Below are 138,339 nucleotides of genomic sequence, written 5' to 3'. Positions count from 1 at the left end.
CTTGCTTTGTGGGAGTGTTGTGCCTTAATGGTAAATCAGCCTCCTCTTGTGCTATGTTGGAGCTCAGGGTCACAAGAAAGACTTTTATATCTTGGAAATGAAAGAAACGATTGGCCAAATGTGATTAGAAAGAGGGGGTCCCCAGGGAGGGATGACTTAATAGATTGTGGGAAGGGTGGGTGCATTGGCAACTATTGGGAATGTGCTTGCCTTCACGAATTGCCTCTTTTTTATAGACCCCACACTTACGGGTGAGTTAATAAATGACCCCAGAAACAGGGAAATCTGGTTGGTTTATGGTTCTCATCAGTACCATGTCAGGGCAACATATTTGTCTGTTTATAGTCTCATCATTCCTGGTTCTGACTCCAGAATTCCAGGTTCTGACAAAGCACTGCGTATCTTGACAGCGCTATATAAATAAATGATGATGATGATGATGATGTAGCAAAAGCTAATCTCATTGACATAAATTCAATTTGTTTGTGTGTGTCTGGTAGCCACTCTGTTTGGTTAAAACTACTCAAGATATAAAACCAACCTCCAGGTAGGAGGTTGGTTTACATACTTCCTGTGCCTCCCCCTTTAAGCTGCCATCTGAGTGTTGTAGTCCCACCTACTGCTTGAGTTACAGACTTCCTGTCCCTCCCCCCACAGACTTCCTCTCCCTGTAAGCTGCCATCAGAGTGTTCTAGTTTCACCCACTGCTTGAGTTACATATTTCCTGCCCCCCCTGATAGCTGCAAGTGTGTTCTAGTCCAACCCACTGCTTGAGTTACAGACTTCCTGTCCCTAACCCAGTAAGCTTCCATCAGAGTGTTCTACTCCCACCTACTGCTTGAGTTACAGACTTCCTGTCCCTCCCCCAATAAACTTCCATCAGAGATTTCAATCTTACCCACTGCTTGAGTTACAGACTTCCTCCCCGTCCCCCTGTGAGCTGCCATCAGAGTGTTCTAGTTTCACCCACTGCTTGACTTACAGATTTCCTACCCCCCGCGATACCTGCAAGTGTGTTCTAGTCCCACCCACTGCCTGAGTTACAGACTTCCTGTCCCTCCGCCTGAAAACTGCCATCAGAGTGTTCTAGTCCCACCCAATGCTTGAGTTACAGACTTCCTGCCCCCCCAATAAGCTTCCAGCAGAGTGTTCTAGTCCCACCTACTGCTTAAATAAAATTTTCGCTGCCCCACCCCCTGTTAACTGCTTTCAGAGTGTTCTGGTGTCATCTAATAAGGGAAGGGACAGGGAGTCTGGCAGTGGGGGCGGGGCTAGAACACCCTGATGGCAGTTTACAGGGGGTTGTACTAAATCTACCATTAGACTCTATAGAATTTGAGGAGAGTGAGACCCACTTGCTTCTCACCCAAGACAGCCGGCCGGGTTGCACTGTGTGCAGAGCTTAGAGAATGAATGTACTGTTTACAGATTATTGTTTACATTCTGTACCTGTGTATATATAGGATTACAGATATTAAAGTGATGAAAATGTATTGAATGTATCATTTTTATGAAATAAATTTTACTCATAACAAAAAATATATTAAAGAGACACTTTTTCTTTTGCTGCCTTGCCTTTATGTGCATGCCAGTCTGTCATTGGCAGAAGATGACCATTCATGGGCCATCGAGTTAAGAGAAGAATGTAGGTAGAGCTGAATTTATAAGAAATCAGGAGAAGGAACAGGGAGTTGAAAGAGAAATGAAATCAATGAGAAGGTGGGTCTGGTGGTCAGATGGATGGAGAATGTAAGCGATAAGTCAAGGTGGAGAGTGGATTGAGTGTTTTAAGGGTTAGTGGAGAATTGGTCTAGAATTGCTAATTGCCTGAACATTACAAAGGAAGAAGAGAACAGAACATGACTAGGCAGAAAGCATGTGCCCTGGGTGTGATTGTCGTAGGGGCAAAGCTAGATACTTTAATATCAGGGAATACAGGAGGATTGGCACATAGGCTCATAATGACATTATACAGCAAGATTCTAGGAGAAGGAGAGCTAAATCCAGGTAGTATCTGCTGTGATATGGAACAGAAGGATATGAGATTGCTTAGAAATATGGGGCTGGTAATTCAGAGCTTTAACACATGAAGAGACGATGAATAAAGTTGCCCATACATAAAGTTGATCTGCTTGTTTGGTAGAGTCACCAAATAAGTGGACTTGCCAAATGAGAAGATCTTTACGTAAGAATATGAGCCTTCATATGAGGACCATATCGATAGGCCAATGCCTATGGCTCAATGGGATTTTAGACCTGCCTGATGATATTGGCCAGGAAGGCCATTGGTCATTAATCTGTATCTATGGTGGGTGAGTCACTGTTAAGATTCATTGATGCATCCATAGGAGTTGGGAAGAATGTAAGTGGCTAAAATGATACGTCACAGTTGTCAGACAGATGTTTTGGTTTAGAATAAATGATACACATCCTGGGATTATTATGTTGTTTGGTCGCATAGAGATGCTTGTGCAACAGTAAAAGTCCAGGGTAGAAGACAAACAATACATGTTCTTTATTGACCATTGGATCATGTCAGGGAAATACGACCACTCCAATTGTGCAACACGGGCAACCTTAGGACTTCCTCAAGGAACAGTGAAGAAGATCATTTTCAGGCTAAATTTCAGCATGAGGTTGCTTGGTTAGAAGAACCAAACTCAGTTGAAATACTCAACTTTGTTCCAAGAAGTTGGCTCCTCAACCCATACATTGCAGGGGCCCTTCTTTAATTTACCAGTTTATGTATCTGTGCTGGGAACACTGGACAGGAGTGCCCTTCCTTCACCTTTCTTGTCCATTGACTTGATGGCAATGTACTGCCGTTATCTTATGGTCTTTCTCTTCTACAGACAATGAGCCAATTTAGGAGGCTGATCAATTGTACTTCATATCTACATGCTGGACCACATGGAGGCAAGTTGTGTGAAGCACGGCTCCTATGTCTTCTTGTTTTGTTTAGCTTAGGAATCCATCTGTTAAGATAATCAGATCAGAGATCCATTATCTTTCTTGGGTAAAATAAGAGAGTTCTTCACAAGTATGAAAAGAACGCACTTCTCCAAACCAAGATGAACCTCGTGAGAGGCAACTGGGAAAGTTAAAATGAGGGATGTAAGTAAAATAAACACAGCTATTAATAACAAGCGGGGGAGGCAGGGGCTGTGCTGTGCAGGGAATGAGAACAAAGCAATTTCCTTAATGGTGGTTTAAACATATGAGACCTGCACTAAACCCTCTGTTTTTCATCTTGAGTTCAAAATTCTCTTTTTTTTCTCAAACCCACTGGAAATTCCCTCAGCCTATCATGATGGCAAAGTCCGTTGCAGAGTGATAGGGCTGTGAGAAATGATATCCCAACGGAGTACAGGACTTTCCATTTCTATAACATGTTACTGTGAGTTGACGTAGATTCATTCCTTTTGGTAGCATCTGGCTTGTTTCTCCAGTAGGATATGTTTATCTCCACCTTCTTGCTCGGCTCCTGTCTTTGTAGCTTGTTGAGTCTCCATTTCCTCTTGTCATCATTTATGAATTGGTCTGTTTCATATTCAGACATCTAATGGTCCTAAAGTCTACTTTATCCTCTTAGTGGAGAGGAGCATTTAAGTAAAAAGTGGTCAACTGATGTTTCAAATGAAGCACCCAACTACAAAGGGTATCAAGAAGCACTTGGGTGCTTCTTGAAGGCATCAGCTAAGACTAAGAGAGGCCTTGCCGATCACTACTACAAGGGTATTTTTACTATTATTATTATTATGCCTGCCCCAACCCGGCCTGATCTGATTACGATTTTGTCTCACGCCTTCAACTGATGTTTCAAATGAAGCACCCAACTACAAAGGGTATCAAGAAGCACTTGGGTGCTTCTTGAAGGCATCAGCTGAGGCATCAGCTAAGACTAAGAGAGGCCTTGCCGAATCACTACTACAAGGGTATTTTTATTATTATTATAATCCAGCCAGTCTCAGCTTCAATGGTGCAGAATTCAATGGCTTCCTGAGCTAGAGCACCAGTTCCTTGAAGCTGAGAAGCAGAGATTGAGATACAACCACAAGCATTGCAAAAGTTTTCAGCAGAAGAAGACAGCAGCGTCATCTACAAGGTGATTCTCCCAGAGGAAAGCAACCCATCTGGACATGAGTGCACCAACATATTCAATTGGAGACATCGCAAGACAAAACTGCCAAGGTTGAACTGGAACTCAATTGAACATTGATTCTAAACTCTTTCACAGGACAGTGGATCCATGCCATAATGTAACTGAGCAGGATTCCATGGTTCTACAAAATGAGGACCACTGCTGCTTGAACAGGAACAGAAAGCAGAGTCGGTAAATAAGGAAAGGGCTAGGTGGAGACTGAGGAATTAGAAAGGCATCTAGATGAGGTCACAGACATGAGTGGATCTTAGAAAAGTGCACTTGCTGTGCCTCTTGATTCTCTATTCCCTTGACTAAGGTTTCCTGGAGGTTCTTGGAACATCTAAGGAGGTTCCACTCACTTTAGATGACCAGAGGAGCAAGAGAGAGGAGGATCAGTCACAGTTAAAATGTGATTAAATCTACTCATCCTGGTGGTCCAGTGGTGCGGCGGGGACGACCCGCCACGTCAGTCCGTTTCTGGCGCCATTTTGGTTCTTTGGGGCACGCGTGCCTGCATCTTGTTGTACTTATTGACGCGGACGCACGAGCATCTGACGCGGACGCACGAGCGTCTGACGCAAACGCGCAATGGCCCGAAAACTTGTCGCGAACCTATCGCTATAAAAAGTTCAGTTGGGCTGCTAGACCTTGCCTTGGATCTGTTTCCTGTGGTCTCGTGAGCTTATAGCTATCTGTTATTCTGTCCGATTCCTGTTTTGACCCCGAATATTCTGAACTCCTGATTCCTGACCATTGCCTGTTATACGACTACCTCTTCCACTGAATCCCTTCTGATTGATTACCCGGTTTGACCCTTGCCTGCCTGACTACGCTTGTTCTCTGCCTGCCCCGACCCGGCCTGATCTGATTACGATTTTGTCTCACGCCTTCTACTGTGACCTTCAGCCCAAAAACTCTTGCTTTACAGTTGTGCCCCTCTGCTTGTTTAGAACCCCTCGCCTTGCCCCTCTCGTTTTAAGACCTGGCAGCATCTGAGTAGCTGAGGGCTCCTCCCGAAGCCAAAGGCGGCTGCTACAGACAGAAGCACAAGCCAAGACCAGGGTGTTTGGCATTGGTTCCAGAATTAGGGTGCCAACCGTTACATAAACTGGAGTAACGTCAGACCAGATTATACATCAGTCCAAAAATCAGGGCAGGCAGCAATGATACGAGTCTGAAGACTAGAAAACAAAAACAGAGGCCATGTTGGTTGACACAGAGACATAGATAAAAAACATTTCCACAAAATCATCTCTTGGGCCTATTGGTATAAACCAATGTTTCCTCACAGATCTAAGCTCAGATCTTAGAAATGCCATTATTTTTGAATCTCTTGTCCACCATAGACTCCCTTTGGCAGCTTACTCAGAAATGGTGACTGCAACCAGAAGTGGAATGTTCTGGGCATACGATAATGTATAAGTGCATATTTACTGTTTGAGAGGAAAATAGATAATAGTAAATATGTTCTTTATAAAGCACGTTGACTTGAGAGAAAGCAAGGAGCACTCTGTAATAATGTTCTAAAGAGATCTGCTTCTATAACTGTTTAGCAATTTCCCACTAGCCGGCAGCCGGCCAGGGAGGGTCACATCGATGACATCTCTGGGCTGTTCTTCTCTGGAAAGGTTTGTGTAGCAAATATCTGTTGAATAAAGACCTTGGCTGCAAATCTCCAGTGATCTGAGAGCTTCCTTATCATTCTAACCTCTTGGCCCCCAAAGTTGAGTAAATTGCCAAAGTCACAGAGGCAGCTTCGATTTAATACAGGAGTTCTGGTCTATGCATGCTGCAGTTCTGCTGTTACATCCATCAGTTAAAGGCAAATTTACCCTAAATATTTCCATTGAAATAGACTATGAGCAAATTTAGGGGGCTGTTCCTGCTGAATTGTGCTTAGTACAGGGGAATACCTATGCTGCCATAGTTTTATGGGATCTCTCTGTACAGACTATGATCAAACTTAGGGGGCTGTTCCTGCTGAATTGTGCTTAGTACAGAGGAATACCTATGATGCCATAGTTTTATGGGATCTCTCTGTACAGACTATGATCAAACTTAGGGGGCTGTTCCTGCTGAATTGTGCTTAGTACAGAGGAATACCTATGATGCCATAGTTTTATGGGATCTCTCTGTACAGACTATGATCAAACTTAGGGGGCTGTTCCTGCTGAATTGTGCTTAGTACAGAGGAATACCTATGATGCCATAGTTTTATGGGATCTCTCTGTACAGACTATGAGCAAACTTAGGGGACTGTTCCTGCTGAATTGTGCTTAGTACAGAGGAATACCTATGATGCCATAGTTTTATGGGATCTCTCTGTACAGGCTATGAGCAAACTTAGGGGACTGTTCCTGCTGAATTGTGCTTAGTACAGGGAATACCTATGCTGCCATAGTTTTATGGGATCTCTCTGTACAGACTATGAGCAAACTTAGGGGACTGTTCCTGCTGAATTGTGCTTAGTACAGGGGAATACCTATGCTGTCATAGTTTTATGGGATCTCTCTGTACAGACTATGAGCAAACTTAGGGGACTGTTCCTGCTGAATTGTGCTTAGTACAGGGGAATACCTATGCTGTCATAGTTTTATTGGATCTCTCTGTACAAAGCTGGAAAGAGTCAGAAGAAGAAGAAGGCAAATAATGCAAAAGCCAAGCACCCCTTTAAAGACATTTTAAATGGTCTCGTTGTGCTTGACAAATACCCAATAATGTTCTGGAACATTAAGAAAAAGATATCCGATTTTATAATCACTTTGTACTGATCATAGACTTGGGGAGATAGATTTAACAAGAGCAAAATAGATAAGGAAATAGCACAATGTCAAAAATATCAGGGTTCTCTTGGTTCTTAAAGGAGAACTAAACTCTAAAAATCAATATTGCTAAAAAAGCCATATTTTATATAGTGAACTTATTGCACGAGGCTAAAGTTTGAGCTTGTCAATAGCAGCAATGATCCAGGACTTCAAACTTGTCACAGGGGGTCACCATCTTGGAAAGTGTCTGTGACACTCACATGCTCAGTGGGCTCTGATTGGCTGTTGAGAAGCTAAGCTTAGGGCTCGTCACTTATTATCCAGCAGAAAATGAGCTTCCCTGGCTGTAATATAAGCTGATGCTACAGGTTTGCTGATTATTCAATTCTGATGCTAATTGCACTGGTTTCTGTGCTGCCATGTAGTAATTATGTGTATTAATTACTAATCAGCCTTATATTGTGACATTTCTATTCTATGTGTACTGTATATTGTGAGTGGCTCCCTAAGCTCAGTAAGTGACAGCAGCACAGAGCATGTGCAGTGAATCAGCAGAAAAGAAGATGGGGAGCTACTGGGGCATCTTTGGAGACACAGATCTTTACTGCTAAAGGGCTGTGGTTGCCTTGGGCTGGTACAGAAGCACAAAACATCATGTACAACATTTCTACTTACTTCTTTAGTTTAACTTTCCTTGTCCTTTAAGTCTCAAATGTGGCTTTAAGCATTGAGTCAGAGACCCCTATTAGTTTGTATTGAATTCTGATTCTTTCTCGTATACAAATCTGTCCATTCAACCCTTCCCCATTACATTTCCCATTGGGAAGCCTCTCACTCAGCAGATGCTCATCTCTCTGCAGCTGCAACTGACGCTTCCAAGTACATGATGACACTGCGAAGGGGCCGCATGGAAATGTTGACGTAGAAACCCAAGTTCTGGGCATAAAGGAATCTCCATGGAGGGTTTTTTTTAAAATTCTTATTAACCTTTTATTTGTCCAGAAATTAAATTTTTATGCACAATGGTGAGTTTAGAAATACGAAGGATTTAGTTGCTGGTGATTGGGTGAATTTTACTGTAAGGAAATAGCCAGGTGGAAACCATTATTGCTGAATTAAGAAGGTCTCCAAATGGGGTCAGCAGGGCCCCCCTATAGTTGGTCAGCAGATGGATCAGCTGGGACCCTCTCTGGGAGACAATGTAGCATTTATTCTTGTATTAGTGTTCGGTCCTAGGGGTTATTGGGGGCTCCGCAGAGGCTCAGCTCTTGTTGCTGCTAGTTTGGGGGCAAGGTTCTCAATTTATCGCATATGAAGGAAAAATAATATTAGTATGTTATAGAATTGCTCATTCTAAGCAACTTTTCAATTGGTCTTTATTTTTTCTATTTTTACAGTTTCTTAATTATTTGCCTTTTATTTCTGACTCTTTCCACCTTTCAAAAGTGGGTCACTGACCCCATCTAAAACCCAAATCTCTGTAAGGCTATAACTTTATTTTTGTTTTGCTACTTTTTATTACTTATCTTTCTATTCAGGCCTCTCCTGTTCATATGTCAGTCTCTTATTCAAATCAATGCATGGTTGCTATGGTAATTTGGACCCTAGCAACCTCATGGCTGGAATTACAAACTGGAGAACTGCTGAATAAAAAGCGAAATAGCTCAAAAACCACAAATAAGTAAGAATGAAAACCCATTGCAAATTGTTTTAGAATATCACTCTCTACATCATACTAACCGTTAATTTAAAGGTGAACAACTCCTTTAAGGTGGCATTACTCAGAAGGGAGGAAGTTATTAGGAATAAAGCATTTAATAACTACAAAGCAGAAGTATCAGATTCTTCTTTTGTACATAAATAATACAGCAAGTGGTGTAAAACAGCAGTCAGGAAGGCAAAGTTAAAAAATGAGGAACTGGTTGCATCACGGGCAAAGGCTAATCCAAAAATCATCTTTGAATGTTATTGCTCAGTACAAGTAAGTAATCTTTTTGCCGTTATTGAAGACAGACTCTCTACTTGAGGCCACTGATTCACTGTTGCTGTGGATGAGATTAGTGATTATATACATTTGTGCTGCCTGGTGTAATGTGCATTTCTATTGGAAGTCCCCTGCCCTTAAATAAGTTATCCAGCTGATTCATGGGATGAGGGTTTTGCACTTTGTGCAGTTACTTCTGTATATTTATGATTTCTGCATCAACATGGGGAGATACATCTGCTGAGCCACATCTGGGCCTTATTTATTCCTCTTATTCAGCAATTTCACCATCTTTTTAGCAAACAGTTCAGGTTCAGGTCATTCGTGTCCCAAGTGAGATGTAGGAGCTGCTCCGGCCGTGCTATTGTATGGATACGGAGAGGAATCATGGGATTTTATTGTGGTTAGAGAGAGAGAGAGAATGGCAGAGACAAACAAAAAGAGTCTCAGGTCCAGGACTTAGACACTTTCCTGTTATACAGATTTTTGGGTATTTTCATTTCTACATCTCTCTGTGGAAATGTCACACAACACAGAAGCTTTGTAGATTTACCTTGATTTACCTGCACATGACATTCTGCCTGGTTAGTACAGTCCCAAACTGTAGGGCCTCTTGGGTGGGATCATTGCATTGGAAAGAAGGGGGATTATCCTGAAGGTCAATTGAGGTGAGATTTATTTAACAGGGTTGTTCACCTTTAAATTAACTGTTAGTATGACGTGGAGAGGGATATTCTGAGACAATTTGCTATTGGTTTTCATTTTTTATTATTTGTGGTTTTTGAGTTATTTAGCTTTTTATTCAGCAGCCCTCTAGTTTGTAATTTTAGCCATCTGGTTGCTGGGGTCCAAATGACCCTAGCAACCATGCATTGATTTGAATAAGAGACTGGAATATGAATAGGAGAGGCCTGAATAGAAAGATGAGTAATAAAAAGTAGCAATAATAATACATTTGTAGCCTTACAGAGCATTTGTTTTTTTTAGATGGGGTCAGTGACCCCCATTTGAAAGCTGGAAAGAGTCAGAAGAAGAAGAAAGCAAATAATTAAAAACTATAAAAAAGAAAAAACAAAGACTAATTGAAAAGTTGCTTAGAATGAGCCATTCTATAACGTACTGAGTTAAAGTTAAAGTTTATTTATGGTGTTGAATAATCCTTGAAGTGTATGGTGGGGGTTACTGTCAGGGGGGTGAGGTCAGGAACTGTGAGGACCTCGGCAGAATACTGTGAATTTGGGCCCAATGTTCTACTAATCCCAGTGTTGTCGGTTGAATTAGATCCCTTTAAGATGAGGACTGATGCTCGTACATCTCAGGCAGAATTTTATTGGGGTTCATGGTCATGTTATAAGGAGCCATGTTATAAGAGTGGCTCATTCTAAGCAAAAATTCAACTGGTCTTCATTATTAATTTTTTTATTGTTTTTGAATTATTTGCCTTCTTCTTTCGGCTTTCAAATGGGGGTCACCGACCCCATCTAAAAAACAGATGCTCTGTAAGGCTACAAATGTATTGTTATTGTTACTTTTTATTACTCATCTATTCAGGCCTCTCCTATTCAACTCAAGGCATGGTTACTAGGGGAATTTGGACCCTAGCAATCAAATGGATTAAATTACAAACTGGAGAGCTGCTGAATAAAAACTAAATAAGTCAAAAACCACAAATAATAAAAAATGAAAACCAATTACAAATTGTCTCAGAATATCCCTCTCTACATCATACTAACAGTTAATTTAAAGGTGAACAACCTCTTTAAAAAAAAAAGTTTTACTGTAGGTTATGAAATACTGGGGGGCATAAATCATGGAGTAGATCCTTGTTTGTCGTTACTGAAACCACCAGTAAATCCTCCAGCAGCAAAACCATCAGCTCAGCACATGTCTCTGTATAACACACAGGCTGCAGGTGACAGATGCTTTGGCTGAAAGAAAAGAATCCCCAATGTACAAGGGGTGGGGATGAGAACTTGATCACTGAGACTTTTTGTATTGATTTACAAATATAAGATTTGAATTTGAATGCAGTCGTTATTATATATATTTATATATATATATATATATATATATATATATATATATATATATATATATATATATATATATATATATATATATATATATATATACCGTTTATTAGGAGTCCGGCAGATCTTTGAGCCATGTATTATAAGGGATAATGTACCCCCTACTGGAAATGATAAGGATATTAGAAGTCACTGAGGGGTTGTTCTGTGACCATATAAAGGCACAAGGCTGCAGGCTGAGTTATACAGGGAACTCTGAGTATCACTCATGTATTATAAGGGATAATGTACCCCCTACTGGAAATGATAAGGATATTAGAAGTCACTGAGGGGTTGTTCTGTGACAATATAAAGGCACAAGGCTGCAGGCTGAGTTATACAGGGAACTCTGAGTATCACTCATGTATTATAAGGGATAATGTACCCCCTACTGTAAGTGATAAGGATATTAGAAGTCACTGAGGGGTTGTTCTGTGACCATATAAAGGCACAAGGCTGCAGGCTGAGTTATACAGAGAACTCTGGGTATCACTCATGTATTATAAGGGATAATGTACCCCCTACTGTAAATGATAAGGATATTAGAAGTCACTGAGGGGTTGTTCTGTGACCATATAAAGGCACAAGGCTGCAGGCTGAGTTATACAGGGAACTCTGAGTATCACTCATGTATTATAAGGGATAATGTACCCCCTACTGTAAACGATAAGGATATTAGAAGTCACTGAGGGGTTGTTCTGTGACCATATAAAGGCACAAGGCTGCAGGCTGAGTTATACAGGGAACTCTGAGTATCACTCATGTATTATAAGGGATAATGTACCCCCTACTGTAAATGATAAGGATATGAGAAGTCACTGAGGCATTTACTGAATATACATGACTTGTGTATTAGATGATATTTTTTAAACTTCTTTCCGGCAGCATCACTTTCTCTGGCTTTTTATAAAAAGAAGGTTGTGACAACAGGATAAAACACCATTCCCAGCTAATAAAGATGTGACACATATTTCCAGTATTTACAAGTCTTGTGTTTTTGCCGTTGGAAACATGAAATACACAAACCATTAAGTTAATCACTTCTGTTCCAGGCAAAGAAGGATTCGTTTTCTCATGTGATTGGTGAGACCATTTAATGGAAAGTGTGTGAGAGGCGCAGGGTGAGGCTGCAGGAGATGGAGCCTTGAGTTGATCATTAATTCTGGGATTACGGAGACTCTGGTTAATGCAGTGAGTGTGTTAGAGGATAAAACACATGGACTGCTCCTCAGATACTCTCACTTGGGTTAGAGAGGGGGGAGCACATCACTCACACGTGTTACACATCACATCTGTAGTGAAATGAAAAGCAAATCTCCAGCCTCTTCGGCGTCACGAGGAAATGCCAAAGGGAATGCGTCACGGGGATTGGGAAACGCACAACACGGAATCTTCTGCTCAACGAGGACAACTTCCTTGCGGCACTCGTGTAACCGATCCCAGAAGTAAAGCTTTGCCTCCAAATGCTCCACTACACGTCTTCCATCAACCGCTACATAAAGTTCTATCATTACTGTTATTAAAGGGGTCGTGCACCATAAAAGTCACTTTTAGTAAGATCTTGCCATGGTATGGGACCTGTTATCCGGATAAGGGATCTTTCCATAATTTGGATCTTCATGCCTTAATTATACTATAAAATTATATAAACATGAAATAAACCCAATAGGCTGGTTTTGCCTCCAATAAGGATTAATTATATCTTAGTTGGGATCAAGTACAAGCGACTGTTTTATTATTACACAGAAAAAGGAAATTGTTTTTAAAAGTTTGGATTATTTGCATAAAATTGAGTCTATAGGAGACATCTTTTCTGGAATTTACAGCTTTCTGGATAATGGTTTCCGGATAACAGGTCTTATACCTGTACTGAGATTATCTATGATTTGGTTGTTTTTTTTTCTACTTTTTGTTGTTTTGGGATTATTTGTATTTTGTCTCTCTCTAACATAAAACTTTAACTAGAAATCCTGATTAATCTTGAGTAGGGATGCACTGAATTCAGGATTCGGTTTGGGATTCGGCCTTTCAGCAGGATTTGGATTCGGCCGAAGCGAATCTGAATTCTAATTTACATATGCAAATTAGAGGTGGGATGGGGAAATAGTGTGACTTTTTGTCACAAAACAAGGAAGTAAAAAAACATATGCAAATTAGGATTCGGTTTGGTGTTCAGCTGAATCTTTCACAATTGTATTGTTAAAGGGAAAGTCAAGCATATCTAGATAATCTGCACATTTTCTGTTTACTTGAAAATAGGGATGCACCAAATCCAGGATTCGGTTCGAGATTCGGCCTTTTTCAGCAGGATTCGGCCAAATCCTTCTGCCCGGCCGAACTGAATTATGGGCGGGGAGGGAAATCGCGTGACTTTTTGTCACAAAACAAGGAAGTCAAAAATGCTTTCCCCTTCCAACCCCTAATTTGCATATGCAAATTTGCATATGCAAATTAGGATTTGCATTCGGTTCGGCCAAATCTTTCGCGAAGGATTCGGGGGTTCGGCCGAATCCAAAATACTGGATTCGGTGCATCCTTACTTGAAAACTCCACTGCAAAAGGAACCTGCCTCTGACGTCTGTGTATCTGCCATATTGGATCAGTTTAAGGCTGAATGTGACCTTTTCTCTTATGCCACTGAATCAGTTTCCCACTACTGGCCATGGCTGGGATTTCACCTGCACTGCTGCCCTGGGCAGGGGCAAAGACAGAACCAAGGGGCAAATTCAGTAACCTCTGAAAATTCGCCAGTGATGGCTTCGCTTACAGCGCAACAGTTCACCAGGCATAGATTCACCAGGACAACGCTAATTCGCGAAAATCCGCAGTTGCGTCCAGGGCGCCGAACGTTGGCGAAGTTGCGCTAGCGTTGCCTAATTTGCATACGGCGGGAAGTTAAATTTCAATGGACGTATATGTTGTAGCAAATACATTACACTACACAAGCCCGAGAAACCTTAATAAAATAAAATAAAGTTATTATATTGCCCTACACATGAGCCCAGTGTATAGTTTATGTGCCATATGTTAGGAAATGTAGGGGGGAAGCCGATTACCCCAAAAAAATGTACAATCTTTTGCAGCCTATCACCCTGAAAAAAGGAAAAGACGCCAGTGTCTAAAGTTTGAGCTAGTCCTATCTGCTCTATTGCACTTCGCCTGGTCTGAGGTGGTAAAGGCAAGTGAGACTTGTGGGACCCCCGACCCAGACCCACACCCCTCTATGCCCCACACTTCCCCCAGATTTCACCCCCATCCCAGGTAGGTGCCTGTAGGGGGGTTGTGGGAGAGGTGGGGGCCCCAATGGTGGAAGCCCCGGTTAGGGTTGCCACCTGTTCGGTTTTGACCAGAACAATTCGATTTTTCTAGGGCTTGTTCAGGTCTTAACTTTCTGTTCGGTTTTCAGCCTTGTGAAACCCAAACAATAATCTGATCAATCAATTAAAACCAATGAAGATACTCACCTGGACAGAACTTAGTTATTATCAAGTTCATTTCTTGTTATTATAGAAACAGAAATAAGCAAATCAATCAAAAATAGGAAATTGTTTTTCCATATTAGCATTGCTGTATTTCAGAGCTTTCTGTATAACTGATTTCTGTATAATAGATCCCATACCTGTAGTTAAAGGATTGGACTTACTCATCGGGCAGAATAGATAGAGGTAGGGTTTCCAGCCGTGTGGGTTTCAACTGGACGTCTCAGTTTGTCAAAGAGCTGTCCATTCAAAACTTTCTGTCCCATTTACAATATTGTGAAAACTAGACAGAAATCCAGCCAGTTGCATATAAGTGATGTAATAACCCTGACCTGACATCATAACTCCATGACATCATCTCTGATATCATCATGCCCACCCGAACATCACTGCTCCACCCCCAACGCTATCTGCCCCGCCCCCTTTGTTCAGTTTTAGTCAACAGCAAAGATAGTAACACTAGTCCCGGTGGATCTCCATCCCGTCAGTACGACCCTGCTAACAAATGCTTAGGAAGGGAAGATGTTAAAGGGGGGTCAGCGACCTCAGAGGTTTGTCGAGTGGGACTCACATTGGATTTTAAAAAGCCAATAACATAAAGGGTTAAGAAAAAACGTCAGTGGTTCAGATTGGTTACTAAGGTCAATAGGGTCACAGCAACCAGATAAGACCAAATGAAGACAAAAAGAAAATGTTCTTAGCATAGGGCTTTCTACAACATTCTAGGAGTTAATTTAAAGCTGAACGTCCCCTTTAACTCTGGATACTGTACAAGTCATTATTGTTGGCAGCAATTTAATTGGTAACAGAGAAAAGGGGAGACTCGAATAAAAAAGGGGGGAAGATGTATAATGGGAGGGGAGGAGATGGAGAGAGAAATAGAAAGGGTGAGATGAAGGAAGAACAGGAGAATAGAAAGGAAACAGATAAAGTGAAGGGGAGAGAACGTTTTTATGTTTTTTACTTATAACAAATAAAAAAAGCAACAAATACAAAAAGTATTGTAGAAGTGATACCCATATTGGCTAAAAATAAAAATAGATTGCAAGCTTTGGTGCACCAGGGCCCCTTCATCAGGCAAATTACAAATGAAAACTGGGAAGGCACAGCATATATATTGTCTTAAATCTAAAAGGGAAACGGAAAAGGAAGTTTATGAATTCAAATGTATCAAGTTATTTAACACAATAAGACAGGGCCTTAATTTAGGGTCAGGTGTCATGTCACACTATATCAAGTGTCGAATTTCGAAGTTAAAAATACATCAAATTTCGAACGATTCAAAGGATTTCAGCGATCGATCGAACAATTTTACTTCGACTTCCAAAAACTGCTCTAGAAGGTCCCCATAGACTGACATAGCACTTCGGCAGGTTTAATTTGGCGAAGTATTGCAGTCGAAGTTCAGTACTTCAATTATCGAATGGTCGAATATTCAAACGATTTTACTTCAAATCTAATTTGAAATCGTAGTATCGTATTCGATGGTCGAAGTATCCAAAAAATTACTTTGAATTTCTAATTTTTTTAGTTCGAAAATTCCCTTGAATTCACTTCGACCCTTGATAAATCTGCCCTTATGTGACCCGACTGAATCCAGACTCCTGGACTATTTACAACCCACCCTAATTCATTGTATTATCTCTAATGTACCAATTTAGGTATCACTTCTACAATACTTTTTGTATTTGTTTGTTTTTGTATTTGTTATTTTTGCTACTGGCTCACACGGTCCCACCGTTTTGGTTTTCTGTTTTTTATTGAAAATGGAGAGAGGAGAAGAGAGAAGGGAAAGGTAAGAGGGATAAAAGGAGATAAATGTAACAGAGAGAGAGAGAAGTAAATGTGCAAGAAGAGGAATAATTAGGAAAGACAATAAAGCAAAATAAAGATATTTACAAGGGGGAGGGAAGGACTAAAGAGAAAGATAAAAGGAGAAGGAAATGGGAAAAATGGAAACAAACAGAAAAGAAGAAAGAAGAGAAGAAAGAAGAGAAGAAAGAAGAGAAGAACGAAGAGAAGAAAGAAGAGAAGAAAGAAGAGAAGAAAGAAGAGAAGAAAGAAGAGAAGAACGAAGAGAAGAAAGAAGAGAAGAAAGAAGAGAAGAACGAAGAGAAGAACGAAGAGAAGAAAGAAGAGAAGAAAGAAGAGAAGAAAGAAGAGAAGAACGAAGAGAAGAAAGAAGAGCAGAACGAAGAGAAGAAAGAAGAGAAGAAAGAAGAGAAGAACGAAGAGTAGAACGAAGAGAAGAAAGAAGAGAAGAAAGAAGAGAAGAAAGAAGAGAAGAACGAAGAGAAGAAAGAAGAGCAGAACGAAGAGAAGAAAGAATAGAAGAAAGAAGAGAAGAACGAAGAGAAGAAAGAAGAGAAGAAAGAAGAGAAGAACGAAGAGAAGAAAGAAGAGAAGAAAGAAGAGCAGAACGAAGAGAAGAAAGAAGAGAAGAACGAAGAGAAGAAAGAAGAGAAGAACGAAGATAGTTACAAGTATTATTATTTATTATTATTATTATTAACATGTATTTATATAGCGCCAGCATATTTTGCAGCAGTGTAAAGTAAATGTGATTATACAACTAAATGACATGAATTCTATACATAGAACATATGGATTTACAGACATCACAATTAATACTGGTACAAAAGGAGAGGAAGGTTCTGTGCAAAGGAGCTTTGAGTATTTAAGTATGAGGTGTAAAGAGGATTTGGGGGGAGCCCACAGAATGTCTGGACTGGGAGTAAAAATAGGAAGTAATGAGCTAATAGTTTCGGGAGACGAGGATTCGCAGTGAAATTACGTTGTTCGCCATCTGTGATTTTTTTTTTTGCGAAACTGTGGCAAAAATCCACAGCAAAAAATGTCTCCACCACTAAAAAGTTGCCAAGACAAAATTGTTGGTGAGACAAAAAAAATCACCATAAGAAAAAACACCCAAATCGAATAAAAAGAATTTGAAAAGAAAAAAACACCCATTGACATTAATGCGCTTCGAGGAAGAAAATATTGTTGCGCCTGTAAGAAATAATTTGCTGCTTATTGACTTCAATGTGTTTGCGAATTTTACAGTCAAATGGGACAGATTCGCTCATCACTATAAATAGGTCTCGGCATTCCAAGTACATAGAGGCCCAAATAGCCCCTAACCAGCGCCGATCCGCGCCTTTATGCCGCCTGAGGCGGCCTTCCGTTGCCGCCCCGACCCCTCCTCACGGCGCTCACATTTTCTGCGCAGGAGGGGGTCGGGGCGCTGCACGACGCTAGTGCAGAGAGCGCAATTGCGCTCTCTGCACTAGAAGAGCCGAATTTCCGGGTTGAAAACCGGAAATTCGGCTCTTAGTTACCAGGAGCGGCATTTTTGCCGCCCCTGGTAACCAGGGGGGCGCTGCCGCCTGAGGCGAGTGTCTCAACTCGCCTCATTGGTGGACGCCCCTGCCCCTAACAGCAGCCCAATATATAGTGACTTACACTGGCCCCTCTGGCATTTGCCAGAACCCACAGATTGTCAGTCCCACAGACCCTCTATCAGATCTATATATATATATATATCACTCTCTCTATCTCTATCTCTCTCTCTCTTTCTCTCTCTCTCTATCTCTCAATCTATATCATTCTCTCTCTCTCTCTCTCTCTCCCTCTATCTCTCTCTCTCTCTCTCTCTCTCTCTCCCTCTATCTCTCTCTCTCTCTCTCTCTCTCTCTCTCTCTCTTTCTCTTGTCAGTCCCACAGCCCCTCTATCAGATATATATATATATATATATATATATATATATATATATATATATATATATATATATATATATATAAATATATATATATCACTATCTATCTCTCTCTCTTTCTCTCTCTCTCTCTATCTCTCTCTCCCTCTATCTCTCAATCTATATCACTCTCTCTCTCTCTCTCTATTGCTCTCTCTCTCTCTTTCTCTCTCTCTCTCTCTCTCTCTCTCTCTCTCTCTATTGCTCTCTCTCCCTCTATCTTCAATCTCTCTCTCTCTCTCTCTCTCTCTCTCTCTCTCTCTCTATATATATATATATATATATATATATATCTCTCTCTCCCTCCCCCTCTCTCTCTCTCTTGCTCTCTTTCCCTCTATCTCTCCCTCTATCTCTCTCTCTCTCACTCTATATAACTCTATATCACTCTCTCTCTCTCTCTCTCTCTCTCTCTCTCTCTCTCTCTCTCTCTCTCTCTCTCTCTCTCTCTCTCTTTCTCTCTCTCTCTCTCTCTCTATATATATATATATCTCTCTCCCTCCCTCTCTCTCTCTCTCTTGCTCTCTATATATATAACTCTTTCTCTGTCTCTCTCTCTCGGGAGTCATTGAAATTTGAGAACAATCAGAATAATCTCAGTTACAGTTGATTTAATGTACATCATTCAGGAGGAGAGGAGCTGTCGTAATCAGGAGAGAAACACTGTATTACATCCCTGCTTTGATCACTAATCTAACACATAAGGGTTTCATTAAGGCAATAGAGGGGGAAGTTATATAAAGCCGTGTAAGTTTCCAGATCAAAACTCACCACAAAACTGTATTTCTTGTTCTGTTGCAACAGCTCCAGCACCTACATACTCAATTAGGGTGTTAATGGGTTCAAACGTTAGTTCTTAAAGAGCTGGAGTTTAGTACAAGTCTGCAGGGAACTCTGAGTATCACTCATGTATTATAAGGGATAATGTACCCCCTACTGTAAATGATAAGGATATTAGAAGTCACTGAGGGGTTGTTCTGTGACCATATAAAGGCACAAGGCTGCAGGCTGAGTTATACAGGGAACTCTGAGTATCACTCATGTATTATAAGGGATAATGTACCCCCTACTGTAAATGATAAGGATATTAGAAGTCACTGAGGGGTTGTTCTGTGACCATATAAAGGCACAAGGCTGCAGGCTGAGAGTTATACAGGGAACTCTGAGTATCACTCATGTATTATAAGGGATAATGTACCCCCTACTGTAAATGATAAGGATATTAGAAGTCACTGAGGGGTTGTTCTGTGACCATATAAAGGCACAAGGCTACAGGCTGAGTTATACAGGGAACTCTGAGTATCACTCATGTATTATAAGGGATAATGTACCCCCTACTGTAAATGATAAGGATATTAGAAGTCACTGAGGGGTTGTTCTGTGACCATATAAAGACACAAGGCTGCAGGCTGAGTTATACAGGGAACTCTGAGTATCACTCATGTATTATAAGGGATAATGTACCCCCTACTGTAAATGATAAGGATATTAGAAGTCACTGAGGGGTTGTTCTGTGACCATATAAAGGCACAAGGCTGCAGGCTGAGTTATACAGGGAACTCTGAGTATCACTCATGTATTATAAGGGATAATGTACCCCTACTGTAAATGATAAGGATATTAGAAGTCACTGAGGGGTTGTTCTGTGACCATATAAAGGCACAAGGCTGCAGGCTGAGTTATACAGGGAACTCTGAGTATCACTCATGTATTATAAGGGATAATGTACCCCCTACTGTAAATGATAAGGATATTTGTAGTCAGACATTTTATCATGATATAAAAGTGTGGCCACAAGTTGGGGAGCTCCAGTATGAAGTTTTTGTAAAGTCAGTCTGAAATTGGACACTAATACTACTGCAGCACCTCTTTGTACAAAAAGTGAAAACTTGGATTCGGCAATGTTTCGGACTCTCTCTCTTTCTCAAGCCGGAGGCTCACGAGGAAATTTCTGGCGACTTTGGAAATCCGAAGCATTACGTATGCAATCCCGCAGGTGATTCTCATTCTTGCCGACGGCAAGTCGATATAATATATTCTTATAATTATATGTCGTATGTTCCCCCCTAGGGGGTAATGCTGGGGCCCCAACCCTTAGTAACAGCCCATGTGAATTCACCCAGGGGGGACTGGTGGAGAAACAATCTGAATAATAATGTGATGAAGACTTGCTAATGATTTGAGGGAGGGAAATAACTAATTATCTTCTCAGGGGATGACAAAGCAAAGAGGATGAGTGAATGTTACTGAGTCATTTCTCCCCCTTCCCCAGACATTTCCATTACAGTTTGACATGAAACATTCACGTTCCATAGAAGTAAGTCCAGGCTTTCCAGCAGTGACATCAGTAACATCAATAACAGAAGCCCCTGCAATGCTGAGTAACCTGTGAGTAGCCCCCCTGCCTCTGAGCAAATCCACAGTCACACAGATACCTCCTTACATTTGGGGGGTTCAGTCATTGTCTGACACTGATTTCTTCACTTCCAACTGAGACGGAATTTAACCTCATAGAATTGGATTTATTGGCTGTAGGGTTGTAGTATTCGCTCAGCTATAGGAAATTGGGCAAGATCTCCTCAATCCCGTTCTTTCAAAGCGGCGGTTCACCTTCAAGTTAACTTTTAGTACGTTATAGAACGGCTAATTCTAAGCAACTTTTCAATTGGTCTTCATTATTTATCTTTTACAGTTTTTGAATGATTTGCCTTCTTCTTCTGACTCTTTCCAGCTTTCAAGTGGGGCGGGGGTCACTGACCCCATCATATTTTTCCTTGTTTATATATTTAAACCCCACCCAAAAAGGTGTAAATATAAATATGTATTAATTGATTCTTCCATGAGAAAGAACTCCCAGCAAAAACGGCAGGCCCACAGTCAGACTTTTCATCTGCTATAAGCTTTGACTGAAGTGCCCCCCTGAAATTACAGCCCCCCCCTTAGTTTAAAGGGGTGGTTCACCTTTCAGTTAACTTTAAGTATGTTATAGAATGGCTAATTCTAAGCAACCATTGGTCCTATTTTTTTTTCATTTTTATAGTTTTTGAATTTGTCTTTTTCTTCTGACTCCAGCTTTCAAATCGGGTTCACTGACCCCATCTAAAAAACAAACGCTCTGTAAGGCTACAAATGTATTGTTATTGCTACTTTTTATTACTCCTCTTTCTATTCAGGCCTCCACTATTCATATTCCAGTCTCTTATTCATATTAATGCACCGTTGCTAGGGGAATTCGGACCCTATAAACCGGATGGCTGAAATGGCAAACTGGAGAGCTGCTGAATAAAAACATAAAAAAATAAACACCATGGGGCAGATTTATCAAAGGTCAAAGTAAAAATTCAAATTTAAAAAATTTGAATTTCAAGCTAATTTTAGTGTACTTCGACTAGGGAATACTCCTTATTCGATTCAAATTTGAAAAAATTAGAAAATTCAGATTTCAAAAATTTATCATGTACTGTCTCTTTAAAAATTTGACTTCGATCATTCGCCATCTAAAACCTGCCGAATTACTGTTTTAGCCTATGGGGGGACTTCCTAGAACCTATTTGGAGTATATTGGTGGACTTTGAAAAATCAAAGGTTTGAATCAAATTCGATGGAATGCGCTATTACTTTGATTCACACGATTCAAATTTGATCGAAAACGGACCTATTTGACCCAAAAAAACGTAGAATTAATTTCGGTTGGTCTTTTTGAATTCGAGATTTCGACGTTTTTGCAGTTCGAAATAGGACCCTTGAGAAATATGCCCCCATAGTCTGAAAATAAATTTCAGACTTTTGGGGTTCAGCTTACCCCCCCTCCGCCTGTGGTGTAACGTTTGCTTCACAATGTGGCGGAATGTGTTTCCCTTTGTCATTCTGATCCTCTGTTTGTCATTATGGGCAAAACGGAGCTGGAGAAATTTAAATATTTAATATTGGGGTCCCGTTTGCTATGACTCTGCCCCAAAATGGCAAAATGTGCAAAGTATCATGATCCAAAGCAAACGATTTGTATCACAAACCTATAGAATGTGGTCCCTTTGTTTGTGCTGTAGAATTTGTTGTTTATTGTGGTTCATGAGACGAGTAACTCTCTCTCCCTTATTTCACTGCTGTGGTTTTGGGTCTCTGTTACTCGCTATGAGTAAGTGCCCTAAACGCACGAAACGTGTCAGGTTTCTGTCTAACATGTCCTAATAAATATTTTGTATTTTTTTAATTCATTGGCCCTTTATTTTTTCGGAGGCACTCACAATTTTTGGATTTGATTGTGGACCTGCACCCTGGGACTGGGGTGAACTGTGAGTATTCCCTCCTGTGAACATTATTCATTTTTGCTCTAATTTCCCATTACATTTTTCCCTGGTAGTAGCAATATTTCGGCTTTGTGCACCATTTAATTGGTTGTAATTCTCTGTTACTCAGGGCTGGGGGTTTGTTCCTTCCTAAATTCTCTCTTGCAGGATTCAGTTCCATTAGCCGCTCTGTGTGCAGAATTCCAACTCATCGAGGGAGCTTCTCGCAAATACAAAAGATATGGAAACAAAGTGTGAGGAGCTACGAGTGTCAGCTCATGGGACTATACTGTGTAGGAACATCTTTATCTCTGTAAAACTCCCCCCCCCCACTATATACACAGAGAGGGTATTTACTGTGGGTCCCTCCAGAAACAGAACTAGAGGGGGCGGGCCCTGGCGCAGGTGCAGCCCCCCGCCCCCCACCGTACACCCGGAACTGGCCGGGAATATGCGGCACGCGGACTGCTGGGGGCCCTGAGGGGGTGCTTTCCCTGGCCCGCTCGCACCCCCTGCTCCCCCGGTAGTTCCACCCCTGGGTCCCTCAGTCTCAGGGCCCATTGGGCAGTGAATGTGATTGGTAGAATTACAAATTGTAACTAGGGTTGCCACCTTTTAGTTCTGGCCCTTCCTGCTGATGATGTAGACCAGTGATCCCCAAGCAGTGGCTCGTCAGCACCATGTTCACCTGCTCATTGGATGTTGCTCCCAGTGGCCTCAAAGCAGCTGGTTATTTTTGAATTTTTGGCTTGAAGACAAGTTTTGGTGCATAAAAACCAGGTGTACTGCCAAACAGAGTCTCCTGTAGGCTGTCGGACCACATAGGGGCTACCAATAGCCAATCACATCCCTAATTTGGCACCCCCTGTGACATTGTGTATGATTATGTTGCTCTCCAACCTCTTTTACTTTTGAATGTTGCTCACGGTTGGGGATCCCTGATGTAGAGGGTGGAGGTGGGCCAGAGAGGGGCGGAGTTGTGATGTTATGGGGGCAGGGTTGTGATGTTTCTGGGGCGGAGTCACGAAGTTTAGATGCTGGTTTGGCCAGGAAGGGACTGCAGTGATTGGATTAGGGGGGTAGGGGAGTTGAGAGAGGTGGATCTGAGGCAGATCAGGGGCGGAACAATTGGGATTACAAATTTACCACTAATACATTGATAGTAAATTTGTAAAACTGGCCCCAGCCTTGGCTGGTATTTTACTGGTTAGGCTGGTGAAATACCGGCCAGATGGCAACCCTAGTTGTAACATATGGTATCCCAAACCCCCAGAACTAACACCAAGGTCCCGGTAACGGCTCACCCTTCTGCCTATAACAGTCGCCTTTTGCTTTGGGACGAGCCCTCCGCTACTCAGGTGCCACCAGGCCTTAACGTGAGAGGACCAGGGAGAGAGTTGTGGGCAGGCAAGGGAATAGGGGAGCAGGCAGCATAGTCTTGGAACAGGCCGGGTCAATAATAAACAAGCAATGTGGTACCAAATCATGAATCAGAAGAGTAATCGAGGTAACAGGCTGTATTCAACAGCAAACAGTAGCGCAGTACAAAATCAGTATACGAAGAATAGTCAGTGACAGGCAGTGGTCAATACAGTTCCAAAAATGGTTATGTTGAACTGTAGCTCACCGATTAGTGTTTCAGCTCATCCCACTGGATATCCTGTGCCGATATCCCAAAAAGGTCATCCAATAAAGATAAATTATTTAGGAGGAGTCCAAGGCAGTATTTTAACTCATTAATTCATTTTTATGGAGGATGTGGTTCAAATACCACACAGTAGTCAGTACAGGCAGCAGATTAGCAAAGTCAGGGACAGGAAAGGGTCAAGGACAAGGATCAGACAATATAAACACACCTAGGAACCATGGAGATAGACATACGTTGGGCAGTGAGTTGTTGCCCGCGGCCCCTTTTAATATCAGCCACAGCACAACTAGTAGTCTGGCATTAGAGAAGGATTGGAGTTTAGGACTAATCTATAGACCAGTGATCCCCAACCAGTAGCTCGTGAGTAACATTTTGCTCCTCAACCCCTTGGATGTTGCTCCCCGTGGCCTCAAAGCAGGTGATTATTTTTGAATTCCAGGCTTGGGGGCAAGTTTTGGTTTCTTAAAAACAAGATTATGGCCAAACAAAGCCTCTTGTAGCTGCCAGTCCGCAAGTTGCAACAAAATAGCCAATCATATCCTTTATTTGACACCCCCCAGGAACTTTTGCAATGCTCCCCAACTATTTTTACATTTCAATGTGGGTCATGGGTAAACAAAAAGGTTGGGGATCCACGCCATTTGATCATTCACTGGAACCAACATGTAGCCAATCAGATAATTAGAATATTTACGCAGCTAGGCCAACCAAGGAAAGTGGATCATTAGAACATGCACAGGACTGAATCACCCAGTAGCCAATATTAGCATTAGAACATTCACTCAGTTAGACCATCAAGCAGCCAATCAGAGCATTAGAACATGCATTGGACTAGACCATTATGTAGCCAATCAGAGCATGAGAACCTATACAGGACTAGGCCAACCAGTAGCCAATAAGAATATTTCACTGTATTAGATCATTCTGTAGCAATCAAAATATTAAAAAATACACATTTACTTGATTAGATCAGCAGTATTAGAATATGCATAGGACTTGGCCAACCAGCAGCCAATGAGGGCATTAGAAAAGACACAGGACTTGGCCAACCAGCAGCCAATCAGGACATTAGAAAACACACAGGACTTGGCCAACCAGAAGCCAATGATGGCATTAGAAAACACACTGGACTTGACCAACCAGAAGCCAATGATGGCATTAGAAAACACACTGGATTTGATCAACCAGAAGCCAATGAGGGCATTAGAAAACACACAGAACTTGACCAACCAGTAGCCAGTATGAGCATTAGAAGAAAGTGGCACAATAGACCATACACAAGGCTTGACCAAATAGTAGCCAACAGGAGCTTTAGATGATCAGGGTTCTAATACTGAGAAATGAAGAATAGGAAACAATCAAATATATGAAGGGACTATATGGAAGGCAACCACACAATGGTGTGAGAAGCCCAACCAGCTTGGGTGGAAGAATATTATAATTAATGAAAGACTAATGGCACATTGGGGAGATCCTAAAAGGTTGTGTGGGAGGGAGACTTGTGTCCAAAAACCTTTCCAATGAATTCTGCAAAACTTTTCCCAGCCCACATTCTCCCTCCAGAAACATTCTGTTCCGTCACCCCCTTCCACAGGGCGACCACAGACCCCAGGAGGGGATTATTAAAAGCAACGGCAAATATGATCCTCGTTTCTTTTACTCATCGGCCGAGTACGTATTGTATCCATGTGCCTGGAGGTGAGACCATCTGGCCTTCATTATTACCAACCTGTGTCGAGTGTGAGTGAGAGTGAGTGCATGTGAGTGACTGTGAGTGAGTGCATGTGAGTGAGTGTGAGTGAGTGTGAGTAGGGAACCCCCTCAGCTTCTGCCGTGCCAGAGACCCAGGGTGATACAAACATAATGCACCCCCATATGTAGAGGAGAAGCCGTGTCACTAGAATTCCATGACCCACCACTCACCAACTGCAACAGGGTAAAAGCGTTTAGACGTTTTAGGTAAAGCGACTGACTTCTCCCACATTCCACATCTGTGCCGAGTTACAGGCGGCCTCCCAGGGAGCATAAAGAATTCATGAAATAATAAGGGGCAGATCACCTTAACATGAACTGTCAGGATGATGTAGACTTTACTATCTTGGCCATTGTTTGATATCTATCTCATTCTCTGCCTTATTTTCTCTAGTCATTATTATCTTTTTTACTTATTTATCTGTTCAGTCCCTCTCCTGATCACCTTCCAGCCCAGCATTCAAATCACTGCCTGATTTATAAAATAAATCAGAGAGTTCTGTTATAGAAGATCCATCCAAACCAGCCACCTATTCAAACGCCTGGTCTGGAGGGGTCACAATAAATAATGCTACAAGGGGAATTGTGGGGGATTTCTTGCTCTTTTGTAAGTACATCAGATTCTTAAAACTGTCCAGGAGAATTTCCTTGAATTCCTGGGAGTCCTTGGGAATGTTAAGAATCCCAATCTCAGTTTATAAGTCAGGGGCACTGGGGGGATTTTTGGGAGTCTGTCTCTCCAGGAACGTTAGAGAGAAATGTCGAGGGAGGGGATGATAAACAACCTTTCATGTCCTTGGAAAACAACATACAGTTTTGCTGTGAAGTTGATAAGAGGCAAATTCTGCAGGACGGGGGTCTGTTCTCTGGAAAAACAGATTATTTGGCTTTTGCTCTGCTCAGTCTCCATGTCTGGAGTTGTTCACAGTCAATCATTGCGGTTCACCTGGATGATCTAGAGTTGTTATTAGAGGGGTTGTTCCCCTTTAAATTAACTGTTAGTAGGATGTAGAGAGGGATATTCTGAGACAATTTGCAATTGGTTTTCCTTTTTTATTATTTGTGGTTTTTGACTTATTTAGCTTTTTATTCAGCAGCTCTCCAGTTTGCAATCTAGTTGCTACGGTGCAATTTACCCTAGCAACCATGCACTGATTTGAATAAGAGACTGGAATATGAATAGGAGAGGCCTGAATAGAAAGATGAGGAATAAAAAGTAGCAATAACAATACATTTGTAGCCTTACAGAGCATTTGTTTTTTAGATGGGGTCAGTGACCCCCGTTTGAAAGCTGGAAAGAGTCAGAAGAAGAAGGCAAATAATTCAGAAACTATTAAAAAAAAGAATGACAATTGAAAAGTTGCTTAGAATTGGCCATTCTATAGTCTACTAAAACTTAACTGAAAGATGAAGCACCCCTTTAAAATGAGGGGTCTGTCATTTCAGGGGGACAATTCAGTGATAGTTAAGTAACGATGCAGTTTTATTTGGGAATTATTTCTAGTGGAAGAATCAATTAATAAATATTTATATTTACAACTTTTTGGGTGGGGTATAAATATAAACAAGGAAAAATATGAATAAATAAAGCTCAGAGTCCGACTCCTTTTTGATCTGCATTTATAGAGCTAACGTGTGATATTGATTCTGCTGCTGTGGGGTCTGCGACACTTTATAGACTCAAACCATAACTTGTCATTTCATCAGGGACACTGATCTTAATTCCTGCCCCTAATTTGGGGCAGAACCCAAACTTCTCTCTCTCTCTCTCTCTCTCTCTCTCTCTCTCTCTCTCTCTCTCTCTCTCAGCAGCAGCTGTTCTGTATTTATACTCAGTGTGGTCCCTCCCTTACTGATCTCATGGCAATTTATTTCCTTCATTTGTTTACCAATTTTAAACGAAACTGTTTTGGAGATTTTTAGTCTGTTCAGATATTTTGTGACTGTTTCTATTGACTTCATTCTGCTTCTTACACCCCAGTTACCCTTTATTCTACCTGAAATTAGAACCAATGAGCTAAGGGGGCCCAGTCTGAAGGTCAGTTAGGGGGAGATTTGGGGTGAGTGCTTATTTGTACCCTGGGTACCCCTGGAACTATAGCAGGGTGACACCCCAATGTTTCTATATATCTGTAACCTTGTTATGAGCTAAGGGGGCCCAGTCTGAAGGCCAGTTAGGGGGAGATTTGGGGTGAACGTTTATTTGTACCCTGGGTACCCCTGGAACTATAGCAGGGTGACTGTTACCCCAATGTTTCTATATATCTGTAACCTTGTTATGAGCTAAGGGGGCCCAGTCTGAAGGTCAGTTAGGGGGAGATTTGGGGTGAGTGATTATTTGTACCCTGGGTACCCCTGGAACTATAGCAGGGTGACACCCCAATGTATATATATATCTGTAACCTTGTTATGAGCTAAGGGGCCCAGTCTGAAGGCCAGTTAGGGGGAGATTTGGGGTGAGTGCTTATTTGTATCCTGGGTACCCCTGGAACTATAGCAGGGTGACACCCCAATGTTTCTATATATCTGTAACCTTGTTATGAACTATGGGGGCCCAGTCTGAAGGTCAGTTAGGGGGAGATTTGGGTGAGTGCTTATTTGTACCCTGGGTACCCCTGGAACTATAGCAGGGTGACACCCCAATGTTTCTATATATCTGTAACCTTGTTATGAGCTAAGGGGGCCCAGTCTGAAGGTCAGTTAGGAGGAGATTTGGGGTGAGTGCTTATTTGTACCCTGGGTACCCTGGAACTATAGCAGGGTGACTGTTACCCCAATGTTTCTATATATCTGTAACCTTGTTATGAGCTAAGGGGGCCCAGTCTGAAGGTCAGTTAGGGGGAGATTTGGGGTGAGTGATTATTTGTACCCTGGGTACCCCTGGAACTATAGCAGGGTGACTGTTACCCCAATGTTTCTATATATCTGTAACCTTGTTATGAGCTAAGGGGGCCCAGTCTGAAGGTCAGTTAGGGGAGATTTGGGGTGAGTGCTTATTTGTACCCTGGGTACCCCTGGAACTATAGCAGGGTGACACCCCAATGTTTCTATATATCTGTAACCTTGTTATGAGCTAAGGGGGCCCAGTCTGAAGGCCAGTTAGGAGGAGATTTGGGGTGAGTGATTATTTGTACCCTGGGTACCCCTGGAACTATAGCAGGGTGACACCCCAATGTTTCTATATATCTGTATGTTGGACATCAGACTGGTGCTTTAAACTGAAGTCCCTGCTATAAAGTATAATTCATTTTATAGAAGATTTACAAGAAGTACATATATATATTATATATACATAAAGTTAGGTTTTTCTCACAGGGGTATATTTGAGCAACAGAACATTATTAAAACTTGGCTCTGATCGAATCCCCTCCTGCCAAATGTCCTCTTAACGGGCAGAGATATTCCAATTCTCACGCCAAGGGAAGAATCAGTGACCTTGTAATATGTTCAGTATGAAAAACCCAAACTGGAGAGAGATCACAAGACGTAACCGTTATGGAATTCCATGTATCACGATGGTCTTGTCGAACGGACCAGCAACACCACATCAGCCAATCAGAATGCAGCGTCTCTGCTTTAGATGAACTGCGACATTCACTTGCTGAGTGCTTCTCTTGAAACGCTGAGTGTTTTATTTTATTTATATACTGTACAGAAACAAGAACCATTTTTGGATCCATTTTGTAAAGTTATTCCCCACCCCCTCCTTGTGTTCTTTCTTTGTAACTTTAATGGTCCCTTTTCTTTTTCCTAATAAACACATGGAAATTAATCAACCGCGTCACAAAAAGAGGTGCAAATCCCATGATTTCCCATGATTAATTAACAATCCTGTTAGGTAAAGATAAAGAGGGCTTTGCAAGTCTTTCAAAATAATCTTTCATTTTTTAGTGAATAAATTCTTCAGTATTTATGATGTTGAGATACTTGTTTTTCAGTTTAAATTATTTCCTTGGAGGATAAAAATGGAACAAATCAGGAAGACAGTAGGAGAGAAGTGATTTATGACTTTGACTGATTTTTTGGCAGCACTGAGATATAATTATGTTAGTTGCTGTGCAAAGCAGAAATTCTCTATAATAATCCACTTAATTGTCTTATGGTTCTAATTGTTGGCTAAAGATTGCTATATCTATATATATCCTACAGGCCATGGCATAACTTGAAGAAATTGGACCAGAAAATGTGTTTTGGCCATCTTACCTGTTCCTTTAACCTTGAGCAATGAGAGGTAAAAGAGTATTATATGGTGTATATATATAGTAACAGTGGATAATAGTCTCTGGGAAGGGAGTCTGACTGTGGGATAGCAGGTATAGTAGGGAGAGATGGTGTCTATAGTAACAGTGGATAATAGTCTATGGGAAGGGAGTGTGACTGTGGGATAGTAGGTATAGTAGGGAGAGATGGTGCCTATAGTAACAGTGGATAATAGTCTCTGGGAAGGGAGTGTGACTGTGGGATAGCAGGTATAGTAGGGAGAGATGGTGCCTATAGTAACAGTGGATAATAGTCTATGGGAAGGTAGTGTGACTATGGAATAGCAGGTATAGTAGAGAGAGATGGTGCCTCTAGTAACAGTGGATAATAGTCTATGGGAAGGGAGTGTGACTGTGGGATAGCAGGTATAGTTAGGGAGAGATGGTGCCTATAGTAACAGTGGATAATAGTCTCTGTTAAGGGAGTGTGACTGTGGGATAGCAGTATAGTAGGGAGAGATGGTGCCTATAGTAACAGTGGATAATAGTCTATGGGAAGGTAGTGTGACTATGGAATAGCAGGTATAGTAGAGAGAGAGATGGTGCCTCTAGTAACAGTGGGATAATAGTCTCTGGGAAGGGAGTGTGACTGTGGGATAGCAGGTATAGTAGGGAGAGATGGTGTCTATAGTAACAGTGGATAATAGTCTCTGGGAAGGGAGTGTGACTGTGGGATAGCAGGTATAGTAGGGAGAGATGGTGTCTATAGTAACAGTGGATAATAGTCTCTGGGAAGAGAGTGTGACTGTGGGATAGCAGGTATAGTAGGGAGAGATGGTGCCTATAGTAACAGTGGATAATAGTCTATGGGAAGGTAGTGTGACTATGGAATAGCAGGTATAGTAGAAAGAGAGATGGTGCCTCTAGTAACAGTGGGATAATAGTCTCTGGGAAGGGAGTGTGACTGTGGGATAGCAGGTATAGTAGGGAGAGATGGTGTCTATAGTAACAGTGGATAATAGTCTCTGGGAAGGGAGTGTGACTGTGGGATAGCAGGTATAGTAGGGAGAGATGGTGCCTATAGTAACAGTGGATAATAGTCTATGGGAAGGTAGTGTGACTATGGAATAGCAGGTATAGTAGAGAGAGATGGTGCCTCTAGTAACAGTGGATAATAGTCTATGAGGAAGGGAGTGTGACTGTGGGATAGCAGGTATAGTAGGGAGAGATGGTGCCTATAGTAACAGTGGATAATAGTCTCTGGGAAGGGAGTGTGACTGTGGGATAGCAGGTATAGTAGGGAGAGATGGTGTCTATAGTAACAGTGGATAATAATCTCTGGGAAGGGAGTGTGACTGTGGGATAGCAGGTATAGTAGAGAGAGATGGTACCTATAGTAACAGTGGATAATAGTCTCTGGGAAGGGAGTGTGACTGTGGGATAGCAGGTATAGTAGGGAGAGATGGTGCCTACAGTAACAGTGGATAATAGTCTCTGGGAAGGGAGTGTGACTGTGGGATAGCAGGTATAGTAGGGAGAGATGGTGTCTATAGTAACAGTGGATAATAGTCTCTGGGAAGGGAGTGTGACTGTGGGATAGCAGGTATAGTAGGGAGAGATGTGTCTATAGTAACAGTGGATAATAGTCTCTGGGAAGGGAGTGTGACTGTGGGATAGCAGGTATAGTAGGGAGAGATGGTGCCTATAGTAACAGTGGGATAATAGTCTCTGGGAAGGGAGTTTGACTGTGGGATAGCAGGTATAGTAGGGAGAGATGGTGCCTATAGTAACATTGACTCTCTCCAGGTCAGTATTAATTTGTAATCTTTCACTTCAGTAGAACAGGCTACAGAGACAGACAAACAGACAGGCAGAGACTATTTCCCCAGGGAGCCTTTATTATTAAGACAAATACATTATAATGGAGAAAGTGGCTCAGGCCCAGATGATTGTTCTCACACAAGACCAGTAGATAGTAGCTGCTCATTGGTTGCTTGAGGTAACATGAGAGGGACACACTTTGCCCCTGTTATTATGTTACCCCCGCAGAAGGACACGGTGCTGTCTGGACTCCCACGCCATTTCTTCCAGTTGGACATCTCTGTTCCTGGGAGTTTTATTGTTTATTGGAAACAGAGGACACGCCTTGTAGACTCATCGTGAGGAATCTGTTCTCCAAAACAAACTCTCCATTAATGCTCTCCATCTGCTCGGCCCAAAAACACATGAGGCCATGACAGGTCTCCTGCTCTATCTGGTCGCCCCGTTGCCAACCAACTGACAAAATATTGGCAAGTGCTGACAAAATGCCTGGAATCACTTTCAATCCCTTCACATGTTTCCTATTGTACTTACATAGAGGATGTTTTACATTAAATGCTATTTCTGACTTCACAACAATCCCACTGAATGGAGAAGTTAGAGGAGACACTTTACTGGTTATGTAACAATATTCCCTGGGACATAGTTGGACCTGCTTTAGCCTTTAATTCTGGCAAAATTAGGGCTTGCCTGTGATTAGTGCCGGAGAGCCTGAGGTGGAGGTAGGCCTCAGTAGGTGAAAATCTTGTAGTAATTTGCACTAGGAGTGAGAGTTAGGATCAGGGTAGTTATGAGAGCAGCCTGAGGCTCCAACAAGGAGGCCAGAAGAGTTAGTCGTCTTCTTGTAAATGGTGTCCCGTTTTTTGTGGGACAGTCCCGGTTTTGACAGCTCAGCCCACATTTCTGGGTTTCTGACTGAAATGTTCCGACTTTCTCTTTGATCCCCTGCACTGATTTGAGAAATAGATACAATACAACGTTTCTGAAACTTTAATAAAATAAGAGGCCAAGAACACTCAGCAGCTGCACTTTTTAAGATGAGCAAAAAAACAAAAATTGTAGCTATTTAAGATAAGCAAAGATACAATTGTAACTATTTAAGAGAAGCAGGTCTCTTGGGAGAACCGAGACTTGCAGCTTAAAGGGCAATTCACATTTTATAGCAAAACCGTTATAACATAAAACATTGCACTAAAACTCCCAGAAGTGCTCAGACTTTCATAACCTGCCAAATTTTGTAAAATGGACATAGCAATTAGGGGGTGTGGCCATAAAATGGGCATGGCCAAACATTTTGTCCCTCTTTTTGTTTTTCAAATGTTGGGAGGTATAAGCTGCAAACAGAGCAGTGAGTAGATACTGAGCCTGAAATCATTGTTTAATACTTTGCTGCTCTTTGCTCCCTAACTGCCATTTACGAATATTATTCAGAAGAGGACCAGGTGATTACGGCAGAGGCACCAGGGATTGGTGTTGGGGCCCCTGAGGTTGCAGCCCCAGTTGGCCCTGGACCCCCCAGTCCAACACCGACATTACCCATTCATTTATTGGCACAGGGGCAGAGACAGCTGTTTGGGGACACACGAGGGTGGCAGTTGCTTCAGGCAGATATAGACCAATGATATTGCATTTTGGTCGGTGCTTTCACTTTAAAGGAATAAAGGCTGGAGTGAGTGGATGTGTAACATAATAGCCAGAACACTACTTTCTGCTTTTCAGCTCTCTAACTCTGAGTTAGAGAGCTGAAAAGCAGGAAGTAGTGTTCTGTTCTGTTACCCATCCAGTCACTCCAGCCTTTATACATTACATTTTTGCCTAACTATATTAAAAACATTTTTTATTTTATACATCCTTTCTATTTACCCAGTTTTTATTTTTACACTGAACTGTTCCTTTAATAAGGGAAAAGCAAGAGCAGAGAGAGGGGATAGAAGAGCTTAGGAAATATTCACATTTGTCAGGAGAAAGTTCCATCGCCGCTCAGTTACTTTGGCAATTGATTGTTTTGTATGTGCGGTGACGGGGCGGCCAAGTGAATTATTTAGAAGAAGATTATTTCGACTGACCTTGCAAGAAAAATTATTTCAGGGGTCCCCAACTGCCGGGCCACCACCCAGTACCCGGCCTCGGACAGTCTTGAACTGGGCCGTGGAACCTAGGGGACAATAAACGCAGCACACCGGCGTCCAATTCTGTGCAAATGCGCGACAGAATTGAATGCCGACCCCACCCCCCAGTCCTTGCAAAAAAATTTGGCTCTACACCGGTCCCCGGCAGCAACGGATTCGCTGGGTTGGCGCCCCTAGGCGGTGCGCTCCGCGCGGTCCTAGCTCCCGCCCACACTACCACACGCTGGCGCCGGAGCACAGGCTCCCCACAGAGCGGCTGGGCGGCATGCCATCCCCAAAAATGTGCCGCCCTAGGCCCGGGCCTATGTGGCCTCGCCACAAATCTGGGCCTGGTCCCAGGGCCAAAAAAGGTTGCAGACCGCTGGATTAATTAAAGATATTGTCGCGGGGCAGGAATGGAACTTTTATGTTAGAGATCAGGAATTGGAGTAATAATTCACAGGTACCTGGGGTGACTTGCCGAATGTTTCCATAATAAAAAGGACAAAGTTATGAGGCTGCTACCCCATACTTACTCCATACTAACCCCATACTAAACCCATATTAACCCCATACTAACCCCAAGTACTGAAGGAACATATGTCAAATTCTGATATAAATAACTGGAGTGCTCCTGATTCAGGCCGTCCCCGGCAGTTCCCCATCTTGGATCTTGTTGGGCCAATCCTTTGTTTGTCAGTGGCCCTGCACATGCTCAGTGAGCTCCAGGCTGCAGATGAAAAGCTTAGAGGTCAAGGGAAAATATTATAAAACAGCAGACAGTGAGGTCACAACCACAGCCATTGCCCAATTACCACCCAGAAAACCTCGATACAATCAGTCGTTCATTTATCATTATCATTAAGTCATCAATGAGCCTCTGGGCAACATCAGTGTGACTTAAAGGGGTGGTTCACCTTTAAGTTAACTTTTAGTATGTTATAGAAAATCCAATTCAAAGCAACTTTTCAATTGGTCTTTGTTTTGTTTTGTTGTTTTTTTTACAGTTTTTGAATTATTTACATACTTCTTCTGGCTCTTTCCAGCTTTCAAATGGGGGTCACTGACCCCATTTAAGAAACAAATACTCTGTAAGGCTACAAATGTATTGTTATTGCTACTTTTTATTACTCATCTTTCTATTCAGGCCTCTCCTATTCATATTCCAGTCTCTTATTCAAATCAATGCATAGTTGCTAGGGTAAATTGGACCCTAGCAACCAGATGGCTGAAATTACAAACTGGAGAGCTGCTGAATAAAAAGCTAAATAACTCAAAAACCACAAATAATAAAAAACGAAAACCAATTGCAAATTGTCTCAGAATATCCCTCTCTACATCCGACTAACAGTTAATTTAAAGGTGAACAACCGCTTTACATCATGCGCCAGCGCTGTAATTGAAAGATATTGGGTCGCACAATGAACCACATTTTAAGGGTCCCCCAAAACTCATAGAAAATGATGTGCTTTATTAAATCTACTCCTTAGCTAGAGCTCAGCAAATGCAAGGTCTCCCCTCACTGAAGGTCACACCCCGAAAATTGAAGAAAGTAAATGGATTTTTGGCACAGTTAAAACTGAACCCCATTTCTTTGTGTTTGAGATATAGGGTCTCCCTGGCTGTTATTCCAGGACCACAAATCCTCCCAGGGGAACACAAGCACTCTAATGCTGGCCTTACACGAATGGGGTGCTCCCAAGCCCCCTATATGGCACTTAGACATGACAGTTGGACCCCCATCAATCATCAGGCACTAAACCTTTCTGTCAATCAGTTCTAACTGTACTGGGGGCGGCATTTCTATATTCAGAAAGAGTAGAAGGTGATGAGATGGTATCAATGTCAGATTTTGTTCAAAATATCTCTAAAAATATCTGAAAATCCCCAAATGACTAGACTAGATCTTTCCCATTGAAACAACTGATCTTATCATGGAACCATAACTCACTTCCGTGTGTTTATTATATTCTGCAAATGAAGTTCTGAGTGGTTCTGTTATTGAGCAGTAACGGTTGTATAGAAATGACTGGCATTATATTCAGCAAATTCCACCGTGAATGAAAGTGAAACCCCACGATCAGCGTGAGCCCCCACCAACCCCAATAATAACAACAAATGGCCTGAGAACTTTTCCATTTGCAGAAAATATGACCCCAGCGTCTGGGGTTAGGGGGCGATTTGGGGTGAGTGTTTATTTGTACCCTGGGTACCCCTGGAACTATAGCAGGGTGACACCCCAATGTTTCTATATATCTGTAACTTTGTTATGAGCTAAGGGGGCCCAGTCTGAAGGCCAGTTAGGGGGAGATTTGGGGTGAGTGATTATTTGTACCCTGGGTACCCCTGGAACTATAGCAGGGTGACTGTTACCCCAATGTTTCTATATATCTGTAACCTTGTTATGAGCTAAGGGGGCCCAGTCTGAAGGTCAGTTAGGGGGAGATTTGGGGTGAGTGCTTATTTGTACCCTGGGTACCCCTGGAACTATAGCAGGGTGACTGTTACCCCAATGTTTCTATATATCTGTAACCTTGTTATGAGCTAAGGGGGCCCAGTCTGAAGGCCAGTTAGGGGGAGATTTGGGGTGAGTGATTATTTGTGCCCTGGGTACCCCTGGAACTATAGCAGGGTGACTGTTACCCCAATGTTTCTATATATCTGTAACCTTGTTATGAGCTAAGGGGGCCCAGCCTGAAGGTCAGTTAGGGGGAGATTTGCGGTGAGTGATTATTTGTGCCCTGGGTACCCCTGGAACTATAGCAGGGTGACTGTTACCCCAATGTTTCTATATATCTGTAACCTTGTTATGAGCTAAGGGGGCCCAGCCTGAAGGTCAGTTAGGGGGAGATTTGGGGTGAGTGCTTATTTGTGCCCTGGAACTATAACAGGGTGACGGTTACCCCAATGTTTCTATATAACTGTAACCTTGTTATGAGCTAAGGTTTGTCCTGACCAAAGTATGGACCTCCAAAGTTTGGGCTAAAAAGAAAATGTCCAACAATCATTGCTCCAATTACTATTAACTATTTTCCTATATACAGGTTCGTAATCTTAACTATCTAGCAACTTATATATTTTGATGTTTTGCTTGTACAGAAACATTAGTGACCATTAGTGAGGATCTCCATATGTTCCATACAACCATTAAAGGACACCAGTGGGGCACCAAGACTAGAAATCAAGATTTCATGATACAGTGGAACCTCAATTTTACATCCCGTTTTTAATTTTCCCTGATTTCATATTGTTGTGGTCCCACCTATATATTATGCACAATGCATTTCCACAGTTTTTTGTGGTCCCCTGAAAAACATAAAATGGGGGTTCTACTGTATTAGCAGTTTAACACATTGCAGTATAATTATAAACAGAAGGGGATTAGTGGGCACCTTTGCCTTGTACTATTTTATTTATTAATCAGCTCACATAAATGCCCTTTCATTCTGCTTCTGGATTATCACTTGGGTCACAGAAGCATTATGCTTTTTGAGACCAATTTTTAACAGGAAATCTTGCTTTCTAGTGCTGGTAGAACAGAGTATTAAGGGAATGTTATTTTAGTTGCTTGACATTGAGTTACCTATTAGTGTTATACCTGCTCTTTCTATCAGCAACAAATCCACATTATTCACGGTCTATTAATAACGAGAAAGACTGTATTAAATAGAACCTTGACTTTTGATTGAAGTCTTTAGTTTCCTGGAAATAATTTGCTTCTTTCATGTACAAGAGTAACATGAGCTCTTAACGACTGCTGGGAATTACTTGCTACATTCTACTGCACTGACTACCTCACAGGACCATGTCACCAGATTTACTAACTACATGGCAATATCTCATAGCACTGGAACATAACCCCGTAGCACGTCTTTAATTGTATCACTTATTATTTCTTTTAAATGTCTATTTCTATATATTGTAGTTCTGCAGTAGATTGATATAGCAGGTATAGTAAGGAGAAATGGTGTCTATAGTAGCAGTAGGATAACAGGCTCTGGGAAGGGAGTGTGGCTGTGGGATAGCAGGTATAGTAGGGAGAGATGGTGTCTATAGTAACAGTGGGATAATAGTCTCTGGGAAGGGAGTGTGACTGTGGGATAGCAGGTATAGTAGGGAGAGATGGTGCCATTTGTGGAATAGCAGGTATAGTAGGGAGAGATGGTGTCTATAGTAACAGTGGGATAATAGTCTCTGGGAAGGGAGTGTGACTGTGGGATAGCAGGTATAGTAGGGAGAGATGGTGCCTATAGTAACAGTGGATAATAGTCTCTGGGAAGGGAGTGTGACTGTGGTATAGCAGGTATAGTAGGGAGAGATGGTGCCTATAGTAACAGTGGGATAATAGTCTCTGGGAAGGGAGTGTGGCTGTGGGATAACAGGTATAGTAGGGAGATATGGTGCCTATAGTAACAGTTGGATAATAGTCTCTGGGAAGGGAGTGTGACTGTGGGATAGCAGGTATAGTAGGGAGAGATGGTACCTATAGTAACAGTGGGATAATAATCTCTGGGAAGGGAGAGTGACTGTGGGGTAGCAGGTATAGTAGGGAGAGATGGTGCCTATATTAACAGTGGGATAATAGTCTCTGGGAATGGAGTGTGGCTGTGGGATAACAGGTATAGTAGGGAGAGATGGTGCCTATAGTAACAGTGGGATAATAATCTCTGGGAAGGGAGAGTGACTGTGGGGTAGCAGGTATAGTAGGGAGAGATGGTGCCTATAGTAACAGTGGGATATTAGTCTCTGGGAATGGAGTGTGGCTGTGGGATAACAGGTATAGTAGGGAGAGATGGTGCCTATAGTAACAGTGGATAATAGTCTCTGGGAAGGGAGTGTGACTGTGGGATAGCAGGTATAGTAGGGAGAGATGGTGCCTATAGTAACAGTGGATAATAGTCTCTGGGAAGGGAGTGTGACTGTGGGATAGCAGGTATAGTAGGGAGAGATGGTGTCTATAGTAACAGTGGATAATAGTCTCTGGGAAGGGAGTGTGGCAGGTATAGTAGGGAGAGATGGTGCCTATAGTAACAGTGGATAATAGTCTCTGGGAAGGGAGTGTGACTGTGGGATAGCAGGTATAGTAGGGAGAGATGGTGCCTATAGTAACAGTGGATAATAGTCTCTGGGAAGGGAGTGTGACTGTGGGATAGCAGGTATAGTAGGGAGAGATGGTGCCTATAGTAACAGTGGATAATAGTCTCTGGGAAGGGAGTGTGACTGTGGGATAGCAGGTATAGTAGGGAGAGATGGTGCCTATAGTAACAGTGGATAATAGTCTCTGGGAAGGGAGTGTGACTGTGGGATAGCAGGTATAGTAGGGAGAGATGGTGTCTATAGTAACAGTGGATAATAGTCTCTGGGAACGGAGTGTGGCAGGTATAGTAGGGAGAGATGGTGCCTATAGTAACAGTGGATAATAGTCTCTGGGAAGGGAGTGTGACTGTGGGATAGCAGGTATAGTAGGGAGAGATGGTGCCTATAGTAACAGTGGATAATAGTCTCTGGGAAGGGAGTGTGACTGTGGGATAGCAGGTATAGTAGGGAGAGATGGTGCCTATAGTAACAGTGGATAATAGTCTCTGGGAAGGGAGTGTGACTGTGGGATAGCAGGTATAGTAGGGAGAGATGGTGCCTATAGTAACAGTGGATAATAGTCTCTGGGAAGGAAGTGTGGCAGGTATAGTAGGGAGAGATGGTGCCTATAGTAACAGTGGATAATAGTCTCTGGGAAGGGAGTGTGACTGTGGGATAGCAGGTATAGTAGGGAGAGATGGTGTCTATAGTAACAGTGGATAATAATCTCTGGGAAGGGAGTGTGGCAGGTATAGTAGGGAGAGATGGTGCCTATAGTAACAGTGGATAATAGTCCCTGGGAAGGGAGTGTGACTGTGGGATAGCAGGTATAGTAGGGAGAGATGGTGGCTATAGTAACAGTGGATAATAGTCTCTGGGAAGGGAGTGTGACTGTGGGATAGCAGGTATAGTAGGGAGAGATGGTGCCTATAGTAACAGTGGATAATAGTCTCTGGGAAGGGAGTGTGACTGTGGGATAGCAGGTATAGTAGGGAGAGATGGTGTCTATAGTAACAGTGGATAATAGTCTCTGGGAAGGGAGTGTGACTGTGGGATAGCAGGTATAGTAGGGAGAGATGGTGCCTATAGTAACAGTGGGATAATAGTCTCTGGGAAGGGAGTGTGACTGTGGGATAACAGGTATAGTAGGGAGAGATGGTGCCTATAGTAACAGTGGATAATAGTCTCTGGGAAGGGAGTGTGACTGTGGGATAGCAGGTATAGTAGGGAGAGATGGTGCCTATAGTAACAGTGGATAATAGTCTCTGGGAAGGGAGTGTGACTGTGGGATAGCAGGTATAGTAGGGAGAGATGGTGCCTATAGTAACAGTGGATAATAGTCTCTGGGAAGGGAGTGTGACTGTGGGATAGCAGGTATAGTAGGGAGAGATGGTGCCTATAGTAACAGTGGATAATAGTCTCTGGGAAGGGAGTGTGGCAGGTATAGTAGGGAGAGATGGTGCCTATAGTAACAGTGGATAATAGTCTCTGGGAAGGGGGTGTGACTGTGGGATAGCAGGTATAGTAGGGAGAGATGGTGCCTATAGTAACAGTGGATAATAGTCCCTGGGAAGGGAGTGTGACTGTGGGATAGCAGGTATAGTAGGGAGAGATGGTGGCTATAGTAACAGTGGATAATAGTCTCTGGGAAGGGAGTGTGACTGTGGGATAGCAGGTATAGTAGGGAGAGATGGTGCCTATAGTAACAGTGGATAATAGTCTCTGGGAAGGGAGTGTGACTGTGGGATAGCAGCTATAGTAGGGAGAGATGGTGTCTATAGTAACAGTGGATAATAGTTTATTTGAAGGGAGTGTGACTGTGGGATAGCAGGTATAGTAGGGAGAGATGGTGGCTATAGTAACAGTGGATAATAGTCTCTGGGAAGGGAGTGTGACTGTGGGATAGCAGGTATAGTAGGGAGAGATGGTGCCTATAGTAACAGTGGATAATAGTCTCTGGGAAGGGAGTGTGACTGTGGGATAGCAGGTATAGTAGGGAGAGATGGTGCCTATAGTAAACAGTAGTTTGTGGGAAGTTTCTTTAACAAAATCTTTGGGTTCAAAGTTAACACAGATCCCTTATCTGATCCTGGAATTAAACTGTAGAAAACAAAATATCTACTATATAATAAAATTAAACTTCAGACGGAACAGACACGTTATATCCGGGTGATGAATTTCCCAGGAAAGGTTTCCAAATATTCTTGCAATTTAGAGAGGCTTTGGAGTAGACAATTGCTAAGCAGACAGAGGAGGAGGAGAGGTGTAGTTAGAGTCATAGTAAAGGACACTCTTAGTGAAACCACCCAGGAGTTGTGGTTATTGAGGTCCTGCAGAGCAACGTCACGTAATGACACAGGGATATTTCTAAATACATGGAGCCTTCTCTAGGGGGCAATTGGGTTCTTATCTGAGATTATAGATTTGTGAATCAGATTGTTCAGTATGTAACAAATGTGTAAGTCAGAGAGGAAACTGGCGGATGGAGGAGGCACTTGGGGCACAGAGGACACTAACTGGTCCCATATGGCACCGGCCTGACTCACAGAGAGACGTTCAAAGAGAAAAGCAGGAAGAAAGGTCTGACGGGTCAACCAGCAGATCCCTCGGTCCAACTCATTATCTGTATCCAGGGAAAGCGGCTGCTTATTTATATCAGTAGGAAATGAGCGAGATAAACAGGTTTCTATGGGGAAGTGAATAGACAGAGGCAGGAGCATCTGGAGAGGGATCTCAGCTCTGAGGTTTGGGAAGAGAAAGTCCTGTCTGGGCTCACAGGGTCTTTGTTCCATGGCTGTAGCAGACCCCACACATGGGCAAAGAGAAAAGAAAGAAAGAAAGAAAGAAAGAAAGAAAGAAAGAAAGAAAGAAAGAAAGAAAGAAAGAAAGAAAGAAAGAAAGAAAGAAAGAAAGAAAGAAAGAAAGAGCAGGAGAAAGAAAGAAAGAAAGAAAGAGATAGAGAAAGAAAGAAAGAAAGAAAGAAAGAAAGAAAGAAAGAAAGAAAGAAAGAAAGAAAGATAGATAGATAGATAGAGCAGGAGAAAGAAAGAAAGAGATAGAGAAAGAAAGAAAGAAAGAAAGAGATAGAGAGGGAGAAAGAAAGAAAGAAAGAAAGAAAGAAAGAAAGAAAGAAAGAAAGAAAGAAAGAAAGAAAGAAAGAAAGAAAGAAAGAGAGTGAAAGAAAGAAAGAAAGAGAGAGTGAAAGAAAGAAAGTAAGAGAGTGAAAGAAAGAAAGAGAGAGAGAAAGAAAGAAAGAGTGAAAGAAATAAAGAAACTACTACTACTTTTAAACTACTCTGAAACAAAAAACAATTTTGACTACTGGGAAGTGACAAAGGCGCCACCCTGTGGTGGAAAATATAACTGCTCTTTTGGGCCCCTACTTCCTAAATTGTAATAATAAGCTTGAAAATAATGAACTTGAGCAAGGTATTTGCTTAATGAGATAAAATGTCATCATTTTACAAGTGTAAATGGTTTGAAACCTATTTGTAAAACAGTATAATTCTGTCCCTTTCTGTTCCCTGGTTCTGAATCTTAAAGTGGTTGTTCACCTTCCAAACACTTTTTTCAGTTCAATTGTTTTCAGATTGTTCCCCAGAAATAAAGACTTTTTTCAATTACTTTCCACTATTTATTTTTTACTGTTTTTCCAAAATCTAAGTGTAAAGTTGAATGTTGGTGTCTCTGGTGTTTCAGTCTGGCAGCTCAGTGATTCAGGTGCAGGTTCTGTTACAATTTGCTCCATTAGTTGATCCATTTCTCAGTAGGATCTATGGGGAGTATCAGTAACTATTGTATCAATTCTAACAGCTGCCTGTAATGAAACTCAGGGATTCTGCTCAGCAGGGACAGAGATAAGAAATGGATCAACTAAATGTATCAATTTAGAACAGTTTACAGGGTCGGCGACCTCCCCTCCCAAAGATGTTTAAGAGTCAGGGCACACAGGCAGATTCGGGGAGATTAGCCGCCCGGCAACAAATCTCCTCTTTTTTGGGGCAACTAATCTCCCCAAACTGCCTCCCTGCAGGCTAAAATGTAAATTGTTGGTGATCGTTTTCCGAAATTGCCTCACGGGGAAACTTCACGTGACTTCGGAAAACGAATCGCTCCGAGTGCCATCCGCCACGGCAATTTACATTCTAGCTAGCAGGAAGGCAGTTCGGGGAGATTAGTCGCCCCAAAGAAGTGTAGATTTGTCGCCAGGTGACTAATCTCTCCGAATCTGCCTGTGTCCTGACCCTAAAGGTGGCCATATACGGAGAGATCTGCTCGTTTGGCGACATCCCACCTTGAGGTGGCCAATATTGGGCTGATCCAATCGTGGGCCCTAGGGCCCAACGATTGGATCGTAAAGATGGGTAACGGGTGGTCAGATTGTGGGACCGCATCAACGAACAGATGCGGCCGCGATCCGACTGGATTTTTAGTCCCGTCTGATTAACATCTGGCCGACTTTCTGGCAGATATCGATCGGGGAAGCCCGTCGGAGGGCCCCATACACGGGCAAATAAGCTGCCGAGTCGGTCTGTCTGTCTGTCTGTATGGCCAGAAGGTCAATATGACACTTTACACTTCGATAATAGAACAGTGACACATAGAAAGTCATTGGAAAAAGTCATTATTTCTGGTGATCTAGCTGGAAACAACTAGTTGTTTGAAGGTGAACAACCCTTTTAATTATTTATTGATTATAGTTGTGTAATTATTTGCCCCTTTCGAGCTTTCAAACGGGGGTCACTGACCCGACTAAAAAACAAATGCTCTGTAAGGCTACAAATGTATTGTTATTGCTACTTTTTATTACTGATCTTTCTATTCAGGCCTCTCCTATTCATATTCCAGTCTCTTATTCAAATCAGTGCATGGTTGCTAGGGGAATTTGAACGTTGTCAGTAGAGCAGGTGCTGCCTAGGAGTATTGTTATTACTACTAGTAGTACAAGGGCTTTACTACGGGAGCAGAAATGACTAAGCAGCAGAGGCCGGCTGTACAGACCAAGGCTTTATTCATAGTGAAAGTAAAAATAAGAGATGATTCAGCACAGGTGGCAGCTGGCGGTCGTATCTAAACACCAGATATTTCGGGAGGAGATAAGAGCCATTGAGCTAATGTTAGAAAGAAAATGATGATGTAAAACCACATTCAGCTCAATTTAGACATTAAAGACTTTATTTTTGGAGCAGATCAGAAATGGAAATTCCCTTCTGATCTCCTTTCTCCCCTCTGCTTTATGTTCACTCCCCTGTGTTATTTACTTTGCACTTTAAAAATTTTTAAAGACACAGGGCATGATGTGTGGCCCCTGAAAGACTCATGTGGTTAGTGTCTCTGGTCATTATCATCCTGGCCACCCACTGCCCCTCCCCCTGTAAGATGCCATCAGAGTGTGAGTGTTCTGATCCCACCAACAGCTTGAGTTATTCTCCCTGCCCCTGCAAATTTCTATCAGCATTCTAGTCCCTCCCCCCATAAGCTGCCATTAGTTCTTGTCCCACCCACTGCTTGAGTTAGACTCCCTGCCCCTCCCCCTTGAAATGGGGGAGGGCCAGGGAGTCTTTAATTAAATATTAGGAGGCGTATATATGTGGAAACCAATAATAGCCAGGAAATATTGTCGGATATTACATTTTGGGTTGGCATAGATAATTCTGTGGCCATGGTACCCCTACAGTCGTTACAGATCAGGGCTTTCTGCTCATATTTGGACAGTTCCCCACGTGAGCAATCAGATGCATCTCACCAACTGGATCCATGCGATCAGGACTATACGGCAGTCTTATGGTGTTTATGGACATTTTTTTGGATCTAAAAAAATGGAATACAATGACAATCCATATCATGGTCTCAGAGAACTTCTGAAATTACATGTCTATTGGGTGCCTCCATCCATCAACTTACCTCCACTTCATTGCCTTATATGATCTCTACTTCCATCTTGTCCTGGCATCATAGTCTTGTGTCAGAGCAGCATCAGGTCATGGGAGTCACGGCTGGAGACAACACACTGGTGGCCCTCTTCTTCTGCTTCTCCTGTTCCTCTCATCTTTTGCTGTCCAGTAGTTTGCTCCTGCCCATGTTCTAAACTTCTAGTTATTCCTCCTCAACATTGTCCCATCAACTTGGCTACAGTTCTGCCAGATGATTGGTACTGATCTCTCTTGTTTGGGGTTGACTCCCATCAAAAGCCTTTACAACACTTAAGCAGAAGCTAAGTTGGTAGAAGTTGGTTTGCTCACCAAAGGTTTTGGAAAATTCACAGATGTTGAGCAAAAAAAAAAAAAAAAAAAAAAAAAAGATTTCACCAATAAGGATGACTTGTCAAAAATGACCCACCAGCGCCCATTGTGAGTAACTGTATCTCAGCAGCTACTCAATGACCATCAATAAGCCTCCAATATAAGGGAAGGACCATCTTGCAATTGAAAGGGGTGTGGAATAGAGCCAGTGTTCTGTTGGGCAGAATCAGGGGCATCTTTTGGGCAAATAAGATAAAAACCACAAACAGACCAGTTCCTTGAAACTTTTTACAGGATACTACATTTCCTGTTCCTTCGCATGACAGTGGGCACCAATGGGCTAGCAAGCACTCAATACATTTGGCTCCCCACCCCAAGCACCCATCTCGTCTCCTGTCACACAAGCTCACCCCAAGTCCTGGAGGGTCTCTGGGCTCTACCTGCACACTTTGGGCACATGAGCAATAAGTTGGGTGTTTGTATCCAAGCAGAAAGTATGGGGCTAATGCTTCCATTAATGCCTTCTGCAATTACACAGTGGTCTCTATTCTATGGAATATTGTTGTTAGTTATTATTGTCTTCAATCAGTATATTATTTTGCTGCGGTTGCTCCTATCCACAGTATCAAAGTTGCTCTCTGGAGTAAATGCTCTAGTTGGGGGGATGCAGTGGCCTGTATATTGGTTTAGCTCTCACTCTTATTCCTACAGTCCAGCAAATGAAAATCTCAATAAGTATGATATGATTTTCACTTGTCAGTTTCTAGACTTATATGCCCTTTAAAGAGGAAGTAAAGTCTAAAATAGAATAAGGCTAGAAATGCTGTATTTTGTATACTAAACATAAACATGAACTTAGTGCACCACAAGTCTAATCAAACAATGATTTATGCTTTCAAAGTTGGCGACAGGGGGTCACCATCTTGTAACTTTGTTAAACATCTTTGCAAGACCAAGACTGTGCACATGCTCAGTGTGATCTGGGCTGATTAGGGATCGTCATAAATTATCAAAAGAGCACAAGTCAAATAATATCTGCCAGAAGCCGATACAGCAAGACTGATTAATAATCAGAATATACAGACTGCACTGGGTCCTGTGTTGTCATGTAATCTAATGTGGATTTTATAGTTTTTGTATTGTTTAATACAAACTTTCTCCAACTCTGCAGAACCAGTGGCTGCAGCAAAATAATCCTCCAAATAGAATCCCAGTTTATCTGTTTAAATCTGGCTCCATGATCTTTGTCCCTGCAGCTGGAGTTGGAAACAGTAAAGGGAATGTAAAGGCAAAAATAAAATCCGATACAAATCTCTACACAGTCACGACTGCTCTACAGGGAAACAAACAAAGCTGCTTGAGTTCTGCATGGCTGAGAAGTAAGGCGGGGGCTCCCCCTGCTGTTCATATGATTGTTTCCCTACAGAGCAGTTAGGGACCATCCACAGCAGTAAATGAAGGGAGAATTTCACTGCATACAGTCTCTTGCATGCCTAGGAATGAGAAATGGCCAAATTTTAACAGAGCTCCGCTCCCGGCTCAGAAATTTTGCAGATTAAACTGCAAAAAAACATACTCACCTGACACCACAACGAGCAGGAACAGCAGAGGAATACCAGACGGCAAACAGGGACCCACAAACTCCTGACTCCCCCTCATTTTGCGACCCCGGAAGCCAGCACGCAGATCCCAGGCTGTGGACCCAGACTGACCTGATCATCTGAGCACCAATAGGCTGCAACACCAAACCCAACTTCATCGGAAACAACAAGAGGCGAAGGGGAAGAGAGCGGCACAGCTTAGTACTCCAGTCACGGGAAGGTGTTTTACTCACGTACCCGGACGGGCCCCTCCATATTTCCCATTTGTGCGCCTATTAAAGATGAAGGCAGACAGGAACAGTGTGCTCAAACACAAATTAATGACCCGGTCACAGAAAGGTGGCCTGGACCACCAATGCCCGATATATAAAAAAAAAAAGAGGGATAAATGCATAAGTGACGCAGTACTATTAGCGTGCTTTACATACATTTATTTTTTGATTACCACAAGAGGACAGCACAGGCTAAAAAAGACTGATAACTCTCACTATTGTAAAAGGCTGACAAAAGTTAATTTAAGTCTAATTTAAGATTACAAACTCATCGTCGAAATATCGTAAGCAGCCAACACAGGCTAAATACTCCGATTCTAACTAATGGAATATACTAAATCTTATATAACTGCAGACTGACCAATTTTACTACTATAAAAGGCTGATAAAAGTTAAATCTACAAAACTAGAGCCGACTTTTATCTGTTAATAGGCATTACAGACCTCTCACCAACAGACAATGTAAAAGATAGAAAAGAAAACACAACCTTGCATATAAATATGGCACAACAGAAAGTAAAAGATAAATTCTTATAGAAAATATGCTAAGCTGAAAAACAGAAAACCTAACAAAGGTCTCACAAATCAAATCACAGGAATTTTCACTAAAATATGGAAAAGTTTCTGGGACAACCAACAAACATGTCACAAAAGCTAAACTAAAAGACAAGAAACAAACACAAGAAATCACTCAAACAGAAAATGACTGAGACATGAGGACCCAAAAAGACCCTTCTAATCTACCAGCCAGTATCAAAGAAATAGTATCTGAAATTCTTCAACAAATGACAAACCAATCTCAAAGACTAACTCAGGCTGAAGACAGAATATCCATATTGGAAGACAACCTGACCACACCACAATCGATCTTCAACAAAAGGAAATTACTATCCTCTCACAAAAAGTAGAGGATCTAGAACAGTGATCCCCAGCCAGTAGCTCGTGAACAACATGCTGCTCTCCAACCCATTGGATGTTGCTCTGTGTCCTCAATGCTGGTGCTTTTTTTTGAATTTCAGGCTTGGAGGAGGTTTTGGCTGCATAATAACCAGGTACACTGCTAAACAGAACCTCAATGTAGGTTGACAATCCACATAGGTGCTACCAAATGGCCAATCACAGCACTTATTTGGCACCCCAAGAACATTTTTCATGTTAGCGTTGCTCCCCAACTCCTTTTACTTCTGAATGTTGCTCACCGGTTCAAAAGGTTGGGGATCCCTAGTCTAGAGAATCGTAGCAGGAGAAATAATTTAAGACTGGTGGGCGTCCCTGAGTCAGTTCAAAACAAAGAGCTTGAGAAACTTATTCATGACTGGCTTCCCAAATCTCTTAACATTGACCCACAACATCTGCCTTATCGAGTGGAAAGATTCCACAGAATTGGCCCACCAACAAATAAAGACACACAACGTCCCAGACAAGTAATATTCAAGCTCCTGAACTTTACTGATAAAACCAGACTACTAGACGCAACAAGAAATCTCAACTATGAAGGACAAAATGCAGAGAATTTGAACCTATATGTAAAATACTCTACAACTCAAGATACAAATTCTGTTTAACGTTTCCAACCAAACTAGAAATAATCGAAAAAGACACCAACAAGATACATATCTTTGAAGACCATAAAGATGCATCCAATTTTGTGGACTCCATACTCCAAACTTGAAGCCACCAGTGAGCTTCCTACTGAAGGACAAAATCAACATGAAAATTAACTCAAGCTATAAAAGAACTCAAAAATTAACATCGGATATGAACAGCCAAAAAACTCAAACTACTAATGGACAGGAGATGACTTACCAAGGCTCCAACTGGAAATCCCCAGAATGGACCATTTAAGCCACATACAGATTAACACTTGACTGATTGAATCCCTCCCAGGCCTTTCAAGGGTAACTAAATTAACTGCAGGTATAATTAACCATAATTGTGGATCCGCAAATAGATAGATAACTCTAATATAACATTTGCTAAATATTTGTGAGGTTGTGACAAGACCAATGCCCTTTACTATTACAGGAAGAACTGAAGGAATTTTATTGTACAAACTTACGTTAATAACAGTTTGTCACGTGACCAAGATTGAAATTTATGATTATTATTTAGAATTATACCTCTCATACCACCTACATAGCAAGACCTATAATAGGCGGGTACTTGCTCACTGGGACAGAATACCTACCCCAAACATGACAAAGCCAATCCTTACAAACCCCAAAAAGGTAATAGGTTAATTATCATCACAATGGGAGACTATATAGCAACCCCAATACAGAATAAACAACCCAAACGATGGCTTAACGTGCCAATTAAAAGACAAAGTCATAAAATTTATAAAAAAGGGAAAATGCCCATGTTGTTCTCTTACATGAGACACATTAGCGAGATACAGATAACATAACGCTAAGAGACACTTGCATACAAGAATAAAAAGCGGCATCCCATACAACCAAATCTAGAGGTGTGCTTATATTAAATCCTTAGGTGGATCCGTAACCAAAACATACAAAGACAAAAATGGTCTTTATCTAATCGTAGATATTGAGATAAAAGGCTTAACATATACTATTGTGAATATATATGCACCGAATGACGATAATTTCTTTTTTACAGACCTAATGCAAAGGATTGACTCCTGGGGACCCACAAATCTAATCATAGGAGGAGACATGAATACAGTGTGGGACCACTTCCTGGACAGGTCGGACGTCAAATCTAAATATCCTACTCGGCGGATCATACCACTTCACACAATTTGTGAGTTTTTAAAACTTCAAGACAGATACCGATTTATGCACCCAGACACCAAAGATTACACCTTTTACTCAGGGGCACGAAAAACGCACTCAAGAATTGGCTATACCTTCCTAACAGACTACTTACTCCCTAATATTATAGCAGCCACCATAGGCAACATAGCTATATCAGATCATTCCCCCACAACTCTAACCATGAAACAAATTATTTCAAGGAAAACATCTCATAACTGGCTATTTCCATCTTATCTAAACAATAATATGGACTTCCAGACATATCTCCAACAACAATGGGCTTATTACATAGATGACAATATCCAACATTGGGACGATCATAATATTTTATGGGCAGCATCCAAACCTGTCATGAGAGGACATGTCACCTCCTATCTAATTGTCAGGGAGCCGGGAGCTCCCTCCAGGGAGGTAGTCGGGATCAAGGAGGAAGCCTTCTTGAGGGTGCAAGGTCGCGGTGTCCAAGGGGTTAATCCAAAGAGTAGTCAGAATCCAGGCAAGAGTTCAGGGGCAGGCAGATAACAGCAAAGTCCAAAGTCCAGGCAGGGGTCAAGGATAATAATCAGGAACAGGATTAGGAATATAACCACACAGGGAACCCAGGAAATACTTAGGGCAAGGTTTCCTATTCTTGGGCGCCATTCTGGCGTCTGGATGGTGTTTTTATTTTGAATTTGGCGCCATTGACGTCATTGACGTCCTTGCGCCGACGTCGGTGCACTGACGTCATCGCGCCGGCGCCGCTTACCCACGTGGCGGCCATGGGCGCCGCCATTTTGGGAGCGACGCCGGCAGGAGAGGACGCGCCGCCCGGAGCTCCTGGACCTGCTCCGGGCGGCGATCGCAACAGTACCCCCCCCCCCTCACGGGGGGCCTCCGGACCACCAGGACTTGGCTTCTGGGGAAATTTGGAGTGGAACTCCCTCACCAGACGAGGAGCATGGACATCAGAGCGTCCCTCCCAGGAACATTCTTCAGGGCCAAAGCCTTTCCACTTGATGAGGTACTGAAGAGAACCCCTGGAGATTCTGGAGTCAAGGATCTTCTCCACTTCATATTCTTGTTGACCATCCACAGAGATAGTAGGAGGAGGAGGCTGGACAACAGAAAAGCGGTTGGAGGTAGCGGGTTTCACCAAGGAGACATGAAACACGTTGGGAATTCGCATCTCAGGGGGAAGCTGAAGTCTGACAGCCACAGGATTGATCACCTCCAGGATGGAAAAAGGACCTACGAACCTCGGACCCAACTTAGGACATGGTACCTTCAACCGAATGTTCCTGGAAGACAACCAGACTTTATCACCGACCTTGTAGGGAGGAGAGGGTCTACGTCTACGATCTGCAAACGTCTTATGAACCAGAGCACTCTTCTCCAGGTTGGACTTGGTTGCAGCCCAAATAGCAGACATGTGGGCTGCATGGTCATCAGCGGCCGGAACATCAGACAACACAAAGTCTTGTGGGAAGGCTTGGGGATGTTGACCATACACCGACATAAATGGGGACCTTCCAGTGGAAGTGTGGCAGGCATTGTTATGAGCAAATTCCGCCCACGGGAGGAGATCAGACCAATCATCTTGACAAAGGGAAACGTGGTTTCTCAAGAACTGTTCCAAGGCTTGGTTCACTCGCTCAGCCGCTCCATTCGTCTGGGGATGATAAGCTGAGGAGAACTGAAGATTAATACCCAGATCTTTGCACAGGGAACGCCAGAACTTTGCAGTGAATTGGGACCCTCTGTCAGAAACGATCTCGGCCGGGAAGCCATGCAGGCGAAAAATGAACTGGATGAACAACTGTGACAACTCCACTGCAGATGGAAGCTTCCGTAGAGGGACGAAGTGGGCCATCTTGCTGAAGCGGTCAATGACAACCCAGATCAAGGTGTTCCCACTGGAGGGAGGAAGTTCAACAATGAAGTCCATTGCCAAATGCGTCCAAGGACGAGAGGGAACAGGCAACGGCTGTAGTAACCCGCTAGGGCGAGAATGGCTAGACTTGGAAGTGGCACAAACGGTACAGGCAGCAACAAAGTCTTTGACATCTTTACAAATAGTCGGCCACCAGACTAGACGTCGTAAAAGTTCAAGAGTCCTAGCAGGACCAGGATGTCCCGCCTGCTTGGAACTATGAGTCTGTTGCAGGATAGGCAGACGAAGTTCAGGAGGAACGAATGCCATTCCAATGGGAGTATCACGAGGGGCAGAAAATTGACTAGCCAGGATTTGATCAGCAAATTGAGGGTACAAAGAGGCGATGATCTTGACAGGAGGAATAATAGGCTCTTGTCTTTCAGGAGTACGATCCACCGGAGTGAAACTTCGAGATAGAGCATCGGCCTTCCGATTCTTGGAGCCAGGGCGAAAAGTCAAGACAAAGTTAAATCGAGAAAAGAAGAGAGACCACCTTGCTTGTCTGGGATTCAGCCTCTTGAGAGATTGGATAAACTCAAGATTTTTATGATCCGTGTAGATTGTGACTGGGATCAAGGAACCTTCAAGGAGGTGACGCCACTCTAAGGCAAGCTTAACAGCCAGGAGTTCTCGATTTCCTACATCATAATTTTGTTCAGCAGGAGAGAACTTTTTAGAGAAATATGCACATGGGTGCAGTTTCCCATCAGAGGGATGTCTTTGGGACAGGATAGCACCAGCTCCAACTTCAGAAGCATCTACCTCGATGAAGAAAGGTAACTCCAGATCAGGATGGCGGAGAACCGAAGCAGAAGTGAAGGCATCCTTCAAGGACTGAAAAGCTTCTATAGCGGGCAGGGGCCATGAGCTGGGTTTACCCCCTTTTCGGATGAGGGCCAGGATAGGAGCAATATGAGAAGAGAATCCCTTTATGAACTGCCGGTAGTAATTGGCAAAACCAATGAATCTCTGGATAGCCTTAGTGCTCAGCGGTAGAGGCCACTCTTGGATTGCAGACACTTTCACAGGATCCATCTCGAAACCCTCTGGGGAGATGATATAACCCAGAAAAGGGATCTTGGACACTTCAAACACACATTTCTCCAGTTTGGCAAAGAGAGAGTTCTTCCTCAAACGAGAGAGGACTTCCTTCACCTGGGAACGATGGCTTGAAAGGTCCTTGGAGAAAATCAGGATGTCGTCAAGGTACACGACCACAAACTTTCCCAAGAGATCCCGGAAAATGTCGTTCATGAATTCTTGGAAGACAGCGGGGGCATTGCAGAGACCAAAGGGCATTACGAGGTACTCATAGTGCCCATCCCGAGTGTTGAATGCTGTCTTCCATTCGTCACCTTCCCGGATGCGGATAAGGTTATACGCCCCACGGAGATCCAACTTAGTGAAGATTTTAGCCCCCTTCAGTTGGTCAAAGAGTTCGGCAATCAAGGGCAAGGGATACCGGTTCTTAACCGTAATCTTATTAAGACCCCGGTAGTCGATGCAAGGACGTAGGCCTCCAGCCTTCTTTTCCACAAAGAAGAATCCAGCCCCGGCAGGAGAAGTAGAAGGGCGAATAAACCCCCGCTGGAGATTTTCTTGGATATACTGCTTCATGGCAGTGGTCTCCGCTGGAGAGAGAGGATAAGTACGACCTCTAGGGGGCATGGTTCCAGGCAGGAGATCGACAGGACAATCGTATTGTCGATGTGGAGGAAGGAATTCTGCAGACTTCTTACAGAACACATCAGCGAATTCCTTGTAAAAGGGGGGTAGAGTCTTCAGATCAGACAAAGAGATATTCACCCTCTGGAGGGGTTCAGCAGGAAGACAGTGCTGCTGGCAAAATGGGCTCCAACGGGAAATCTGTCCTGCGGACCAATCAATGGAAGGATTATGCAGGCGCAGCCAAGGGAGACCCAACACAACTGGAACGGATGGGCAGGAAATAATTAGGAACGAAAGTCTTTCTTTATGCAGCGTCCCAACCTGCACAGGCAATTCCCCAGTCGTCATGGAGATAAATTCAGCCTCCAGGGGTCTGTCGTCAATGGCAGTGACTCGGAGAGGAGTAGACAATGGGAATAAGGGAACTTCCATGTGTTTGGCGAAAAGAGCGTCCATGAAGTTCCCAGCAGCTCCAGAGTCAATGAAAGCGGAGCCGACAATGGTCTTAGTGGCTAGGCGAATCTGTAAAGGAAGGAGAAACCTGTGAGAGTTCTCTTGAGACTTTGGAGTAGTGCCCCCTACATGAGTTACCCTGGAAATACCTCGTGGAACAGAACTCGTGGGCTTCACCGGACAAGAGTTCGCAAAATGAGACTGTCCGCCACAATACAGACATAAGCCAGCCATTCGTCTACGGAGTCTTTCTTGTTCGGAGAGACGAGCCCTTCCAACTTGCATCGGTTCCTCCGGAGGAAAAGGAGTGGCTTGAGCAGCTGGAGTTTGCAAGAGAGGTCTCTGGAAGCGAGGTGCCAACACGGGTTGAAATCGTTTACAACTCTCCCTCTCTACTTGATGCTCTCTAAGACGAGTGTCCACCTTAATGGATAGTGCAATCAGATCTTCCAGCAGATCAGGGAACTCCCTGGAGACAAGATCATCTTTAATGCGAATAGACAGACCTTGATAGAATACGGCCTTATAGGCATCGTCATTCCAGGAAGTTTCAGCCATCAAAGTTCTAAAGTCAATAGCGTAGTCACTAACACTGCGATTTCCCTGTCGGAGTTGCAGAAGACGAGAAGGAGCATTAGTGACCCGACCCGGGGCATCAAACACAGTACGAAATGCTTGAAGAAAAGCCTTGGCATCAAAAGTCAGTGGAGAATTCTTCTCCCAAAGAGATGTTGCCCACTCAAGCGGTTTGCCCACCAAACGAGACATCACATACCCCACCTTGGAACGTTCATTGGGGAAATGCGAGGGTTGAAACTCGAACTGGATCTGGCACTGTGTAGTGAAACCTCTGCAGGCCTGTGGATCCCCACTGAAGCGAGGAGGAGGCGGAATACGAGGCTCACCAGACGAGAAACCTGTGCTAGACGAGACGTCTGCCATGGGAGGATTTGCAGCCGCTTGGGAAGCAGGAGGCGCTGGAGGCACTCGGGAGAGAAGGGTATCGAGTGCCTGTGCTATGTGGTACTGCTGGGCTTCATATTCCTCCATGCGGGATGCCAGTCCGCGGAGCGCTCGTCCGACATCAGGCGTAGCTTCCTCAGTAGGATCCATGGCCCAAGAATAATGTCAGGGAGCCGGGAGCTCCCTCCAGGGAGGTAGTCGGGATCAAGGAGGAAGCCTTCTTGAGGGTGCAAGGTCGCGGTGTCCAAGGGGTTAATCCAAAGAGTAGTCAGAATCCAGGCAAGAGTTCAGGGGCAGGCAGATAACAGCAAAGTCCAAAGTCCAGGCAGGGGTCAAGGATAATAATCAGAACAGGATTAGGAATATAAACACACAGGGAACCCAGGAAATACTTAGGGCAAGGTTTCCTATTCTTGGGCGCCATTCTGGGGTCTGGATGGTGTTTTTATTTTGAATTTGGCGCCATTGACGTCATTGACGTCCTTGCGCCGACGTCGGCGCACTGACGTCATCGCGCCGGCGCCGCTTACCCACGTGGCGGCCATGGGCGCCGCCATTTTGGGAGCGACGCCGGCAGGAGAGGACGCGCCGCCCGGAGCTCCTGGACCTGCTCCGGGCGGCGATCGCGACACTAATCAAACGAAAAAAGAGTTTTAATGAAAAATACACACTTTTACAAAAAGAACTCGCAAAAAATAATAAAGCTTTTAAACTCACCAACAAAGAAGCAGATACAAAGAAATACACTGACACCAAAAACTTGTTTAACACTTTATTACATGAATGCACAATACAAAGCACAGTGGAGTAACTAGACCCCTAAGGGCCCTGGTACGGAAATTTAAAACTGGGTTGGAAGAGCAAGTAGTAGGGCGAGGATAAGCGTTGCAGGCGCTCAGTTAGCTCTATGTCCTGTTCTGTAAAGAGGGACTTGGTGGCATTGCGCCTTCTATATGGATGCGCTGAATGGGGACAGCCATGTTACCGGCACAGTTTCAGCTGCGAAACAGTGGTTTGACCAATCAGTGCCAGAGAAGTTATACTGGCTCAAAGCCCAAGAAGAGAACAGCCATTCTAGCACATACCTCCCAACATTTTGGAAACAGAAAGAGGGCCAAAAAAGTTGGCGCGCGTAGAGCGGCAAATTTCTTTTGACCATGACCCCCTAATTACCATGTTCATTATACAAAATTTGGCTTTTTTTCAATTATTACAGTTTTGCACAGTCCCACTCCCAAAGGCCCTTTACAAATTACTTTGCCCCCAAATATTTTTTTTTGTAGTGTTTTTTTGTTTTGTTTTCAGATGGGCAGGGAGCTCTGGTTCTAAAGGGCACTGTTGTTACCACTTGACCTATTTAAAGTTTAGCTTTGGTCTCACTAAACATAATCACGTCAAGGACAATATGGCAGCAGCAGGGGACAGTTTGGACCATGACTAAAGGTGGAAAACTGGATGCCCACTGAATAAGGGCTGAATCAAAGTCTGATGGTATTTTCAAACCAGTTTGATTGATACCAAGTGAACTGGGCTTGAAGCTTCAATTTGACCATGTACGGCCACTGTCAAAAAATAGCCACAGCAGACTGGACTGTGTACTGGAAACTACGATTAAGGTAAACGTTTTTTGTTCCATTTACTATAACTATTTACAGGTCCTGTTATGAATATGGCACAATGGACAAAAAAATCCAAGTGCAAGTTGTTTCCCATTATGTAAATTCGAACTAGGGATGCACTGAATCCTTGTGCCTAGCAGAACTGAATCCTAATTTGTATATGTAAATTAGGGGCGGGTAGGGAAATCACTTGACTTTTCATCACAAAAGAAGAATTTTTCCCATTTTTCCTTTCCTGCCCCTAATTTGCATATGCATCTTTCACGAAGGATTCTGGGATTTGGCTGAATCCCAATTAGTGGATTGCTGCATCCGAACTATGGCACGCACGCGAGATTACCACCTGACAAAGCCAGAGGCGCCTCTCCATTTCTCTAGTGAGAAATATTTGAAGTGTTTTTAGTCCATCAGTACTATTACTAAGATTTTTTTCATGTTTTATGCATTATAAGAAGTGCTTGCAAGTCTTCTTGCAAACTCTCAATAACATAGAGCCGGCAGAAACTCAAAGCTGCTCATAGGGTCACATATAAGAATCAAACCAAAAGACCTCTGTTCAGAGGAGAGGTTTTCATGGCATATTTGGAAAACTGATGATACTAGAAATGGTATAAACATATACCACACAACATCAATAACAAGTATGCTTCAGGAGGTTCCTATCACACAGTATTTACTACGACTGTTTCTTTATCACATAATTCTTTGCACTCAAACCTAAAACTTTGCAGTCAAACCTAACAATCGATGAGTGCCAGGATTATTGTCAATAAATTGTGTCTTAAATATATTGAACAATGCAGCCTCAATCCAGGCACATTAAACCTTCCAAATGTCAAGCCTGATTTGATTAGGGGAAGGCCGTGCATGCGCCGTGACATCAGTGCGCCGGACTTCACCGCAGGGGCCCGGAACCCGGAACATGCGGCAGGCCGGCAGGGGGTGGTGATGTTTTTCTCCATCCTGGGCTGGGTGCAAAAAAAAATTGTAAAAAAAAAAGTCAGTGGCTCAGACGGGCCTCGAGGGGGAGCGGACCCCGGTGCAACTGCACCTCCTGCTCCCCTGGTATTTACACCACTGACAAAGCATATCATATGAGGATTTTACAGATGGGGAAATAAACCAGGAAAATTATTAGCCAAAATCACAAAACTTCAAACAAAACAACATTTTATAAAGAAACTCAAAAGAAGGCTGGGCATACGAAACAACACAAAGAAACTAGAAAACTATTTTAAAAACTTTTATGAGGAAAACCAGGACCATCCAACTGAAGGTCTTCCATTTTTAAGAGACGCCCATCTAACAAAACTTTCAGTTCAGGACAGAGAAATTCGGGATGCACCTATAACAGAACAAGAAATAACAGTCGTAAAACAATTGAAAAACTGCAAATCACCAGGTCCCAATGGCCTAACTGTAGAATATTACAAACTCCTCCTCTTAGAACTTCCACAAATACTCACCACGCTCTTTAATAGAATCCTACAAGGTCCCCCCTTATGGGGTGAAGCAAATGAAGCAAGGATTATCCTTATTCCGAAAGAAGGAAAAATGGTACACATTTTTTAAATTAAAGTATATTGGACATAGGTTTCTTTTTCATTAAAGAAAGTGTATATATAACATTTTCTCCTGTAGGCATTGGCAATGCACCACTCCCGCCCGGTTCAGAGACTGGTTCATCCAGCTGCCAGAATGGGAGGCCAATAAAAACCTTCTGAGCTCGGCTGCGGTTGTTGCTGACTTGGCGGAATGCTGTGGGAACGAGACATATCAGTCCATAAAGCAGTTACCTTGTCACAACCCACTTATAGTAACAGGGAATTCTTGGGAATCAGGAAGCAGTTCTTCCGAGCCCAACGCCCAGAATAACATGAAATGACTACAACCTTCTAATTCTCAGTCGCTAAAAAAAACTGGATAATCCGGAACCTCGGAACAAAAATACATAAATTCTAACTCTTCTGCTCAGCAGGTCTACAAGCCCAAACACATGGAGCCAATATCTTTAGCCATGTGAATGGATTGCCAAAATAGATGGAATTCAGACTAAATGGCAAAACTGCCACCCTTTCAGGCATTCCTGTGAATAGGTGGCAGTTACACATTTACATGAGCAGTAGTGAAAATCCTCAGTACGCCCTGAATCTACTTGGTCCTCCAAAGCAATCAAGACTGATTTATTTGTATAGATGTTTATATTGTTTAGTTTTCTCTTTGTAACCCAAGTTTTGAAGAGTTGGTGACATTATAGTGAGTTTTATTTTATTTAGCTAATTTATGGGTACCAAACCAAGAGTAAGCAGTTCACATCATGGAGACTGGCCATTGGGCTCAAGGCATGTCTCGCATTCTCCACCAGAACCTTTCAGTCAACAGAGAAACAAACCTGCCATTTGGCAGCTCCTTTTAAAGACGAGATGCATTGAATCCAGGATTTGGCCTTTTCAGCAGGTTACAGATTTGTCCAAATCAAGAGTGCCAGGCCGACCCGAATCCTTAAAATAACGTGAACCACATGATGCTTTGACCTTCCCTACTTTGCACATGCAAAAAAGGGTGCGGATTTGGTTCATTAGTTGGCAGATTAGTTCACAAAGGATTCGGCCCGGCTCGTTCAAGAAGGATTCGGCCCGCCTCATTCAAGAAGTATTCTGCCTGGCTCTTTCACGAAGGATTCCGTCCGACTAGATTCAGAGAGTACTGAGGATTCACATGTAGCTATGACCGCTCATGTAAATGTTTAACTGCCATCTATTCACAGGACTGCCTGAGTAAGTGGCAGATAGCAGAGATTTGCCTTTCAGCCTTAATTACATCTATTTTGGTTGTCCATTCACATGGCCAAAGATATTGGCTCCATTTGTGTAGGCTCATAGACCTGCTGAGCAGAAGAGTTAGAATTTATGTATTTTTATTTTGAGGTTCTGGGACATCCAGTTTTTTAGCGACTGAGAATTAGAAGGTTGTGGTCATTTCATGTTATTTTCAGCGTTGGGCTCGGCCCACTTATTCCTGTTTCCCATTACTATAAGTGGGGACTCTTTTCACAAAGGATTGGGAAATAGTGGATTTGGTGCATACCTACATTAAAGCCGATGGATAATACATGTTTAATGAGCCTCCAGTTGTTTCCAAAGTCAACTGAAGCCTCAACATCAACCTCAAAAAAGATGAACCTCACAGCCGGAAACCACTGTTTCCCATTCTACCAATCGCCCTCGCAGCAGGGAATGATGTTCTGATGCCCGAGGCTCTGCTGAAAAGGACAGAGTTTTCTGCATTTCAAAATTCTCCAATTAAATACACAAGACATTTTTTGAATGTTTTTTATTAGGACTACAGGTGCAGTTAAAAATGGATATAAAAAAAACATAACTAAGAATTATCTACAGGTAGAAGCTTAGAGGTACACAGCAGTTAATACTTTCCTATTAGAGGCCTTTTGGGGAAACAAAAACAGTTCAGTGATATTTGCAGTGCAGGTAGTAACGTAGCTGGTGTTACAGAGAAACACTGCGGCTGAACATGTCAGACAGGGAACAATGGTGTGTTCCGTCCAACAAACACGCTAGTTGCACCTAAACTGAAAAAAAAAACTAAATAAATACAATTTAACAGCCTTAAACTGCAAAAGCGGAAATGGGAACATCCAGAAAAAAAGAATAAAATAGAAAAATTACATAGGAGTCTGTACAGAGAGAGAACGCCACTGCTCCTCCTACAGACACGTGCCGGCTGCATCTTCGAGATAGGGTTTTGTCTATAGGAAATATTTCTAGTAAGAGCCCATTAGCCACAGTCTATCACACTGGTCAGGCTCCATTTCTATAACATGAGAGGGTGTCAGCAGCTACAGAAATCAGCCTTCAAGGAGAAAGAACAGCCTCCAATTCACATGAGGCCCCGGCAAGGGGCGGGACCCAGGGACTGGCTATCTGTGGGTTCTGGCAAATGCCAGCAGAGGGGCTATAAGATGCCATATAAAATCACTATATAGTGGGCCTGTGGGTGGCGGACTGGGCCTCTGTGTACTTGAAAAGCCAGGGCCTAGTTTGACTCACAGTCCAGACTTGGTGGGACCAGTAAATACAATGGTCAGTAGGGGCTCATTTACAAGAGCGACGTTCAGAATCTAAAACCTGCATGCAATGCACCATACAAACCAATGTCATTTCCCAGCATGCCCGTATTTATGCCAACACTGGATGTTGCTGGACAATAGCTCCCCTCTGCCTCTTCATCATCCATGCCCTTTAAATGGAAGATGATGGGAGTTGTAGTTTGGTAGATTGGGGGGCCATAGCTTAAAAATAAACACAAAATAAAGCTTTATCGATACATACATTCAATTAAATGTAATTTAAGCCCCGACACCCGACGTTTGACTGAGGCTGGAATTGAAACCAATTATCCTCTATGGGAGAAGTCACACAAGAAAGGGATGCATCATTTGTAGATGGACTTAAAAGAAAGGTGAGTAATACGTAGCAATAAGATGGGGTTAGTGATCCCCATTTGAAAGCTGGAAAGAAGGCAAATAATTCAAAAACTATTTAAAAAGAAATAATGAAGACCAGTTGAAAAGCTGTTTAGAATTGGACGTGCAAACTGAGCATGCTCAAGCCCTAGCCCTGGAGGTTTAAGCTGAAAACAGGAAGTCTGATACAGAAGCCCATGAGTACACAATAGAAGGAAAGAAATGTGCTGTTTCTTTTGACAGAGGACTCAGAGCAGCATTACTTTGAGGGTTTACTGATGAATTGGCCACTCTATAACATACTAAAGGTTAACTTAAAGGTGAACCACCCCTTTAAAGGGCAAGTTAGTGATTTACAAGTTTACATGTTATAGTAATGGCACATGGAGGGTTATAACCAGGTTGAAAACACAGATCTGTTACTGCGCCCTAAAAATTGTGAGAAATGAGGGGCCTAAGCCACACACAGGGGTAACAGGTGGATTCTCGTGTCACCAGTAGCGCCACATGGGTATTTGCCAGGGCTATGCTTAGCAATTTCTATGGGAACTGTTTGGGAACAGTTTGGGGCACTGCATGCAGCAAAAAAGCTGTTACCTTTAAAGAGGTTGTTCCCCTTTAAATTAACTGTTCGTATGATGCAGAGAGTGATATTCTGGGACAATTTGCTATTGGTTTTCATGTTTTATATTATTGTGGTTTTTGACTCATTTAGCTTTTTATTCAGCAGCTCTGCAATTGCAGTAGTCTGGTTGCTAGGGTCCAAATTACCCTAGCAACTATGAATTGATTTAAATAAGAGACTGAAATATGAATAGGAGAGGCCTGAATAGAAAGATGTGCAATAAAAAGTAGCAATAAAAATAAATGTGTAGCTTTTCACAGCATGTGTTGTTTAAATGGGGTCAGCGACCACCATTTGAAAGCTGGAGAGAGAGTTAGATGAAGAAACCAATAAATACAGAAGCCATAAAAAAAAAATGAAGACTAATTGAAAAGTTGCTTAGAATAGTCCATAATATATAACATACTAAAAGCTAACTTGAAGGTGAACTACCCCTTTAAGACATAATATATCTTTGTCTGTACCATAAGCTTCTCTCAGTAGGGCAGGTTCCTATTAATAGAGAGGATTTCATTCTAACTGCTGTGTTCAATTGTGCAAAGAAAGAATTATTTTACCTTACAATGGCCATAAACAGACTAATGAGAACTTCTAACTTGCCCATTCCAGACCAACTCAGCAGTTTATTGGCCCCTGTATAGGGCCCTTCAGACAACCGGTTAGACATATCTACTGGGTCGGCTAAGTGTTGAGGCATCACGGGAGACAGCCCCTCCCAAATAATCCCATTAGTTAATGATCTCCTCTTTATCTCTCAGACCTGGGACAGTGGGCGGAGTCATAGCAGGAGGAGGAGCTTATTGTACAAAGTGTGTTAGCTATCCTTGCACTCAATCCAGTAGTCGGGCTGGGAAGGGATGAAGAAACCATCATCAATTTGCAATACACTATGGATAATAGCTGCTTCTGAAAGCCCATCAAATTTAAAGTAATAGAACTTACAAAGGAAACACTGTGTATGTGTGCATTTTTAGCATTTTCCTAGTCGTGTTACTTGCCCTTTAATCAGACTCCTATCTGTATGTTATCAGTTCTTCCACTTATCAGCTCTGCCCTTCTGGCTAATTACTGTATTATCCAGCATGAAAAACACATCTGTTTTGTTCTGCTAAACATTATACTGCATATAAAGCACCTGAGCAGCTTAGTTCCCCTTTAAATGAACTTGTTGCATGTTGCAGACATGTTTGCATTTTCTATTTTTTTTATGATTTTGTGTGAGATATATTTATATATATATATATATATATATATATATATATATATATATATATATATATATATATATATATATATACACACATATATATATACACACACACACACACACATATATATATATATATATATAGACAAATACAAGATTCCTCTGCACTCAACCCATTATCAATATATTTAAGACAGAGACATTTTGTGCTACTGCTACTGAAAATGCCTTACCCTTTAAACAACACAGGGATTGTTTGTCCATATATTACAATATATTTAAGCTGAACAACTACGTCACAGTCATCCCATATCTGGCCAGTCCTACGCTCAATTTTCATTTGATTCATTAAGAATTCTATTGCTTCATTATAGATTTTATAAAAGGGACTTGGTTTTACCTGCAACTTACTAGCTGCTTTCAAAGTAAACCTCCCAAACTTGGCTGCCCTTTTATTAGACACCAGTGGGATCACCTGACTATAGTTGGGAAGGGTGGGAGCTACAACATGGAGCTGGTCACTGCTCTTGTATAACTATAACAAACAAGGGAAAGTTGTGCTCACCACTAGTTTTTAAAATCATTAGGCGGGGGTGCAATGGTCACACCCTCATTGCACCCCCGCCTAATGATTTTAAAAACTAGTGGTGAGCACAACTTTCCCTTGTTTGTTATATATATATATATCTATATATATATATATATATATATATATATATATACATATATACACACACACACACATATATACAGTATATATATGTGGACTAAGACAGAATAGGAAGGCAAATAATAATAATAAAAAAAAATTCAATAAATAAATGAAAAAAAAAAGGAGATTTTGTGTACTCACCATAAAATCTTTTTCTCTCTGGTAGCTTGGGGGACACAGGGAACCATGGGGTATAGCTGAAGCCATTAGGAGATAGGACACAACAATAAAGAAAACTAACTCCTCCTCTGCTGGCTATACCCCCCCCAGTGGGCGGAGCCTAGTCCAGTTTTGTCCCAAAGAAGGAACGAAGTAGGTTATAATTAAGTAACTCTAACAATTAACTAGAAACTTATCACATACCGTATACAACTGAGAAAAAACAGTAGCAGGGCTCCATCCAGGGTCCCCCAAGCTAACAGAGAGAAAAAGATTTTACGGTGAGTACACAAAATCTCCTTTTCTCTAGTGTCTGTTTGGGGGACACAGGGAACCATGGGGATGTACCAAAGCTGTCCCCTAATATTAGTAGGGCGGGAGAGGCCCTAACTGGATTTTTCTACTGCGGCCTGAAGCACCTTTCTGCCGAAGCGTGTGTCTTGTGCTGCAAAATAATCAAAATGGTAGAATTTTGCAAAAGTGGAGCTTTGCACAGCTGTTCGGCTGATGCCTGATTTCGGAAGGCCCAGGTCGTGCTCATCCCTCTTGTGGAATGAGCCTTAGGGACATATTCACTAACCTGCGGAGTTGCGCTAGCACAGGCTTCGCCACACTTCCCCAGACGAAGTTTCGCCAGGGCGCCACTAATTTTACTAAAATCCGAAGTTGCGCTCAGGGAGGCGAAAGGTAGCGAAGTTGCGCTAGCGTTAATTCGTCAAGGAAAGCAAAGTTACGCTAGCGATGCCTAATTTGCATACGGCGCCAAGTTAAAGTACAATGAACATATATGTAGCAGCAAATACATTACACTGCACAAGCCTGGGAAAGCTTCATTAAATAAAATAGAGGTGTTATTTTGCCCTATACATGTGCCCACTGTATAGTTTACGTGCCATATGTTAGGAAATGTAGGGGGGAAGGAGGGTACCCCCAAAAAAAATGAAAACTATCTTTTTCAGCCTATCACCCTTAAAAAAGGAAAAGACGCCAGCGTTTTTTTAACTATTTATGAAGCAAGCCCTATCTACTCTATTGCACTTCGCCTGGTCTGAGGTGGCGAAGGCAAGTCTGGTGCAAGAGGTAACGTTCAGTAAAATGCGTAAGTTAGTGAATTAACGTAGTTACGTCCCTTCGTCATAGTGCAACTTCGCCTGGCGTAAAGGGTGCGTCACGCTGGCGAATTTGCGCTATCGTTAGGCGCTTTGCCCCTTAACCCTTGTGCCACATAAGCTCTTTGTATAGTCTGTTTGATCCATCTGGAGATTGAAGCCTTTGTGGCAGGAGATCCCTTCTGTGGTCCTGAGCACACAATGAAGAGTGAATCAAATATTCCTTTGAATTTAAAAGGTAGAATATCTTTTTAGAAGATGTTGGTTTTTCTAAAATGTATTTATTTTATTATTAGTTTCCCTTTACTTTTACGACATAAAGCCATTAATACATTGGAGTCTTCTATGTCAAGATTCCTCTGGAGAGGAAAGGTTCCTAAAATATCTCTACTAAAGTTAAAAAAACTCAAAATCTTTTGGAGGTCTAGGAGAGCCAGATTATAGGTCATTTAATATTTCATCCATTACCCGTTACATTATAGAATGGATAAATGAAAAATATACAAATGTTCAGTTAGAAACAATAACTGATCATGGAGAAAATATTTTAGGACTATTACATAAACCATTTAGAAATCAACTTTTAGAGGTAAAGGATAATCCAATTTATGGAGACACCTTTTCAGTTTGGAGATTATTACATAAATTATATAATTCAGACTATAAATTGACTCCTTATTTGCCTTTAACAAGAAACAAAGATATTCCTTGTTCAAGGTTCTGTCCAATGTCAACCTCCTGGAAAAAGAAACGTATTCGTTTACTGATAGACATTATTTCACCTTCAACTTGGAAAATCCTTGATTGGGATGAATTTAGGCTTAAATTCCATGTTTCAGGAAAGGAGAAATTGTACTATCTTCAACTTGCTCATTGGTACAATAAACTTGAAGCAAAGGAAACTTTACTTTCTTACAATTCCTCATTATCCTCGTTTTTTTAATTAATGTATTTACTCCAATTTTGATTTAAACATCAGATCCATCCAATCAAATTTATGGAAAAACATAGATTTTAAGACTTGTCCGATGGATTCAACAACCAAAAAATGGTCCATTTATCTGAAGTGTGGAGAGAACAACATTATAGATTAATTCATTTAGCATACAAAGGTTTTAATTTCAAATCCAAAAATACCAAATTCCTCAACAACTGTCCAAAATGTGAGTATCCCTCTCCAAATTCATTCCATCTACTTTGGGAATGTATAGAAATAAAAAACTTTTGGACAGATATTGAAAATTACAGAAGCAATCTCTTATAATCCAAGATTTCACTATCTTCTCATGATGCCCTTTTAGGGTTGACTAGCTCTTTAGATTTTACATTATTAGTACCAAATTCCAAAGAATTTAAGGTTGACCATATTTCTAAATTTATGAAGTTGGTTATTGCTGGAGCTCGGAGAGTTACGGTATTTTTAAAAAGTAGATAGAAAAATCTTTACCTTCTTTAAATTAGGTTTTAATAGAGTTACATAATCTGTATATGAATGAGGCAATTAGTTATAGAGTTGAAAGTCTACAAAATTGTTTTAACTAAATGGAAACATTTTTTTCAAACATATATTCTTAATTGTTCCATAGATACATAACAATACGTTATTATATTCTGGCCTATAGGTTTTTTTTTATACCTTTAACAGATACTTTGAATGCAGTGTAATGGATTCATGCTTATGCTAATTGTATTATTATGATTTATGTTCAATTTGTTTATTTGATGTTTTTTCTCATCTTACGAATTGCTTGTTTTCTATAAAGAAAATTAATAAAAATTCTTGAAAAAAAAAATGAAGAGTGAATCTGTTTTTCGTACCTTGCGGACCATGTGCAGATAAAAATTTAGAGCACGTACTGGATCCAAGGAATGAAGGGCTATTTCCTTGGGATTTGCCGGAGACGGACAGAATGTAGGAATGGTTATTTCCTGGTTGATGTGGAATGCTGAAACCACTTTTGGTAGAAAGGTAGGTACAGTATCATGCGAAGCACTACTCTGTCAGAGTGGAAGGTGAGGAATGGTGATTTGCAGGAAAGAGCACTGAGCTCGGACATTCGTTTTGCTGAAGCAAAAACAGTCTTCCATGTGACCCCCTGCAGTAGTATGGATGCCAAAGATTCAAAGGGAGCCCTCTGAAGTGCCTTTAGAACTATGGTGAGGTCCCAGGTAGCCACTGGTTTTCGGAATGCCGGAGCCACATGTGCTACTCCATGGAGAAAAGTCTTGACATCCGATAGGAGGGCTAGCTTCCTCTGGAATAAAATGGAGAGAGCCGAGATCTGGGATCTGAGAGAACCAAGGGATAGTCCTAAGGCTACTCCTTCTTGGAGGAAATCCAAAAGGTTAGGCATGGAAAATTTTTCAAAGTTTGCTTTGTGTTTGATACACCAGTGTCTGTAACTAATTCACACTCGGTAGTATGCTCTGGCTGATGTAGGCTTTTGCGCCGAGCAGGGTGTGAATTACAACGTCTGAAAAACCTTTTCGTTTTAAGATGTTGGTCTCAAGAGCCACACAGTCAAGTTGAGGCTGTGGGGCGTGGGATGCAGAATTGGACCCTGATGGAGTAGGTCCGGTATGTTGGGAAGTGTCCACGGATTTTCTATTGACATGTTGATGAGATCCGAGAACCAAGAACGTGGTGCTATGAGGATGAGGGTGGTTCTTTCTCTCTGTACCTTTTTATTATTCTGGGTATCAGAGGAATTTGTGGAAAGGCATACGCTAGCTGAAAGTCCCATGGGGCCGTGAGGGCATCTGCTGCTAGTGCCAGAGGGTCCCGGCATCGTGCAAAGAATGTTGGTACCTGTCGATTGTGGCGAGAGACCATTCGATCCACCTGTGGCAAGCCCCACCGTGCCATTATCTGATGAAAGATCTCTTTTAGAGCCCATTCGCCTGGATCTAATGTTTGGCGTCTGAGAAAATCTGCTTCCCAGTTTTGTATTCCTGGAAAGAATATGGCTGATAGTCTGGTGTTGTTTTTCTCTGCCCATCAAAATATGAGTTTGACCTCCTTCAGAGCTGCTCTGCTTCTTGTGCCTCCCTGGTGGTTTATACAGGCCACCACTGTTGAGTTGTCCGACTGTATCTTTACTGGTTGGCCCGAGAGTACTGCTTGCCAATGATGTAGTCCCAGTTGAATTGCCCTTATCTCCAGTAGATTTATGGGTAAGCCACTTTCCGCTTGGTTCCACAGTCCTTGTGCTGATTTTTCCTCGAGTACAGCCCCCCATCCTGATAGGCTTGCATCAGTTTCCACTGTGGTTCCCCAAAGGGGTTTTCCCCTGAAGAGTAGTGGAGTGCGTAACCACCAGGTCAGGGAAACCCTCCTGAGATAGACATATCTCCTGTGAAGAGGACTTCCTTTTCTATGACGTGAGAATGTTCCATTAGAGCTCATGCATGTGAATTTGGGCAAATGGAACAGCCTCTATAGTCAACACCATTACTCCCAGTACCTTCATGCAGAATCTGATTGGATGACTTGTACGTGCTAGTAGTGAGTGTATCAGAGTCTTGAGATGTGCTATTTTTACTTGGGTTAGAGACACTGTTTGTGTCTGTGTGTGGAATAGTAGTCCCAGGAACACCATGGATTGACTGGGTGTCGTGGAGGATTTTTCCAGGTTGATAGTCCATCTGAGCTGTTGGTTACTCTTTTCGCTTCTGCTAAAGATGGAGCTTTGATTACCAAGTCGTCGAGGTTATGGAAATTCCTGACTGCTGCATCTCTGCTGTGGCGATTGCCATGATCTTTGTGAATACCCTTGGCGCAGGTATATGGCGCCGAAGGGAAGTGCTTTGAATTGGTAGTACTTCTGATGTGAAGGGAAGATAGGCACGTGCAAATAGGCGTCCTTTATGTCTAGAGAGGTTAGGAATTGGCTCGGAGCCATTGCTGCAATGATGGATCGTAGAGATTCCATTTTGAACTGTTGTGGGCGAATGAATTTGTTGAAACCCTTTATTGGGCGCACTGACCCGTCTTTTTTGGGAACTACAAACAGGTTTGAGTAATATCCTTTGAACTGTTCTTTTGGGGGTACTGAGGAAATAACCTCTGCCTGGCGAAGGGTATTCAGTACGCTTTGGAAGGCATTTTGTTTGGTTGGCTCTTGTGGCATTCTTGATGTAAAAAATCATCGAGGGGGTAAGGTTTAAAATTCTAGGTGGTAGGCGTGCGTTAGAACTTCTTGTATCCAAGAATCTGACGTTATTGCTAACTACCGTTGGGAAAAATGGAGCAACCTTCCCCCTAAGGGTGCCCCGTGTTTCCATGGCCCCCCGTCATGCTGTAGAGGGCTTGTCCGACGTTCTGGTGGGTTTACATCCTTGCCAGGAGGTTCTGTTCTTACTGGCGAATTCCCCTGTTAGAAACTGTGTGACGCGGCAGAGAGTGCCTATTGTTTCTGTTTTGTGAGGGACGAAAAAATTTTCCTTTACAAAAGGAAGAACGAGCCTTTGGTTGTGGAAGTAGGGTGCTCTTCCCACCTGTCGCTTGGCTGATGATTTTATCAAGATCTGGACCAAAAAGGAGTTTGCCCTTAGACGGTAATGATGTTAGTGACTTTTTGGATGATAAATCTGCAGACCATAGCTACATCCAAAGGGACTTATGGGTGGCTATTGATAGAGCTGATGCTCTGCTGACTACTTGTGTTGCATCTAGGGCTGCCTCACATATGTATTCATTATCTTCCTTAATCTGTGATGCCAGTTGAGACAGTTCCTGTTGTGGAACTCCTGCAAGGATTGCTTGGACCAGAGAGTCTGGCCATGTTTGTACGGCCCTGCTCCCCCACGCTGTGGCTAGGATAGGGCGAAGGGCAGAGCCTGAAGCTGAGAATAGAGAATGGAGTAGCCCATCCATTTTCTTGTCCATCTGATCCTTAAATGAGGAGGAATCGGGGAATGGCAACGCTGTGTTCTTTGATAACATGAAGACTGGAGTATCAATAGAAGGTGGTGTAGACCATCAGACATGATGTGGTAAGGAAATGGGTTTTTTTTGGGTCTAAGGGTGAAAAGGCTTAAGAGCAGTCACCGCGCTAGGTACAACACAGCAAGGGGCTAGTTAACCTGATTGCCGTGTCCTGCTCCAAGTGCAGCGCCCACCCGCCGTGGTTCACTGTTCCGTATGCGGCCGCAGTGTGTGGGAAGCCAAGTGGTGTGTGTTCCAAAAGAGCATAAGGCAGAAGACGCAGTTCCGGTTTAGGCTGTTTGCGCCAGTGCACGACGGCTGATGCGCGTCTGTGCATGACAGCGTGGTGCGCAATGGAGGAAGGGCGCCAGCATCTTAGCCGAATTCTAGCCGGCCTGCCCTTTCCTCAGAGAGGGGGAAACCCGTGTTGAGGAGGGCTGTCTCATTCCTCAGGGGACTAGAGGAACCTTCAAAATGCTGAGGGATGAAGTGGGGACTGAGGGAGTCGGTATACTTACCCCCCACGGTCCAAGAGCATTCTGTGTCCTGCCCAGTTTTACCCTTCCTGTGCACAGTGCGAGAGGGTATTCAGAACTGGGTGGTCAAAGCAATGTAGCTTAATAGACCCCAGGCATCCTACACAGTGTAGGAGACTACATATCTCCAAGTAGTAGAAAAATAAAAAATATATGAAGAGAATATAGGACATGTCCTACCTCCTGAGGACACAACAAAAAACTGGACTAGGCTCCGCCCGCTGGGGGGTATAGCCAGCAGAGGAGGAGTTCGTTTTCTTTATTGTTGTGTCCTATCTCCTAATGGCATCAGCTATACCCCATGGTTCCCTGTGTCCCCCAAGCAGACACTAGAGAAAACAGAATTGTTGCTAAGTATAGAAAATTCTATAACAACTAAACCTTAACTCAAAGGTGAATCAGAAGCACACACGGCAAGTTGTATTTTACTTATTGTAGTTCTCCTTTAAATGAAAGTATGAATACTTTAAGCATTTCCACTTGTAAGATAACCAAACGATCAACACTGCTGCTGAACTACAACTCCCAAAAAGTGGCTAATGATGACTGTACATGGGGTAAATGCATCTGGAGACTGGGGGCCAAAAAAAATAAATAAATAAATTCAAGGGGTTGCTCACCTTCCAAACACTTTTTCAGTTCAGTTGTTGTCAGATTGTTTCCCAGAAAAAGACTTTTTTCAATTATTTTCCATAGCTCAGTGATTCAGGTGCAGGTTCTGTTTAGTTGCTCCATTAGTTGATCCATTTCTCAGCAGGATCTATAGGGAATATCAGCAACTATTGTATCAAGTCTAACAGCTGCCTGTAATGAAACTCAGGGATTCTGCTCAACAGGGACAGAAATAAAAAAATGGATCAACTAATGGATCAATTTAAGTTTAAAGGGTCAGCGACCCCCCTCCCAGAGCTGCTTTAGGGCAGAGGCACACATGGCGATTCAGGGAGATTAGTCGGGCAGTGACAAATCACCTCTTCTTCGGGCGACTAATCTCCCTGAACTGCCTTCTCATCGACTAGAATGTAAATTGCCGGCAGGATGGCACTTGGAGCTCTTCGTTTTCCGAAGTCGCCCGAAGTTGCCTCACGAGGAAACTTTGGCGACTTCGGAAAACGAAGCGTTCTGAGTGCCATCGCGCCGGTGATTTCGATTCTAGCCGGCGGGAAGGCAGTTCGGGGAGATTAGTCGCCCGTAGAAGAGCCGATTTGTCGCTGGCCGACTAATTACCCCGAATCTCCATGTGTGCCTCTGCCCTTAGAAGGTGAAAAACGACACTTTACACTTGAATATTAGAAAACCGTTCACACAGAAAATAGAAAGCAATTGGAAAACAACTATGAGTAAGGTGAACAGCGCCTTTTAAAAAAAAGAAATAGAAAAAAAAAACTCAACAAAGCACCATGTAGCCTTTAAGAGAAAACTGACTACCAGTTATAAAATATGGCACTGACACAGGCAGTAACGCAGATATACAAAAGGTATGTACATAGAAGGCTGCTCACAAAACCGCTGGTTATTACTGTACAAAAAAAGAGCGGAGGAAAAAAAAAAAACAACCTTTGTCTATTTACAGAAGGACTTTAAAAAAATACATTAGATGTGCGCCTTTAAGGCGATCATTTAAAAAGGTACAGAAACATGGACGGTCAGAAAACCACGACTTGAAATGCGGCACTGATGACGGCTACTTACAGTTATCTACAGGCATCAGTGTTTTTCTGCTTTACAATTTTACATATGTATATATATATATATATATATATATATATATATATATATATATATATATATATATATATATATATATATATATATATATAAATAAATAAAAAAAACCCGGTACTGAGCACATGGATATCTGGCCCATAGCTTTTCTTTCCCTTAAAATATCTTTTCCGGCTCAAAAACAGACAACAATATAAATGAAAAATGAATGCTGGACGTGAGATGTGGAAGATCCAGATTAAGTGAATTTAGTAACTTGTAAGATAACTAGAAATTCATTTTCCTGCCTAGTGCCTGGCTGCATGAAACTCCGATGCGGTCTGCAGCATGCATCTAAACTGGTCACGCCTGATGTGAACTCTGTATACATCCAAATACAAGTGTGCTTCAATCTTACAAAGAAATATCAAGTTTCCCTTTTACATTCCAAAATATCTAGGCACCAATCAGACGATCATCCTCCTCTTCTTGACCCTTGATTTACTATTAAGGTAAGTTGTCAAAGGGTCACACCAGCATCTTCTCAATCCGGGAGAACGTTGTCACTGTTAAGGCGCCCATATTGTACAGGAGTCATGTGACATAAGAGTAGGAGGTCCCTCCAGCATCTGTTGAGGTTCTGCTATAAGTCCTCGATGTGGATAGGAGCTTGGGTTTTGCCGCTTTCCTCATGGTGAACCAACATGGAGTCTTCCTCTCCGAGCCCCTGGCTAGTAAAGTTACTCATCTCCAGAAGTCCACTGGGTTCCACTACCACATTGGAGCTGGAGTGACAAGGGATGGGATGATACTGAGGGATGGTCTGAAAGTTTGAAGGAAAACAAAGACTCTATGTACCTAGAATGGCATCACACGGCTTATGTCTCTAACATTCCCCCAGCTCAATGGACTCTGTAGGTTCTAGGTTACCCAAGTAAATGCCAAGCGGTATGTGAAAGATAAAGGGATAGTGACTCTATGCAGATTAAATAAAAACTGGGTAAATAGATAGGCTGTGCAAAATAAAGGCTGGAGTGACTGGATGTGTAACATAATAGCCAGAACACTACTTCCTGCTTTGCCGCTCTCTTGCTTTCCACTGATTGGTTACCCTGGTGACCAGGCAGTAACCAGTAATTTGAGGTGGGGCCACATGGGTCATAACTGTTGCTTTTGAATCTGAGCTGAATGTTGAGGATCAATTACAAACTCACTGAACAGTAATGTCCCATGTGGCCCCCCTTATAGTCACTGACTAACTCAAAGTTAGAGAGCTGAAAAGCAGGAAGTAGTGTTCTGGCTATTATGTTGCACATCCAGTCACTCCAGCCTTTATACATTACATTTTTGGCTAACTAACTATATTAGATACATTTTTATTTTACACAGCCTGTCTATTTACCCAGTTTTTATTTTTACACAGTTTAACACTGCCCTCAGTTGCTAACCCATGTCATCCACCAACACAGCTTCAGTATGAGCTGCCCTACAAGTGCCGCTGGGCATGGGGACAAAGGCCAAGAACTCAATCTGAAGGACAAATGTAAACCATGCCCCATCCTACTGAGATGTTGCCCCAACCCCAAGCGCATCATCACTTGCCACACTGGTCTCCTTAAAGCTGTGTAGCTGATGGACACAGGTTAGTAACTGAAGACCTTCAGTCTCCTAATTGGGCACAAGCTTCCTTATCCCATCCCTTTATATTAAATTAGCCTACATGGGGTGTGGCACATTGACCAATTGGGTTCTGCAGAAACAGCCCCTAAGTTTGCTGATAGTCTGTACAGAGAGATCCCATAAAACTATGGCAGCATAGGTATTCCCCTGTACTAAGCACAATTCAGCAGGAACAGTCCCCTAAGTTTGCTCATAGTCTGTACAGATCGTTCCCATAAAACTATGACAGCATAGGTATTCCCTGTACTAAGCACAATTCAGCAGGAACAGTCCCTAAGTTTGCTCATAGTCTGTACAGAGAGATCTCATAAAACTATGGCAGCATAGGTATTCCCCTGTACTAAGCACAATTCAGCAGGAACAGCCCCTAAATTTGCTCATAGTCTGTACAGAGAGATCCCATAAAACTATGGCAGTATAGGTATCCCCCTGTACTAAGCACAATTCAGCAGGAACAGTCCCCTAAATTTGCTCATAGTCTGTACAGAGAGATCCCATAAAACTATGGCAGCATAGGTTTTCCCCTGTAGCAAGCGCAATTCTAAGTTTGCTCATAGCCTGTACAGAGAGATTCCAAAAAACTATGGCAGCATAGGTATTCCCTGTACTAAGCACAATTCAGCAGGAACAGTCCCCTAAGTTTGCTCATAGTCTGTACAGAGAGATCCCATAAAACTATGGCAGCATAGGTATTCCCCTGTACTAAGCACAATTCAGCAGGAACAGTCCCCTAAGTTTGCTCATAGTCTGTACAGAGAGATCCCATAAAACTATGGCAGCATAGGTATCCCCTGTACTAAGCACAATTCAGCAGGAACAGCCCCCTAAGTTTGCTCATAGTCTGTACAGAGAGATCCCATAAAACTATGACACATAGGTATTCCCCTGTACTAAGCACAATTCAGCAGGAACAGTCCCCTAAGTTTGCTCATAGTCTGTACAGAGAGATCCCATAAAACTATGGCAGCATAGGTATTCCCTGTACTAAGCACAATTCAGCAGGAACAGCCTTGTGGGCTCATAATAAAAACTGTCAGACACCAGAGTTTGATTGTGCGAGAGCTGCTATTGGCTGGCTTACCTGGATAATAATTTCAGAAGGCACTTCTTCAATTCTCTTTTGTGGCACATTCTGTATCTGGATGATCTGACTGGCAACAGGAACATCGACTTTCCTGGTAAGAGGAGGAGGCGGTGGGAGAGGTCCAGGAAGTGAAGTGGGAGGGGCAGTCGTTATAATTGGGGCTGGGAAACATTTTGGAGGTGGTGGGACAGAAGCAGCCACTGTGCTCGGAACAGAAAACCTTGGCACCTGGGTTACAGTAGCTTCAGTTAGCATGGGCATGGGTTTAATAATGGGGGTGACTTTGGTGGGGGCATCAACAACCATGGGTTCTGTGTTTGTGTCGATGTCTGCCTCCATCATAGACATCTTCAATATATCGCCTACAGAGGCCTTGTCTGTGCTCTGGGAAGAAGGTAAGATGCTAGAGACAGCCGGGGGCAGTTTGGGCAGGCAGTCACTAACCGTTGCCTTGGAAACAGTAGGAGGCTGGTGGCCCTCAAAGGTGATCTTTGTAACAGCGGATCCCGGGGACATGATAGGTTGTGTCACCTAGCAAATAAATAAATATATATATTAGTTATGCCATAAACTCACAATATACTGGATTTGATAAGATCAGGAGCAGATTTGATGTTTCCATGTGAGCAAAATCTCTTGTAGAATTGCTGGAAGCTGCCGATGCAAAAAGTAAAAGGTGGGGGGGACTGTAACATATAAATGTATCCATGTGAGCTTCATTCTGCCTCAGCTTTACCCCCGAAACAGTCCGTAAGTAAGTGGATATTATGCCTTCAAAGGGGATGTTCACCTTCCAACACTTTCTAAAGCAGCTCTGGGAAAGGGGGGGTCGCCGACCCTCGAAAACTGTTCTAAATGGATACATTTAGTTGAGTTTCATTAAAGGGGTTGTTCAACTTTGAGTTAACTTTTAATATGGTGTAGAGACAATTTGCAATTGGTTTTCATGTTTTATTATTTGTGGTTTTTGAGTTATTTAGCTTTTTATTCAGCAGCTCTCCTGTTTGCAATGTCAGCAATCTAGTTGCTAGGATCCAAATTACCCCAGCAACCATTCATGAGACTACTCATGAAATATGAATAGGAGAGGCCTGAATAGAAAGAGGAGGAATAAAAAGTAGCAATAACAACAGATTTGTAGCCTTACAGAGCATTTGTTTTTTTAGATGGGGTCAGTGACCCCCATTTGAAAGCTGGAAGGTGTCAGAAGAAAAAGGCAAAATAATTAAAAAACGATCAAAATAAACAATGAAGGCCAATTAAAAGATAGCTTAGAATTAGTCATTTTATAACATACTAAAAGTTAAAGTAAAGGTGAACCACCCCTTTAAAGGCAGCCGTTACAATTGATACAAGAGATGCTGCTGAGAAATGTCTCAACTAAATGTTGCAAAATGATAACAGTTCAGAAACCAAATACACATGTGCCCCCATCATTAGATTTACGTGGAATCAGCCAACGTTTGAGCATTATCCGCCCATTACAGGCAGATTTGATGCTCCCTTACTCCTCATTATAAGCAGAGCCGGGCCAACCCGGGCAGGCACCCTAGGCAACCTGGCCGGCCATGGCGCCGGCTGATAACGAGCTCAATTGCGCATGCGCAAAACTACATTCGAAGCATGCTACATATCTGGGCAGATCTGGTTAAGGACTGCGAGTTTGGTGATGTCTAATAGTGAATGGCCACCTTTAAGCTTTAGTTCTCCTTTAAAGGGATTCTGCCATGATTTTAGGATGTAGTTTATGACTAAATGACACAGTTTACACTGCAAATAATTCACTCTACAATATAAAATGTCATTCCTGAACCAGCAAGTGTATTTAGTTGTAATATTGGTGTGTAGGTGCATCTCAGGTCATTTTGCCTGGTCATGTGATTTCAGAAAGAGCCAGCACTTTAGGATGGAACTGCTTTCTGGCAGGCTGTTGTTTCTCCTACTCAATGTAACTGAATGTGTCTCAGTGGGACCTGGATTTTACTATTGAGTGTTGTTCTTAGATCTACCTGGCAGTTGTTATCTTGTGTTAGGGAGCTGCTATCTGGTTACCTTCCTATTGTTCTGTTGTTAGGCTGCTGGGGGGGGGGAAGGAAGGGGGTGATATCACTCCAACTTGCAGTACAGAGGTAAAGAGTGACTGAAGTTTATCAGAGCACAAGTCACATGACTGGGGCAGCTGGGAAACTGACAATATGTCTAGCCCCTTTGTCTCACAGGCACTGAGCAGCCATACAGCCTTCAGCAAGAGAAGTGTCAGATTTCAAAATTAAATATAAAAAAATCAGAGGAAGCAGCTACCACTGAGCTAAAAACAAAAACAAGACTATGGGGTGTATTTCCCCTTACCTGAGTAGCAGGCTGTTTCTCAGAGGAGACTGGCACTTGTATAGGGGTCTGCATGTAGATCTTCTGTTGGCCTTGAACCTGATGCAGTTTGGGCAGCTGCTGAGTGGTTTTAACGGCCAGCACTTGCACTACAGTCTGCTGGGGCTGAGACACGATGTTAGGGATGTGCCTCTCCTTCACCAGCAGGTGGCGCTCTTGCTGCATGGGAGTGATCTTCTGCTGCCTGATGGATAGCTGAGCCGTCTGTTGCAGTTTGTGCTGCATCTGATCCGACTGGAGCTGAATGAGCTGCTTCTGTTTGGTCTGCAGAGACTGTACAGTCTTCACTTGGAGGTGAGCTCCCTCCTGCTGAACATGGATCTGTTTCTGCTGCTTCTGGGCCAAGGCAGCTCGGTACAAAATGCCAGTTTGGGGATCCAAAGTGTCCATTTCCTCCACTTCCCCCTCTTCAGCCACAGTCTCCTCACTTCTCTTGCTGAAGGCCGTGTGGCTGCTCAGTGCCTGTGAGACAAAGTTAGAAAAATGCTGCAAATAAATAAATAAAAAAAAAAAATCAATTTTCCCTAATTAAAGCAGTGAGAGCAAAGCAAAGCAAAGGATACACAGTAGATAACAGATAAGTACTACTATAGTTTATATAAACAAGCTGCTGTGTAGCCATGGGGGCAGCCATTCAAGCACAGGATACACAGTAGATAACAGATAAGTACTACTATAGTTTATATAAACAAGCTGCTGTGTAGCCATGGGGGCAGCCATTCAAGCACAGGATACACAGTAGATAACAGCTAAGTACTAATATAGTTTATATAAACAAGCTGCTGTGTAGCCATGGGGGCAGCCATTCAAGCACAGGATACACAGTAGATAACAGATAAGTACTACTATAGTTTATATAAACAAGCTGCTGTGTAGCCATGGGGGCAGCCATTCAAGCACAGGATACACAGTAGATAACAGATAAGTACTACTATAGTTTATATAAACAAGCTGCTGTGTAGCCATGGGGGCAGCCATTCAAGCACAGGATACACAGTAGATAGCAGGTTGTTTATATAAACTATAGTAGTACTTATCTGTTGTGTACCAGCACAAGGCAACAGTAAATTATATTGTCATTCCTTTAAAACACTTATTTTTTTTGGTGTTACTGTTCCTTTAACTGGCTATTAATTTGCCATTCCCAGGGCTTTAGGCCTGATCTTGGCAAGTTCTGGTTCTCAGGAGGGGCAAATAGTGAGGAAGGAGCTTACCTGTTGCATTATATGAGTGATGGCTCCACTGGAGGAGGTTGGGATTGATTTCACCACTACAGATGCTTGTGCTGCAGTCTGGGACTGGCTAATGTGCTGCAACAGGGTGCGTGTGGGTTGCACCGGATGCAGCTGCTGCGTTGGATGATTCACTTGTAGGAGGGAAGAAAGAGGCACCTCCCCAGAGCTCAAGGTGTTGGTAGAAGCCACTTGTCTTGATCTGACTGTGGGTAAGAGACAATTAGTTAGTAGGCTGCCTCTGTTGCAGGACATGAATATAAACACACACACCCGAGTGGCTAAATAAGGCTGCGTGAGCCCAAAAATAATGCCATATTAAAGGGGTGATTCACCTTTAAAAGAACAGTGCAGCGTAAAAATAAAATCTGGGCAGATTAACAGAACACTACTTCCTGCTTTTCAGCTCTCTAACTCGGAGTTAGTCAGTGACTATAAGGGGGCCCACATGGGACATAACTGTTCAGTGAGTTTGTAATTGATCCTCAGCATTCAGCTCAGATTCAGAAGCCAGTTGATTATTTTTAATTATTTGCCTTCTTCTTCTAACTCTTTGCAGCTTTCAAATGGGGGTCACTGACCCCATCTAAAAAAAACAAATGCTCTGTAAGGCTACAAATGTATTGTTATTGTTACTTTTTATTACTCATCTTTCTAATCAGGCCTCTCCTATTCATATTCCTGTCTCTTATTCAAATCAATGCATGGTTGCTAGGGGAATTTGGCGCCCAGCAACCAGACGGCAGAAATTACAAACTGGAGAGATGCTGAAAAATAAGCTAAATAACTAAAAAACCACAAATAATAAAAAATGTAAACCAATTGCAAATTGTCTCAGAATATCCCTCTCTGCATCATACTAAAAGTTAAATTTTAAAAAAAAACAAAAAAAAAACCACCAAGACAAATTAAACTTTTAAGTCACACAGCCTTTATTAAGAAATAACTTACCGAAACTCTGTTTGTCGCTCCTCTCCGGAAAAGCGATCCATCGTGCGACACTTTATTTCTTCTCCCTGGCTATCTCCTATAATAGGCAGGGAGGAGAAATCGAGCGCCGCACAATGGATCACCTTTCCTGAAGTGGAGGCAAGTTATTTCTTAATAGAGACTGTGTGATTTAAAAGTTTAATTTTTTTTGTGGTATACTAACGATTTTTATTTATTTCTTTTTGATGTTACTGGTCCTTTAATTTAAAGGTAAACTACCCCTTTAGAGAACTCATCTGCAGCATTCCAAACCATCCTGTCTACAGACTGAGAAGAATAAAAGAGAAACTGTACAATAAAAGACAATGAAGGTTCATGGTTCAATTACACACAGGTCCCAATAAGTACAGCTCAGAAGAGGAGGATTTCTATGGAAATATTTAAATATAATAAGAAATATGGAGAAATATAAACAAGCTGCTGTGTAGCCATGGGGGCAGCCGTTCAAGCACAGGATACACAGTAGATAACAGATAAGTACTACTATAGTTTATATAAACAAGCTGCTGTGTAGCCATGGGGGCAGCCGTTCAAGCACAGGATACACAGTAGATAACAGATAAGTACTACTATAGTTTATATAAACAAGCTGCTGTGTAGCCATGGGGGCAGCCATTCAAGCACAGGATACACAGTAGATAACAGATAAGTACTACTATAGTTTATATAAACAAGCTGCTGTGTAGCCATGGGGGCAGCCATTCAAGCACAGGATACACAGTAGATAACAGATAAGTACTACTATAGTTTATATAAACAAGCTGCTGTGTAGCCATGGGGGCAGCCATTCAAGCACAGGATACACAGTAGATAACAGATAAGTACTACTATAGTTTATATAAACAAGCTGCTGTGTAGCCATGGGGGCAGCCATTCAAGCACAGGATACACAGTAGATAACAGATAAGTACTACTATAGTTTATATAAACAAGCTGCTGTGTAGCCATGGGGCAGCCATTCAAGCACAGGATACACAGTAGATAACAGATACGTACTACTATAGTTTATATAAACAAGCTGCTGTGTAGCCATATAACTGTTTTATATAAACAGATTTACGAGTGCAGGGGAACACTGCATTATATTTGTATTACTGTACTTTAAAACACTTTCATTTTTTATGTTACCATTCCTTTTAATTTAATTAATCCAGCTCTGTAATTAAATCATTTATGTACATGACTATACAGGTGGTTCAGCTGGAGGCCTAATCCCATAATAACTCAACTGACCTTAATACATATTTTCTTTCGGTGAGAGAATATTAAAGGGGATATTCACCTTCCAAACACTTTTTCCAGTTCAGTTGTTTTCAGATTGTTCCCCAGAAATAAAGACCTTTTTTCACTTACCCATACCTTCCATTATTTATTTTTTACTGTTTTTCCAAAATATAAGTTTAAAGTTGAATGTTCGTGTCTGATGTTTGAGTCTGGCAGCTCAGTAATTCAGGTGCAGATTCTGTTACAATTTTACTACATTTAGTTGATCTATTTCTCAGCAGCATCTCTGGAGTATCAGCAACTATTGTATAAATTCTAACAGCTGCCTGTAATGAAACTCAGAACCAATATATCTTATAGGGGGGCTCCTTTTGCCTAGAAGACGTAGTAGAGCTAATTTAAATAGCAGATTCCACTACAAACTAAATCTAACAAAATAACTGCCTTTTGCACAAATCCTGCATGTAGAGAGACATGATGTCTGGTGAGTTTAATAGAGTGAGCTCTAATACATCTTCTAGGCAAAAGGAGCCCCCCTATAAGATATATTGGATCTAACTGTCAGTGAATATCTGACACCCAACTGCTGCATGAAGAGAGAATGAAGAGAAACAGATGCTGAGAGAGGAATAGTGAAGATAAACTTGATTATTTCAGAAAAAATACAGAATTTTTAATTGATTGTATTTAGAAAGTTTCTAATTTCATTGCAGAACTATAGCGCAAAAAAATTTACTATAAGCTTCGGAAATAAGAAACTTTATAAATACAATCAATTAAATATTCTGCATTGTTTCTGAAATAATCAAGTTTATGTTCACTATTCCTCTCTCAGCATCTGTTTCTCTTCATTCTCTCTTCATGCAGCAGTTGGGTGTCAGATATTCACTGACAGTTAGATCCAATATATCTTATAGGGGGGGCTCCTTTCCTAGCAGATGTATTAGAGCTCACTCAATTAACTGATTCCACTACAAACTAAATCTAACAAAATAACTGCCTTTTGCACAAATCCTGCATGTAGAGAGACATGATGTCTTGTGAGTTTAATAGAGTGAACTCTAATACATCTTCTAGGCAAAAGGAGCCCCCCTATAAGATATATTGGATCTAACTGTCAGTGAATATCTGACACCCAACTGCTGCATGAAGACAGAATGAAGAGAAACAGATTCTAAGTAGGATAGTCAATATAAACTTGAGAAACATACAGAATTTTTAATTGATCGTATTTCAAAAGTTTCTAATTTCATTGCTGACGCTTATATTACATTTTCATTTTTGCGATAGTTCCCCTTTAAATTTTGTTGCTCAGTAGGTACCATCAAGCCCTAAATGGGCATAATAGTGGCAGGGAACTGATGTCCCAAACTACAGACCTTCTTGAATGAGAACATGAACTGTGTACAACAAAATCTGCTTGAGACTCCAGCCTGAATACCAGGGTTATACAAGAAGGAATGTACAGAATGTAAAGGCCACCTGTGTTTCTGCTAAAACAGATTCTCATCTATCTGAAATCACACCCTGGGGGTTTCTTCCCTTCCCTTACCTGTATGTAGGCATTCTGCCTCCAATTTTCCTCTCTCAGCATCTGTTTCTCTTCATTCTGTCTTCATGCAGCAGTTGGGTGTCAGATATTCACTGACAGTTAGATCCAATATATCTTATAGAGGGGGCTCCTTTTGCCTAGAAGATGTATTAGAACTCACTCTATTAAACTCACCAGACATCATGTCTCTCTACATGCAGGATTTGTGCAAAAGGCAGTTTTTTTGTTAGATTTTTGTTTGTACTGGAATCAGTTGTTTGAATGAACTCGAATACATCTTCTAGGCAAAAGGAGCCCCCTATAAGATATATTGGATCTAACTGTCAGTGAATATCTGACACCCAACTGCTGCATGAAGACAGAATAAAGAGAAACAGATGCTGAGAGAGGAATAGTGAGGATAAAATTGATTATTATATAAAGGATGCATCTTCTAGGCTCCTTTTGCCTAGAAGATGTATTAGAGGTCACTCTATTAAACTCACCAGACATCATGTCTCTCTACATGCAGGATTTGTGCAAAAGGCAGTTATTTTGTTAGATTTTGTTTGTACTGGAATCAGTTATTTGAGTGAGCTCTAATTCATCTGCTAGGAAAGGAGCCCCCCTATAAGATATATTGGATCTAACTGTCAGTGAATATCTGACACCCAACTGCTGCATGAAGACAGAATGAAAAGAAACAGATGCTGAGAGAGGAATAGTGAAGATAAATTTGATTATTTCAGAAACGATGCAGAATATTTAATTGATTGTATTTAGAACGTTTTTTTTTTATTTCAGCATGCTGAAGCTTATATTAAATTTTCATTTTTGCGATACTTTAAAGGAATAGCCACATCCAAGATGGCGTTGATGAGGTGACCTTGTAAGAGCAATCATGGCAATCAGTACTAACAAAAATGAAAATAAAGCTCCTTGCAGAGAATAAGCTATGCCAAGACAAATGCCAAACACAAAGTGCACACAGCTGCAATATGTTGTTTCAATTTGCCTGAGTTGGGTGCACAGACAGGGCTTTTACTATACAGAAATATGAAAAAAGTCCTGTCATCGATTCTTCACTCACCTGCAGTCTGTTGGAGCTCCATCAGGGCCTTAATGGTGGATGTAGCAGACTGGGATTCCCCAGCAATGTCCTGGTAGATGATGGTAGGAGTGGTCTCCATGGCGATTTCATGTTCTGCCCAATCCTGGCTTCGAGAAGCAATAACATGAACAACAGGCTGGGAATCTAAGGAAAAGAGCACACAGTCATTTAATTATGACCGTTTAAACAGTTTTTACCCCTAAGCTTCACATTTAGGGGAACTACATCTTCTCTGGCTTCTTGGGAGAGGTTACTGGCACAGGTAACACTTGCAGTATGAAAAGTTATACCAAGTCAGCAGGAAAAGTCTGCTAAGTTTGCTCATAGTCTGTACAGAGAGATCCCATAAAACTATGGCAGCATAGGTATTCCCCTGTACTAAGCACAATTCAGCAGGAACAGTCCCCTAAGTTTGCTCATAGTCTGTACAGAGAGATCCTATAAAACTATGGCAGCATAGGTATTCCACTGTACTAAGCACAATTCAGCAGGAACAGTCCCCTAAGTTTGCTCATAGTCTGTACAGAGAGATCCTATAAAACTATGGCAGCATAGGTATTCCTCTGTACTTAGCACAATTCAGCAGGAACAGTCCCCTAAGTTTGCTCATAGTCTGTACAGAGAGATCCTATAAAACTATGGCAGCATAGGTATTCCCTGTACTAAACACAATTCAGCAGGAACAGTCCCAAGTTTGCTCATAGTCTGTACAGAGAGATCCCATAAAACTATGGCAGCATAGGTATTCCCTGTACTAAGCACAATTCAGCAGGAACAGCCCCTAAGTTTGCTCATAGTCTGTACAGAGAGATCCCATAAAACTATGGCAGCATAGATATTCCCTGTACTAAGCACAATTCAGCAGGAACAGCCCCTAAATTTGCTCATAGCCTGTACAGAGAGATCCCATAAAACTATGGCAGCATAGGTATTCCCTGTACTAAGCACAATTCAGCAGGAACAGTCCCCTAAATTTGCTCATAGTCTGTACAGAGAGATCCCATAAAACTATGGCAGCATAGGTATTCCCCTGTACTAAGCACAATTCAGCAGGAACAGTCCCCTAAGTTTGCTCATAGTCTGTACAGATTGAGTGTGACTATAGACCTGTAAATGTGCCCAAGACAATATATAGACTGTGGCACCTTGAGAGCTCTGGGAGGATTCTGTGGAAGAGGAGCTGCTCTCTGTATCTTCTTTGACTTCATGAATGGTAGCACTTGTGGTCTCCACCACGCGGGAGGCTTGCTGCAGGGTTTCTGTTACCAGCTGCCTGGTCTGTTCGCTCATCACGGTGGCCTGGAATGTCATTGGCTTGGGCTTTATAAGGACCTAGACAAAAAATAGGCATTATAGTGTTATAAAAATAGTTTAGAGAGCATTAATGGGGGAAATTAAGATGGGCGCACATGGTTTGACTCCCACAAAATTGAGCTGCCTGCTTACTGAATTATGTATGACTGACTCTTCTGGAAAACATTTAGTCAGATATCTATTGAGCGTGTTTTTTTTCATTCACATTTGTAGAGCACTGCGTAAGACTGTTGATATGGTTCGCTCCTAATGGGTCTGAACAAGCTTCTGTTATGATCCAATCACTGGCCTCAGGGCCAGGAAAGAACCTTTCATTTTCAGTTTAAAGGGGAACTAAAGTCTAAAATAGAATAATGCTAGACATGCTGTATTTTGTATACTAAACATAAACCTGAACTCACTACAACTCAAGCCTAATCAAACAAATAATTTATGCTTTCAAAGTTGGCCACAGGGGGTCGCCATCTTGAAACTTTGTTAAATATATACAGAATATACAGACACTGGGTCCTGTGTTGTCATGTAATCTAATGTGGATTTTATAGTTTTTGTATTGTTTAATACAAACTTTCTCCAACTCTGCAGAACCAGTGGCTGCAGCAAAATAATCCTCCAAATAGAATCCCAGTTTATCTGTTTAAATCTGGCTCCATTGTCTTTGTCCTTGCCACTGGAGTTGGAAACAATGTAAAGACAAAAATAAAATCCAATACAAATCTCTACACAGTCACCAACTGCTCTACAGGGAAACAAACAAAGCTGCTCTTGTTCTGGGAAGTAAGGCGAGGGCCCCCCCTGCTGTTTGCAAGTATAATTGTTTTCTTGCAGAGCAGTTAGGGACAGTCTGAAGTTTCCTATCTGCAGCAGTCAGAGCAAGTAAATGAAGGGAGAATTTCACTGCATACAGTCAGTCAGGTTTCTTATAAAAACTGTACACAATGTTTGGATATAGGTTTCATTTCCATTAATGAAAGTAAAAATGTGATTTTATTTTTTTGCCTTTACATCCCCTTTAATAGCCAAATATATATATATAATAGCACGGGGAGCTGGCACTCTCGAAAAATGGTTCATGTGCTTGTGTGCAGAATCAAGAAGAATAAAATATTTTATTGCAGAGCTACAATCTAATGTTTTGGCCTACCCTAAGGCCTTTGTGTGTACACAAAATATAGAAAATGTGTTATTCTGCTGAATCAGGATAAATACATACCTGGGTCTTCCCCTGTTGTCCGTACACTATTTTGGTGGGGATGATCTTGGTTGCTGGCTGAACAGACGATCCCATACCCTTGGGCTGCGTCATGATCATCTTGGTGATTGGGCGAGTTGCCGTGAATATTGCCGGCTTTGTTCCTGCTGGCAATGCTTGTAGGGTTTTATCCCCCTAAGCAAAAGAAAACCATCTCCGTTACAGACAATAACATATAGTACATGTATTTGTTCAGTTATCCGGAAACCCGTTATCCAGAAAGCTCTGAATTACGGAAAGGCCGTCTCCCACAGACTCCATTTTATCCAAATTTGTACAAATGATTTCTCTTTCCTGTGCAATAATAAAACAGTCGCTTCTACTTGATCCCAACTAAGATATAATTTATCCTTATTGGAGGCAACACCAGCCTATTGGGTTTATTTAATGTTTATATGATTTTCTAGTACAAACTATATGTATGAATTAACTATTTGTATGAAGATCCAAACTATGGAAAGATCCTTTATCCAGAATACCCCTGGTCCCGAGCATTCTGGATAACAGGTCCCATACTTGTATATAGGAATGAACACCCAGGCAAGTTCAAACCCTTCAGTTAAACCAATCCCTGGATAAACTGCAGAATAAGCATTAAACCTAGCAATACTATTCCCATTACCTGCTGAAAATCAGTTCCATTTGGGGACAAGTCTATAGAATATATATATATATATATATATATATATATATATATATATATATAAATATGTATATCTATATATCTATATATCTATATCTATCTATATATCTATATATATATATCTATCTATATATCTATATATCTATATATATATATATATATATATATATATATATATAGTGAAGGGAAAAACCGGCACTCACGAAAATGTCATCAATTATATAGTATATATATACTCATCCCCTGCAGTTGGAAAATATTCAGATTTACCCCGGCATTCAGTAATGTGGTCACTACATTCTTCCCTGGGAGACCCTGTATAGTTGTTCCTTTGCCTGTAGTTTTGTGCACCACAATCACATTAGGCTTGGAGGTCATTGGAATAGTGGTGATCTTTGTTGTTGTACCTGTAATAAAAACAAAAGGGTGAGGTTAAGTACTTCTTTACTGTAAGGGGGTAACCACAAGATGCAGAAATTAAACTGTGCGTCAGTGTGGAGCACACACCCACACACCTTTATCCTTCGATAAGACTCACCTGACACTATATTGCTGCTTATGATTTTCCCCCCGAGTGTTGCCAGTGATTTCGGTACCACAGTGATTATGCTCCCGGTTGTGGTTTTCACATACGTAGCTCCATGTGTAGCAGCCATACGGGCTCCCAAGGCAGAGCTGACAGCTGGGCGTGTGTAAGTAGCTTGTGTCCCTATGAGAAAAAGGAGTTTAAAGGAGAAGGCTAAAATTAAGTAAGCTTTATCAGAAAGGTCTATATAAATACACCAGTAAAGCCTCAAAGTAATGCTGCTCTGAGTCCTCTGTCAAAAGAAACATCACATTTCTTTCCTTCTATTGTGTACTCATGGGCTTCTGAATCAGACTTCCTGTTTTCAGCTTAAACCTCCAGGGCTAGGGCTTGAGCATGCTCGGTTTGCTCCTCTCTCCTTCTAACCCTCGCTGTTGTAATCTGAGCCCAGAGCTATAAGAAAGCAGGGAGAGACTAAGCCAGGAAGCTAATATGGCAGCTGCTATCCTAAACAAACAGAGAGAGCTTCTAGAGCTGTTACTCAGATATGGTAAAGCATTCTGCAGAATAAATATAGTGTTATAGCTTGCACTATTGTGGCTAATCTATTGGCAATAAACTGCTTCAGCAGCTTTCCTTCTCCTTTAATAAGGAAATTAAAATCTTGCAGTGCAATCTGCCATCATGAGATCCATTACATCAGTGGTCCCCAATCTTTTTTTGCACCACGGACCGGTTTCAAGCAAGACGATATTTACGAGGACAGGGTATAGATGTGTAGGAGCATTTCAGGCTTACCAAAAACAGTCCAAACAGTATTTTGGCCCTTATCGCAATCAGTAGAAAGCTTCCTGGGCTTCGCACAGCTGTTGTCATGGCAACGGCGCACCAGGGAGCTGGGATTGCAGGTAATTAGGGCCTTTTTCATTGTTTTTGCAGCTATTATAGACTGCAGCTGGGACCAGTGGTGGCCCAGTTTGGCACAGCCTGCGGCACGCCACTGGTAGACGGCCCGGTGGTTGGGGACCCCTGCATTAGATTATCTATAAAACGTATTTCCCGGGAGTAACTATACTGAACGCTTTGCTTCATTTTGTTATTGGAAGTGCTTGCAATTAGTGACCACATCTGGTATTTTAAACAAAATAAATAGCAGTTGCAGTTTCTCTATTTGTAATAACAATCCAACTTTCCCTTCCCACTATACACATTCTTACCACTAGGGGCGGTGACCAGCTTCGTGGTCATAATGGCGCCATTGCTGCTCACCACCATAATGGGAGCATTGCTGCTATTTGACAAGGATGCAGAGACGGGTTTGGGTAAAATCTTACTGGGCTGAACTTGATGAGTGATGATCTTCACACCTAAAGAAGATATAGAAATATATAGGGTTAAACAAAGATATAGCAAAATGCTAAGACTTCACACGTGCTACTTATTGTATTCCCTGCAAGTTGGTGGCCTCCACTACAAATAGCCTAATATTGTGTGCCTTTGCCCTTAAAGGAGAACTTTTGTTTATCATCGGCTGAGCTTTCAAAGTAGCAACTTCCTTATAATATATAACATGCCTTATGGAAACAGTAGTATTTAAGCAGTGACATAAAGTTTATTGGATTAACAGAAAATATACAATATGCATCATAACAAAATTAGACAGGTGCATAAATTTGGGCACCCCAACAGAGATATTACATCAATACTCAGTTGCAAATGTAACAGCCTCTAGACGCCTCCTATAGCCTTTGATGAGTGTCTGGATTCTGGATGTGGCTATTTGTGACCATTGGTCCATACAAAATCTCTCCAGTTCAGTTAAATTTGATGGCTGCCGAGCATGGACAGTCTGCTTCAAATCATCCCATAGATTTTCCATGATATTCAAGTCGGGGGACTCCAGAATATTGTACTTGTCCCTCTGCATAAATGTCTTTGTAGATTTCCAAGTGAGTTTAGGGTCATTGTCTTGTTGGAATATCCAACCCCTGCAGCGGAACTTCAACTTTGTGACTGATGCTTGAACATTATCCTGAAGAACTTGTTGATATTGGGTTGAATTGATCTTACCCTCGACTTTAACAAGGGCCCCAGTAGTCCCTGAACTAGCCACACAGCCCCACAGCATGATGGGACCTCCACCAAATGTGACAGTAGGTAGCAGGTGTTTTTCTTGGAATGCCGTGTTCTTCTTCCGCCATGTAAAGTGCTTTTTGTTATGAGCAAATAACTCAATTTTTGTCTCATCAGTCCAAAGCACTTTGTTCCAAAATGACTGTGTCTTGTCTAAATGAGCTTTTCCATACAACAAGCGACTGTGTTAGTGTGAGTGCAGAAAGGGCTTCTCATCCCCCTGCCATACACATGTTCTTTGTGCAAATTGTGCTGAATTGTAGAACGATGTACAGATACACCTGCATCTGCAGCAAGATGTTCTTGCAGGTCTTTGGAGATGATCTTTGGGTTGTCTGTAACTATTCTCACAATCCTCCTCATATATCGCTCCTGTATTTTTCTAGGCCTGCCAGACCTGGGTTTTACAGCAACTGTGCCTGTGGCCTTCCATTTCCTCATTACATTCCTTACAGTTGAAACTGACAGTTTAAACCTCTGAGATAGCTTCTGCTAAACCATGATACTGAACAATCTTTGTTTTCAGATCTTTTGAGAGTTGCTTTGAGGATCTCATGCTGTCACTCTTCAGAGGAGAGTCAAACAGAAGCACAACTTGCAATTAGTCACCTTAAATACCTTTTCTCATGATTGGACACACCTGCCTATGAAGTTCAAGGCTTAAAGGAGAATTCAACGGTTAACTAAAAAAAAAAAACCCTACTCCCTTACCCTATGTAGACCCCCCCCCCCAGCCTACCTCCCCCCCCCGGGAAATGCCCCTAACTTTTTACTTACCCTCGGTGCAGATTCAGGGATCACAGTTCACGGCAGCTGTCTTCCGAATCTTCAGTATTGTGACGGAGACTGGAAAAGCGGTGCATGCGCAGTTTAAGCATGGCGAAGCGCCGGAAGAAGACACGAAGACCCGGAAGATGGCTGACATGAGCAGTCAATCCAGGCAAAAGGTCAATTCAGGCAGCAAAGGTTCTTAGTCAGGATACAGGCTGAAGTCAAGGTCAGGAGTTCAATAACAATAAATCACACCCGGGAACACAACAGAGTTGAACCTATAATTGGGCAATGGCTGAAATCTTCTGGCATCTTTTTATAGGTGAATTTTCGCGCCAAAATGTGAGTGATGATGTCATGCATCACACGCTGACATTGTGCGTCGACACTGCACGTTTTGACGCCGGCGTCACGACGCTTGATGCAGGCGTCATAACGCTGCATCCAGATTGACGTGCTGGCGTTAGATAGCCATGGGATTCCCCCTGGGTGCCACCATCTTGGACAGGACGCGCCGGCGAGCAATCCTTACATTAAGTACCTTGCAGGTATGAAATGCGTAGGGCCTATGATTAATTAATTATGATTAATAAAGACTTATTCCTTTAATTTATACTTTTGGCCCCCGTTGATTCCTCAGAGTGCCGTATAGTCCTGTGCACAGGTATAACACCCATTAGGATCACAACTGCAAGTTAATCCTGCCTACACGGTCCATTAAAGGAATATGTCGACAACTGGTTTGTTGAGAGTTAAAAATCGTTTCTGCTTAGGGGGGAGTGAGGGTATGAAAGCACCCCCATCTCTCCATATGGTGTTCATCTTCACCTGCTCCAATTACAAAACAATTCACCGAGGCACCAAGCACAGGCAGAGAGATAACAGAGTTTACAGAGAAGGATCAGGTTGAGCAAGAGGCTCCATTTCTGACGTCACACCCAGAGGCCACAGGAAGGAAACCATTAGAGATAAGAGGGGCTAGCCACGTAACTTGCAAGATTCATTTTAATCAGCAGTGATCTTCAAAATCTGCCTCTATTCGCTCCACTGATTTTTAACCAATGAAGCACCTGGAGAGCAACCATTAAAAAAAAAAAACTGGCTGGAGATAGAATTAGGTGCTGTTTTCAGACATTACAACAGTCCCACTTGCCCTTTAACATGAGGCCGACTCACCTGATTCCTGCTTGATCTGTATGGTTGGTTTCATGGCAGCAGGCTGAACATGGGGTGGATGAGTGATTGTAGTTGGATTTGCAATTGCTGTGGCCTGGGCCAGCTGCTGAGTCTGTGTGGATATCTGATGGATCTGATGCTTGGGGGACTGCTGGTACTGTTTTGGTAACTGGGCCAGGATCTGACTAGGGGAGGTAACCGCGCTCTTGGGAGATGGGAGTCTGTTGGTTGCTGCCTTGACTGCAAATGTTGATGTTCCTATAATAGAGGGAGAGCAGACAAAGGGGAATATTTATCAAAGAGTGAAGTCTGAGATCTGCACAGTCCGCTGGAGTGAAATTCCACCACTCTCCATTCATTTGAACTTTCACTTTTACCCATTGATAAATGCTCTTTTAAAAATCGCATATAATTGAATGGATGGTGGTGGAATTTCACTCTAGCGGACTGTGCAGATCTCAGCCTTCACTCTGATAAATATCTCGCAAAGAATTGGTTGAGTTGGAAAGTATAGGAATGCCAAGCAAACAATAAGCCTAATGCAATAAGTAAAATGCAATCCCCATATGTTATAAAAAGCACTAAGTTTGCCCAGGGGCAGTAACCCATAGCAACCAATAAGATTTTGTGTACTCACCGTTAAATCTCTCTCTCCAGTCGCTTAGGGGACACAGGAACAATGGGGTACAGCCTGCACCACCAGGAGGCAAGACACAATAAAATACAAACAAACTAGTCCCTCCTCCTCCTGCTATACCCCAGCTCCCAGGTGGAGCCAGACCAGTTTGTAACAAAGCATGGAACAGGTTAACAATAAAACATGAAGCCTTATGAAACTACGTACAAGGAAAGGTTGTATTAGCAACCATGTCTGAAAACACAAGGGAAGGCCTCAACCAGGGAGGGAAGTCCTGTGTCCCCCAAACGACTTGGGAGAAAGAGATTTAACGGTGAGCACACAAAATCTCCTCTTCTCCTTAGTCTGCTTGGGGGACACAGGAACAATGGGGACATACTAAAGCTGTCCCATGAGACACGGGCGGGAGGTAGAGGCCTATGTGGAACCAGCACCTTCCTGCCGTAGCGGGTGTCAGATGCCGCAACGGTATCAAAATGGTAGAATTTTCCAAAGGTATTGATGGATGTCCATGTGGCAGCCTTGCACAACTGTTCAGCTGAGGCCTGATTCCGAAAAGCCCAGGACTTACTCATACTTCTGATAGAGTGGGCCTTGAGTCTAGCTGGGGGCTTAGTCCCTGAGCTGAGTAAACTCTTTGAATGTCCTGCTTAATCCAACGGGAGATAGTTGCCTTGGTGGCAGGAGAGCCCTGGCAGGGTCCAAAGGGGATTATGAACTGGGAGTCCGACTTATGGACGTGTTCGACTCGGTGTACAGAAGGAGACACTTTTTTTGTAGGTTTAACGCGCTGTGACGCTACCTAAGTAGCTGCAAGTGAGTTATCTAGAGTTGCCTCGACGCGTTTATCGCATTTTCCTTTATTTAAATATGTGCTACACCAGCAGCCAAGCACCATCTATTTCTATAGCTGATTACTCATGACTTGCAGAGTTTCTATTAACTGCAGATCTAAGTCTAAACTATTGCAAAGAAATGGACAATCGTTCACATATTGGGGTGGACAGATGGAAAATGATGTGGCATTTTAAGATGGCATATGATGATTAAATATGTGTGGAATAAAAGTTCTGATGGAGACCAGTAGTTCTGAGCGGTATGGACGGCTTTATATTGGCACACATTCAGCAGTGCTGGGTACACAAAATACAAGCTGATCTGACTTCCAAAAATATTACAATGTAATCTGCCGTTACATATTAATTATGCTGCCACTATTTGAATGATTGCAGTGTTCCACACATTAAAGGGATACTGTCATGGGAAAAAAAAATGTTTTCAAAATGAATCAGTTAATAGTGCTGCTCCAGCAGAATTCTGCACTGAAATCCATTTCTCAAAAGAGCAAACAGATTTTTTTATATTCAATTTTGAAATCTGACATGGGGCTAGACATATTGTCAATTTCCCGCTCCCCCAAGTCATGTGACTTGTGCTCTGATAAACTTCAATCACTCTTTACTGCTGTACTGCAAGTTGGAGTGATATCACCCCCTCCCTTCCCCCCCCCCCAGCAGCCAAACAACAGAACAATGGGAAGGTAACCAGATAACAGCTCCCTAACACAAGATAACAGCTGCCTGGTAGATCTAAGAACAACACTCAATAGTAAAAACCCATGTCTCACTGAGACACATTCAGTTACATTGAGAAGGAAAAACAGCAGCCTGCCAGAAAGCATTTCTCTCCTAAAGTGCAGGCACAAGTCACATGACTGGGGGCAGCTGGGAAATTGACAAAATGTCTAGCCCCATGTCAGATTTCAAAATTGAATATAAAAAAGATCTGTTTGCTCTTTTGAGAAATGGATTTCAGTGCAGAATTCTGCTGGAGTAGCACTATTAACTGATGCGTTTTGAAAAAAACATGTTTTCCGATGACAGGATCCCTTTAAATATGATTGAGTACTTGTTAAGATACTAGAAAGATACAGATTAGTTTTATAGCGTAGTGGCTAGCTAAGGGGATTTTGGTGTGAAAGGTCATTGGTCCCATTCCTATTATTACTTAATTTTTTTTTTTTTTTAAACTTAACTAAATACCATTAAAAAATTAAATTCTTTACATTATTGTTCTCAGTTTTATTTTATTTGTAACAGTTAACACAAAAAGTGTGCTATGGAGAATATGCATTAATAACAACATTACAGTGCTTTTTTGAATGCCACTTCAATAGTAAAGTGAAAAGTTGAGTGCACAAGCTCTTTATGCTTGCAAGCACTAGCACGAATTCTCTCACCCAGCCTGTGTTGACTTTTGCTTACCATAATGTCAGTGGCGGAGCAGGGGGTGCAATTGTAGAAGGGCCCGCACCCCCTGCAAGCATGCTGTGGCAGTTTGCATGAGCTAAAAACTTTTAAAAAACTGATTTTGGAGGGGGGTGGGCACAGCCTGCACCCAGGCTAGGGTTGCCACCTTTTCTGTAAAAAAAATACCGGCCTTGGGATAATTTCACTGACCTTCCTATATATTTATCTTTATTCCCTATTAATAACATTGGGATCACTGACCTTCCTATATATTTATCTTTATTCCCTATTAATAACATTGGGATCACTGACCTTCCTATGTATTTATCTTTATTCCCTATTAATAACATTGGGATCACTGACTTTCCTACATATTTATCTTTATTCCCTATTAATAACATTGGGATCACTGGCCTTCCTATATATTTATCTTTATTCCCTATTAATAACATTGGGATCACTGACCTTCCTATATATTTATCTTTATTCCTATTAATAACATTGGGATCACTGACCTTCCTATATATTTATCTTTATTCCCTATTAATAACATTGGGATCACTGACCTTCCTATATATTTATCTTTATTCCTATTAATAACATTGGGATCACTGGCCTTCCTATATATTTATCTTTATTCCCTATTAATAACATTGGGATCACTGACCTTCTTATATATTTATCTTTATTCCCTATTAATAACATTGGGATCACTGACCTTCCTATATATTTATCTTTATTCCCTATTAATAACATTGGGATCACGGACCTTCCTATATATTTATCTTTATTCCCTATTAATAACATTGGGATCACTGACCTTCCTATATATTTATCTTTATTCCCTATTAATAACATTGGGATCACTGACCTTCCTATATATTTATCTTTATACCTATTAATAACATTGGGATCACTGACCTTCCTATATATTTATCTTTATTCCCTATTAATAACATTGGGATCACTGACCTTCCTATAAATTTATCTTTATTCCCTATTAATAACATTGGGATCACTGACCTTCTTATATATTTATCTTTATTCCCTATTAATAACATTGGGATCACTGACCTTCCTATAAATTTATCTTTATTCCCGATTAATAACATTGGGATCACTGACCTTCTTATATATTTATCTTTATTCCCTATTAATAACATTGGGATCACTGACCTTCCTATATATTTATCTTTATTCCTATTAATAACATTGGGATCACTGACCTTCCTATATATTTATCTTTATTCCCTATTAATAACATTGGGATCACTGACCTTCCTATATATTTATCTTTATTCCCTATTAATAACATTGGGATCACTGACCTTCCTATATATTTATCTTTATTCCCTATGAATAACATTGGGATCACTGGCCTTCCTATATATTTATCTTTATTCCCTATTAATAACATTGGGATCACTGACCTTCCTATATATTTATCTTTATTCCCTATTAATAACATTGGGATCACTGGCCTTCCTATATATTTATCTTTATTCCCTATTAATAACATTGGGATCACTGACCTTCCTATATATTTATCTTTATTACCTATTAATAACATCATTTTTACCTGCCAGGCCGGTAAAATACTTGGGGTGGCCAATGTCGAAATCCAGGCCTGCTTGCCTTGCCATTTAGTTGTCTTGAGTAGTGGTGGATGAATCTGTCCCGTTTCACTTTGCCCAAAAATTCATGAAACGGCGTAAAAATTCACGAAACAGTGAAAAATTTGTGAAATGCATTGAAGTCAGTGGGTGTCAAAATTATTTTGACGTGCGTCAATTTTGACGCAAGCAACAGTTTTATATGCGCAACTATTTTGTCCAAATGCAAGTCAATGGGCGCCTCAATCATTTGGACTCAATCATTTGAATCATATGGACCAAATTTTTTTATGTCGCAGCAGATTTTTGGCTGGCAAATTTTTGCCACAGTTTCACAAATTTGTTTGCTGTCGGTGAAACATGGAATTCATTCCAGGAATACAAATTTTTAGCTGATTAAAGGGATACTATCATGGGTAAACTTAGCACACGTCCGCAGCACAACCACGTGGTCCTAGTGCCCGCCGCAGACCCTCCCATAAGTGCAAACACCGGAGCACTGGTGCTCCTCAGCAAGCGGCCAGGCGGCATGCCGTCCCTGAAAGTATGCAGCCCCAGGTCCGGGCCTTTGTGGCCTTGCACAAATCCGGGCCTGGGGAAAACATGTTTTTTTTCCAAAACACATCAGTTAATAGTGCTGCTTCAGAAGACTTCTGCACTGAAATCCATTTTTCAAAAGAGAAAATTAATTTTTTTACATCTCATTTTGAAATCTGACATGGGGCTAGACATGTTTCCCAGGTGTCCCCAGTCATGTGACTTGTGCTCTGATAAACTTCACTAAAAGTTGGAGTTTAATGCAGCCCAGCCGACCACCATCTGCCAATGCACTGATGACTGCGCGCATGGCATATTTCCTAGTTACTTGGCAAGTGCACACAGGCCTCAGTGCCAACAGGGGAAGTGCGCGTGCGTGCGCTTATGCGCTGGGGGGGTGGGGCAAGGGCGGGCGGAAGGACCGTGGCTGGCCTAGGGGCACCAGAAAGAGAGATCCAGTCCTGAGCACAATGTAAAATTTAGACAAGGTACAGTCACAGCAGCCAGACTTTAAAAGACCAGTAACTTCTAAATTTTTTTTTTTTTAAATTCGTTTGTATACATGGAAAAATAAACACCAACACAAATTAAACTTTTGAATTGCAAAGCCTTTATTAAAAAATAACTTACTGAAACTCCACTTCCGTTCTTCTTGAGAAAAGGCGACAGGGCGACCATCCATTCTGCAGCAGTTGATTTCTCCTCCCTGGCTATCTCTCCTGGCCACTCTGATCTACTGGCAAGATTGGGGCAGCACTTCTAAGCGATGTATTTGTTTTCTTTGCACCGGCACATGTTGTATCCCACAGCCCACGTCGCCATTGCCTGCAAGTTGCTCCCCACTTCCCAGTATTGCTCCACCGTCTCTCCCTGACATGGTTTTTTCTTCCCGCAGCCCCCGCACTGTGCTGCCCGTCTCCCTCCTCAGCCAAACAAAATTTTATTCCCTATGTCGCTGTATCAGTTCATGCCCTAATATTGCAATCTCCCCAAACTGCCTTCCCTGCCCTTACCGGCAGTCAATTTTTTTGCCGGCGATTTTTGCTGCAGTTTAGTTAATTTATTTGCGGGCGCTGAAATGTGAATACATGCCTGGTGAATTTATTCGCCCATCGCTAGTAGAGAAGCAACCATATTTGGTTATCTGGCAAAACTCCTGCCTGTTGCTATAGAAATGGAAGCACAGGCTACAGGGATGTGAAATGGGCCTTTATTCACATTGTGTTTATTACTTAATAAAGCTACTGTTAATTACATTAATGAACTGCATGAATGGAACCCATTTCTTATTCCCTTCACAAGTTTCATTGACTAAACACAAACTTTGAGAAGGTTATGGAGTGCAAATTCCCTCAGCCATTACCATTGGACTCTGTAGCCAAATGGTAATCTTTAGGCGTTTGTTTTGGAGACAGAGGGTCATGAGTTCAAGACCTATAGCGGACTTTATGCAAAATGATTTACGTAACCTAAAATTTCAAATTCAATATTGTGTGCCATAAAACATAAAGACTAAACATTAAAGACTATTTTTTTTATGGCATTTAATATTGCATTTGAAATTTTAATGTAAATAATTTTGCATAATGTCAGCTATAGGTCTTGAACTCTTGACCCTCTGTCTCAAAAAATGAACACTTAAACCATTAGGCTGCAGAGTCTAACAGTAATAGATGAGGGAATTAGCACTCCATAACCATCTTCAAGTTCAAGACTAGGGATGGGCGAATTTTTTCGCCTTGTTTCGCCGAAAAAATGACGCCCATAGACTTGTATGGCGTTGTGTGTCAAAATAAAAAGACCCGCGTCAAAAACATTTTGCCGCGCCACAATTTTTTTGACGCCCATTAAAGTTGGCCACAGCGAATTTTTGGCGAAACGAAACAGGTCAAATTCGCCCATCCCTATTCAAGACATAAAACCTGACAAAAACGATTTGCAAATCGCACACAATAGTTGGAGGAATGATTTGGCAGGTTTCCCAGACCCAATTCGCTACATTTGTATCATTTACTTTTCTGCATAGAAAGCACTTTACTCATGTCACGTTCTACCTGTAAAGGGCAAAGTGAACCATGCGCCACCTGGTGTCCAGTTTCAGTAATGATATTGAAGGAAACTAAATGAAACTTTTTGTGGATCGTCAAGGCAACGTGGGGAACTGCATTCAGCGCACACAGCGAGTCTATCCCATTTAGCTATGGACACACAAACCAGACTGGCTCGATCTGTAGGTAGTACTTGAGAGCTTTCACGGGATCCAGTGAATGAAGAGCCACCTCCTTAGGGTTGGAAGGAGAAGGACAGAAAGTTGGAATGATAATCTCTTGGTTTAAATGGAAGGAAGAAACCACCTTAGGGAGAAAGGAAGGAATAGTGCGGAGGACGACCCTATCGTGGCGAAAGGAGAGGAAAAGAGATCTGCAGGATAGAGCAGACATCTCTGAAACCCTGTGCAGATCCGATTGCAAACAGAAATACCGTCTTCCACTGGAGAGAGATAGAGGACAAGGTCTCGAAGGGAGGTCGTTGTAGGGATCGTAGAATGAGAGAGAGATCCCAAGTCGGTACTGGGGACCGCACCGGAGGCTTGATGTGGGCAACTCCGTGTAGGAAGGTTCTGACATTGTTCCAGCGGCTAGGCGCCGCTGGAACAAGACTGACGAAGCTGATATCGGGATTTTAGTGATCCCAAGGATAGTCCCAGGGATAGCCCCTCCTGTAGGAAAGCCAAATGATTGGCAATGGAAAATCGGTGAAAGTCCACTCCGTGGCTCTGGCACCACTGATGGTATGTAGACCATACTCAGTGGTTTTGGCGGAAACCGGCTTACGAGCTACCCTCATGGTGAATATCACGGCATCCGACAAACCCTTCTACTTCAGGATTGCGGTCTCAGTAGCCACGCCATCAATTTCAGGTTGGCTGGGCATGGGTGCCGGATTGGCCCCTGAGAGAGAAGATCTGGAATGACTGGCAGAGTCCATGGTTCGTCTCTGGATAGACTTATAAGGTCCGAGAACCACATGCGGCGAGGCCATCTCGGAGAAATGAGAGTGGTCTCTGCAACTTCTTGATCGTTCTGGGAAGAAGAGGCAGAGGAGGGAAGGTGCAGGCGAGCTGGAAGTCCCAGGGAGCGGTCAGTGCGTCAGCTGCTAGAGCCAGAGGGTCCCTGTAACGAGCAAAGAAGATTGTGACGGGTTGCCATGAGGTCGATCTCTTGAGTTCCCCTGAGTAAGTTGGAGGAAAATGTCGTCCTTTAGAGACCACTCGCTTGGGTCTAGGGATTGTCTGCTGAGAAAATCTGCCTCCCAATTGACAAGTCCTGGAATGTATATCGCTGAGAGATGTGATTGGTAAGTCTCTGCCCAGCAAAAGATGAGTCCAACTTTGTTTAATGCACTCCTGCTTCTTGTTCCGCCTTGGTGATTGACATATGCTACTGCTGTTGCATTGTGCGATTGAAATTTTACTGCCTGACCCGCTAGCAGATTCTGCCAGTGAACTAAGGCTAGGCCCGAATCTCCAAAAGATTGATGTGGAGACATTGCTCTGCTGGAGATCAGAGGCCCTGTGCCGAATGTCCCTCCGGGACAGCTCCGCAGCCGGATAGGCTTGCATCGGCGGTAAGGGGGCGTCACTGAGGGTCCCTGGGTTTGCCCTTGGTCAGGTGACTGGATTGAGTCCACCAGTGAAGAGACGCCTTGGTCCTGGATGACAGGCGAAACTCCTTAAGAAGGGATCTACATTTCCAGGCTGAGAGAATGTTCCATTGAAGTTCCCTGAGGTGATGTTGAGCAAAGGGAACTGCTTCTATAGCCGACACCATGACTCCCAGAACCTTCATGCAGAATTTGGAAGTATGCTTCGGTTTCAAGAGCAGGGACCACACCAGGGTCCGTAAATGATGGACCTTGTCTGGGGGAAGAGACACAGATTGTGTCTGTGTATCAAACAGCATTCCTAGTAAGACCATTGATTGACTCGGGGTCAGAGAAGACTTGTCGCGGTTGATGTACCAACTCAACTCCTGCAAGCTGTCCATGGTCAACTGGAGTGCCTGTTGGGCAGTTGGGAAGGTAGGAGCCTTGATGAGAAGATCGTCAAGGTAAGGAGTAATGGACACCCCCCCAGGTACGGGATCAGTGCCGTGGCTACTGACATGATCTTCGTGAAGACTTGAGGAGCCGAGGTGAGGCCAAAGGGGAGAGCCGTAAATTGGAAATGCCGATTTTGGACAGCAAATCGTAAAAACCTCTGATGGGGAGGGAAAATGTACAAGCAGGGACTAATGGATCCCTCAGAAGTTGGTAGCACTAAAGCCTGCTATAGTGGTGGGCAGCAAAAACCCCTTGTCCTCCTTAGCGTAGCTGTCTGAGGCTATAGTAGGGACAGCACAGGGCTGGTGGAGATGTAGCATTCAATGGCGAACTGCAGTGTTCTCCCTCTGCAACTGCGAGTGAGGCAGGAGGTAGCGTGAGCTCTGGAGTCCGTGCAGAGAAAAGAGGCGCAAAAGAATCGCTCCGCCCTCCCTCAGTGACATGCGAGTGCCAGGGCGCAATTCCGGGTTTTGCCAGTGAGGGTTGGATGGAGGGAGGCGCCGCACGTCACTCAGGAACAGGTGCAAGTTCCCAGGCGTCCTCTATGGCCAAGCTCTACTGTTACCCAATAGAGGGGATACTGCTCCCATGCATCCGTGATCCCCAAGCAGTGTGGACCTGTGAGAAAAGCTCACTTTGATTCCTGGCACCAGCAGGAGTGGCAGTGCAGGTGGAATATGAGGCATGTTACTGCTTACCTGAGATCCAGCTCAGACCCTGTCTTGTCTACCGGCCAGCCAATTGCTTTCCCTGAAACTGAAGGGGAAGGGAAATCAGTCTGGGTGGTGGGTGAAAAGCACAATGAGACCCCGGAGACGTCCTTGCTGGAGGTGGACAGTAAAGGCAAAGCACTCAGTGTGGATGCCCAGTCCAACCATACTTGCTGTATGATTAAATAATGTTAAATAAATAAAAGCTCCTGTCTAGGAGCTCTATGTCCTAACCTCCTCAGGACACAACGAAACTGGCCTGGCTCCGCCTGGGAGCTGGGAAATGGCAGGAAGAGGAGGGACTAGTTTGTTTGTATTTTATTGCGTCCTGCCTCCTGGTGGTGCAGGCTGTACCCATTGTTCCTGTGTCCCCAAAGCAGACTAAGGAGAAAAGATGTTTGCTTTTAAATAGGTGACCAGTAAATGCTAGCTGCTGATTGGTTGCTAGAAGTAGCTGCTCCTCGGCAAACTTAGTGCCTTATTATTACATAAACCCCTGTGTTTTAATAATAATGCAACATTTACTTTTTTAATCAAAGTTCCAGAAAAAAAGGCAGTCAATACTAAGTAGGCACAGTTTCAGAGTTCAGAGTTCGGGAAATATTTGCACAGCATCAATTCGCTTTGGCACAACACGCTTGGGGGATCCTGGAACTGCCACTAGCCCCAGGTTGGTGGCAGTTCCAGAATTTACTAGTGTTCATGTGGACAAAGGATAAGAGCATAATGAACAGGCACATTGGTACTCGCTGGAAGTTGCTAGGAACATGAACAGGCGCAAAAAATACTCAAAGCGTGGGACATGATGTTTTCCAGATAATGGATCTTTCCACGATTTGGATCTTCATACTTAAAATGTCAGTAAGGTGGCACACAACTCCAAATTGATCCCCAGACATTCCCCATTGACTCAAACAGCAATTAGCAGGTTTTAAGTGGGCGAACAGTCAAATTTGAATTCTTAAAGGGTCAGAGTATTACAACTCTAAAAGATTTAATTAAAAAATTTTTTTAAAAATCTCGAATCGAATTTGAATAGCTCCCTAGTCAAAACTGACCGTTTTGACCAAAAAAAATTTGAAAATTAGAATTTTCAATGCGAGCCTTGATAACTCTGCCCCATAATAAACGCAATAGGCTGGGTTGCCTCCAATAAGGATTAATGATATCTTAAGTTGGGATCAAGTACAAGCTACGGTTTTTTTTATTACATAGAAAAAGGAAATCATTTGGATTATTTGGCTAAAACATCTTCTATGGAAGACGGCCTTACTGTAATTCAGAGCTTTCTGGATAACAGGTTTCCGGATAATATATCCCATACCTGCACCTTAGTGTGGTGTCTTTTTATGTTTTGTCTGTTTGTGTTTATTGGCATCAATGGGAACCCTAGTTCCGAAGCGGCCCTGTACAAACCCTAGACTCCTAAGTGGAATGGTAGAAACTTGAGCTTTTGAGAAGCCCCCCACGAAAAGTAAAAAACCAAATCAAGCTGTTTCCCCTGGCCAGGTGCTCCGTGTTCTGTGTCCCCACTGTTCCCAAACGACAAAACTCAGCAAATAGATGGCACTTCTGGACAGAATTTATTTTACCAAAATTGCTGGAAAAGGCCTAACGCATTTCGGGATCAAATCCTTTAATCATAGAAACCCTAGCCTCCCAGAATCCTGTGCAAACACTGTAGCCTTTTAGCAGAAACTCAGAACAATCAGAGAAACCTTGAACTTACCATGTGCTACTGTAGACATGAGCAGAGATGGAGTAGAGGATACCACTGTAGTAACAGCAATGCTACCAGAATTGGGCGATGGAGACGATGAACTGCAGCTTGCAACTACAGGGGACTGAGAGGCAGTGACTACAAGAGGCTGCTTTTGTGTTGCCGAGGTGATGACAGAGGTGGGGACCAGTTTGGCGAAAGCTGCATAATTGTGGGACTTGGATAATATGTTGGGAACAAATGTTGAACTCGGAGAGGTGGTAACTATTATGACCTGGGACAAAAACATCATCAGTATAGAAAAGAAAAGATCAGAGAAGAAAAGATCAGAGAAGAAAACAGTGAATCTCTGAATTCAAAATGGATTCACTGACCTTTTGGGTAGAAGTGTTTGTGGTCTGGGTTGCAGGCTTAGTGAAGGTGATTTTAACAGGAGACATGTGGGGGGGTAAGGAGTTGGCAATGCTCTGCATGATGTTGCTCATCTTGGGGCTGCCAGTTACAGGCACTGTGATTGTTTTGGAGACTGGCGTGGTGGGTTTGGGCACCTCCTTCAGTACCACCGGAGAAGAGCTGCTTGAATTTGTGCGTCTCCTTTTACGTGGCTTCTCGTCATCATCTGAGCAGTTGACACCTGCAAAGAAAGAAAGAAATGCAATCAAAGAGTTTAAAGGGGTACAAAGTTAAATACATCCGAATGGTTGCCAATGAATACCAGACCTGGAGCTGTTTTAAAGGAGAACTAAAGCCTAACTAAAGAAGTAGGTAGAAATGTTGTACATGATGTTTTGTGCTTCTGTACCAGCCCAAGGCAACCACAGCCCTTTAGCAGTAAAGATCTGTGTCTCCAAAGATGCCCCAGTAGCTCCCCATCTTCTTTTCTGCTGATTCACTGCACATGCTCTGTGCTGCTGTCACTTACTGAGCTTAGGGACCCACTCACAATATACAGTACACATAGAATAGAAATGTCACAATATAAGGCTGATTAGTAATTAATACACATAATTACTACATGGCAGCACAGAAACCAGTGCAATTAGCATCAGAATTTAAAAATCAGCAAACCTGTAACATCAGCTTATATTACAGCCAGGGAAGCTCATTTTCTGCTGGATAATTAGTGACGAGCCCTAAGCTTAGCTTCTCAACAGCCAATCAGAGCCCACTGAGCATGTGAGTGTCACAGACACTTTCCAAGATGGTGACCCCCTGTGACAAGTTTGAAGTCCTGGATCATTGCTGCTATTGACAAGCTCAAACTTTAGGCTGGTGAAATAAGTTCACTATATGAAATATGGCATTTTTAGCCATATTCATTTTGCAGTGTTTAGTTCTCCTAAACCCTGATATTTTTTACATTGTGCTATTTCCTCATCTATTTTGCTCTTGTTAAATCTATCTCACGCTAAGGCATCCGGCAGGACTGTAAGTGGAAATTCAATTCTCCCCGAGTCTATGATCAGTACAAAGTGATTATAAAATCGTCGGGGATCATTGCTGCTATTGACAAGCTGAAACTTTAGACTGGTTCACTATTTTTTTAGGGTTTAGTTCTCCTTTAAGCAGTTTCTCCAGAAACATCTTTAAACGCCTCCCATATTCTGTAGTGCCATAATCTTCTACCAAGAGATGGAGAGAGGTATGTCCTAGATGGCCTCAAGTCAGTGCAAGTGCCATCAGGGAAAAGTACTCAGTTATGAAATACTCCAAGGGGCCGATTCACTAAGGGTCAAATATCGAGGGTTAATTAACCCTTGATATTCGACTAGGAATTAAAATCCTTCGACTTCGAATATCAAAGTCGAAGGATTTAGCGCAGATAGTTCGATCGAACGATCGAAGGATAATTCCTTCGAATCAAACGATTTGAAGGATTTTAATCCAACGATCGAAGGAATATCGTTCGATCAAAAAAAGTTAGCCAAGCCTATGGGGACCTTCCCCATAGGCTAACATTGACTTCGGTAGCTTTTAGATGGCGAACTAGGGGGTCGAAGTTTTTTTTAAAGAGACAGTACTTCGACTATCGAATGGTCGAATAGTCGAACGATTTTTACTTCGAATCCTTCGTTTCGAAGTCGAAGGTCGAAGTAGCCCATTCGATGGTCGAAGTAGCCCAAAAAAAAACTTCGAAATTTGAAGGTTTTTACCTTAGAATCCTTGAAGTTAGTGAATCGGCCCCCAAGTGTCAGCACACTTACAAAAACTCTGGTTTTATTATCCCCCACAATCAAATGTTTTATATCTTCCTCTGGCCAGAACAAGAAGTTCCCCATTATTGTAAAACAATAATTATAAGTCACAGAGGAGTTCCATGACCATTAAAATGCAGGAAGCCAAAGGCTCAGAGATTTTACAGCCATGGTAGTCCTCAATGACTAGAGTGAGTGAGTATGTGTGTATTTTTTTTTTTTTAACATTGAGTCTGACACAGAAACAACTCGTTACTCCAGAGTGGTAGTTAGTTACTCCTGTACTTACTTTTGACATAAACTGTGCTCCCGCTTGGAAGGACGACCACATTGGACGCAGGACTAGCAGGGCGAGGTGACTTCACAGTGGCTAAACTTCCGCTAGGAACTGGGGTGGAGGTTGGTGTTGATGTAGTACTTGTGTAGGAGTAGCAGACCACCACTGCACGAAAATATATGGTATAACTAAACATGTTCTGTATTCATGAAGAGTATCCTATCCTATCTCTCTCTAAACGCACTTACCTTCCTTGTTGCCAGTCTCTGCAGGATCAGGAAGGGAGGCATTGTGCTGCCCTGTGGCATTAGCTACTGCATTGGCGGTGGCCGTAAAAGCTGTTTGAGGGACTAAGCGCGGCATCAGGGGTACCAAGCGCCGTCCCTCAATGGACCACTCAGAAGAGCTATTTGGACCAGACATGCTGAAAAAGTAAAATGTCAAAATGATGCTTGACTGCAACTTCCAGAATGTTTTACCCTTAAATATATGGTAAAGAATGCTGGGTGTTGTAGTCTAGCAACCCAAGGCTAAAGGACCAATAACTCCAATTTTTTAAAATACTTATTTCCCCCGAAAATAGCTACAATGATAGGCAAGGCTTACTTCCCCTTGGCTTTTTTCACATCTTCATCTTGAATTTGATATATAAAGTGCCCCATAGGAGAAAGGCTAAAAGGCGACGTCAGCTTGAATTCCTCTGTGTGCTGAAGCGGAAGTCAGCTTTGTACTGATGACCTAAAGCACCTAAGCTTTTTTCAGTGCCTGCAGCTTAAATTCCTTCAGACAGCTTTGGGGGTAATGATGTAAGCATATATTTAAGCTGCAGAAGTTTTAGTTCATCGGTGTAAAGCTGACTTCCGGTTCCTATAGGACACTTTAAAAGTCAAATTCAAGCTGAAGATTTGAAAAAAATCCAAAGGGAAGTAAACCTTACCTATTGTTATAAATGCTTTCGGTGGAATTAAGCATTAAAAAAAGAGAGATTTTTGTACCTACCGTTAAATCTTTTTCTCTTGTCCTGTATTGGGGGACACAGGCACCATGGGGATGAAGATCCTGCAGCTGGAGATGGACACTATGTTGCAAAATATGACTCCTCCTCCTGCCCTGGGCTTCATCCCCTGCCTCCTCCTATTACCCTCAGTTTCGACCGAAGAAGGAGCCAAACAGCCCAAGACAGAAGAGAAGAGAAGTTAAATAATAACACCCTCATAAAAATTGGAAAAAACGATCAACTTTTACAAAAAAAAAATCACGACGGAGTCGCGAAAACAGTGTCAGTATCGGGAGGGAAGGCCTGTGTCCCCCAATATAGGACAAGAGAAAAAGATTTAACGGTAGGTACAAAAATCTCTCTTTCTCTTGCCTAATTGGGGGACACAGGCACCATGGGGATGTCCCAAAGCTCCCCCTGTCCAAAGGTGTCTAGCCAATCACGGCTCGAAGCACATTCCTCCCGAAGGCGGCTTTGGCAGAAGCATGAGTCTTCTCCTTCTGAGGACACTAAAAGAAACTGAGGGTAATAGGAGGAGGCAGGGGATGAAGCCCAGAGCAGGAGGAGGAGTCATATTTTGCAACATAGTGTCCATCTCCAGCTGCAGGATCTTCATCCCCATGGTGCCTGTGTCCCCCAATTAGGCAAGAGAAATATGGTGTTACTGTTCCTTTAAGAAACACTTCTTATTTATCTAGCAGTCTGTCTTAAAACCCCTACCTGGATACTGTGGGACCCAAGCCTGCAAACTTTTAACTTCCGCTTTAAGTCTTAGTGATTAAAAAAATACTTGAACAGATTGTCTCTTTTCACCTCACCAGGAAAGCCTACAGTTTCTAATATGTATACTATAACAATTAAGAACTCACTTATGGGCAATAGTTGTAAGTCGCTCATCGTTCACTGCTCTTCGAACCTCGGCGCGGTGTCGCTCTGTTGAAATGCTGCAGTGGAAAAAATAATGTAAGTCCCTGTGCAAGTATTAAGTTTAGACACAGCAAGGAGGAGGTACAGACCTTAATACTTTGGAAAGTTCTCCTAGAAGGTCCTTCTTCTCCTTGCTGAGATCTCCCTGTGCCCGAAGAGCACTAATGACGCCCGCATATGCCTCCAATTCTGCAACAAAATAACAATAAATAAGAATAAATGAGGCTGAACATGAAAGGATTTATTGGACATGCTTACTACTGCTCTCAGCACATAGTTACCTCTCTGTACAGACTATGAGCAAACTGTTCCTGCTGAATTGTGCTTAGTACAGGGGAATACCTATGCTGTCATAGTTTTATGGGATCTCTCTGTACAGACTATGAGCAAACTTAGGGGCTGTTCCTGCTGAATTGTGCTTAGTACAGGGAATACCTATGCTGCCATAGTTTTATGGGATCTCTCTGTACAGACTATGAGCAAACTTAGGGGCTGTTCCTGCTGAATTGTGCTTAGTACAGGGAATACCTATGCTGCCATAGTTTTATGGGATCTCTCTGTACAGACTATGAGCAAACTTAGGGGACTGTTCCTGCTGAATTGTGCTAAGTACAGGGAATACCTATGCTGCCATAGTTTTATGGGATCTCTCTGTACAGACTATGAGCAAACTTAGGGGCTGTTCCTGCTGAATTGTGCTTAGTACAGGGAATACCTATGCTGCCATAGTTTTATGGGATCTCAATGTACAGACTATGAGCAAACTTAGGGACTGTTCCTGCTGAATTGTGCTAAGTACAGGGAATACCTATGCTGCCATAGTTTTATGGGATCTCTCTGTACAGACTATGAGCAAACTTAGGGGACTGTTCCTGCTGAATTGTGCAGGGGAATACCTATGCTGTCATAGTTTTATGGGATCTCTCTGTACAGACTATGAGCAAACTTAGAGGCTGTTCCTGCTGAATTGTGCTTAGTACAGGGAATACCTATGCTGCCATAGTTTTATGGGATCTCTCTGTACAGACTATGAGCAAACTTAGGGACTGTTCCTGCTGAATTGTGCTTAGTACAGGGAATACCTATGCTGCCATAGTTTTATGGGATCTCTCTGTACAGACTATGAGCAAACTTAGGGGCTGTTCCTGCTGAATTGTGCTTAGTACAGGGAATACCTATGCTGCCATAGTTTTATGGGATCTCTCTGTACAGACTATGAGCAAACTTAGCGGCTCTTCCTGCTGAATTGTGCTTAGTACAGGGAATAGCTATGCTGCCATAGTTTTATGGGATCTCAATGTACAGACTATGAGCAAACTTAGGGACTGTTCCTGCTGAATTGTGCTTAGTACAGGGAATACCTATGCTGCCATAGTTTTATGGGATCTCTCTGTACAGACTATGAGCAAACTTAGGGGCTGTTCCTGCTGAATTGTGCTTAGTACAGGGAATACCTATGCTGCCATAGTTTTATGGGATCTCTCTGTACAGACTATGAGCAAACTTAGGGGCTGTTCCTGCTGAATTGTGCTTAGTACAGGGGAATACCTATGCTGCCATAGTTTTATGGGATCTCTCTGTACAGACTATGAGCAAACTTAGGGACTGTTCCTGCTGAATTGTGCTTAGTACAGGGAATACCTATGCTGCCATAGTTTTATGGGATCTCTCTGTACAGACTATGAGCAAACTTAGGGGCTGTTCCTGCTGAATTGTGCTTAGTACAGGGAATACCTATGCTGCCATAGTTTTATGGGATCTCTCTGTACAGACTATGAGCAAACTTAGCGGCTGTTCCTGCTGAATTGTGCTTAGTACAGGGAATAGCTATGCTGCCATAGTTTTATGGGATCTCAATGTACAGACTATGAGCAAACTTAGGGACTGTTCCTGCTGAATTGTGCTTAGTACAGGGAATACCTATGCTGCCATAGTTTTATGGGATCTCTCTGTACAGACTATGAGCAAACTTAGGGGCTGTTCCTGCTGAATTGTGCTTAGTACAGGGAATACCTATGCTGCCATAGTTTTATGGGATCTCTCTGTACAGACTATGAGCAAACTTAGGGGACTGTTCCTGCTGAATTGTGCTAAGTACAGGGAATACCTATGCTGCCATAGTTTTATGGGATCTCTCTGTACAGACTATGAGCAAACTTAGGGGACTGTTCCTGCTGAATTGTGCTTAGTACAGGGAATACCTATGCTGTCATAGTTTTATGGGATCTCTCTGTACAGACTATGAGCAAATTTAGGGACTGTTCCTGCTGAATTGTGCTTAGTACAGGGAATACCTATGCTGCCATAGTTTTATGGGATCTCTCTGTACAGACTATGAGCAAACTTAGGGGCTGTTCCTGCTGAATTGTGCTTAGTACAGGGAATACCTATGCTGCCATAGTTTTATGGGATCTCTCTGTACAGACTATGAGCAAACTTAGGGGACTGTTCCTGCTGAATTGTGCTAAGTACAGGGAATACCTATGCTGCCATAGTTTTATGGGATCTCTCTGTACAGACTATGAGCAAACTTAGGGGCTGTTCCTGCTGAATTGTGCTTAGTACAGGGAATAGCTATGCTGCCATAGTTTTATGGGATCTCAATGTACAGACTATGAGCAAACTTAGGGACTGTTCCTGCTGAATTGTGCTAAGTACAGGGAATACCTATGCTGCCATAGTTTTATGGGATCTCTCTGTACAGACTATGAGCAAACTTAGGGGACTGTTCCTGCTGAATTGTGCAGGGGAATACCTATGCTGTCATAGTTTTATGGGATCTCTCTGTACAGACTATGAGCAAACTTAGGGGCTGTTCCTGCTGAATTGTGCTTAGTACAGGGAATACCTATGCTGCCATAGTTTTATGGGATCTCTCTGTACAGACTATGAGCAAACTTAGGGGCTGTTCCTGCTGAATTGTGCTTAGTACAGGGGAATACCTATGCTGCCATAGTTTTATGGGATCTCTCTGTACAGACTATGAGCAAACTTAGGGACTGTTCCTGCTGAATTGTGCTTAGTACAGGGAATACCTATGCTGCCATAGTTTTATGGGATCTCTCTGTACAGACTATGAGCAAACTTAGGGGCTGTTCCTGCTGAATTGTGCTTAGTACAGGGAATACCTATGCTGCCATAGTTTTATGGGATCTGTCTGTACAGACTATGAGCAAACTTAGCGGCTGTTCCTGCTGAATTGTGCTTAGTACAGGGAATAGCTATGCTGCCATAGTTTTATGGGATCTCAATGTACAGACTATGAGCAAACTTAGGGACTGTTCCTGCTGAATTGTGCTTAGTACAGGGAATACCTATGCTGCCATAGTTTTATGGGATCTCTCTGTACAGACTATGAGCAAACTTAGGGGCTGTTCCTGCTGAATTGTGCTTAGTACAGGGAATACCTATGCTGCCATAGTTTTATGGGATCTCTCTGTACAGACTATGAGCAAACTTAGGGGACTGTTCCTGCTGAATTGTGCTAAGTACAGGGAATACCTATGCTGCCATAGTTTATGGGATCTCTCTGTACAGACTATGAGCAAACTTAGGGGCTGTTCCTGCTGAATTGTGCTTAGTACAGGGAATACCTATGCTGCCATAGTTTTATGGGATCTCTCTGTACAGACTATGAGCAAACTTAGGGGACTGTTCCTGCTGAATTGTGCTAAGTACAGGGAATACCTATGCTGCCATAGTTTTATGGGATCTCTCGGTACAGACTATGAGCAAACTTAGGGGCTGTTCCTGCTGAATTGTGCTTAGTACAGGGAATAGCTATGCTGCCATAGTTTTATGGGATCTCAATGTACAGACTATGAGCAAACTTAGGGACTGTTCCTGCTGAATTGTGCTTAGTACAGGGAATACCTATACTGCCATAGTTTTATGGGATCTCTCTGTACAGACTATGAGCAAACTTAGGGACTGTTCCTGCTGAATTGTGCTTAGTACAGGGAATACCTATACTGCCATAGTTTTATGGGATCTCTCTGTACAGACTATCAGCAAACTTAGGGGACTGTTCCTGCTGAATTGTGCAGGGGAATACCTATGCTGTCATAGTTTTATGGGATCTCTCTGTACAGACTATGAGCAAACTTAGGGACTGTTCCTGCTGAATTGTGCTAAGTACAGGGAATACCTATGCTGCCATAGTTTTATGGGATCTCTCTGTACAGACTATGAGCAAACTTAGGGGACTGTTCCTGCTGAATTGTGCAGGGGAATACCTATGCTGTCATAGTTTTATGGGATCTCTCTGTACAGACTATGAGCAAACTTAGGGGCTGTTCCTGCTGAATTGTGCTTAGTACAGGGAATACCTATGCTGCCATAGTTTTATGGGATCTCTCTGTACAGACTATGAGCAAACTTAGGGGCTGTTCCTGCTGAATTGTGCTTAGTACAGGGGAATACCTATGCTGCCATAGTTTTATGGGATCTCTCTGTACAGACTATGAGCAAACTTAGGGACTGTTCCTGCTGAATTGTGCTTAGTACAGGGAATACCTATGCTGCCATAGTTTTATGGGATCTCTCTGTACAGACTATGAGCAAACTTAGGGGCTGTTCCTGCTGAATTGTGCTTAGTACAGGGAATACCTATGCTGCCATAGTTTTATGGGATCTCTCTGTACAGACTATGAGCAAACTTAGGGGCTGTTCCTGCTGAATTGTGCTTAGTACAGGGAATAGCTATGCTGCCATAGTTTTATGGGATCTCAATGTACAGACTATGAGCAAACTTAGGGACTGTTCCTGCTGAATTGTGCTTAGTACAGGGAATACCTATACTGCCATAGTTTTATGGGATCTCTCTGTACAGACTATGAGCAAACTTAGGGACTGTTCCTGCTGAATTGTGCTTAGTACAGGGAATACCTATACTGCCATAGTTTTATGGGATCTCTCTGTACAGACTATGAGCAAACTTAGGGGACTGTTCCTGCTGAATTGTGCAGGGGAATACCTATGCTGTCATAGTTTTATGGGATCTCTCTGTACAGACTATGAGCAAACTTAGGGACTGTTCCTGCTGAATTGTGCTAAGTACAGGGAATACCTATGCTGCCATAGTTTTATGGGATCTCTCTGTACAGACTATGAGCAAACTTAGGGGACTGTTCCTGCTGAATTGTGCAGGGGAATACCTATGCTGTCATAGTTTTATGGGATCTCTCTGTACAGACTATGAGCAAAACTTAGGGGCTGTTCCTGCTGAATTGTGCTTAGTACAGGGAATACCTATGCTGCCATAGTTTTATAGGATCTCTCTGTACAGACTATGAGCAAACTTAGGGGCTGTTCCTGCTGAATTGTGCTTAGTACAGGGGAATACCTATGCTGCCATAGTTTTATGGGATCTCTCTGTACAGACTATGAGCAAACTTAGGGACTGTTCCTGCTGAATTGTGCTTAGTACAGGGAATACCTATGCTGCCATAGTTTTATGGGATCTCTCTGTACAGACTATGAGCAAACTTAGGGGCTGTTCCTGCTGAATTGTGCTTAGTACAGGGAATACCTATGCTGCCATAGTTTTATGGGATCTCTCTGTACAGACTATGAGCAAACTTAGGGGCTGTTCCTGCTGAATTGTGCTTAGTACAGGGAATAGCTATGCTGCCATAGTTTTATGGGATCTCAATGTACAGACTATGAGCAAACTTAGGGACTGTTCCTGCTGAATTGTGCTTAGTACAGGGAATACCTATACTGCCATAGTTTTATGGGATCTCTCTGTACAGACTATGAGCAAACTTAGGGACTGTTCCTGCTGAATTGTGCTTAGTACAGGGAATACCTATACTGCCATAGTTTTATGGGATCTCTCTGTACAGACTATGAGCAAACTTAGGGACTGTTCCTGCTGAATTGTGCTTAGTACAGGGAATACCTATACTGCCATAGTTTTATGGGATCTCTCTGTACAGACTATCAGCAAACTTAGGGGACTGTTCCTGCTGAATTGTGCAGGGGAATACCTATGCTGTCATAGTTTTATGGGATCTCTCTGTACAGACTATGAGCAAACTTAGGGACTGTTCCTGCTGAATTGTGCTAAGTACAGGGAATACCTATGCTGCCATAGTTTTATGGGATCTCTCTGTACAGACTATGAGCAAACTTAGGGGACTGTTCCTGCTGAATTGTGCAGGGGAATACCTATGCTGTCATAGTTTTATGGGATCTCTCTGTACAGACTATGAGCAAACTTAGGGGCTGTTCCTGCTGAATTGTGCTTAGTACAGGGAATACCTATGCTGCCATAGTTTTATGGGATCTCTCTGTACAGACTATGAGCAAACTTAGGGGCTGTTCCTGCTGAATTGTGCTTAGTACAGGGGAATACCTATGCTGCCATAGTTTTATGGGATCTCTCTGTACAGACTATGAGCAAACTTAGGGGCTGTTCCTGCTGAATTGTGCTTAGTACAGGGAATACCTATGCTGCCATAGTTTTATGGGATCTCTCTGTACAGACTATGAGCAAACTTAGGGGCTGTTCCTGCTGAATTGTGCTTAGTACAGGGAATACCTATGCTGCCATAGTTTTATGGGATCTCTCTGTACAGATTATGAGCAAACTTAGGGGCTGTTCCTGCTGAATTGTGCTTAGTACAGGGAATACCGATGCTGCCATAGTTTTATGGGATCTCTCTGTACAGACTATGAGCAAACTTAGGGGCTGTTCCTGCTGAATTGTGCTTAGTACAGGGAATAGCTATGCTGCCATAGTTTTATGGGATCTCAATGTACAGACTATGAGCAAACTTAGGGACTGTTCCTGCTGAATTGTGCTTAGTACAGGGAATACCTATACTGCCATAGTTTTATGGGATCTCTCTGTACAGACTATGAGCAAACTTAGGGACTGTTCCTGCTGAATTGTGCTTAGTACAGGGAATACCTATACTGCCATAGTTTTATGGGATCTCTCTGTACAGACTATGAGCAAACTTAGGGGCTGTTCCTGCTGAATTGTGCTTAGTACAGGGGAATACCTATGCTGCCATAGTTTTATGGGATCTCTCTGTACAGACTATGAGCAAACTTAGGGGACTGTTCCTGCTGAATTGTGCTTAGTACAGGGAATACCTATGCTGCCATAGTTTTATGGGATCTCTCTGTATAGTCTATGAACAAACTTTCCCTCCTATATAGAGTTCAAAAAGTATCATAGTGAGGTCAGACTGCACTCTGTATTTTAAATTGGTAGTCTCCCCTGAGACATTCTGAGCACTGGATCTACATCATGTACCATTCTGTACAATAAATGGGTTCATACAGTGAACATATAGAATTACATATATAGAGGCCAATAACAAATACAAGAGGCAAAGAGGGCCTGGAACAAAAGAGTTTATAATCTAAAAATGTGGCTTTGTCCCATTTTAATGGATGGACAATTCGTACGATTGTTCCGTGATAATCGTGGTCTCACGATGAGGATCGGATCTTTTAAAAATCTCAACATCTATGGCCAGCTTTACAGAGTATTTGTTCTTAGATGGGGTCAGTGACCCCCACTGGAAAGCTGGAAAGATTTAGAAGAAGAATGCAAATAATTCCAAAACTACTAAAAATAAATAATGAAAGCTAATTGAAAAGTTGCTTAGAATTCTATAACACACAACAGTTAACTAAAAGATGAACCACCCCTTTAATATGATGTAGAGAGTGATATTATGAGACAACTGGCAAATGTTTTTTTATTATTTGTTTAGCATTTTATTCAGCAGCTCTCCAGTTTGCAATTTCAGCAGTCTGGTTGCTAGGGTGCAAATTCCCCTAGCAAGCATGCGCTGATTTGAATAAGAGACTGGAATATCAATAGGAGAGGCCTGAATAGAAAGATGAGTAATAAAAAGTAACAATAACAATACATTTGTAGCCTTACAGATAGGGTTGCCACCTTTTCTGGAAAAAAAAATACTGGCCTTCCTATATATTTATCTTTATTCCCTATTAATAACATTGGGATCACTGACCTTCCTATATATTTATCGTTATTCCCTATTAATAACATTGGGATCACTGACCTTCCTATATATTTATCTTTATTCCCTATTAATAACATTGGGATCACTGACCTTCCTATATATTTATCGTTATTCCCTATTAATAACATTGGGATCACTGACCTTCCTATATATTTATCTTTATTCCCTATTAATAACATTGGGATCACTGACCTTCCTATATATTTATTTTTATTCCCTATTAATAACATTGGGATCATATCACTGACCTTCCTATATATTTATCTTTATTCCCTATTAATAACATTGGGATCACTGACCTTCCTATATATTTATCTTTATTCCCTATTAATAACATTGGGATCACTGACCTTCCTATATATTTATCTTTATTCCCTATTAATAACATTGGGATCACTGACCTTCCTATATATTTATTTTTATTCCCTATTAATAACATTGGGATCATATCACTGACCTTCCTATATATTTATCTTTATTCCCTATTAATAACATTGGGATCACTGACCTTCCTATATATTTATCTTTATTCCCTATTAATAACATTGGGATCACTGGCCTTCCTATATATTTATCTTTATTCCCTATTAATAACATTGGGATCACTGACCTTCCTATAGATTTATCTTTATTCCCTATTAATAACATTGGGATCACTGACCTTCCTATATATTTATCTTTATTCCTATTAATAACATTGGGATCACTGGCCTTCCTATATATTTCTCTTTATTCCCTATTAATAACATTGGGATCACTGACCTTCCTATATATTTATCTTTATTCCCTATTAATAACATTGGGATCACTGACCTTCCTATATATTTCTCTTTATTCCCTATTAATAACATTGGGATCACTGACCTTCCTATATATTTATCTTTATTCCCTATTAATAACATTGGGATCACTGACCTTCCTATATATTTATTTTTATTCCCTATTAATAACATTGGGATCATATCACTGACCTTCCTATATATTTCTCTTTATTCCCTATTAATAACATTGGGATCACTGACCTTCCTATATATTTATCTTTATTCCCTATTAATAACATTGGGATCACTGACCTTCCTATATATTTATCTTTATTCCCTATTAATAACATTGGGATCACTGACCTTCCTATATATTTATCTTTATTCCCTATTAATAACATTGGGATCACTGACCTTCCTATATATTTATCTTTATTCCCTATTAATAACATTGGGATCACTGACCTTCCTATATATTTATTTTTATTCCCTATTAATAACATTGGGATCATATCACTGACCTTCCTATATATTTATCTTTATTCCCTATTAATAACATTGGGATCACTGACCTTCCTATATATTTATCTTTATTCCCTATTAATAACATTGGGATCACTGACCTTCCTATATATTTATTTTTATTCCCTATTAATAACATTGGGATCATATCACTGACCTTCCTATATATTTATCTTTATTCCCTATTAATAACATTGGGATCACTGACCTTCCTATATATTTATCTTTATTCCCTATTAATAACATTGGGATCACTGACCTTCCTATATATTTATCTTTATTCCCTATTAATAACATTGGGATCACTGACCTTCCTATATATTTATCTTTATTCCCTATTAATAACATTGGGATCACTGACCTTCCTATATATTTATCTTTATTCCCTATTAATAACATTGGGATCACTGACCTTCCTATATATTTATCTTTATTCCCTATTAATAACATTGGGATCACTGACCTTCCTATATATTTATCTTTATTCCCTATTAATAACATTGGGATCACTGACCTTCCTATATATTTATCTTTATTCCTATTAATAACATTGGGATCACTGACCTTCCTATATATTTATCTTTATTCCCTATTAATAACATTGGGATCACTGGCCTTCCTATATATTTATCTTTATTCTATAACATACTTAACATTAGCTGAAAGATGAACCTCTCTTTAAACATGAGGCGCTGACAACACAAAAACTGACACCCCCATATTGACTGTAAAAGTTCAAATTCCGTGGATAGAGTTTTTGTGCTAATATAATCTGTCTCCCCAGCACTGGTCACTAAACACCTCACACTACTTTACAGTCCCACCAGCTCTGGGCAGATACCAATGTTCCCCCCCCCCTCCCTAAAATCCAGTCCTGAGATGTGGAATCCCCGCGAGTCTGAAGCACGGCCAGTCTATTAAACACAGTGTGTGGGGGTCCCATAGCCTTGTGGGTAAGATAAAGTTTGGAATCGGTGAGTGCAGACAGGGCACAACGGCGCATGCGCAAGCAAAGAATGGGTTGTTCCATCACAGAGAAGAGAGGGGGTATGATAAGAAATGACTCCTTACCCAACTTGCGAAGAATCCTCTTACATTCATCCCTGCTAAAGTCCAGGAGCGTGGGCCACACCACTGGCATTCTGGCCTCTCCTCCACAGAGCGCCCTCCCTGCACAAGGAAAGTCAGAGGGACGATTAAATAGTATCTTCCCTTTGTTATGATTCTGTGAGGGGAGAAATTATTCCTGCCATATCCACTGGCACAATGGGAACTCTGCGTTGATCACGTCATCCGGCAGCAGGGCTGCTCCACTCACCTCCCGTGGAAGGTCCGATCATGGAACGATCCGACAGTTGAGCATCCACTCAGTTTGATTGCGGCTCCCGCTGTCAAGATGGCGCGACGGTGACACTGCGCATGCGTACCGAGTCACCCTGGGAAATGTAGTCCTCAACTCCGATAGGTCGGTCCTGAGCAGAAGTCGTACGAGAGGAGCACCAGCCTGGCTGAACTGTGTGTCTGTGTGGAGACAGTGTGGACGAGAGAGAGACATTGTCTTCATTTTATTTTTCTAAACTGCACTTAAGAATACGAATAAAACAATTGCTTGTGCTTCCTTTATATGGTCACAGAACAACCCCTCAGTGACTTCTAATATCCTTATCATTTACAGTAGGGGGTACATTATCCCTTATAATACATGAGTGATACTCAGAGTTCCCTGTATAACTCAGCCTGCAGCCTTGTGCCTTTATATGGTCACAGAACAACCCCTCAGTGACTTCTAATATCCTTATCATTTACAGTAGGGGGTACATTATCCCTTATAATACATGAGTGATACTCAGAGTTCCCTGTATAACTCAGCCTGCAGCCTTGTGTCTTTATATGGTCACAGAACAACCCCTCAGTGACTTCTAATATCCTTATTATTTACAGTAGGGGGTACATTATCCCTTATAATACATGAGTGATACTCAGAGTTCCCTGTATAACTCAGCCTGCAGCCTTGTGCCTTTATATGGTCACAGAACAACCCCTCAGTGACTTCTAATATCCTTATCATTTACAGTAGGGGGTACATTATCCCTTATAATACATGAGTGATACTCAGAGTTCCCTGTATAACTCAGCCTGCAGCCTTGTGCCTTTATATGGTCACAGAACAACCCCTCAGTGACTTCTAATATCCTTATCATTTACAGTAGGGGGTACATTATCCCTTATAATACATAAGTGATACTCAGAGTTCCCTGTATAACTCAGCCTGCAGCCTTGTGTCTTTATATGGTCACAGAACAACCCCTCAGTGACTTCTAATATCCTTATCATTTACAGTAGGGGGTACATTATCCCTTATAATACACGAGTGATACTCAGAGTTCCCTGTATAACTCAGCCTGCAGCCTTGTGCCTTTATATGGTCACAGAACAACCCCTCAGTGACTTCTAATATCCTTATCATTTACAGTAGGGGGTACATTATCCCTTATAATACAGGAGTGTACTGGCCTTCATATATATTTTTTATGCATTTTCCCTATTATTCACATTGACAGGTAACATTGTTTTTACTGACCATACAAAGTATTTACCTGGTGAGAAGATCCTCTAACCTCCTCCATTTACTTTTCAGTCTGACAGGCTTCAGTGCAGCCAGCTCCAACACTGACATATCCTGCACATTAATGTCCGACTGGGGTGGGGGGCAGGGTCCACCAGGGCTGCCACATTAGGCCCACAAGGGCCCCCCTCCGTCGCAGGGCCCCCTCTGTAATCCTCCCCCACCTCTCCTCAGTTACAGGGCCCCCTCTGTAACCCTCCCCCACCCCTGCTGCTCGCACATACTGTACTTACTTTGCACATGTGATCAGGAAGGTGAGGTGAGGAGCTTCTGTTATACCTCCCAACTGTCCCTTTTTCAGAGGGACAGTCCCTCTTTTGACAGCTCAACCTGAGGTCCCTCATTTGTACTGGAAAGTCCCTCTTTTCTCTGCACTGAACAGCCAGAAAAAGAAACAAAGTTTCTAACTTAATTGGCTTTTGGCAGAGAAGCCAGTACAGCTAACAGGTGCAACTAAGATACTTTGTAACAATTTTGAGATAAGAAAATAAGTAATTTTAACAGTTTAGATAAGGAGAAATGTTTTCAAATTTTTATAATGAACATGGTAATTACGGGGTGTGGCCACTAAAATGGGTGTGGTCAAAAAGATTGCCGCACTACATGCAGAAAACATTTTTGTCCCTCTTTTTACTTCCAAAATGTTGGGAGGTATGGCTTCTGTTCTGTGCAGTGGGTCTGAGCCGGCACGGCCCACCCATGCTGCTGCACATCCTCTAGATGTCGCCACCATGTTTTAACTTCTTTCCAGCCGTTAGTGTATTTCCTGGGCAGCTGGGAATACTGATGTTGCTGCTGGTTTCAGCAGAGAAGGCACAAGGGGCGTGTCACATGGCTCCGGAAACAGCAAGGGGCGTGTCACATGGCTCCGGAAACAGCAGAGACACTGCAGCGCAGTTTCTGATTAGGAGCGAGAGAGCGGCCGGCCCACTTGAATGAAATTTAAAGCGGCCCTTCGGGCAATTACCTGAATCCACAGATTGTCAGTCCGGGCCTTATTATCCCTATCTATTATCTTCCCCAATTGACCCCTTTAACCCTGTTGTAGCCCTGTCGACTATATTCCCCATTTGACCCTTATTGTCTCTATCTACTATATCCCATTTAACCCTGTATTATCCCTATCTACTATATCCCCTCTTTAACCCTGTATTATCCCTATCTGCTGTATCCCCCTTAACCCTGTATTATCCCTATCTACTGTATTCCCCTTTAACCCTGTATTATCCCTATCCACTATTGCCCCCTTTAACCCTGTATTATCCCTATCTACTATTTCCCCTCTTTAAACCTGTATTATCCCTAACTACTATATCCCCTTTAACCCTGTATTATCCCTATCTATTTTCTTCCCCAATTGACCCCTTTAACCCTGTTGTAGCCCTGTCGACTATATTCCCCATTTAACCCTTATTATCTCTATCTAGTGTATCCCCCTTAACCCTGTATTATCCCTATCTACTATATCCCCCTTTAACCCTGTATTATCTCTATCTACCATATCCCCTTTAACCCTGTTTTATCCCTATCTGCTATATCCCATTGAACCCTGTAGTATCCCTATCTACTATATTCCCCCTTTAACCCTGTATTATCCATATCACATGTATTATGACACAAGAACAGTTTTTAACTATTTTCAAATCTCGGTGTGCATCTATACTTGAATTTTTTTTATTTTTATGAAATGCACATTTAGATAGAACCTGTGTGTGTGTGTGTATGTGTGTGTGTGTGTGTGTATATATATATATATATATATATATATATATATATATATATATATATATATATATATATATATTATTTTTTAATTCATTTTGATTGGTCAGTTTTTTGGGGAGTTGATGGGAGTTTTTAGAAACTGTTTAGAAAAATTTGACCCTTGATAAATCTGCCCTGAAGACTTGTACTTGAAGTACTATCAAAATGTGCATTTCATACACAAATTATTTAGAGTATAGAAAATAGTTAAAAAATGTAGCTTTTATTTAATACATCATTAAAACATAGTACAGGTCAACGTTTCGGTCTCCACCTAAGACCATTGTCAAGACCTAATGTGTGTGTATGCAAAGAGAGTTTTATAGATATAAATACTCCCGCCCACAAGTGGTTACCCTGGTCAATTATAAACACACTAGGGTAGTCTACCCCGTCATACACATTGCAGATTATTCGCTTATCCATGCTCTTCAGTGTATACAGGAGAAGGGTTAACATTGGAGGAAAATATAGATAAAAACAAGCATAATCCAACAGAAAATTCAGCAAACGTAACATAGTTAATGTGACAACTCAAATGTTGTAACTGGTGCTGAACACCAGTCCTGGTTTGGGTCATAAACCAGGACTGGTGTTCAGTACCAGGTACCATTCCGGAACTAAGATCTTGGGTGAGACAGTCAAGAGACATTGGAATATAATATGTGCCGATATGGATTTGTCTCATATTTTGCCTGAACCACCCATGATTAGCTATAGTCGAGGGACCACCTTTGAGATTTGTTGGTCAAAACTGATGCTGTAGATTGTTATGCAGTTAAAGGGGAAACCCCTGGCTATCAGAGTTGAAGTCAGGAGGCTTCCACTGTCCAAGCTGCACATCTTGCCGCTACATGACACCTGGGACATCTTTTCTACACCCCACATGGGTAAATGGTTTGTGATTTGCCAGCATATCACCGGTATCACCGCACATCTAGTCTATCTGATAACTTGTCCGTGCGGATTATGTTATTATGCAGATTTGTTAAGGGTTGAATTGCAAATTCAAAGTAAAAAAATAAAAAATCTAATTTTGAGCTATTTTTGTGTACTTTGACTATGGAATAGGCCAAAATGAGATTTGAATAAGAAAAAAATTAGACTATTTGAATATTGAAACTTATCATGTACTGTCCCTTTAAAACTTTGACCATTCGCTATTTAAAACCTGGTGAATTGCTGTTTTAGCCTATGGGAGACCTCCTAGAACTTATTTAGAGTCAATTGGCGGACTTTGAAAAATCACAGTTTTTTGGGGGCAAATGGGGCAATGGGGCCCTGTACTTACTACCTGAGCCCCAGTCCATAGATAGTATAGATAGCATAGTGATGATTCAGGAATGATCCTATTTCTAATGAGTTCCGCACAGTTACAAATAGGAAAACAATTCTGTAAATGTTTTGTGGGTAAATGGAATAAACTATTCTATTAACAGAAGCAAAAAGAATCACCTGATTATGAACTGGGACTTATAGTCACATTGTTACACCTATTATTTTGGTGAGTCTCTAAGCACAAAAACTAAATGACTTTTTATAACTCTATAGATTTTCAAATTGACTTTTAATTCCAGAAATATTTTTAAGCCATTCAAGTATGGGATCCGTTATTCAGAAATCTTATTATCCAGAAAGCTCCAAACTACGGAGACGTAAGGTATGAAGATCCAAATTACAGAAAGATCCTTTATCCAGAATAACCTAGGTTCTGAGCATTCTGGATAACAGGTCCTGTATAAAAATATGCAAAATACTTTAACTTTTTCATTAGGTATCATATTTGTGGGAACCCCCCATCCAGAGTGGGAGCTGTATTAGCCACAGCTGTGGGGGTGGAAGCCATTTTTGGCTGATAGGAGCCATATCCATATTATAGGAGAGATAGAAGAGAGGAGAATGGGAGCATTAGATCAGTTACTAAAGCTCATTATTACTACTCCATGGGGAATCCCTTTTACACTGGGAAAAGTCACATTTGTTAAATTTTCAGCAAAACCCCAAATTTCCTACAACACTGGCAATGTAGTAAAATGCTGGGACAACAAGTTGTAACAATAAAGTGTTGATATCAATTGAAATCAGTTTATTATCAAGTATTTCTGAATTTACTTCTATAGCGACACAATTGTACTCAGTGATTTACAAGGTATAAACATACACAGGCTACAGTTCTATTGAGTTATACAGTAACAGTAGAGACATCTGTGCTGTCTAATAGCTTAGTGGGATGAAGAGCTTACACTTTATTGGGTTATGTCAAATACATCATTTCTTTATGGCATTAATTCACCAGTGTATTTTATAACTCCGCCCACCAATCATTATGTACTTCTGTTGACTTTGGTTGCCTGGGTGATGTCATTGTGATGTCACTGTGATGTCATAATGGACAGAATGAAGGTGTCCAGCTGCAGCCCAGATTGGCTCATTCTTTGTCAGGAGACTGAGGTGAGTACAAGTCGGGATCGTTGGGTACAAATATGAGCAAAAGGAATGTTATTAATACTGTTACTGTGGGGCTTAGAGACTGCTGGTGCTACTGGGAATCATTTAGAATTTGTTAGTAGGATTTTGAAGGAGGCTGTTGCGCTTGATCACTGTATATTAGAAACACAAAATCTGGGCTGGAACTAGGGGTGGGCAGAAGAGGCAGATATTTAGGTTAGGGGTGCAATGGTTGGGGGGTACGAGGCATGTGATGTACCTCTTATGTCTGCCTAATGTTGGCCCTTCTGTAGCTCTGGCCCACTCAACCCCCCCCCAACTCATCAACTGCTGTCTGGCTGTGGGGGGATTTGGTGCACAAGTTGCAGGTGGATGCTGGGGGATGAGCGGGGGTTGGGGGCAAGTGGGGGTCTCTCTTGGGTGCCATCACCTTGGGGCTCAGCGCTACAGACAATATTGCCACATTCCCTACTTTTATTTTAGGTGGGGGCTTGTGGATAATGAAATCCATTAAACATTTATTACACTTATACTTCACTTGGAATCCACTCAACCCACCAACCTTTATCTACATCACTGACCTACATTTCCCACCTCGGGTTCACGTGTGATGTCACAATGGTGGGAATCTCACACGTGTAATATGATCCCGCCCACACCTGGGCTGCCTTTGTGATGTCACAATGCACAGTGTGATGTCATAATAGGCAGAGTTAAGGTCTCAAGCAGCAGCTCAGATTTTCTCATTCTTTTTCAGACGACTGAGGTGAGTACAACTCCTGATATTAGAAGGAAAACATATTTCAAAACTATTTTAACACTGGTACTATGTGGAATATAAGACTTTCAAAGATAGAATCTATGTGAATTTTTTACTGTAATAAATTCAAATATGCGCAATAAGCTCAAATGGGAGTTTTTTTAAGAAAACAATTGAACGTCTAGGGGCAGATTTATCAAGGGTCAAATTGAGAATTTAAGGGGCAGATTTATCTTGGGTCGAATTTTGAATCTGCAAAACTTCAAATTCAAAAAGATCAACCAAATTAAGTTGTATTTTTTTTGGAGCAAATAGGTCAGTTTTTAATAGAATAGGTCTGTATTCAGCTGGATTCAAATTGTATGAATCTAATTAAAATCACATTCGATCAAATTCAATTCAAAGTTTTTCCCCAAAAAAACTTAACTCCTAGAAATGACTCCAAATAGGTTCCAGGAGGTCCCCCATAGGCTAAAACAGCAATTTGGAGGTTTTAGATGGCTAATGGTTGAAGTCAAATTTTTAAAGAGACAGTACATGATAAATTTCTATATTGAATTTTTGATTTTTTTCAAAATCAAATCAAATTTGGACTATTCCCTAGTGGAAGTACATGAAAAAATAGCTTGAAATTTTTTCATTCAAAAATTCACCTCGACCTTTGATAAATCTGCCCCTTAGTGGTGTCTTGAGTAAGTTAGAATTACAGAAAATCGGATTTTGAACTGTGGTGTTGTACGTGGTCCAGCCTACCATCATTTGCTGCTGATATTTTATCCATTCTATATATATATATATATGTGTATAGGTATTGTGCATGGAAGAGATGACTGATGTGATGTTTTTGTTTTGTCTCCATAGAAAGAAATTTCTACATTCAAAATGTGGAAGAGAATCAAATCTTGTTTTTCTTGCTTTCGCAAGGTAAGGACTCGCTTCTTTCTACTGTATCCATTTCATTTGTGACCTTCATGGAGGGAAGGTGCCAGACCAAAAATGTCATGGCCAGACTGGCAATCTATAGCTTGTGGCAAATGCCAGAGGGGCTACTGTAAGATGCCATAGTCTTAATCTTAACAGGGGCCCCACAGCCACCCCACCTGCTCGGCAGCTTTTGTCAGTCCCCCAGCTCTCAATTAGGAAAGTCGCTGGGGGAGGGGAGATTTCTCCTTAAAGGAGACCCCCGGGTCGGGGAAAGTGGGGATTCTTCCTCTATATATACAGTAGTTACGCCATGGTTGAGCTTGAGACAATCTCTAAAACTGAAAAATTTTAATTCTATTAATAGGCTTCTAACACGTAGGGGCAGATTTATCAAGTTAAATAGGGAGTAATGGGAGATTTTTTCAATTCAGCTTTGGACTATTCCCTAGTCTAGTACGCAAAAATAGCTCAAGATTTGAACTTTTTTTACTTTGAATTTTTACTTTGACTCTTGATAAATTTGGCCTTTAAAGGCATAGTTTATTCTGTTCAGAAAATATAAATGTATTGTAATTTTAGGTTCAGATTTATCAAGCTTCGAATTAAAAATAAGAATTTTTAAATTAGAATTTCGAGTTTATTTAGTGTAAGTTGACTATAGAATAGTCCAAATTAGAATTTTGAAATTTATCATGTACTGTCCCTTTGAGAATTCAAATTTGAATATTCAACCTGCCACATTGGTGTTTTAGCCCATGTGGGCTTCTTACAATCAATTTGGAGCCATTTGGTGGAATTTTATTTTAAATGATTCTTTTTTTTATTTTTCAAACCCTTGATAAATATGTCCCTTAATGTAGAGTTTACCCTACTTGCCTAGCAGTATAATTAAGTACATTTGAAATGTGGTTATATTCATTATATATACATATATATGATTTCTTTTTTTCCTGGAGTTATTGTCTAAACTAAATTTTTTTAAGGCCGAGGTTCTTTGGGCAAAAACTTAAATTTTTAGAGAGAAAAAACTCATGATTTATTAAACCCTACCATCATTAAATCTGGTATCTCAAACTAATCGAGATCATGCAGAAGTCAATGGGAAATGTCCATTTTACAATTTGAAGATATTGTGATCTGCATTGGGTTTTGTCCAATAATCTGGAAAATTTGGGGTTGTTTGGTGATAACCCCAAATAATCGAGAGTCAAATCCAAAATATTCTTACGATTCAGGTTTTTGCTCAATTTTATTTAGTTTATTTCAGAGTCTAATTGATAAATAAGATAAAATCAGGGATGGGAGTTTGGTCGAACTTGGCTTAATAAAAATACGAGATACATTTGAGTTTTAGTAAATAACCCCCTTATATCTCTAGTGAATTCTTGTTGCCTATTTGCAGATTCATTTTTGTGATACAAACTTTTTTTTCATTCTTCAACAGAAAAAACCCATCAAATCAACTGAATCTTTGGATCAGAATGAAATCGTTGTGGTAAGCAGAGAAGAATTGTAGAAGAGAAATAGAAATAAGACAATTTGCCATTATTTAGAGCATGTTATTTACTTACCTATAGATTTATATTCAGCTTCATTAAGAAACACTTGATAAAGCCGCACCAGATACATTTCCACTTCCTACTGATCCTAAAGAAAAACGATACTGACGGTTTGGTCGGGTTCTTCTCAAACTGCCACATTTCTCCTTTATTTCTCCTTTTCTCTCCTGGCAAGAATAGAGTAGCCCCTTAGCCTCCCTGCACACACCCTGGATTTATTTATCCTTATTATTATGTTGGCTTTGAAGAAGCTTGTGCTCTGAAAATGCTTGTGCTCTGTTAAGCGATCCCACCCTCCGTGGCCCTGTGGCGGCCCCCCAAAGACCCCATTTTTTCCCATAGACTTTCATTGGAAAATTTGAAACTTTTGCCACTCGTACAGCATTAAAGTTACACTCACCAAACTTGGGTCACTTAGTCATGGGGTCAAACTGAAAAGTTCTGTCACATTTTGGGGACTCCAAAAAGTGGGCAGAGCAACAAACAGCCAATCAGATTTTCCCTATTGACTTCAATGAGAAAATGTCAAACACTGTCATTCCCACAGTGTTAAAGCCAGAGACCCTAAACTTGGCACCATGGGTCACTGGGGTTAAAATTCTGAAAAGTGGGCGGAGTCTACCACAGCCAATCAAATATTAGCCATTTGTTTCAATGGGAAAAGTTAAAACTGTCGCCGCTCTTAGATTGTTCATGGGAGGGTCCTCAAACTTGGCACAGTTGGTCACTGGAGGACCGGGATCAAAATCTGGAAAAGTGGGTGGAGCCAAAAACAACCAATCAGAATTCTTTGATGATTTTAATGGGAAAAATGAAAATTGCTGCCATTTGCACGTAATTGATGTCATGGACCTCGAATATCACAAATGTGCTCACTGGGTGTTTGCACTTCAAAGTTAGGAAAAGTGGGTGGAGCCACCAACAACCAATCAAATGTCATTCATTGATTTTCAATAGAAAAACATAAAATTGCTGCCATTTTTACATGTTAAATGTCATGATTCCGAAACCTTAAAGTGTTAGTCACTTGGTGACTCTGGTTCAGAATTAGGAAAAAAAAGGGGGCGGGGCAACAACAGCCAATCGGATTTCAGCCATTGACCTTAATAAAAAACGCCAAATTGCTGCTATTATTACGGCGTAAATGCCAAGTGTCCCAAACTCAGCACAACTACTCACTGGGTGACTGTGGTCAAAATTTAGGAAAAGTGGGCGGAGTCAATAACAGCCAATCAGATTTTACCTATTGACTTCAATGTAAAAGTTTCAAATACTGCCATTCTCACAGTTTTAAAGCCAGAGGCCCCAAACTTGGTACAGACCATGACTGGGTGACTGGGGTTAAAATTCGGAAAACTGGGTGGAGCTTAAAACAGCCAATCAAATGTTACCTATTGCTAATCAATGTCAATATATAAGTTGCTGCCATTCTTTCACAGTTAAATGGCAGGGACATCAAACTTGCACAGTCGGTCACAGGGGGACTGGGATTCAAATTTTAAAAGTGGGTGGAGCCAAAAACAGCCAATCAGGTTTTTGGATTGATTTTAATGGTACAATTTGATTGATTTGCTTCAATTTTCACAGTTTTAAAACAGATTCTACCAACTTTGTGTACTCTCTATGCACCAGGGGCGACTGGCCCCAACACCTCTTGTGTTTCAAAGCCAACATCTTGTGGTTTCTTCAGAAACGACACCATCTAGTTATTATTACTATTAATAACATGTATTTATAAAACAACATATTCTGCAGCATTGTACAATATATTGGTGTATTCTTTAATCATAGAAGAAAAGATACAACCAATACCCAACACAAGAGGTAAAGAGGGGCCTGTCCAAAAGAACTTACCATCCAAAATCAATTATATCTACTCAAAAGCACTTTTTCCAAAGACTAAACATGCACTCACCTTTAGTGATAACTTGCCTTGGGTGCTAGGACTTTAATTTTATAAACTAATGCCTTTTTATTCCTTAAACAGGCTCAGACACAAGAAGAAGAAGAGCCAACAGAAAGCTTCTGCCTGGTAAGCAGTAAAGGAGTTGGTATCATACAGTCCTTTTTTTGAAGGGGTGGTTCATCTTTAAACAATTAGTTGTTTTCAGATAGATTACCAGAAATAACGACTTATTCCAATGACTTTCTATTTTCTTTGTGTGACGGTTTTTCTAATATTGAAGTGTAAAGTGTCAGTTTTCACCTTCAGAAGCAGCCCTGGGGGGGGGGTCGCCGACCCTGTAAGCTGTTCTAAATGGATACATTTAGTTGATACATTTCTTGGCTTTGTCCCTGCTGAGCAGAATCTCTGAGTTTCATTACAGGCAGCTGTTAGACTTGATACAATAGTTGCTAATACTCCAGAGATGCTGCTGAGAAATGTATCAATGAAATGTTGTAAAATTGTAACAGTTTAGCGTCTGCACCTGAATTACTGAGCTGCCAGACTCAACACCAGAGACAGTGACGCTCAACTTTAAACTTAGATTTTGGAAAAACAGTAAAAATAAAAATAACAGTAAAAAATAAATAATGGAAAGTAATTGAAAAAAGTATTTATTTCTGGGGAACAATCTAAAAACAACTTAATTGAAAAAAGTGTTTGAAGGTGAACCACCCCTTTAAAGGGATACTGTTATCGGAAAACATGTTTTTCAAAACACATCAGTTAATAGAGCTACTCCAGCAGACTTCTGCACTGAAATCCATTTCTCAAAAGAGCAAACAGATTTTTTATATTAAATTTGGAAATCTAACATGGGGCTAGATATTTTGTCAATTTCCCAGCTGCCCCTGGTCATGTGACTTGTGCCTGCACTTTAGGAGAGAAATGCTTTCTGGCTGGCTGCTGTTTTTCCTTCTCAATGTAACTGAATGTGTCTCAGTGGGACATGGGTTTTTACTATTGAGTGTTGTTCTTAGATCTACCAGGCAGCTGTTATCTTGTGTTAGGGAGCTGTTATCTGGTTACCTTCCCATTGTTCTTTTGTTTGGCTGCTGGGGGGGAAGGGAGGGGATGTTATTACTCCAACTTGCAGTACAGCAGTAAAGAGTGATTGAAGTTTATCAGAGTGCAAGTCACATGACTTGGGCAGCTGGGAAATTGACAAAATGTCTAGCCTGATATCCAGATTTCAAATTGAATATAAAAAAATCTGTTTGCTCTTTTGAGAAATGGATTTCAGTGCAGAATTCTGCTGGAGCAGCTCTATTAACTGATTCATATACTGACTTTATAAAAGGCACATTTGTCTTCTAGTTAGTTTATCCAATGACTAACTTTATCTTTCTTACTCAGGAGGAACCAGTGCAAGAAGAACAAACTGGCACCAACACCAGCCAGGAAAGCCCAGAGGAAGAGGATCTGGGGAAATGAGGAGGAGCCGGAGGAAAGTGCTCAGGTTTGAGCTCATTTATATCTTTTAATCCATTTAAACTTATTTTGGCCCCAACACAGGCCCCTATCCAATCAAATCACACAAACTCCTCTGTAGGCCCCTGTTCCCCCATAACTAAATTCCAAATACACAGGGGCTCTAAATGAAGCACAATTGTGCCCTTAGTTATGATCATGTGCAATTGCAGCAGATGCAACTTGGAGTGCAGCCACAATTGTGCTGGAATTATGAAAATAGTAAATATTTGTTTCCTGATCTTTATTTCTGTGTTAAACAGGAAGAACAAGTGATTGAGCACGAGGGGGAGAATTCCATCAACTCCCCCCAACCACCAACCCAATCCATCAACTTCCTCCACTGTCAGGTAAGCAGAAAATAATCAAAGAGTAAAAAACTATAATGGAAGAAATGAGATGGATTTCATCATATTCTCTACTCGGCTGAGTTGATCTCACAAACCAATATTTTCTCTCTTAAAAGGGCGGTTCACCCTCATGTAAATTTTTTAGTTTGTTAAAGAAATTCATTTTAGCAGCCTCCCTAAGGTGCTGATGTGAAAATACATGTTTTTATTGATATCGTTAAGCACCTCACCTGGATGTTACACAAGTGGTGTCTCTCTATTTACCAGGAGTCAATAGTGGAGCCTGACGATATCATCAGCCATAACTTCCCACATAAATTCCAAACAACTTCTTTAGTGGAGCCAAATGCTTCTGATAATAAATATCTTTAATGATACTTTTAATCACGTCACCTTGATAGATGCCTCACTAATTGTTTCTATTTACCAGGAATCATTTGGCACCAACAACTGCCAGGAAAGCCCCAGAGGAAGAGGATCTGGGAAATGAGGAGGAGGAGCCGGAGAAAGTGCTCAGGGTTTGAGCTCATTTATAATATTAATCCATTTAAACTTATTTTGGTCCCAACTCAGGCACCTATCCAATCAAATCACACAAACTACACCATTAGGCCCCTTTTCCCCCATAATTCCAAACAACTTCTTTAGGGCTCTTACAGATGAGTGTTTTAGCTGCACTTCACAGACACATGTAAGCACAGAATGCAGGAAAAATGCAACATGCTGTGTCCCAACATGCGCTCCTCACTTACATGTGTCTGTGTGAGTACAGCCCCAGTGAAAAGAATTCAGTGCATCTACTCCTGCGCTCCCCTGCAGCTGAAAGCATGAAACCAGAATGCAGGGGAAGCGCAGCTAAAAATGCTCATCTCTAAGAGCCCTTAGGGAAGTTAATTCATGTGATAATAAATGTCCTTAATTATACTTTTAAACTGAAATGCCCCAACTCAGGCCCCTCATCCAATCAAATCACACAAACGACTCTGTAGGCCCCTGTTCCCCATAAATTCCAAACAACTTTCTTTAGGCTCTTACAGATGAGCATTTTTGGCTGCACTTCCCTGAGTTCCAGTTTCATGTGTTCAGCCTCAGGGGAGCGCAGGAGTAGATGCACTGAATTCTTTTCAATGGGGCTGTACTCACACAGACACATGTACGTGCCAAACGCAGGAAAAATACAACATGCTGTGTCCCAACCTGCTCTCCTCGCTTACATGTGTCTGTGTGAGTACAGCCCCATTGAAAAGAATTCAGTGCATCTACTCCTGCGCTCCCCTGAGGCTGAACACATGAAACTGGAGCACAGGGAAGTGCAGCTAAAAACGCTCGTCTCTAAGAGCCCATAGGGGCAGGCCCAGATTTGCGGCAAGGACGCATAGGCCCGGGCCTAGGGCGGCATCAATTAAGGGGCGGCATGCCGCCCAGCCGCACAAGCAGTTTTATGTCGGAACACTAGCGACGATCGGCTAGTGTTCCGAAACCAAGAGGATGAGGATGCGCCGCCCTGGGCTTCTTATCCGGTTGCCCGTTTTCTATAGGCCGTTGTTGGTTGTCATGTCTGTAGAGGCGCTAATTCAGTGCAATCCCTAAGCAATCGAATCGATACTCTCCGGCCAATCTCCCTCCTCGTTCTGGGGTTTCCCTGACTGGTCTGACAGCGCTGCGCTTCTGCCTTTAATTTAGAATCAACTAGGGGGAGGCGCTGATTGGCTGCTTACAGGGATCCCCCCCTCACTCACTCACACTAACATACACCCACTTGTCACATTGGTCTAAGGGTGAAATCGGCTACTAAAATTCGTAGGACACCAGACACAAACTCCTAAAAAACATTTCAAATGTTCCCTCTATGGAATGTGCACGCGCACACAAACTGTCTGCAGTGAAGCCACATAGAGAAAAACTTACACGTTAGTTGGCTTGATGGTCAGACTCCCCCCTCCCGGCCCGTCCATTGGTGATGTAATCTGCCAATTATCCAGTGCCCGCGCAGCATATCCAATTGAGAACTTTGTGGGCGGTGCATCAGGAAGGGTGGGCGGGGAGACAGGATGCAGATTCCCTCCCTAATACACAGAGAGTGTTAGTATTCTGTCAGTATTCTGTAGTGTTCTGTCAGGACCAGCGTTACTTGCCCACAGGAGCCTGTACTTGCAGTTTGCCACCCACCACTGCTACATATGCTGTAGCTGCACTAAGTCACTTTATTCCATTTCACAAGTACACATCTGACTTTGCCCCTGCCACTGCCGAACTGGCCGTAAAAAGCAGCCCTGGCATATAAATCAAAGCAGCCCACATGTAATGTGCGTCATTGCACAAGTTAATGGAGAATTCAACCCTAAACTTAAAAAAACCCTACCCTACATAGACCCCCCTCCCTACTCCCCCAGCCTAAAGCTGGCCATAGAATGCAAGATCTGAATCGTTTGAATCCTCAGGCCCAGATTTGTGGAAATGCCACCTAGGCCCAGGCCTAGGGCAGCAGGATTTTAGGGGGCAGCAGGATTTTAGGGGGCAGCATGCTGCCCAACCACACCCACATTGGTTCAAAATCACTGGGAATTGCGCTGGAGATCATTTTTTTAATTTTTCTATGCGCCAGTCCCCATTGATTATGAAATTTGCACAAATAAAGGGGAGGGGACAGGGGTGACGAACGGCAGTGGGCCTAGGGGCGCCCACTATGTAAATTCCAGCCCTGCTTAGGGGAGCTAAATGCATGTGTTTAATAATTGGTCTTTAATGATTCTTTTTATCACGTCACCTTGATAGTATGCCTTCACTAATTGTTTCTATTTACCAGGAATCATCTGGCACCAACACCAGCCAGGAAAGCCCAGAGGAAGAGGATCTGGGAAATGAGGAGGAGCCGGAGGAAAATGCTTCAGGTTTGAGCTCATTTATAATATTAATCCATTTTAAACTTATTTTAGTCCCAACTCAGGCCCTATCCAATCAAATCACACAAACTACACCATAGGCCCCTTTTCCCCCATAATTCCAAACAACTTCTTTAGGCCACTTACGGATGAGCATTTTTTGGCTGCCACTTCCCTGAGTTCCGTGTGTCGTTTTTTCAGGCTCATCAGGGGAGCGCAGGAGAGATTATAGTGAATTCTTTTCTCAATGGGGCTGTACTCACACAGACCACATGTAAGTTGCCAACTCAGTGAAAAAGAGTTCAACAATGCGCCTATGTCCCAACCTGCTCTCCTCCCACACATGTGTCAGTGTGAGTACCAGCCCCATTGAAAAGAATTCAGTGCATCTACTCCTGGCCGGCTCCCCTGCGGCGTGGAACACATGAAACTGGAGCACAGGGAAGCGCAGCTAAAAACGCTTGTCTCTAAGAGCCCTTAGAGGAGCTAAATGCACATGATAATATTTGTCTTTAATGATACTTTTAATCACTTCACCTTGATAGATGCCTCACTAATTGTTTCTATTTACCAGGAATCATCTGGCACCAACACCAGCCAGGAAAGCCCAGAGGAAGAGGATCTGGGAAAAGAGGAGGAGCCGGAGGAAAGTGCTCAGGTTTGAGCTCATTTATAACTTTAATCCATTTAAACTTATTTTGGTCCAAACACAGGCCCCTATTCAATCAAATCACACAAACTCCTCTATAGGCCCCTGTTCCCCCATAACTAAATTCCAAATACACAGGGGCTCTAAATGAAGCTCAGTTGTACCTGTAGTTATGATCATGTGCAATTGCAGCAGATGCAACTTGGGGGCAAATTCAGTAACCGGTGAAAATTCGCCAGCTCTGGCTTTGCGCACATCACAACACTTCGCCAGGTGTAGATTTGCCTGGAAACTGCTAATTTATGAAGATCTGAAGTTGCGCACAGTGTAACGACCGCTGTAAAAATGACCCCAGCAAAATTACGTTCATCAGTTTCAATTTGCGCTAATGTTGGCTAATGAGCATACGGTGTGCAGTTAAAGTACAATGGGCGTATATGCTGCAGCAAATACATTACACTACACAAGGACAGGGAACCTTAATAAAATTATATAAAGTGTCAAAATATCATCACACTGGTGAATTTACGCAGCATTAGCCACTTCACTCTTTAGTAAATGTCCCCCTTGGAGTGCAGCCACAATTGTGCTGGAATTATGAGAAAAATAACAAATATCTTTTCCTGATCTTTATTTTCTGTGTTAAACAGGAAGAACAAGTGATTGAGCATGAGGGGGAGAATTCCATCAACTCCCCCCAATCACCAACCCAATCCATCAACTTCCTCCACTGTCAGGTAAGCAGAAAATAATCAAATAGTAAAAAACTATAATGGAAGAAATGAGATGGATTTCATCATATTCTCTACTCAGCTGAGTTGATCTCACAAAACCAATAAAATATTAATATTAGTAGTTTCCCCAGGGAGCTGAATAGATGTGATAAAACATGTTTTTAATAGGGATGCACTGAATTCACCATTTTGGATTCGGTAGAACCCCCGAATTCTGTGCGAAAAACTCTGCAGAGAACTGTATCCTAATTTGGATATGCAAATTAGGTATGAAAAGGGGAACAAATTTACTTCCTTGTTTTGTGACAAAAAGTCATGATATTTCCCTCCCTGACTGTAATTTGCATATGCAAATTAGGATTTTGATTCGGTTCCGCCGAGCATAAGGATTCGGCCAAATCCAAATCATGCTGTAAAAAGCCAAATCCTGGCCGAATCCCGAACCAAATCCTGGATTCGGCGCATCCTTAGTTTTTAATAATACTTGTAAGCACCTCACCTGGATGTTACACAAGTGGTGTCTCTCTATTTACCAGGAGTCAATAGTGGAGCCTGGCAATATCATCAGCCATAACTTCCCCCATAAATTCCAAACAACTTCTTTAGTGGAGCCAAATGCTTCTGATAATAAATATCTTTAATGATACTTTTAATCACTTCACCTTGATAGATGCCTCACTAATTGTTTCTATTTACCAGGAATCATCTGGCACCAACACCAGCCAGGAAAGCCCAGAGGAAGAGGATCTGGGAAATGAGGAGGAGCCGGAGGAAAGTTCTCAGGTTTGAGCTCATTTATAACTTTAATCCATTTAAACTTATTTTGGTCCCAACTCAGGCCCCTATTCAATAAAATCACACAAATTACTCTGTAGGCCCCTGATCCTCTGAAACTAAATTCCAAATACACAGGGGCTCTAAATGAAGCTCAGTTGTACCTGTAGTTATGATCATGTGCAATTGCAGCAGATGCAACTTGGGGGCAAATTCACTAACCGGTGAATATTCGCCAGCTCCGGCTTTGCGCACATCAAAACACTTCGCCAGGTATAGATTTGCCTGGAAACTGCTAATTCATGAAGATCCAAAGTTGCGCACAGGGTAACGACCGCTGTAAAAATGACCCCAGCAAAATTACGCTCAGCAGTTTGAATTTGCGCTAATGTTGGCTAATTAGCATACGGTGTGCAGTTAAAGTACAATGGGCGTATATGCTGCAGCAAATACATTACACTACACAAGGCCAGGGAACCTTAATAAAATTATATAAAGTTGTTATATTGCCCTACACATGTGCCCACTGTATAGTTTAGGTGCCATATGTTAGTAAATGTAGGGGGAATGAGGGTACCCCAAAAAAATTTGATCTTATTCAGTCTTTCACTCTTTAAAAAAGAAAAAATGCCATCATTTTTGAGACTTTTTTTCGGAATTTCCAACTAATTTTTGAGGAAGTCCTATCTACTCTATTGCACTTTGCCTGGTCTGAGGTGGGAAGGCAAGTCTGGCGATAGAGTTAACGTTCAGTAATATCAAAAACTTTAGTAGTAACACTACCAAAAATTCACCTGGCGTTAGAGGCCGAAGTTGCACCAGAGTCTATCTCTCTGCCGAAATTACGCCAGTGAAGTGCCAAAATGACATCACACTGGTGAATTTACGCAGCATTAGCCACTTCACCTTTAGTAAATGTCCCCCTTGGAGTGCAGCCACAATTGTGCTGGAATTATGAGAAAAATAACAAATATTTTTTCCTGATCTTTTTTTCTGTGTTAAACAGGAAGAACAAATGATTGAGCACGAGGGGGAGAATTCCATCAACTCCCCCCAATCACCAACCCAATCCATCAACTTCCTCCACTGTCAGGTAAGCAGAAAATAATCAAATAGTAAAAAACTATAATGGAAGAAATGAGATGGATTTCATCATATTCTCTACTCAGCTGAGTTGATCTCACAAAACCAATAAAATATTAATATTAGTAGTTTCCCCAGGGAGCTGAATAGATGTGATAAAACATGTTTTTAATAGGGATGCACTGAATTCACTATTTTGGATTCGGTAAAACCCCCGAATCCTGTGCGAAAAATATCCCAATTTGGATAAGCAAATTAGGTATGAATAGGGGAAAAATATTTTACTTCTGTGTTTTGTGACAAAAAGTGCAATATCTTCCAATGCCATGCCCTTATACTTTACATATGCAAAATTAGGAAGTTTGGAATTCGGGTTACGCCGAGCATAAGGATTCAGTTTCCCAATCCGAATCATGCTGAAGAAAGGCCAAATCCTTGGCCGAAGTCCCAAATCCTGGACTCGGAGCATCTTAGTTGTTAATAATACTTGTAACACCTCACTAGATGGTACACGAGTGGTCTAATCTCCAGGGAGCTTCCACCAATGAGGCCCAGTTTTAAGGCTGTTCGCCTCAAGGCCAGCAGTGCCCCACTAGGTACCAGGGGCAGCAAAAATGCTTCTTCCTGGTTCATTAAGAGATGAATTTCTGGTGAGGGGGCGGCAGCACTTCAGCTGCATCAGGCAGCGGAGGGACCATGATCGCCCCTGTCTCTCTCTCTCTCTATTTTACCAGGAGTCAATAGTGGAGACCAATAGACCACTAGTAGAGGAGCTGAGCAATACTAACGCCAGGTGGAGCTCAACTAAGGAGTGACTAATGCATTCTTAGGATAAGGGCTTTAAAACGCATTTAAACTTATTTTGGCCTCAACTCAGGCCCCTATCAATCAAAGATCATTGCACAAACATTCTCTTAGGTCCTGTTCCCCATAAATCTCCAGAATTTAACTATCTTTAGGGGGCTAAAATGCCATGTGATAAATAATTGGGATCTTTAATGATAACTTTAACATCATTTCACGATAGATGTTGTCAGGCTATTGGTTTTATTTACCAGGAATTCCATCCTGGCACGAGAAGAGCCAGGAAGCCCAGAGGAAAGGAATCTGGGAAATTGAGGAGGAGCCACAGAGGAAAGTGCTCAGGTTTGACTCACCCTTTATTAAACGTTATCCAGTAACTTATTTTGGTCCCAACTCAGGCCCTATTCAATCAAATATCACTACAAATCTAATCTATTAGGTCTTCCTAGTTCCCATAAATTCAAAACACTTCTTTAAGGAACTCTTACAGGGTGAGCATTTTTTGGCTGCGCTTCCACCTGAGTTCCAGATTCATGTGTTTCAGACTCAGGGGAGCGGCCGGGAGTAGATGCACTGAATTCTTTTCAATAGGGCTGTCTCTTACCACCTACACATGTAAGCACTGGGAAATAATGCAGGAAAATGAGGCCAACATCTGAAGATGTCCTTTAACTTAGGCTACTCCTCACTTACATGTGTCTGTGTGAGTACAGCCCCATTGAAAAGAATCTCACGTTGCACTCTACTCTGCGCTCCCCTGCGGCTGAACACATAAACTGGAGCATCAGGGAAACGACAGCTCAAAAACACGCAATTGTCTCTAGGAGCTCACTTAGCTGGAAGCTAAATGCACATGATAGATATTTTGTTTTGAATGAGTGAGGCTTATTTAATCTCGTCACCTCGTGATAGATGTTTCACTAATCTCGTTTCTATTTACCAGAATCATCTGGCACCAACATACCAGCCAGGAAGCCTCAGAGGAAGAGGAATCTGGGAAATGAGGAGGGAGCCGGAGGAAGGTGCTCAGTTTGAGCTTCATGTTATAATATTAATCCATTTAAAACTATTTTTGGTTCCCAACTGCCCCTATCCAAATCACCAATCACACACATTACTCTGTAGCCCTGTTCATAACACAATTCCAATACACAGGGCTCTAATGAAAGCTCAGTTGTACCTGTAGTTATGATCATGTG

At 42.0% G+C, this 138,339-nt stretch overlaps 1 protein-coding gene and 1 long non-coding RNA gene across 5 annotated transcripts; one reads left to right on the top strand and one right to left on the bottom strand.

Annotated features, from left to right (window-relative positions):
• Positions 1-72,176: 72,176 nt before the first annotated feature.
• Positions 72,177-117,788, bottom strand: LOC108707623 (BRCA2-interacting transcriptional repressor EMSY). 4 transcript variants are annotated; one of them, XM_041582806.1, is made up of 19 exons: positions 117,687-117,788; positions 117,440-117,538; positions 107,166-107,265; positions 107,019-107,093; positions 105,401-105,576; positions 105,165-105,317; positions 103,055-103,314; positions 102,690-102,954; positions 91,114-91,371; positions 88,251-88,400; positions 87,046-87,216; positions 86,778-86,914; positions 85,826-85,999; positions 84,444-84,630; positions 83,278-83,442; positions 78,425-78,648; positions 77,172-77,696; positions 74,820-75,353; positions 72,177-72,881 (listed from the first exon to the last, which is right to left on the bottom strand). In XM_041582806.1, exons 1-19 carry the CDS (start codon positions 117,706-117,708, stop codon positions 72,702-72,704), a joined length of 3,855 nt encoding a protein of 1,284 aa, XP_041438740.1. In that variant the 5' UTR covers positions 117,709-117,788; the 3' UTR covers positions 72,177-72,701. The 4 variants fall into 4 exon arrangements, with proteins under 4 accessions (XP_041438740.1, XP_041438742.1, XP_041438741.1 ...); XM_041582808.1 differs by having other exon boundaries at positions 72,177-72,843; XM_041582807.1 differs by having other exon boundaries at positions 77,172-77,672.
• A 4,713-nt stretch (positions 117,789-122,501) lies between these two features.
• LOC121399686 lies at positions 122,502-124,890 on the top strand. Its single transcript, XR_005965257.1, has 2 exons — positions 122,502-123,209; positions 124,828-124,890. It is a non-coding gene; the product is annotated as an uncharacterized LOC121399686 (long non-coding RNA).
• The last annotated feature ends 13,449 nt before the right edge of the window (positions 124,891-138,339 follow it).

This window comes from Xenopus laevis, chromosome 2L (assembly GCF_017654675.1).
Source record: "Xenopus laevis strain J_2021 chromosome 2L, Xenopus_laevis_v10.1, whole genome shotgun sequence".
Taxonomy (NCBI): Eukaryota; Metazoa; Chordata; class Amphibia; order Anura; family Pipidae; genus Xenopus; species Xenopus laevis.
This window is presented reverse-complemented; position numbering and strand designations above follow the sequence as displayed.

What these genes read in the sequence shown, in the direction of transcription:
- LOC108707623 (XM_041582806.1), bottom strand. Translation starts at nt 117,708, where the DNA reads ATGATCGGACCTTCCACGGGAG. An exon ending in GCTGGTCACCGCCCCTAGTG is followed by an intron (nt 87,217 to 88,250) that starts GTAAGAATGTGT and finishes TTTTTCTCATAG; the next exon opens with GGACACAAGCTACTTACACA. An exon ending in CTTCTGAAATTATTATCCAG is followed by an intron (nt 72,882 to 74,819) that starts GTAAGCCAGCCA and finishes TCAAACTTTCAG; the next exon opens with ACCATCCCTCAGTATCATCC.